Source organism: Loxodonta africana, chromosome 1 (assembly GCF_030014295.1).
Source record: "Loxodonta africana isolate mLoxAfr1 chromosome 1, mLoxAfr1.hap2, whole genome shotgun sequence".
NCBI classification, from domain to species: Eukaryota; Metazoa; Chordata; class Mammalia; order Proboscidea; family Elephantidae; genus Loxodonta; species Loxodonta africana.
In genome coordinates, this window is record NC_087342.1 from 77,663,064 (window position 1) to 77,795,517 (window position 132,454).

Below are 132,454 nucleotides of genomic sequence, written 5' to 3' on the forward strand. Positions count from 1 at the left end.
TTTAATTTAAATTCTTTATTAGTGAACTCAAGCACCTTTTCATATTTGTCACTGTCCTTTAACATTTGTATTCTATAAATGCCTGCTTAAGTCCTTTGCCAGTTTTTCTATTGACTTGTTCATGTTTTTATTTTTTGTAAGAGGTCTTAGTGTATTAGGAAAATCAGCCTTCTTTCTTTTACATGTGTGGCAAATTTTACTTTGAGCTTATATTTGACTTTATATTTGGTTTAATTTTTTTTTCCTTTCAATAGTTTACAATTTTTATGTGACCAGTTTCATTTATCTTTGATGACTTTTGGGTTTTATGTCTTTAGAGTTTTATGTCATGCTTAGAAAGGCCCTCCCCACTCCAAGGTTATTAAAAAACATTCTCTGATGTTTTCTTCTAATACTTTAATAATTTCATTTTTTTATATTTAAGCACTCTCATCCTCATTTGTTCACTGCTGTATCCTCAGCATTTAGTGAAGTACCTGGCATATAGTAGGCATGAAAGAAATTTGTTGATGAATGAATTTAAGTCTTTGATTTAGATGAGTATAAAAAGCGAAGAGATTTAGCTTCCCCTCTCTGCTCCTTCCAAATTGCCAGCCAACATATTCATTGTAGTCCCACTACTCATATCCTGACTGATTTGAAATTTCACCTTTAGCACATACTAAATACCCTGTGTGCTTGGGTATATTCCCGGACTCTATTCTATTCATATTGTCTGTCTAGTCTTGCACAACTGCTTTAATTGCTGATGTTTAAAATTATGTAACTGGTAGGTTTAAAAGTCCCTCACTCTACCCTTTTCCTGGTTATCCTCTAATGTTTATTCTGAATGGATACTTGAAAAGGCAGGAAGGAAAGAGGCATTATAGACTAGTAAAACACCTTCAACAGGGGCCTAAAAAAAGGAACTAGGAATTCTTAACTTGGCCTTGAAACAAATATGTCATAAACAATTCTTATAATTGTTAACTAATTAAATCTCTATAAATTTACCTTGGGACATAAATATACACCAATTCCCTTAATTGGCAATAAAACACATCAGTTATGGTTAAACATGATAGCACACATGATATATAAATCCTTGGATTTCTGCTTATTCCAGGAGCAGAAGACAGAGGCAAAAGGTCTCTTGAACTCTTCTTCTCTCTGAAGACTGAGAGCCTGCTAAGATACTGCTCGCCCACAAACGACCTCAGACCCTAGCTACGGGGGACCTCCTCTGCGTTCAGGGGGTTGTCAAGACTCCTCCCAGAGACTACTCATTAAAGGTAAATCCTGCAGTCTAAACATTTGGACTCTAACATTTTAGCTAACATTAAAATTGTCAATTCTGATTCTCCAGTGCTAAATCAATGTCTTGAGGTCTTACTGGTATGCCTTGCCTTGACTACCTTGCAGCAAGCTGAAGAGAGTTTATGCAACAAACCTGAGCATTTCTTTATTCTTAAAATACTCCAGGACATATTCCATTTCTAGGAATATGTACTATGGATATATCCAGGGGCCGATTATCCAATAGGCAAGGTAAGCACACTCCTTATCTTGCTTACCAGATCATCTGTAGTGAACAATTTCACATTTTTTTCACCACATCAAAGATTCTGCTTATCTCCCAAACTTACAGCACCTTCCTACAGAACCAAAGCTTCTTTTCAAATTTACAATCCCTGACAGGGATGGATTCCCAGTAAGCAAGGTAAACCCGGGTTTGCTTGTGGTTATTTACTAATCTGTAGTGAACAGTTTCACATGGGTTTCACCACATCTAGCAAGTAAGCACAAGTAAGCTCATGCTTACCTTACTTATTGGGCAATCCGCCCCTGGTATCCTTACCCATGAGGAATGATGTGTGTTCACAGTAATTTATTGCAGCATTTGAAAAAGCAAAAGACTGGAAACAGGCTGAATGACCATCGATGGTGCAGTAATTGATAAATTCGGGCACATCTTTACAGCGGAATACTATGCCACAGGTTTAAAAAAAAAAAAAAAAGAGCAAGATTTATGTACAATCTCCCAAGATCTATTAGCAAAAAAGCAGGAGGGGGTAAAAAAAAAAAAAGCAAGGCGTAGAACAAATTGCACAGTGTGCTACCCTTTGGGCAGGGGCGGGGGGATGTGAGGGGAATATGTGTCTGCGTAATGTACCAATGGAAGGATACACATCTCTCGAAAAGTACTGGTTGCCAAACCAGACGCTAGGGAACACTTATTGTTTTTAAATTTTGATCAATACGAATGCACTATTTATTCAAAAATTAAACTAAAACAAAAAATATTTTTTTCACGAGCTTGCAGCCTCCGCATCCCGATCGGTGGTTGTACAGTATAACCTGGTCCTTCACGGGCTAGGGCGAAGGGGGATAGCTCGGCGGTTGTCAGTGAGGCGCGACTTCCTAGAGCGGCCCGGAAGGCCGGGTGCGGATTGGCCGCTTGGAGTCCAGCCTTTGTTTGGGGCCGCCCAGGAACGCCAGCTTTCGCACTTGTTCCTTTAGGCCGGTGAGGTGAGTCTCTCCCGGTTCCGGGGTGGAGTAAAAGGCAGGGTAGAACTGTGGTCAGCAGCAACCCCCACCCCCACACCTGCCCAGTCGCGGGCACAGGACGACGCTCCTGTCCCTCCCCTCGACAGATCTACAGGAGAGGACTTGGGCCGACCTTTGGGGAGAGAACGGGCTGAAACGCAGACACTAGTTGCGAGTTCCCTTTTCTTTTTGTGGAGGCCCCCACCTGATTCCCTTCCCGAGTTATCGCCCATAGTCCTAAAGCCCAGAATCCGGAGGACACAAGCTGATCTCATGTGGAATGGAAGGGCCTTTTAATAAAGCTGTTGATTCTTGGCGTTCATTTAGGGTTTACTAGTGCCAGCCGCTATGCCAGCGGCTTTGCATACGTTCTCTTATTTAATCTATACCACAATCCTATGAGGAACATATGAGAATTTTCTAGATGAGGGTCTGTAGCTCTAGTCTAGATAACTCTAAATCACACTGTAGAGCCCAGATTCAAATCCATGTCCGGCCTTCACTTGTTCTTTTTTTATAGCCTCCTATATGAGACTGTTTTCTCTGATTGCACTCTGTTGGTTCAGCTTCGTGTGTTTTTGTTTATAGCAGCTTTTGTAGTTCCTCTGTAGTTTTTTTCTGTGGTAACATCTTATTTATGCCTTAGGAGTCTCTCTTAAGGCAAGATCCTAAGTGATTTTTCCTGAATCAATCCCAGATTGAGCATTCATCTCCTGAACAACAAAGCCCAGAATGGCCACAGCCCTGAAACATGAGGAACAGAGTGGACTTCTGATAGTGAAGGTAGAGGACCATTACTGGGGACAGGACTCCATCTCACAAAAGAACAGTCCTCACAGGAGGGAACTCTTCAGGCAGTGCTTCAGGAAACTCTGCTATCAGGATTCACCTGGACCCCGAGAAGCTCTTACCCAGCTCTGGGAATTTTGCCGCCAATGGCTGAGACCAGAGTGTCATACCAAGGAGCAGATTTTAGACCTGCTGGTGCTGGAACAGTTCCTGAGCATTCTCCCTAAGGACCTGCAAGCATGGGTGCAGGCGCACCATCCAGAGACTGGAGAAGAGGCCGTGATTGTGCTGGAGGATCTGGAAAGAGAGCTTGATGAACCCGAAAAGCAGGTGGGAAAGGGACAATCATTTGGCTATGAGAAATCAGGGTGCATGGACCCAACCAAAGCAAAAGGCATAAGAAAGAACACCTGGAGATATTTAATACGTGTGGCCTAGACAAGAACAACATTTAGGGAGGGATCTAACTGCCAATGTGAAATAACTAAAGTATGGGTGAGTACAGAGAGGAGACAGTTGACTGATTCTACGTGTTTAGAAGGCTAGGATCAGTGGGAAGGTACGGGAAGGCAGACAGGTATCAGAGGGTGGACAAAAAGAATTTTCTAACATTTATAGCTTACTATAAATAAAATGGGCTACCCTGTAATGTAATGAACTACTTGTCCATAGAAGTATTCAAGTAGGGGTTCAAGTAGATGTTAAGGGTATTACAGAACAGTACTGCCCAATAGAAATGTAATGTAAGCCATATACATAATTTAAATTTTCTAGTAGCCATATTAAAAAATAAACAAGTGAAATCAATTTTAATTTATTTAACCTAAAATGTTTAACAATGTATTCAATATTTAAAAAAAAAAAAAAGCTATTTTACATTTTGGGTTTTTTTTTTTTTTTAATTTGATGTATATTTTACACATACAGTATATCTTGATTTGAGCTAGCCACACTTCAAGTACTCAATAGCCACACAGTAGTGGACAGCACAGTTATAGAAGTAATGCCCTCATTTGGTAGAAGTTGGACTAGATGATTTTTAAGGTACCTTCCGAGTCCCAGGAACTCTGGTGGAGCTGTGGTTAAACACTTGGCTGCTAACCAAAAGGTAGGCTGATTCAAAGCTGCCAGCCACTCCGTGGAAGATGTGAAAATCTGCTTCCATAAAGATTTACAGCCTTGGAAACCCTATAGGGCAGTTCTAACCCCGTCCTACACGGTCACTATGAGTTGGAATCAACTCAGAGGCAGTGGGTTTGGTTTGGGTTTAGGTCCAAGTCCCAAGACTATGACCCTGGACCTCTACAGGCCAATAGGAGAGCCACTCTCCCTCCAGTGTCTTGAGCTGCAGAAATGTACATTTATTGCTATTTGCAATTGAATGAGAATTTGTCTTTTTTCCTATATCCCTAGCAGATGCTTCTTTTGATCTTTTCTCTGAAGTTTTCTGTTTCCACAAAATCTACCTTACAAGCCCAATCATATCCTCATTGTTCCCAGGCCCCAGCCAATTCAGAAAGACAGGACATACTCTTTGACAAGTTGGCCCCCTTGGGAAGGCCACATGAGTCACTGACTATCCACCTCCATCCCAAGAAGACCCAGCTGAAGGAGGAATCTGGAGAGCCCCAAAGAAATGGTAAGGAGCAACAGTTTTGTGTGAGGGAAGAGATGGCTACTTAAGTTAGAGAGCTTTCTCCCTTTCATCTTCTCCTTTTAAGGTTCTGCCTGCTTGTCCTCCACCTCACTATGGAAGATTTTATCCCCTTTCCTAGTTCTGCTCCATCACTGAAAGATTTATAGTTTTCCACTAGACTTAAAAGCTGAGATCTGGCCCAAGGCGTGGTAGAGGGGGTTGGCATTGGTTTTTAAATATCCTTTCAGATTATGTTGTGATTCTACTTGCAAATTCCCTTAAATTTCTATTCTGAAGTGGGAAAATTTATGAACCCCCTCATGTGAAAGAAGTAGGGGAGAGTGAGGATCCGTCAATGCAGTAGGCTATTTTGTGTTTGTGTTCATGTCATGTTGACCAGGTTTGGTCCCCAATTCCACTACTTAGCTCACTAATTGCAAACAAGGGCATATAGTATATCCCCAGGCTACACACACACAAAAAAAAAACTGGCAAAATTTAAATCCCTATTTGCCCAAGCCTTACCTTTTTCAACACTCCCCACCCTTTCTCTAGAGGCACTCATGTCCATAATTTGCCCCCCTGGGCAGTACATTACTCTCTGACCTATTTGGATTCCATTCTCACTACTTAAATTTTACCAGTATGGTTTTCTCATTCTAAGAGAGGTGATTTGTCTAATCTGAAAAACTATTTTGAGCTGAGATGTTCTAGCAGATTCTGCTATATATAATTAAAGGAGCCTTTCAGTGCTTTAACTCTAGGAGTGGAGGGTTGGTTATTGGCTGGCTTTAGAGGTGAGGTTGAGAACCACCTGTTCTGTTCACTCCTTCTACTTTCATTAAACATTTTTATTGAGCAGCATATATATGTCAGGCATCATGCTAGATGTAAAGAATACAAAGACAAGACACTTGAGTTCCTCTCTTCAAGAAGCAGAGGGAAGTAAGTAGTTGCAATAACATGTGATAATCACTATACTAAAGATATACTGTGAGCTATAGAGAAAAGGACCACTGTCCCTGTGGCAGGCCTGCAGAAGTAGGTTTGTTTGAACCGAGATGGTCAAAAGGGTAGGAACCGGGAAGGGGTAACATTCCAGAGAGAACAGTGAGTAAACGCATGACAACATAATGCATTCTAAGAACAGCAACTGTTCTGACTTTGATTTTGATACGGAGAATTTTGTGGGAAGGAAAAACAAAGGCCAGCAAAGAGTCCTGAATGCCACACTGAGGAAATGGAAACTCATCCAGTCAGGTGGAGATCTGTTATATTATTTTAAATAGACAAATCGGTCACACATACTTGTGTTTGAAAAGATCACTGTCCATACTTTTTTAAGTTTCTATAGGGTAGCATAGTGGTTAAGAGCTACGGCTGCTAACCAAAAGGTCAGCAGTTCAAATCCACCAGGTGCTCCATGGAAACTGTATGGGGCAGTACTACTCTGTCCTATAGGGTCGCTATGAGTCAGAATCAACTCGATGGCAGTGGGTTTGGCTTTTGGTTTGGTATATAATAGAAAAAAGATTGGAAGGATCTCTCCAAATGTAAATGGCAGTTGTCTCAGCATAACGAAATCGCAGATGATTTCTTTTCTTCTCTATTTTCTAAAGTCTGTAAGTATAGGGTCACTACAAGTTGGAATCAACTTGACATCATCAGTTTTTTGTTTGTTTATAAGTGAATGAGTACTGAACTGTAGGAGAGTGAACAGGTATAAACATGAGGCAGAGGGTGGGATGGGCACTCGCAAATATAACAGAGGGGACAGGGAAGAGATAGGGGAAAATTCAAGAGATAAGAGATATTTAGGAAGTAAAATCAGCAGATCTGATTGAATATGGTGGAGGGAGGGGGACATTTAATACAATCCCAAGTTTGTAGTTTGGGCAACTAGGTGGATAATGGTGCCAGTAATTGAGATAGGAGAACCAGAGGGGGGTCTGTCTATGTGTGAAGATTTGAGGGAATTAATTTTTATACATGTGAATTTGCAGTACATTGGAAACATCCAAGGAAATAAAATTCAACAGGCAGTGCAGTGTGAAATATGGTTCTAGATTTAGAAGAAAGGTGTGTGAGGAGATAGAGAATTTGGGAGTCATCCTGGGTAGATGATAGAATACATGGGTATAGATGAGGTTGACCAGGAAGAAATTATAAAGTAAAAAGAATAAGAACCACATGCAAAATTCTGAAGGCATGTTGCCCTTTAAGTTTTGGAGAAGGGAAGAGGATTCTGTGAAGTAGACATAGCAGGGCTGTCAGAAAGCTAGTAGAAACAGAAGAGAATGGTATCCCAGAGACCAAGGGAGGAGTTTCAGCCAGGAGGAGAGATCAGCAGTGGCCTATGCTACTGATAGGACACAAGATAAGGACTGAAAAGAGTCCACTGAATTTGGCATTTAGTAGTTAATGGTAGTCTTACAGGGAGCCCTGGTGGTTGAATGGTTAAAGCACTCGGCTGCTAACCAAAAGGTCAGCAGTTTGAACCCACCAGCCACTCTGTAGGAGAAAGATGTGGCAGTCTGCTTCCTTAAAGATTTACACCCTTGGAAACCCTATGGGGCAGTCTACTCCGTCCTGTAGGGTCACTATAAGTAGGAATGGACTCCAAGGAAGTGGGTTTGGTAGTCTTACCAAGACTGGTTTCAGAGGGTCAGAAGCTATAAGGTGCTTCTTATATTCTTCATTTTAATAAGCTTTGGTAAGCTTAACTCTGTGGAGGAATCTTCATCTCTTTCCTGTGAGGAGGTATGTAATCAATTTCTCTCCCAACCTTTGAGACAAGACAGGACATGCACTTATAAAATACATCTCAATAATATGTCAACATGCTACATTAATTCTACTATGCAGAATACAGATTTATAATCAGTAATGGCTTGTCTATGTAAAAGTATAAATTGTTGTCTTCCCTTCTGTTTCTCTACAAATACTTCCTGAACTGCTCATTCTACTTCCTGTTAGCTTAAGCCCAAAAAAAATGCACACTTCCTGCACCTAAAATTGTAGAGGCTTGCACATATGCTGCTGCCAGAATAACATCTCAAAGCAATATTATGTTAAATACGAATTGACTTTTCTTAAAATATGAATTGACTTTTCTTTATCTAAGCCACTGTAAAATGCTTCAGGAAATCTGGCTATTCTGAGATCTGAGACTTCTTAGGGAGATGCATTTTGTCTACATTGAACAGTATAAACATGACTTTTTCCTGAGGTACACCACCAGCAACCTTTACAGTTTTTATCTGTGTTTGCCACTATCACTACCACCACCATACTCCCCTCCAAACAAACCAACTAACCCTACAAAAATCACCACAACACATACATTTCAAGAAGTGGCCATCAACTTTATTAAAAGTACTTAATATTTGGTCTAACCCATCATTTTACAGTTAAAGAAACAGACCCACAGTAGTTATGCTTTGTCCAAATTTCCATAAGGCGTTTTAGACACCACTGAGATTAGGATTAGAATCTGGGGCTCCTGCCTGCTAATTCAGAACAATTTTTTAAAACCATCATGAGGAGGTACCAAAAAGCCTGTATCTTTTAAGAATATACTTACTGTTGAATAGAGGGACTGACAGTGTTTTTATGCAGGGTTTCTTGTTTAAAAAGATTCATTGTATCCACACCAGTAAGACCGTATTATTTGTGTTAGCTGTTGCCAAGGGTAATGGGAATCATCTCCGTATATATAACTGGGGATTCTAATAGTAATCACTTAATATAGAATTATCTTTATATAAAACAGAAGAACTTGGAGAGCTGAGTATCTTACAATTCTTTATAACATGTTTTAAAGTATTTCAAAAGGATATTGGGTCTTTTGGGATATGCTACTAACCCACAATGACAACTCTCTATTAGCAGTAAGTGACAGTCTCCCTAACTGTTACAGTTTCACTTCACTCAGCATTCAGTCTTGTCCTTTCTCCCCTAGACTTTTAAGCAACTGGTACATGTGGTAATCAAATGGTCTTTGTGGACTTATGCTCCTCTCAGTAACCAGCAGGGCCGGAACCTGTCTGGAATAGTACCTGATGAGGATTTTTGGTATTTCATATGCCAAGGTGATATTGGAAGAATGTCCCTGGCAGAAGAAGATACTAGAGCCCTAAGATTCCTGGTTTTTTCAATTCTAAAACAAGGTCTGAAATCCTTTGGGCCTGGGACTAGCTGGCACTTGGAAGAGATACAGAAACAAAACTCTGGAACTCCAGTTAGCCAAAGAGTAGACTCTGCAGGTCCCTGAGATGAGAAAGTTTACATTTGACACTTCTCGTACCATATTCTTTACGTTGTTCAACTGCAGATCTAAGGGAATGAGTTATTGAATTGCTGACCAAGGAAAACTGACCTCAGATTTAAAAAAGTCTTTTGACCTAAAGATGGTGACCTAACCATTGATGCCAACTCTTTGTATCTTTTTTAAAAAATATGATCCATCTTCATCGATAACTCCCGGGAAAGCAGACTAGCAGTGACTCCAGTGTGACAACAAAGCTGTTGGGCCAATATATTGATGTTTGAGAACATTTTTCCTAATGGTATGGGGGTGTCTTATGATTTCCATGATTTACTCTGTAATTATTGCCCTAATAAATTTAGCAATACTTCTGTCACACAGTATATTTTTCAAAATGCTTTATCATACATTCTCTCATCTGATCATCCAGACACTAGGTAAGAAGAACACAGAAGTGATAAGGAAACTGGAAGTGGTTATCTGTCAAATTTTAAACAATTATCAGCAGGACTGGAATCTGGACATTCTGGCTCTAATCTAGCTCTTATGATTTCCAGCCAGAGATAATGTGACATTCAGATTCCCAAATAGTGTTATCTTAGAGCAAATAATCAAACTGAGAAAGTCCATTACCTGGTAAAAATGACTGTAGGGAGGAAGGTAAGATTTCAGGAAGATTTGGCAGGAAAGGGACAAGGTGATGACAATGAGGAATGGCTGGGCCAGAGCCAGCACTTTCCATACCCAGGCCAGGTACTGAAATGTTCTGGTAGGACTTGCTGCTTCTTTGTCATAGCCAAGTTGTTGCATGAACCACTGAAAATCATCTTTAACCATTTTAAATAATTGTTGGAACTGGGATTCCTAGGTCTGCTGGTAGTCTGTAGGTCGTTTCAGCATGAGCAAATAGTTGGCAACTTCTACCCCCTCCGAACATCATCAAAACAGGTATTTTCTTATAAGTTTCAACTCAACAAATATTGAGAATTTGCTGGTTAAGCTTGGGGTTGAGAACATGGAGAATAGGAAAAGAGTCATCACATCCAAATTGGGAAATTAGGAAAGACTTGCTGGAAGAGACAGCATTTGAGAAAAGCCTTCAATGGCTAGGCCAGTGGCTCTCCAAATATGGTCCCTGGACCAGCAGTATCTGTCTCAGCAGGAAACTTCTTAGAAATGCACATTAAGGGGAGCCATCCCAGACCTACCAAATCAGAAACTCTGAGGGATGGGGCCCAGCTATCTGTGTTAATAAATCATCCAATGACTGTGATACATAGTAAAGGTTGAGAACCACTGATCTAGGATTCTAACAGGAGGATATCAATTTCAGAAAAAAAAAGATTGAGCCCAGCACACACCAGACCATCCACTGTCACTTCCTGTTCATCTTCTTCTATTCACCCTGACCTGCATGCTCTCATTCTGCTTCCAGCTACTATCCCTCATAAATGCTTCCCTCTTTTGTTGGCTCCTCTTCACTATATTCCTATCAGACCCCTAATCCCATTATCCTCTCCAGTCACTTTTATTTGCTTGTACTCCCACTTACACCTGTTTCAGGTCTCTGCCTGTTTCTCTCGAACTTTTACCTGCCCCGCCCTCCTTCCCCATCTCTGTTCCCCAGTCTCTGTCTATCCCTATTAATTATCCTTGGCATACTTATAATTCCCATTTACCATACCACCTTTCCACAGGGTTGCCAGGTAGCCCCTTAATCCACACTATTGATTTTTCCTCACTTCTTAATCTTCATAATCCACTCCCAGACAACATATTCTGCTGCTATCCCCCTTACTGGCCTCAATTCTTAACTTACTCCCTATATTGTGAATCTATGCTATGAAAGTACCAAAAATAAGATGGTACCAAATATCTGATGTGTGCTGTACGTGACTTCTCGTTATAGCCCATCTGTAACATTACATGTTTTCTTCCATAGGCCCTTTTTCTTTCAAACCTAAAACAGAACCTGTTTGTGCAATGTTTGTTTTTTATAGGTGATAAAACCAGGACTAAGAATGAAGAGTTGACCCGGGAAGAGGATATGCCCAAAGACACGGAGTCTGTTGGTGAGATAAACAACAGATTTAACAAAGACATCTCTCAGCATCCTGAATCCAAAGACGCTAATGAAAGTGAGATCAGATTAGAGTGGCAACACAGGGAAAGAAGACGATATAAATGTGATGAATGTGGAAAAAGTTTTAGTCATAGTTCAGACCTTAGTAAACACAGGAGAACTCACACCGGAGAGAAGCCCTATAAATGTGATGTGTGTGGAAAAGCCTTCATTCAACGCTCACATCTTATTGGACATCATAGAGTACACACTGGAGTAAAACCCTATAAATGTAAAGAATGTGGGAAAGATTTCAGTGGGCGCACGGGTCTTATTCAGCATCAGAGAATCCACACAGGTGAAAAACCCTATGAATGTGATCAGTGTGGGAGGCCTTTCCGTGTGAGTTCAGCCCTTATTCGACATCACAGAATTCATACAGCAAACAAGCTCTATTAATATGTTGAAAGTAAGAAAATTCCTTTAGATGCTCAGACCTAATTAGTTACCAGAGAATCTACCTTACAGATTTTATGAGTATCCTGAATGTGGGCAAAACTTCATTAAAAACCTCTCTGGTACCAGAATCTATTTGAGTAAAATTTCCCTCATTTCTAAATCAGTTCAGTTTGGGGAGGAATTAAGAGTTATCATTCCAGAAAGCCCTGTCAACTGACAATGCTTCTCACTTGTTTCCTGATTCAAAGACAGTGAGTTCCTTCTCTCTCTGCTCTAGCTCCTTTTTACCTAACTACCCAGTGTGTATGACTTTAGGAAAGACTTTCAAATTTTTCTCTGCCTTCAATTCCCCTTCTGTAAAGTGCAAATGATAACGGAGGCCCACCAGGTATGTTGTAAGGATAAATTAAAATAGATGTGAAAACTGCTTTTGAAATTAAGAACTATAGCAATGCTAATTATTTGATTTCCATCTTTACTGACTATCTTAGTTATCTAGTGCTGCTGTAACAGAGATACCAGAAGTGGCCTTAATGATTATTTTCTCATAGTTTAGGAGGCTAGAAGTCTGAAATCAGGACACCAGCTTCAGAAGGCTTTCTCTCTGTGTGGGCTCTGGGGGAAGGTCCTTGTCGCTTTTCAGCTTCTGTTCTTGGTTCCTCGTCAGTCTTCATGTGGTGAACATCTGTCTTCCTCCATCTGTGCTTGCTTGCCTCTGTGCCTGATCTGCTCCTTTTGTATCTCTGAAGTGATTAGCTTAAAACACACCCTATACTGATATGTTTACCCTGGTGGCGAAGTGGTTAAGAGCTCGGCTGCTAAGCATAAGGTTGGCAGTTCAAATCCACCAGCTGCTCCTTGGAAACTCTGTGGGGCAGTTCTAGTCTGTCTTACAGGGTTGCTATGAGTCAGAATGGACTTGATGGCAATGGATTTGGTTTAGTTTGGAGCCCTGGTGGCACAGTGGTTAAGAGCTACTAACCAAAAAGGCAGCAGTTCAAATCCAGCCACTCCTTGGAAACCCTATGAGGCAGTTCTACTGTGTTCTATATGGTCGCTATGAGTCAGAATCAACTCAACAGCAACAGGTTTAGTTTTTATAATGATACTGTCTCATTAATATAACAAAAGAAAACCTTATTCCCAAATGGGATTACATCCACAGGTATAAGGGTAAGGATTTACAACACATGTTTTTGGGAGACACATTTCAATCCATAACACTGATACAATGGTCTAAATTTTTTTTTTTTCATCTTAAAGGGGAGGGTTGTCATTTTGTGGGAAATTTTTGTTTTGCCAAGATAAAAAAGCAGCAGCCGTCAGAAAAAAAACACAGCAAACTGAGGAAAACATTAACATGGAAGGGGAAGCAGTAAGTGATCAGGAGCTGGTGGAAAGTGGGATAACAGAGTGTGTTAGGGACCTGTAACTTTGGATAAATCACTTCTCTGCTAGGTTTTAGGTTATTGTAAACTGAGAGAGATAGGAAGATGTTGATCCGGTAGCCATATGTGGCTATTTAAATCTAAACTTAAAATGAATTCAAATGAAATAAAATGAAAAATCCAGTTCCTCAGTCACATTAGTCATATTTCAAGCACTCAATTGCCACATGTGGCTAGTGGCTACTGTATCGGACAGCACAGATAGAGGCCATTTCTATCATCACAGAAAGTGCTAATGGACATTGGTCTAAACTGATTACTGGTAAGGCACATTCCAACCTTGATATTATCTTATTCTGAGTTCAGAAAAGCAGCTAAAGAGACACCTGAGAGGCTTACAATGACAACAGGAGATAAAACACAAACACCCTAAAAGAAAATAATTTAGTAATAATAACTTCATGGCATTTTTCATCCTTCAAAAGAGGAGTGTACTCTAATGGAAGGGAAGTGATTATTAAAGGAAATACAATGACCTAATATAAATTGAAAGTTTGAACTACTACCTTGCTTTTATGAAATGAGCGCCGTTACCTTTACAAGGTAGTATCTTCAGTCAGATACCCTACAGTAATGAGAAACTGGGACTTTTCGGGTACTAATACTTTAAAGAGGTGAATATGCCCACTCCTCACTGACATGGTTAGGCTCCAAAGACCAGGTCATTTATGTGAAAACTGGCATTATGTGAAAATGGAGGATGACTATATCATTACATCACTGCCAAATTACATCATTATATAAAAGCTATTATGGATTGAATTGTGTCCCCAAAAAATGTGTGTCAACTTGGCTAGGCCATGATTCCCAGTATTGTATGACTGTCCACCATTTTGTCATCTGAGGTGATTTTCCTATGTACTGTGAATCCTACCTCTATGATATTTATGAGGTGGGATTAGCGGCAGTTATGTTAATGAGGCAGGACTCAATCTACAAAATTAGTTATGTCTTAAGTCAATCTCTTTTGAGATATAAAAGAGAATCAAGCAGAGAGATGAGGGGACCTCATAGCACCAAGAAACAAGAGCCAGGAGAATATCGCATTCTTTGGTCCCAGGGTCCCTGCACTGAGAAGCTCACTGCCCAGAGGGGACTGATGACGAGGATCTTCCCCTAGAGCCAACAGAGAACGAGGGCCTTCCCCTGGAGCTGGCACCCTAAATTCTAACTTCTAGCTTCCTAGACTGTGAGAGAATAAATTTCTCTTTGTTAAAGCCATCCACTTGTGGTATTTCTGTTACAGCAGCATTAGATGATTAAAACAGCTGCCAAATTATATCATTACATAACTGCCAAACCACTGAGAATCATGGCCCAGCCAAGTTGACACACAACCTTAAGCATCACAGCCAGCGTCAGTCTCACCTCACACCTCAGCATTCTCATTACTGCCAGACGTATATCATTAATACACAAAATAGTTGGATAGTTGATTTTTTTACTATTGTCATAAATGTGAAATGTCAGATAATGATATAGTCAATAAGTGAGGAGTAGATGGTAGCATGGTGGTTATCAGCTCAGTTGCTAACCAAAAGGTTGGCAGTTTGAATCCACCAGCCACTCATTGGAAACCCTATGGAGCAGCTCTACTCTGTCCTATGGGGTCATTATGAGTCAGAATCGACTTGACGGCAATGGGTTTGGTTTTTTGGTTTTTGGTTTTTTTAAAGTGTAATCCAGTTGTTTTTCTTTGTGTCTTCTGAATGCATTAGGATTTCATGTACTTGCAACAGTTTTACATGCCTTATTTGAGAATTCTATAGCATGACAGGAATTGTGACCAACAGCCTACCACATTCAAATTCACACCACCATCAACCTGCCACAAACCTCTGGCTCCTTGACTGGTTTTAGGAATAGTCGTCATCAAAAGAATCTGGAAAGAAGTGATCAAATCACACTTCAAAATCTTGTTGAAGACAATAATTAAGCACACTTGCTTTTGCATTGTGTTTGAGATCACGAAAACTACAAGTCATTTTTGTATCTGCTGCTATGGCAAGATGAATCTTTTATATCTTTTGAAAATAATGCTCCTTTAAAAAAAAATGTAAGTTGACTTTGGATGTCATACATCAACTGGTAAAATGTTTAAATCACCTAGTTTCACACTAACACTTGTTTTATGACTTATGACTTACTATAACGGTCAGAGCAGTATCTCAAAGCATTTGAAACTACTGAAACAGAGGATCTTTTGATGTCTTAAAAAGAAAATATTAAGTCTTTAGCATTAGAAACATATTTTAAAAATAAAGTTAGGAGGTGGGGCCAAGATGGCAGAGTAGTCAGACACTTCCAGTGATCCCTTTTACAACAAGGACCTGAAAAAAACAAGTGAATCAATTATATATATGACAAGTTAGGAACCCTGAGCATCAAAGGCAAAGTTAAGAAATCAGACTGAGTGATGGGAGAAGAAGAGATGGTGCAGAAGCAGTGAGGAGTTGCCGAGCCTGCAGCAGTGCCTCGGCCCCGACTTCTTGATGGTAGTTTTCAGGAACACGGCCGCTTTAGCGAAAGAAGGCAAGCAAAGTGGTGCACCCCCAACCCTGTGGGGTGCCTGCAGCAGGGCAGACCATGATGTTTAGGACACGGCAGCTTCAACGAAAGAAGGCAAGCGTGGGATGCAGCCCTAACCCTCGGAGGCGATCTTGGTGGGGACCCAAGCCAGCACAGAGGCTACACACACCTCTGGAATCTAAGGTAAAACAGCATTCTCAGCACAAGATAAGTAATTTTGTCTAATTTACCACATGGATCTAACAGCTCCTCCTCTTGAAAGAAATCTATCTGATTCCTCCTCCCTTTACCCCAGGCGGCTTCATTAACAGTTGATTTCCCTGGGCCTGAGAGAGGTCCTGCTGCACTCCCTGAGCCTTTCTCCTGACCTTGGAGAAGGAACAAATTAACAAATAAGGGAAAAATACTCTGCCGACTCCCCTAATCTGGAAACTCAGAGCTGAAGTGGCTGCAGTCCAGGCACAATCGATCCACAGACTTTGTCGTTCACCCTTGTATGGATCCAGGTGGCTCCACTACACCAGATGGGATCTGGCTATTACATTGCAAGGGCAAATCTGTTTGAGGCCTGACTGTAATAATTTCAGCTGTGCGGTGGAGAGGCAGGTTTTGGAGTTTTGATACTGCTCTGCCTATTAAACAAGGCCTTCACCTACCCACAGCAGAGGCCTGAGGACTGGAGGCTCCAACCACACCACCTAGCCACACATGAAAGGGGTCCAAGGATAAGGGATGCCTACCAGTCCTTACAGGTAAAAGCATTGGGTGCCTATGGTACCACTGCAGAGCCCACCAACCAGAGTGATCTAGAGAAGAGGGATGTGCCTTCCTCACAGACACTGTGTGACCCTCTGCTGTTACCAGAAACCTGTTCATGCACCAATCACCACTGCACCTCTAAGACAGGAGGTGAGAGCCTACACCACACACTAGGTGACCGACTATCAGGACACCTGAGCTGAATCTGTACAAGAATAGTGAGTGATTCCTAGGCTCATATACCTGGTAACAGCTCTAGCCATCTGGTAACAGGACATTAGTGCTTCTAAGGCTCCAATAATCAAGTTAGCTCACTCTAGTAGCCTATTTGGGTATATTGAAACAAAACAAAGCAAGGAACTAGAATAAAGTGAGCAAACATAAAATAAATTAATAACTTATAGATGGCTCAGAGACAACAGTCGATATCAAATCACGTAAAGAAGCAGATAATGATCACTTCAACAAACTCCCAAAACAAAGAATCAAGGACTCTCCCGGATAAAGACGTATTCCTGGAATTACCAGATGTAGACTACAAAACATTAATATACAGTCCTCTTCAAAACATCAGGAATGAGATCAGGAAGGAGATTAGGCAAAATGCTGAACAAGCCAAAGAACATAAAGATAAAAGAGTTGAAGAAACTAAGAGGATTATTCAAGAACATAATGAAAAGTTTAATAAGCTGCAAGAATCGATAGCAATCAGAAATTCAGAAAATTAAAAATTATAGAATTACACAACAGAAAGAGAAGCAGAATTGAGGAAGTGGAAGGCAGAATTAGTGAGACTGAAGATAAAACACTTGGCAACAATATATTTGAAGAAAAATCAGATAAAAGTGTTTTAAAAAATGAAGAAACCCTAAGAATCATGTGGGACTCTATCAAAAAGAATAACTTGTGAGTGACTGGAATACCAGAACAGGGAGGGATAACAGAAAATACAGAAAGAACTGTTGAAGATTTGCTGGCAGAAAACTTCCCTGTCATTGTGAAAGATAAGAGTATATATATATCCAAGACGCTCATCGAACCCCATACAAGGTGGATCCCAAAACAAAGTCACCAAGACACAGTGTAATCAAACTCACCAAAACCAAAGATAAAAAGAAAATTTTAAGAGCAGGCAGGGATAAGCGAAAAGTCACCTACAAAGGAGAATCAATAAGTTTGGACTACTCAGCTAAAACCATGTAGGCAAGAAGGCAATGGGATGACATACGTAAAGCACTGAAGGAGAAAAATTCCCAGCCTAGAATCATATATGCACCAAAACTGTCTCTCAAATATAAAGGCAAAATTTAGACATTTCCAGATAAACAGAAGCTTAGGGAATTTGCAAAAAAAAAAAAAACTACAAGAAATACTAAAGGGAATTCTCTGGTAAGAAATCAATAATATCAGGTATCAACCCAACACTAGAACACAGGACAGTGCAAACAGGTATCAACCCAGATAGGGAAATCACAAAAATAAATCAGGATTTCAAAAAAATGCACAGAGAATCAGTGATGTCATTATGTAAAAGATGACAACATTAAATCAATAAAGAGGGACTAAATAAAGTAGACATAGAACTTCCATATGGAGAGGAAATCAAGGTGATATAGGGAGATACAAGTTAGGTTTAAACTTAGAAAAATAGGGGTAAATATTAAGGTAACCACAAAGAAGACTAACGATCCTGAACATCAAAATAAAACACAAGAAAAACATAAAGACTCATAAAAAACAAAATCAACTACAATGAAAAAGAGGAACACACGATTTACAAAGAAAAATTACTCAGCACAAAAAAAATAAGTGGAAAAATGAAACTGTCAACAGCACACAAAAAAAGACATCAAAATGACAACACTAAATTCATACCTATCTATCATCACGTGAATGTAAATGGATTGAATGCACCAATAAAGAGACACAGAGTTGCAGGATGGGTTAAAAAAACACTATCCATCTATACGCTGCCTACAGGAGACACACCGTAGTCTTAAAGACACAAACAAACTAAAACTCAAAGGATGGTAAAAAATATATCAAGCAAACAACAATAAAGAGCAGGATTGACTATACTAATTTCTGACAACAGACTTCAAACTTAAATCTACCACAAAGGATAAGGAAGAACACTATATAATGATTAAAGGCACAATATACCAGGAGGATACTATCATATTAAATATTTATGCACCCAACAACAGAGCTTCAAGATACATAAAAGAAACTCTAACAGCACTGAAAAGTGAGATAGGTAGCTCCACAATAATAGTAGGAGACTTCAACACACCACTTTTGGTGAAGGACAGAACACCCAGAAAGAAGCTCAATAAAGACACCGAAGGGCTAAATGCCACAATTAACCAACTTGAACTCACAGACATATACAGAACACTCCACCCAACAGCATCCAAGTATGCTTTCATTTCCAATGCTCATGGAACATTCTCTAGAATAGACCACGTTAGGCCATAAAGCAAGCCTTAACAGAATCCAAACACTGAAATATTACAAAGCATCTTCTCTGAAAATAAAGCCATAAAACTAGAAGTCAATAACAATCAGGGGGAAAAAATCAAACACATGGAAACTCAACAACACTTTGCTCAAGAACGATTGGATTATAGAACAAATTAAGGACAGAATAAAGAAATTCATAGAACCCAACGAGAATGAAAACACTTCCTATCAGAACCTTTGGGACACAGCTAAAGCAGTACTCAGAGGTCAATTTATATCAATAAATGCACACATACAAAAAGAAGAAAGGGCCAAAATCAAAGAATTATCCCTACAACTTGAACAAATACAAAGAGAGCAATAAAAGAAATCTTCAGGCACCAGAAGAAAACAAATAATAAAAATTACAGCAGAATTAAATGAAATAGAAAACAGAAAAACAATTGAAAGAGTTAACAAGAACAAAAGCTAGTTCTTTGAAAAGATTAACAAAATCGATAAACCACTGGCCTGACAGTCGTAAGAAAAACAGGAGACGAAGCAAAAAAACCCATATAAGAAATGAGATGGGCGATATTACAACAGGCCCAAACGAAATTAAGAGAATCGTAACAGAGTACTATGAAAAGTTGTACTCTAACAAATTTGAAAACCTAGAGGAAATGAACATTCCTAGAAAAACACTACCTACATAAACTATCACAGAGGCAGAACAACTAAATAAACCCATAACAAAATAAGAGATTGAAAAAGTAATTTAAAAACTCCTTTTAACAAAGAAAAGCCCTGGCCTTGACAGCTTCACTGCAGAATTCTACCAAACTTTCAGAGAAGAGTTAACACCACTGCTACTAATGGTATTTCAGTGCATAGAAAAGGACAGAATATTCCCAAACTCATTCTATGAAGCCAGCATAACCATGATACCAAAAGCAGGTAAAGATTCCACAAAAAAAGAAAACTACGGACCAATACCCCTCATGAACTTAAACGCAAATATCCTCAGCAAAATTCTAGCCAATAGAATTCAACAACATATCAAAAAAATAATTCACCACGACCAAGTGAGATTCATACCAGGTATGTAGGGATGGTTCGACATCAGAAAAACAATCAATATAATCCATCACATAAATAAAACAGAAGACAAGAACCACATGGTCTTATCAATTGATGCAGAAAAGGCATTTGACAAAGTTCAACACCCATTCATGATAAAAACTCTCAACAAAATAGGAATACAAGGAAAATTCCTAAACATTATAAAGGGCATTTATACAAAGCCAACAGCCAACATCATCCGAAACGGAGAGAGACTGAAACCGTTAACCGGAACCAGACAAAGATGCCATTTATAACCACTCTTATTCAACATTGTGTTGGAGGTCCTAGCCAGAGCTGTTAGACTAGATAAAGAAATAAAGGGCATCCAAATTGGCAAAGAAGAAGTAAAAGTATCTCTGTTTGCAGATGACATGATCTTATACACAGAAAAACCTCAAGAAGCCTCAAGAAAACTACTGAAACTAATACAAGAGTTTACCAGAGTATCAGGATACAACATGAACATAACTAAATCAGTTGGACTCCTTTCACTAACAAAGAGAGTGTCGAAGAGGAAATCACCAAATCAATTCCATTTACAATATTCCCTAAAAAGATAAAATATTTAGGAATAAATCTAACCAAAGATGTAAAAGACCTATACAAAAAAAAACTATAAGACACTACTGGGAGAAAATGAGAGGCCTACGTAAGTAGAAAGCATACCTTGCTTGTGGATAGGAAGACTCAACATTGTAAAAATGTTCTGCCCAAAGCGATCTACAGATACAATGCAATCCCGGTCGAAATACCAGTGACATTCTTTAATGAGATGGAGAAACAAATCACCAACTTCCTATGGAAGGTAAAGAGGCCCCTGATAAGTAAAACATTACTGAAAAAGAACAACGTGAGAGGCTTTACACTACCTGATTTTAGAACATATTATACCACCACAGTAGTCAAAACAGGCTGGTACTGGTAGAACAACAGATTCAGAGACCAATGGAATAGAATTGAGAATACAGACATAAATCCATCCAGATATGAGCAGCTGATATTTGACAAAGACCCAAGGTCTGTTAAATGGGGAAAATACAGTCTCTTTAACAAATGGTGCTGGTATAACTGGATATCCATCTGCAAAAAAATGCAACAAGACCCATACCTCACACCATGCATAAAAACCAATTCAAAATGGATCAAAGACCTAAATATAAAACCCAAAACAATAAAGATCATGGAAGAAAAAATAGGGACAACACTAGGGGCTCTAATACACAGCATAAATAGTATACAGAAAACATTACTAGAAATGTACAAACACCAGAAGAGAAATTAGATAACTGGGAGCTCCTAAAAATCAAACACCTATTCTCATCCAAAGACTTCACCAAAAGAGTAAAAAGGTTACCTACAGACTGGGAAAAAGTTTTTAGCTATGACATTTCCCATCAGCAGCTGATCTCTAAAATCTACATGTTACTGCAAAAACTCAACAACAAAACCACAAATAACCCAATTAAAAAATGGACAAAAGACCAAGAGACAGGAAGGGCCACATAAACCAGAGACTACATCAGCCTGAAACCAGGAGAACTAGATGGTGCCCGGCGACAACCAATGACTTCCCTGCCAGGGAACATAAGAGTGAACCCCTGAGTGAACAGGAGAGCAGTGGGATAAAGACCCCAATTCTCGTAAAAAGACCAGACTTAATGGTGTGGCTGAGACTAGAAGGACCCCGGTGGTCATGGGCCCCAGATCTTCTGTTGGGCCAGGACAGGAACCATTCCCAAAGCCAACTCTTCAGACATGGATTGGACTGGACAATGGGTTGGAGAGGGATGCTGGTGAGGAGTGAGCTTCTTCCATCAGGTGGACACTTGAGGCTATGTTGGCATCTCCTGCCTGAAGTGGAGATGAGAGGGTAGAGGGGGTTGGAAGCTGGTGAAATGGACACGAAAAAAGAGAGTGGAGGGAGGGAGCAGACTGTCCATTAGGGGGAGAGCAATTGGGAGTATGTAGCAACGTGTATATAAGTTTTTACGTGAGAGACTGACTTGATTTGTAAACTTTCACTTAAAGCACAATAAAAATTTATTTTAAAAAATGGGCAAAAGATATGAACAGGTACTTCACTAAAGACATTCAGGTAGCTAACAGATACGTGAGAAAATGCTCACAATCATTAGCCATTAAAACCCACTGCCGTCAAGTTGATTCTGACTCATAGCGACCCTATTGGACAGAGTAGAACTGCTCCACAGAGTTCCAAGGAGCACCTGGCAGATCTGAACTGCTGACCTCTTAGTTAGCAGCCATAGCACTTAACCACTACGCCATCAGGTTTTCCCATTAGCCATTAGAGAAATGCAAATCAAAACTACAGTAAGATTCCATCTCACTCCAACAAGGCTGGCATTAATCCAAAAAACACGAAATAATAAATGTTGCAGAGGTTGTGGAGAGACTAGAACACTTATACACTGCTGGTGGAAATGAAAAATGGTACAATCACTTTGGCACTTCCTTAAAAAAATAGAAATAGATCTACCATATGATCCAGCAATCTCTCTCTTTGGAATATATCCTAGAGAAATAAGAGCTTCTGCATGAACAGATATATGCACACCCATGTTCGCTGCAGCACTGTTTACAACAGGAAAAAGATGGAAACAACCAAGGTGCCCATCAACGGATGAATGGATAAATTATGGTATATTCACACAATGGAAAACTATGCATGGATAAGAAAACAACGATGAATCTGTGAAACATTTCATAACATGGAGGAATCTGGAAGGCATTATGCTGCGTGAAATTAGTCAGTTGCAAAAGTACAAATATTGTATGAGACCCCTTTTAAAGGACTCAAGAAATAGTTTAAACAAAGAAAATATTCTTTGATGGTTATGAGAGGGGTGAAGGAGGGAGGGAGAGGGGGATTCACTAATTAGATAGTAGGTGAAGGGGAAAACAACACACAATACAGGAGAGGTGAAGGGAAAGACAACACACAATACAGGAGAGGTCAGCACAACTGGACTAAACCAAAAGCAAAGAAGTTTTCTGAATAAACTGAATGCTTCGAAGGCAGCATAGCAGAGGCAGGGGTTTGGGGACCATGGTTTCAGGGGACATCTAGGTCAACTGGCATAATAAAATCTATTAAGAAAACATTCCACATCCCATTTTGGAGAGTGGCGTCTAGGGTCTTAACTGTTAGCAAGCCGCCATCTAAGATGCATCAACTGGTCTCAACACACATGGACCAAAGGAGAATGAAGAACACCAAAGACACAAGGTAATTATGAGCCCAAGAGACAGAAATGGCCCCATAAATCAGAGACTACATCAGCCTGAGACCAGAAGAACTAGATGGTGCCCGGCTACAACTGATGACTGCCATGACAGGGAACATAACAGAGAATCCCTGAAGGAGCAGGAGAACAGCGGGATGCAGATCTCAAATTCTCGTAAAAAGACCAGACTTAATGGTCTGCCGGAGACTAGAAGGACCCCAGAGGTCATGGTCCCCAGACGTTCCATTAACCCAAGACAGGAACCATTCCCAAAGCCAACTCTTCAGACAGGGGTTGGACTAGACTATAAGACAGAAAATGATAATGGTGAGGCATGAGCCTCTTGGCTCAAGTAGATACATGAGACTATGTGGGCAGCTCCTGTTTGGTGGGGAGAAGGGAAGACCGAGGGGGACAGCAGCTGGCTGAATGGACACAGAAACACAGGGTGAAGAGAAGGAGTGTGCTGTCTCATTAGGGGGAGAGCAACTACGAGTATATAGCAAGGTGTATATAAGTTTTTGTATGAGACACGGACTTGATTTGTAAACTTTCACTTAAAGCACAATAAAAATTAAAAAAATAAACACCAAAATAAAAAACCAAAGGAGTCTAGGGAAATTAAGACTACTGCTATTCCTTCACATACAGGGTGGGAGTATAAAGAGATCTCTTGTTTACAGCTCCAGTTATAAACTCTCTTCCCATCAGAGAAGAGAACTCCAAGCCCATCAAAAAGCTTAGAGGATGAAGGCAGGGTCATCTGTCACCTGAGCTGCAGGGAAAACCTCCACAGAAATGGAAATCTGTGGAACACTCCTTGGGTCCTTCTGCCCAGTAAGAGATGTCTTTTTTTTTTTTTTTTTTCCTCGCCAGTGCATCTCAACTACTCAATCTTTCTATTTCTGTCTTTCTGGGATGTATGCTTTTCAAAAACTGAGAACTTCCTGGTCTTTTCGCCTGAAGATACTACTAGAAATTCTCCTTCTCTTGTTCTCTCTATTCCTCTTCTTGCCCTGAAGCCACTATCTTCTTCCTAGCTATTAGGGTGCTGCTCACTTTCATTAGGAATCAAGATCAGGAGGCAGAGGAGTCAAAGAGTGGGGTTTATACTACACACAAAATGCCTGAAAGTTTACCTAAACTTGAAAGGGCTCAAGAATTTATTACAAATCAGAAACTGAGAAAGCAGTTTATTACACTGGTTCAATAATATGTCTCTGTACAAACTTACATTTCCATCTGGACAGCACATTTCCTAAACAAATAAAATCAGGTTATCGATGAAAGACAGTTAAGAGCACACAAGTTAAAAGGAGGCTGGCTCTACCAGTTATTAGTTATATGACCTTAGCTAATTCAATTATTCTCTCTGTGCCTCAGGTTCCCTATCTATAAAACGGTGGTATGATGGTAGCTACCTCATAATGATGTGAGAATTAAATGACTAAATGTAAAGGGTTTATGACAACGCCTGGCACAGAGTAAGGGATTTGTTAAGTGTTGGCCGCTACCATTAGCGCTGTTCAATCTGTTGTCATTGTGTGCATTTTCTTCCCCTCAAGGCTGCTTAAATCAGTTATCTGATATTTGATCTTCATTAAAATTCACTGTGTGGCTGGTGTGCGTGTGTATTTCAACAATACCCATAATAATATCGGTTACCCTATTTCTGAACTGCTCTCTACAGAAATGCCTAATTCCAATCCCAACCCGGGCGGTCCCACCTGTCCACCGGCAATGAGCACCACCCCCCTCGCCCTCACCCCGACACTCACTTGCTACTCTTTCTCTCCCAGCGGTTTCCAGTCCCAGCTATTACCGTTTAGGAGGCCACGAACCCCTTACCTGCCGGGGACCACTCTTCAGCCTTTAGCAACCGGAAGTGGGGAAGGTGGCAGTGCTAGAGAGGGCCTGGAAAAAGGGGGCCGGCCGTTCCTGGCTCCTCAGACACAGTGGTTCCGGCCTGGACAGAGGCACAGGGCTCCTCAGGTGGAGGAAAATGAGACCTGTTTGGGGGCATCCTGGGGACTCACTTTTTGGGCAGCGGTTCGGACCCGACTGACAGCGACTGGGCGCTTTTTGCAAAGCCGACCGACCACAGATAGAGGAAACCTGTGTGCGGGCAGCGACGTTGGGAATTTAGGTCAGACTAGGTAGATTTGGGGGTAGAGGAAATGTCCGCTTTTTTACTTTATACATTTCTAGATTTTAATTTTTTATCAGGTGTTTTACTATGTTAATTTTTTAAAATGTAACTAAAAATAAAGGGCAAGCAGAGAAGTGTAAATTTGTTTTAATAGGTGATAAGGAGCCACTCAGGGTCAGTAACTGAGGTAATTATAATAGTTATTTAAAGAACAGGGATCTAGTAACCACGTCCAGGTTGGACTAGAGAAATAGGAAGACTATAAAGGTTATTTCTGGCATTTAGGTGTGAGGTAATTAGAATCAGAGATGGTGGTTATATTGATGCAGAAGAGCAACATTTCAAAGAAATTTGCTCACCCTGATAATTTCTCCTTTATCTCCTTATTTCCTCAGGGTAGATCAAGGAGGCCTTTACAGCCTGCACAACTTGGCAATTGGTGATATTATTAATTAAACCTACGGATGTTTGCATGGAGAGCTGAATTTAAGGAGAAAGAAAACTCTAGGTCCAGTTGCCTTTACTGGAGAGTTCTACCAAACATTCAAGGAATAAATAATTCCTATAACTTCTCCAGGTAACAAAGATGAGGTCACACTCCACCTATTTTATGAGGCTAGCATAGCTTGGATTCCAAACCCAATATGGACAGTATGAGAAAGGAAAGTTACAGGTCATCTTATTCATGGACATGGTTTGAAAAAGTTCTAAACCAAATATTAAATCCAACAATGTATCATGACCAAGTTTGGCTTAATGTTAGGAAATCAATGTATTTCACCACATTAACAGGTTAAAGGAGGAGAATATCATTCAATAGATTCAGAAACAGTGTTTGATAAACTTTAACTTTCATTCATGATCAAAATAAATAGATAAATAGAAGGAGAGTTCCTTAATTTGACAAGAGGTATTTATCTACAAAACCTACAGCTGAAACAGTAATGTTATTTAAATTGTTACTTTTGTATGTTTTCCTTTTTTGCTTGTCACAACATTCATTTATTTGATTATCATACACCTCTTCACTTCAGAGTAATTCTCAGAGCCATCTTATCCAAAAAGACTACTTTAATGAGGTTAAAAGAGAAACCTGTTCATTTTTCCAACAAATATAGGCCCTCTTCTCTTTGTCCTTGGTTTGGGGTATATTTTCAATGCTGAAATTATAAGCAGAATATCCTTATTTTTTTCTTATCCACTTAGACCAAACAGCCTGGGATTATACAGCTGTCATGAGAATTCCAGTCCCCTGAGTAAGCCAAGATACCATCACCATTTGTGTGGGAAAGGTCTTCCTCAGAGTATTGCTTTCTTGTTGAACAGTCCAGCCAGGTTTATAAAATCGTCTAATTTCCACCCACCCATTCCAACCTCTTAACCACTCTCTACTTGAAGCAGGCAGTCATGAAAGGGTTATTAAGGGTTATTAACCATCCCATAACAGTTGTTTTTCAGAAAAGATACTCTTGGTACATTTTTGTTACAATTCTTACAGCACTTCACCATGATTGGTCTAATCTCCAGGTTTCTTGTCTTCTCCTGTCAGGCTTTGGAGGGGCACTGACTCTGAATCTACCAGCTATAGGACCTTCCTGGGGTGGCAGTAGTGAGCTGTCACCATTTCTTTTTTCAGGGCTGTGCACAGTGTTTTTAGAGCCATGTGCAAAAACCCATTCACTAAAATTATGCAGACTGCACACACATCAAAAGACTGAAGATCCTCCCTTCACTGTTCATGCATATGTATGTCACTCCCTTTAAAAAGAGCAAATCTGCCCTGGTTCAGTGAGCTGGCAGCCTTAGGTCATTAGACCTTGCCTGTCTCCCAGTTTGCAAGTGGTGAATAAACCTTTCTGTTCTTCCAACCCTGTGTCTGGCTGACTTCAATTGACTAGTCTGCTTGAGAAAAACCTGTTAGTTGACGGCTTCATACTCACTCCACAGTTAATCCCAGTAGGTGCCCTCCATCCATCTGCTATCACCCCTCCTCTATCCCACTCTTTTCTTCTTTGTTTTATCTTCCCGATGCTTTTTCCTGTGCTTTCAGTCACCTGTGTTTGATTAATTTTCTGGCTCATCAAACCTGTGTTAACACTGCCGAAACAACTTCCGTGGCATCCAGTCTTCCCTGTAGTTGTCATTTGAAGCTATTATCAATGGAATAGGCTCTTCTGTTTTTCCAGCTTCTCTTTTTACCAATCCCTAGTTTAGGTTTTTATTAGACTTTATATCAAGGTATGCACCTGTGCACCCTTCCTTCTCTCTCTACTCACTACCACCTCCCACCCTGGATTTGAATTAAAGCTGTTTTCACTTGGGTCCCAGATCAAAGATAGGTCTCATAGTGACTTTGGAATCACCACTGTTTGATAACACTCGGGACATAGCAAAGCCAGTCACAAATCAAGTGGATGGCTTGACTCAGCTTCTAACTGTGAAGCTGTGCCTTTGGTCTCCCTAGGCTGACTGGCCATCGAGGCTGCAGCTTCAGCACTGCTCATTGCTTTGAATTTTTATTGTTTCTAATCAATAGAGATTCATAGACTATTTGAGCCTGCGTGTGTATTTTTCTCTCTTTTACATTTAAAATTCATCATTTTTATACCTTTGGATCATCGGGAATTAAATACTCATGTATTTGTTTTTGACCTAGCAACAGCCCTCCCAGCTGGTCTTCAAACCTGTCCTATTCCTTCCCCAACTCAATTGTTTAAAGTTTTCTTCTCTTCCTTGAATTGTCTGTTTCTTCTGGTGGTCAGGTGACTTTGTTAATCATGTCCCTTTTCTTTCATGTTCTACTCTTTGTTTTCATTAAGTGTATTCTGATGCTTGGCTGTTTATTCATATTTAGAAATGCAGTCCTGTGCTGGTTAATTTAGGTAGTGTGGGTTTCCACTGCAGTTGAAGGGGCTGCTTCCTCCTATAATGTAAAGTCTCAATGCAGGTTATATGTACGAGGACTGTATTTGTTAACAGGCAGGCTTTCCTTTACAGTGGGTGAGCGGGGATCAAGCAAACAGTCTTAGAACATCCACAAAGCTGGGGACAGCTTTCTCTGGGGTGGAGGTGTTACTACAAATCGTGGATTCAAGCTGCCTGCCTGCCTGCCGCAAAGCCAATACTGAGACAGGAGGAGGTAAGCAGCAAGAGGGCTTTATTGAATACCAGTATTAAAGAGACAGAGGGGGTTAAATTTCTCCCAAATTCTGTCTAATTCTAAAGAGCTAACCCTCTTTCTTTCTTCTCTAAAGAGCTAGTGGGAGGGTTTTATAGGGGGAAGGTCAGGGTTACTCAATGTTTTTAAACACATAGCCCACAGATGGTCTTATACATCACAAACTGCAAGAAACTCTTTATTAAACTAAAGATATGCATGTCAGACATCTGGACTCTAATCTGTATGTTTGTAACAGGCTGGAAAAAAACTTACATGAGAATCTCTTGGCTAGTGGAACTGTTGTGCCAAGTCCACTCTGACTGAGATAAGGAGCAAGAAAGAAAGTTGCAGGTCAAAAGTGTCAGGCAGCCTTTCTTAGCTGCTGTCTTGTGGGCTGAAGGCCGTTTGTAAAACAAAGCTCAGTCACGTTTGTTATGTTAAGAGTGGAACAGGCTGCTCAGGCATATCTGGGCCATTTTTCAAAGACTAGAGATTAATTACAGTTTGTACAGTTATTGGGTCGCTATGAGTTTTTTTTTTTTTTTTTTTTTTTATGAGTAGGAATTGACTCAACGACAGTGGGTTTGGTTTTGGTTTTTATACAGTTGTATTAAAACAAACTAGAAAATATATTCTCTCTACTTGAATACTAAAACACTAGAGAAAATGTATTTTCTCTGCTTCAGAGGGCTTCAATGTACTTCACTCCTAAGCAGGGCTGTCTTTATTTTTCTTCTTCGTCGTTTGTTGTAAACTTTCAGGAAAAAAAAAAAAAAAAACCCAGTGCCGTCGCGTCGATTCCGACTCATAGCGACCCTATAGGACAGAGTAGAACTGCCCCATAGAGTTTCTGAGGAGCGCCTGGCGGATTCAAACTGCTGACCTTTGGTTAGCAGCCATAGCACTTAACTGTCATCTTAAATTCTCCTATGCTTCTTTCTTTCTTGGTAAGAGCCCTCTCATTTGTTTTTGAAAGTGGGTGTCGGTTAGAAAAGGAAAAGATCCATCTGATCCAAATGTACTTTTTAAATAAATGGCCCATTCCTCCCCCTTGCAGCTGTTGGTCCTGAACTCAGAGCTCCTCTGAGGCTGCTCAGGAGATGCACACACACCTGACCCTAGTGTCTTGCATAGCAGGTTCCTCTTCTACTCCTTAAACAATCTGATCCAAATTACTTTTGTCCAGAAGTTCCTCAAAATTTCTGGTTCAGTAGTATGTCTTTTTTTTTTTTTTTTTTTTTGGTTTTTTGTTCATATGAGTAAGTTCATGGCAAGGGGAGGAAGCAGATATATTTGTCACTCTTCCAACTTGAACTTGAAACAAGACATGTTCTTTCCTCTGTATCATCCTGTCTCCCATTTTCTAATTTTTATGCCCCTGCTTTTGGATTCTTAAGAGAAAATTTTCTAGTTAAAGTGAAGCTTGAAATTAACCTTGAAGAACAGACAGGGTTTAGGTAAATGTAGAATAGTAGGGAGTACACTGCTAGAGGAGAGGACAATGTGAGCAAAAGTATGAGACTGAATGAAGAAGCGTACATGAGAAACCAGCTGTCATGTATTCATCCAGACATTAAGGAGATTTGCACAAATGTAAAATAATTCCACTCCTCTCGCTAAATTTTTTTGTTTTGGAATATACAGTTAATTTTCATAAAGTGCTATTTAACATGTAATAGGGTTGTTGTTATCTTAAAGTATATTTTTTGTTGTTTTTTTATATATATTTTCTTAAATTTTCAAGTTTTAATTGCTAATACAGCAAATATCAATAGATATGACCCATATAAACAAAAGCTCTTTGAGGTTCTCGGTAATTTTTAAGAGTATAAAGGAGGTCATGAGACCATAATATTGAGAACCACTATGCTACTACATATACTATACATGAAGAGGCCAAAATGCAGAGCAACTGAGAATTAGAACATGTTTGAGGCCCTAGGTGTAGAAAATGTGAGGAGTCTTATTAGAAATATGTCCCCTGATGATACAAACAGGGAAAGTAAGAGCAACCAGAATCTAGCTTTTTTGTGCTTTGGTGGGGCTGTTATTGTTGTTGTACCTAACAACAACTCTAGTAAGTTCAAAATGTGTTGTCTAATCCCTAGTGTGACTAATTCTAGAAGTGGATTAAGAAGGTTAAAACCCATAACCTGTTGCCATCAAGTTGATTCTGACCCCATAGGACAGGGCAGACCTACCCCATAGGGTTTCCAAGGAGCAGCTAGTAGATTCAAACTGCCAACCTTTTGGTTAACAGCTGTAGCTCTTAACCACTTTGCCATCAAAAGGGCTCCTTAAAAAGGTTAAGTGCCCATTTTCCATTGTAGGAAGTCAGTCAATGTAAAATATCTATATGTGAAAACCAAGAAATTGTTGTATTGGCATGTAATTTAGAAATCTGAAGATAAACAGCAAAGTAAAGGGAAAGAATTAAAGTGTTTTTTTTTTATCTGGGGAGCAGGTATTGATGGGGAAAGGAGTGAAGCCTGGTATTTTTCACTATGAACCTGAGAGTACTATTTTACTTTTTAAAAATTTATTAGTAAAATACACAAATCTCAGGCGTACAGCTCAATGAATTTTTACATACATATACAACCAGGTAACCACACACCAGTCAAGAGTAAACACTATAGATTAGTTTTACTTGCTCTTAATATATGTTTATATAAGGCTTTCTACTCAACATAATATTTTTGTGATTCGGCCATGTTGTTTGTATATCAGTGGCTCCTTTTTATTTCTGACTAGAATGGAATATATGATGAACATTTGGATTTTTCCAGTTTTGGACCATTATGAATAAAGCTGCTATAAATATTCTCTCTGTGGACTTATGTTTTCATATGTTAGGTAAATACCTAGGAATGAGATTCCTGGTTTTACCATTTTGGTACCCACTAGCAGCACTATAGGCCACCTCGGTGGTGAAATGGTTAAGCACTTCGCTATTAACCGAAAGGAGGGCAATTCAAGTCCACCAGAGGTGCCTCAGAAGGAAGGCCTGTCAATCTACTTCCAAAAGGTCACAGCCACTGAAAATCCTATGGAGCACAGTTTTACCCTGAAACACATGCGGTTGCTATGAGTCAGAATCCACTTGATGGCAACTGGTTTAGCAGCGTTATGAGAGTTCTGATTGCATCACATCCTCAACAGCACTAGGTATTGTCAATCTTCTAAATTTTAAATTTTATTCCAATGGATGTGTAGAGGTAACACATTGTGGTTCTAACTTGCATTTTCTTCTTGAATTATCATGTTGAGTACCTTTTCGTGTGTTTATTGGCTGTTCATACATCTTTTCTAAAATGTGTGTTCAAATATTTTGCTTATTTATATTGGATTATTTGTCCTTTAATGACTGAGTTCTGAGAGTTCTTTATATGTTCCAGATACCTGTCCTTTGTCAGATATACACCCAAAAAAAACCAAAAATCCACTACTGTTGAGTGGATTCTGACTCATAGTGACCCTATAGGATAGAATAGAACTGCCCCATAGGGTTTCCAAGGCTGTAAATCTTTATAGAAGCAGACTGCCACATCTTCTCCCAGAGTGACTGGCGGGTTCAAACTGCTGACCTTTTGGTTAGCAGCTGAGTGCTTTTAGCCACTGCACCACAAGGGTTCTTTTTGTCAGATACATGTATTGTTAATAGTTTCTTGTCTCTGGCTTCTCTGTTCACTTTAATGTTGTTTTTTGTTGAGCAGAAGATTTAAATGTCAATGAAGTCAAATTTATCAATTTTATCTATTATCATTAGTGCCCCCTGAGTCCAGTTTGAGGAATCTTTGCTTAGGTCATGACACCATTTTACTTGTAAACTGCCTATGTGTGCAACTTGGGTTAAAAAAATGCTTCTTGAAATGTAAAAAAGAAAAAAAGAAACAGCAGAGTTGTAGTCTGTCTCCAGTTACCACCCAGTCAGGAGTCAAGAGCTCTTCAATAAAGAGCAAATGTAAGTGTTTTGAAAGAGTCCAGAAGCACTATAACTTCTCAGTGTTTGTTGATATCTACTAGTTGATTAGATGACAAAACACTTAAAAACAAGTCAAAACTACTAAGATTTAGTCCTGCTGGATGCACAAACTATTTTGGGGTTAGGGATGGAGAAAAGGGATAGAAACATCAGTTGTGGCTACCAGCAGGAGCAGATAAATATGGAGAGTTTACCCTAGACACTCTTTTAACTCAGTATTGAAGTCACTCCTGAGGTTCACTCTTCGTCCAAAGATTAGACAGGCCCATAAAACAAACAATAATACACGTAGCTCAACCATGTATATGAGACTAAATGGGCACACTAGCCCAGGGGCAAGGATGAGAAGGCAGGGACAGGAAAACTGGATGAATGGAAATGTGGAACCCAAGGTCAGAAAGGGGAGAGTGTGGACACATCATGAAGTTAGTCACCAATGTCACAAAACAGTATGTGTATTCATTGTTTAACAAGAAACTAATTTGCTCTGTAAACCTTCATCTAAAGAAAAATTAAAAAAAAGAAAAACCAGCATGGTATTAAAAGAAAAAAAGATGAGTTTAAGGTGAAGATTAGAGGGGCATCGGAGAACTCAATAAATGGGTAGTTAGGAAAAATCCTGAAGGAATAAAAATGTAGGACCAAAACAACCACAGAAATAAAAAATATTTCTCACAACCCCCCACACCTGAAATCCTATATAATCTAAAAAGTCAAAAGCTTTCATATAAAGGGTATATAAAAAATGAACATTGTTTTATAAACTTTGTAGTATTAAAATTAGGGTCACCTTATGTCATACGTTAAGCATTTAAAGAGCTAAGCTGCAATACAGGTTTTGCAAGAGATTGTAATTCATTAAAATGGGAAGGAGTGGAAAATAGTTGTTCTAAAAGAATGTATATTCAGTTAAAATTGTTTTTTGAATACTTAACAGCACAAGGTATACTATTTATAGGTGCCATATTATTGTTAGGTGCCATCTGTACCACAGAAATTATCAAACAATATCATTAATATCGCATGCAAGTAAAATTTGGCTGTACCTAGGTACATATGTACAACAGAACGGAACAGTGCCTTGTCCTACAACATCCTCACAATCTTTGCTATGCTTGAGCCCATCATGGCAGCCACTGTGTCAATCCATCTCATTGAAGGTCTTCCTCTTTTTCACTGACCCTCTACTTTACCAAGCATAATGTCCTTCCCCAGGGACCAGTCCCTCCTGATGACATGTCCAAAGTACATGAGATGAAGTCTCACCATTCTCATTTCTAAGGAGCATTCTGGCTGTGCTTCTTCCAAGACAGATTTGTTCTTTCTTTTGGCAGTCCATGGTATATTTAATATTCTTCACTGTTACCCAATTAGGGTCTGTGCCCTGGAGCAGTTGAGCCAATGGAACATACTCCAAGTCAGAAAGAGTGAGAAAGTTTGTTAAGGAGATGCATACATCACCAGGGACCCAGCAGCAATACAGGCTGTCTATATAGAGTCCCAAAGAGCAGTTTTACATTAGAGCTTATATAGAATCTTACAAGGGGTACAAGTGTCTTTGTAGTCCCCCGCCAGACATTTCTTTATTAGGCTAAAGAATACATATCTGATACCTGGGCTCCCGACTTTCCTGTGGGGGTTGTATGCCACAGGTAGTCCCGCCAGAACAAACGATTATTTGCATCAGTTTAAAACAAAGAACAAAGTCATTAACATTTGGTCAAAACAAAGTCATTAACAGAGGTATGTGAGGAGGCAGGCAGAGGAAGAACAACTTATAGGTTTATCATGGCCTTAGTTATGTTAAGCTCTCAGCTGCCCATTTTGAAAAAGGAGAAAACATTCTGGACGGTATTGGGGTCACATTCACCTTCATCGTAATTCAAAGGTGTCATTTCTTCTGTCTTCCTTATTCACTGTCCGCGTTTCCCATGCACATGAGGTCATTGAAAACACCATGACTTGGGTCAGGCACACTTTAGTCCTCAAAGTGACATCTTTGCTTTTCAACACTTCATGGCATTTGATTTCTTGATTGTGGATCGAAGTAAAACGAAATCCTTGACAATTTCAATCTTTTCTCAGTTTATCATGATGTTGCTTATTGGTCCAGTTGTGAGGATTTTTGTTTTATGTTGAGGTGCAATCCATACTAAAGGCTGTAATCTTTGATCTTCATCAGTAAGTGCTTCAAGTCCTCTTCACTTTCAGCAAGCAAGGTTGTGTCATCTGCATCATGCAGGTTCTTAATGAGTCTTCTGCCAATCCTGACGCACTGTTTTTCTTCATACGGTCCAGTTTCTCAGACTATTTGTTCAACATACAGATTGAATAAGTATGTGAAAGGATACAACCCTGACATACACCTTGCCTGATTTTAAACCATGCAGTATCCCCTTGTTCTGGTCAAATGACTGCTTCGTGGTCTATATACAGTTTCCACATGAGCACAATTAAGTGCTCTGGAATACTTATTCTTCACGTCCTTGTTATCCATAATTTATTAGGATTCATACAGTCAAATTCCTTTAGATAGTCAATAAAACACAGGTAAACATCCTTCTGATATTCTCTGCTTTCAGCCATGATCCATCTGACATCAGCAATAATACCCTTTGTTCCACATCCTCTTCTGAAACCAGCTTGAATTTCTGGCAATCCCCTGTTGATGTACTGCTGCAACCTTTTTTGAATGATATTCAGCAAAATTTTACTACGGTGTGATATGAGCGCTGTTCTTTGATAATTACCGCATTCTGTTGGATTACCTTTCTTTGGATTAAAAAAAAAAAAAAAACTATGAACTATGATTAGCAGGAATTCCTCCAGAAATTTGCAGTCCGTGTGGGAGGGCTAGATACATTTCTGCAGAGAGAATAGTGAAGAGCAAGAGTATCTAACAGGGCCAAACGCAAATCTAATCAATCAGTACCATACAAAACCCGTTGCCATCGAGTTGGACTCATAGCGACTCCATATGACAGAGTAGAACTACCCCATAAAGTTTCCAAGGAGTGGCTGGTGGATTTGAACTGCCGATCTTTTGGTGATCAGCCCTAGATCCATAAAGCGCACTCTGTCCCACCGCTACACAACTTGCTCTCGTACTCAGCCCCAGCCTCCCAAGGCCAGCGGCTCTGCCCCCCTGGGACAGTTAAACTCGTCCGCGGACTTGCGTAGTGGGCCAGGGGCGTGGGACAGAGGAGATATCAAGGTCCGTTATCCCTCCGGAGGTTGACAGGCACCAAGGGCCACGCAACTACGCGACACACAGGCAAGGGAGGAACCTGAAGCTAAGCATACTGCCGGTGAGTTGCGAGGTGCCCAGGTCCCCTCAGGGGGCCGACCATAGAGCTTTCAGACCTCCAAGATTCCTAGAGAGCTTCCGGAAGTGCCTTTGGGGCAAGATGCATGTCGGACGGTGTTGTACCTCTGCAGGTTTGGAAGTTAGGGCTTGGAGGGGTCTGATTTGAGTACGGTTATCTCCCTCCCTTTCTCCACGCGCTCTGTCTAGGTCTGTCCACCCTTCGCAGCTTTCCTATCTCTGGCCACCTCTGGAGCTCACGGTGAGTAGTGTTCGGGCTCCAGGCCGGAAGAAGGGGCGCTTTGTGGCTTGACCAGGCCGCAGTTGAGGACAGGCCTGAGGGGTCCGGGAAGGGAGGTCTGTGACTAGGTCGGCGCCCCGGAATGATTCATATACTCTGGGGTTGCCTTGTGCGCTGGCGCAGGCCGGATTCTCGTCCCCAAACTTTCTGCGAGGGAACCTGTTCTGGGGGTTCGCTTTCTTCATCGCTAATTATTTTGTAGTATTTTGAAATCAATTTATTTGTCTTAAAATGCGAAAGGGCCCCCACGTTAGCTTTTATCCAGATATTTCCACGTTCTGAATTGTTTTCACTTAGCAATTTTGCGTTTGAATCAAAGTAAGATTGTCTATATATATGTATTTGTGTATACATATATATGTGTTTAAGTATATGTATATGTTTTTGGAAGCCCAGTTAACCCATGGAAATCTTCCATATTTGCTTTTAAGTTATTCTGCTTTTCGGCATTTTCAGAAAACGGAGGCGTGTTGACTAGATAATTATACAAAATAAACATTTTTGACAGTTTCAGGGTAACGTAGACTTCAGCCTTATTCGGAATACCTATTTTATTTATTAAAGCTATTAAAGCAGATACTTGGGAAATCTTTGGGAGGGATCCCATTTCCAAATCTCGGGCCAGTCATGAGTGATTTAAAACAACCCATATTTCAGTTGTTTCATTAAGCCAGTTAAGTCTATTTATGCAGCAAGTATTGTTTTAGCAAATGCACACCTATTTTGAATTTCTGTTGTGGTTAAATGTAAAATGTGGTAGATGTTAAAACATTTCAGCAAAGAGAATTTGAGATACCTACAAAGCATAATAATTGCTTCACCTACATTTTCTTGGTCTTTAAAGCCTGGAAAATATCTTTTTTGTTTTGTTTTATTTTCAGTTTTCAAACATTTCTCAGATTAGACTTAAACTGAAGGAAGAAAACATTCCTTGTATACCTATTGAAAAAATAATGCTGTTGAGAGTTCAGTTGTGCCTTCAGTAGCTCATAGAATTATAGCATTTGAGATCAGAAAACACCTTACAGATTGTCTATTTTAAACTCATCAATAAATTCAACTAGGTGCTCTTTGAAAATATCTAAGTGGCAGTCTTTATCCAAAAGGTGTTTGCCACCTTAATGTAGACATGAACGTACACAAAACTATTTGAGAGGAGAGTACATTGTGGAATAATTTTGTAGCACATGTCTTTGTACTCAGTTATAGGGTAATCCTCAAAAACTGGCTGCTTGGAGAACGAAAAGACTGAAAATTGGAACTTGATCACTAAAGGAGTAATTAAGATGGGGAATGGGCTGATGGCTGATTTGGTATGATAAAATATAAACAAACCTAATTAGGTGACCTCCATCAGTTGCACTATTAAGTCTTTTTTTTTTTTTTTTTTGTGATCCATAGGTTTTTTTCTTTTAATTTTGTGCTTTAAGTGAAAGTTTACAAATTAAGTCAGTCTGTCATGCAAAAATTTATATACACCTTGCTATATATTCCTAATTGCTCTCCCCCTAATGAGACAGCCTGCTCCTTCTCTCCACTCTTTTTCTGTCCATTCAGCTTCTAACCCCCTCTTCCCTCTCATTGCCCCTCCAGATAGGAGATCCCAGCATAGTCTCAAGTGTCTACTTGATCCAAGAAGCTCATTCTTCACCAGCGTCTTTTTCTATCCCTTTGTCCAGTCCAATCCCTGTGTGAAGAGTTGGTTTTGGGAATGGTTCCCGTCCTGGGCGTAACAGAAGGTCTGAGGGCCATGACCACCGGGGTCTTTCTAGTCTCAGTCAGACCGTTAAGTCTGGTCTTTTTACGAGAATTTGGTGTCTGCATCCCACATCCCACTTCTCGCCTGCTCCCTCAGGGGTTCTGTTGTGTTCCCTGTCAGGGCTGTCATTGGTTGTAGCCAGGCACCATCTAGTTCTTCTGGTCTCAGGCTGATGTCCTCCCTGGTTTATGTGACCCTTTCTGTCTCTTTGGCTTTCACTATTAGTCTTTATTTAATATTTCATCAACAATATCAAGTTCTTGAATAGTACACACTTAACATTTAAATATTTTATAGCTACTACTGAGGAGGATTGATTATAAGATATCCAGTTGTTCAGAAGTTACAGATGAGCTTGGCTTTAAGGGAACTCATAAGAAAACACGGTAAGACTATGAGGTTGTGGCATCACATTCTAAACAATTAAAACTTATAATTCATATCGCATGGTAATGGACCTTTAAGTTTTTAACATTAAAAAGAATAAGTAGTTATTTTAAGAAAATTTAAGAATTTGATTGTTAACTTTTAATTAACTTAGAAAATAAATTATTTTAAAATTACAGATGTTAACCCTGTCTCTTCAAAACAGAATTGATTACACCTTACCTCAGACGCTCCACAATTTCTCATCTTCTTACCCAAATTCACTGTTTCCCCAAATCTCACTATTCCAGCTAAACGAATAATTTCTTGTATAAGGATCAGCACAAAGCTGGTTCCTTTGAGGTGGAGGTTAAAGATATCCCGAACGTCTGACTTTTCCAAGCTGCTGTACCACTCCATCACCTCTAACATCAGCTAATCCCTGTCCCATCTTTGGGGTCCCTAATTTTGCAACATCTCACAGAACTCATGAACCATATAAAGGAAATGGCTCACGCAGTTGTGGAGGCTGACAAGTTCCAAATTCGTGGGTCAGGCGTAGGCTTTTCCCTGACCCTCAGTCTCTGCCCAAACACACTTAGCTTTCTCTCTTCTTGGGCCGGGAAGCCCACAGCAGCATCACCTGCTGCTGGTCTCTCCTTCCTTGGTGGTGGTTGGCTCCTCCACTCTGCTCTGAAATTGTCTCTTTTAAGGCAAAACTGACCAGTCCCCTTGGTAGGCCACAATTAATCACCTTGATGAGAGTTATGAGACTATGGCTAGAAAGGCCACACAAAAGTAATTAATCCATAATCGGTTTCACTGCAGCCGCCAGCCTTTCAGTTAGTAGCCTAGCACTTAACCATCTGTACCACCCAGTTCCTGCCTGAAGTGAAGTAGAGAAAAAGAAAGTGTTCAGACAGCTCTTAACAGCGTGTACCTTGAGCTAGATGGAAGGTGGTTTTATGGAAGTTGGTCTCCTGCATTGAGAGTGAGGGAAAACTTAAGAGCTAAACCATCTGGAAGCAGTATACCCCATTATCGTTGAGTCGACTCGGACTCATAGCAACCCTATAGGATAGAGTAGAGCTGACCCCATAGGGTTTCAAGGAGCGGCTAGTGGATTCGAACTGCTGACTTTTTGGATAGCAGCCGAGCTCTTAACCACTACACCACCAGGGCTCTGGAAACAGTATAGGAAATTCTAAAAAGGAGCCAATGAGCAACACGGAGGATCAATTGAAGTTAAACACAAAATTTGAATTAGACCCAGTGTACATGGTTTGTTGACCTCTGACTTTGTTCAGCCCTGTTCCACATCCCCAAGGAGAGAAAGCAGAAGGAAAGATTTATTCCTTGGGTAGGTTTGGCATGGCAGAAAGGTTAGAAAGGTAAGGAGTTATTTCTAGGGTGCATTGGAGAGGATCACTTAAATGGCTGAACCATGAAGTTTATGCCATGGTAGGGAGCTTGTTAAGGTATCTTGGTAAATTACTATAACCTTGGACTTACCTTAATACTTTATGTCATTTTCTCGTTTCTCAGAAGTACCATTGGAAAGCTATTCTTTAAGAAGATAAAGAAGGTGGTAGAAAGAAGCCTCCTGAGTTTTTCTGGCCTTAAATGGCTGCAGAATCAAGAAAGCCTTCAGCCCAATCCCTACCTGACCAAGCACCTGAAGAGGACCTTGTAATTGTCAAGGTAGAGGAAGATCATGGTTGGGATCAGGAATCTAATCTTCATGATAATAACCCTCCTGGCCAAGAGCTGTTCCGTGTGCGCTTCAGGCAGTTATGCTACCAGGAGACACTAGGACCCCGAGAAGCTCTGATCCAACTCCGGGCCCTTTGCCATCAGTGGCTGAGGCCAGATCTGAACACCAAGGAGCAGATCCTGGAGCTGCTGGTGCTGGAACAGTTCTTGACCATCCTGCCTAAGGAGCTTCAGACTCTGGTTAAGGAACATCAGCTAGAGAGCGGAGAGGAGGTGGTGACCCTTTTGGAAGATTTGGAAAGGCAAATTGATATACTAGGACGACCAGTAAGTAGAAGGAGGTGTGCATGCTGCGACTGAGAGTCGTGGCAGCTGGGTGGAGGGACGTTGGCATCACAGTGGGAGAATAAATGCTGAGCATTGGTTTCCGTTGGGTGAGAATAAAAATAGTCACAGTTATAGTGTGGTATGACTTGTATTTCTAGAGTGTTGTGTTGTTTTTGTTTGTTTTTCGATAAAGAATATAAATGCATTTTCTATCCTTACAACTTCCCTACATTTGCCAGGTGGGAAACTGATGCATAGGGAGCTTAAATTACTTTCTCAGGGGCATTTAAATAGTTAAAGATAGATCTGAAACCAGAACATGGGTTTCTTGTTTCCTTATTAAAAGTTTTTTTCCACTGAACAGCACTAATTTAAGTTTTTGTTTGTCATTCTCTGTGCTTTGGGAGCACAAAATACAGGTGTTCCATGCAGCAGGGAGGACATCAAAAGAAATCTTTCCTGTCATCACTGAGCAGAAATAATGCCTTTCTGTTCTACTGTTTATGTTTGTGTTTCTTATTACGCCTAGGAAATAAATGAGATTCTGCTTCTTCCTTTCCTCCAACACGTATGCCTATAGATGTACTCTCCATCCTCTTACATCATTTACTACATCTCAAAGGAGTACTGTTATAATCCAGCTGTCCCATTCTTTCCAGGTCCCAGCTTGTGCACGTGGACATAGGGTGCTCTGGGAGGAGTCTGCACCAGAGCCTCCAAGTACTCAGCTCCAACCTGCGGCAACCCAGCACAAATCTCCAATCCGCCAAGGGCTACAAGAGAGAGGTGAGGAGCCAGATTTCATTGGTGACAAGAGGGCGAAGTGCAAAGGAAAGACAGTACATTTGGGATGCCTGTCTAGGTTCTGGAGGACAAGAATCTAGAATGAGTATTCACGCATCAGTCTCAAGATCTGGTTTTAAATGCTTATGTAAGCACCAGTTACAGACTGTCAGTCCCAGTGGTAAACAAATTTAAAAATTTGGAGATTTTTACACATTTACACATTTCTATTACTCTAATGTGTTTACAACATCGGCTGTTTTGAGGTTTTGCTGGCATCATCACGCCACTTTGTATGTTTTCTCAAATGGGCATTCTTAATAAATTCATAACATTTAGGAAATGTAACATTGATCCAATCCTGTTACCTAGTCCACAGTTCATACTTATATTTTACCATAGTAAAATGTTTTTTCGGGTCCAGATTCCAATCCAGGATCACACATTGCAATTAGTTGTACTGTCTCTTTGTTGTTGGTACGAACCATTGAGTCTGTTCTGACTCATAGTGACCCCGTGTACAACGGAATGAAACACTGCCCGGTACTGTGCCATCCTCACAGTTATTGCTATGCTTGTGCCCATTGTTGCAGCCACTATGTCAGTCCATCTCGTTGAGGATCTTTTCGCTCTTTTTTGCTGACCCTCTATTTTACCAAACATGATGTCCTTCTCCAATGACTGATAACATGTCTAAAGTATGTGAGACATAGTCTCACCATCCTTGCTTCTAAGGAGCATTCTGGTCGTATTCTTCCAAGACAGATTTTTTCTTTCTTTTGGCAGTCCATGGTATATTCAGTATTCTTAGCCATCACAATTCAGAGGTGTCAGTTCTTCTTGGGACTTCCTTATTCATTGTCCAGGTTTCGCATGCATATGAGGCGATTGAAAAACACATGGCTTGGGTCAGGCGCACCTTAGTCCTCAAGGTGTCATTTTTGCTTTTCAACACTTTAAAGAGGTCTTTTGCAGCCAATTCACCCAATGCAAAGTGTCTTTTGATTTCTTAACTGCTGCTTCCATGGATGCTGATTGTGGATCCAAGAAAAATGAAATCCTTGACAACCTCAGTCTTTACTTTGTTCATCATGATGTTGTTTATTGGTCCAGTTGTGAGGATTTTTGTTTTCTTTTTGTTGAGGTGTAGTCCACACTGAAGACTGTAATCTTTGATCTTCATCAATAAGTGCTTCTGGTCCTCTTCAGTTTCAGCAAGCAAGGTTGTGTCATCTGCATAACTCAGGTTGTTAATGAGTTTTCCTCCAATCCTGATGCCCTGTTCTTCTTCATACAGTCCAGATCCTCAGATTACTTGCTCAGCATACAGATTGAATAGGTATGGTGAAAGAGTACAACCCTGACATACACCTTTCCTGACTTTAAACTACGCAGTATCCCCTTGTTGTATTCGATGGGCTGCCTCTTGATCCATGTACAGATTCCTCATGAGCACAATTAAGTTTTCCAGAATTCCCGTTCTCCGCAGTGTAATCCATAATTTCTTACGGTCCACACAGTGGAATGCCTTAGCGTAGTCAATAAAACACAGGTAAACATCCTCCTGGTATTCTCTGCTTTCAGCCAGGATCCGTCTGACATCAGCAATGATATCCCTGATTCCACATCCCCTTCTAAATCGGCTTCAGTTTCTGGCAGTTCCCTGGCCAGCAGTCTATATACTGCTGCAGCCACTTTTGAATGATCTTCAGCAAAATTTTGCTTGCATGCGATATTAATGATATTGTTAGATAATTTCCACATTCAGTGGGATCACCTTTCTTGGGAATAGTCATAAATACGGATCTCTTTTTTTTTTCCAGTTGGTTGGTCAGGTAGCTGTCTTCCAATTTTTTTGACATGGACGAGTGAGCACTTCCAACACCGCATCCAATCGTTGAAATGTCTCAATTGGTATCCAGGCAGTTCCTGGAGCCTTCTTTTTCGCCAATGCCTTCAGTGCAGCTTGGACTTCTTCATTCAGTACCAGTGGTTCCTGGTCACATGTTACTTCCTGAAATGGTTGAACGTCAACCAATTCTTTTTGGTATAGTGACTCTATGTATTCCTCCCATCTTCTTTTGATGCTTCCTGTGTCTTTTAATATTTTCCTGTAGAATCCTTCAGTATTGCAACTCAAGGCTTGAATTTTTTCTTCCATTCTTTCAGCTTGAGAAATGCTGAGTGTGTTCTCCTCTTTTGGTTTTCTATCTCCAGGTTTTTTGCACATGTCATCATAATAGTTTACTTTGTCTTATCGAGCTGCCCTTTGAAATCTTCTGTTCAGCCCTTTTACTTCATCATTTTTTCCTTTTGCACTTGCTACTTGACATTCAAGAGCAAGTTTCAGAGTCCTCTGACATCCATTTTGGTCTTTTTTTCCTGTCTTTTTAATGACCTCTTGCTTTCTTCATGTATGATGTCCTTGATGTCATTCCACAACTCGTCTGGTCTTCAGTCACTAGTGTTCAACATGTCAAGTCTATTCTTGAGATGGTGTCTAAATTCAAGTGGGATATACTCAAGGTCATACACTTTGGCTCTGTGGACTTGTTCTAATTTTCTTCGGTTTCACCTTGAACTTGCATATGAGTAATTGATGGTCTGATCGACAGTCGGCCCTGGCCTTGTTCTGACTGATGATATTGAGCTTTTCCATTGTCTTTTTCCATAGATGTAGTTGATTTGATCCTTATGTATTCCATCTGGTGAGGTCCATGTGTACAGTCACCGTTTATGTTGGTGAAAAAGGGTATTTGGAACAAAGAAGTCGTTGGTCTTGCAAAATTCAATCATGCAGACTCCTGCATCATATATTTTACCAAGGCCATATTTTCCAACTACTGATCCTTATTCTTTGTTTCTAACTTTTGCATTCTAATCACCAGTAATTATCAGTGCATCTTGATTACATGTTTGATAATTTTTAGACTGTAGAAGTTGGTAAAAATCTTCAGTTTTTTCATCCTTGGCCTTAGTGGTTAGTGTGTAAATTTGGATAATAGTCATATTAAATGGTCCTCCTTGTAGGCGTATGGATATTATCGTATCACTGACAGTGTTGTACTTCAGCATAGATCTTGAAATGTTCTTTTTGATTATGAGTGCAACACCATTCCTCTTCAAGTTGTCGTTCCTAGCATAGTAGACTATTAGATTGTCCAACTCGGAGTGACCAGGAGTGACCAATACCAGTCCATTTCAGCTCACTGATGCCTAGGATATTGATGTTTATGCATTCTGTTTTGTTTTTGATGATTTCTAATTTTCCTGGATTCATACTTCATACATTTCAGGTTCTGATTATTAATGAATGTTTGTAGCTGTTTCTTCTCATTTTGAGTCCTGCCGCATCAGCAAATGAAGATCCCAAAAGCATGACTCCATCCACGTCATTATTAAGATCAGTTCTGTGTTGACGAGGCAGCTCTTCCCCAGTCGTATCTGAGTGCCTTCTAACCTGAGGGGCTCATCTTCTGGCACTCTATCAGACAGTGTTCCACTGCTATTCATAAGGTTTTCACTGGCTAATTCTTTTCAGAAGTAGACCACCAGATCCTTCTTCCTAGTCTGTCTTTGTCTGGAAGGTCAGCTGTAACCTGTGCACCATGGGTTACACTGCTGGTATTTAAATACTGGTGGCATAGCTTCCAGCATTACAGCAACACGCAAGCCCCCACAGTATAACAAACTGACAGATGCATGGGTGTTTTTTATTTTTTATTTTAAAGGAGAGATTCCCTCCTCTCTCATTTTATTTTATTATTCCGTTTTATTAGTATGAACTCACAATTTTAAATGTTATTTTATAAATATTTTGTTATTAGATTTGGCCAGAGGAAGCCTCTCAGTCTGTCTCTGGTATCTTTTTGACATGTCCCCGTCATTTTTTCAGAATTCCCTTACTTTCTTGGTAGAACAAGATGTTCTTGTCTCAACTTGTACTGCATTTTGTATTTTTTATTTATTCAGTTTATACTTAAATGGATCTTTATTAATATTTCTAAAAAGAAACATAGAAACATTTTCAGTTGATAATATGATTCTTGTCTGAAGACCTAAAGCTTCTTGCCTGAAATGCAGTAGCCTATATTGATTTTGGTAATAAGCTGCCTGGCATATATAGGAAGTAGACATTGGAAGCTAAGGTAGACATTTCAGAAAGGTAGTAGAGTTACTAGAGATAGATTCGTTCTGTTCAGTTTGCCAAGAGATCAGAACCTAAAGAAATAGAGTTCATACGCCTAAGTATAGAAATAGCCTTGGTGTTAGTGAAGAAATTGAAAGGGGATTTCTGTTAGGAGACCAGTACACTTTTTATTTTTGATGCTTAACTTCAGACTGGGTAGGACATAAGTGCAGATGTTTCGTGGACGACCATAGGCACAGAGCCCAGCATGTCAGCACTTCATACACAAAATCTCTGGCATGTATATCTGCTAAAATATTAATAATTTTGGAATTGGTAAGTGCTGGTTCCCGTAGCCACAGGGTCTCATTCATAGCTTCTTTCTCCTCTCAGCCATGTCTGCTTCTCAGAGTCCTACCCCTTCCCAGAAAGGAAACTCTGGAGACCAGGAGATGGCAGCTGCACTTCTCACAGCAGGGTTCCAGGTGAGCTGTGTTCCTTCTCACTGAAACCTTATAACTCTCTGGCAGTGTTTGTCTACCCCACGTCCAGACTATCTATAGCAGAATTTACCCAAGAACTCACCCCAAATTCTTTTGTGTAGAGACGGATTGATCCTTGATTTTCCATTAAATCTGGTAGAGTTTTCTCTTCTTTCCAGCCACTCAGATCCCTTTACGCTGTATGTTTCCTCCTCTTGTATCCTCTCCTAACAATGGTAGATCTCTCTGATGCTCTGAGTCTGTGGATGTCCCAGTCCCCAAATGGGAATCTTGTTCTGTTTCAGACTTTGGAGAAGATCGAAGACATGGCTGTGTCCCTTATCCGAGAGGAGTGGCTTCTTGATCCATCACAGAGGAATCTGTGTAGAGATAACAAGACAGAGAACTACAGAAACATGTTCTCCCTGGGTAAGGAGCTCTGGTGATAATTATCCAGGTTGTTTGTATGTTTAATTTTTTTATGTGTATAGTAACTGTGGGCTTTCTGAAAGACTTGGTTGAGTTTAAACTCAAGATTCAATGAAAGGATACAAAGTTGAGTGTTCTTTAGGTCTAAAATAAAAGTTTTTATTCTCCAGTCTGGGGCTTGCCTTACTGTAACTGGGTAATAGTCTGTTTGCTAGTTGGAGATTGACATCTCTGTAGTGCTCTGAGCTCACCTTTCTTCTACTCTCAGTTTCCACATGGTCCTTACGTAGATTTTTCTCACTTAGGCCTATTGTACCTCCTTCTTTTAATGACTCTTTGGGGCGTTTGCCCATTTTTATTCCACTCATTAGATCCTTAGCATTTCCATATTCTTCCCACTCTGCAACTTCTACCTCTTCTCAGACGATCCCTTTTCTAGTTTAGTCTCCTTCCAATAACCTGTTTTTTCATGGCACCTCTTCCCCAGTTTTCTTGTAGTGCTTCTGCTTGACCAGCTCATACCTCCCTATATTATGAAGCAATTTGGGAAACATATAAGCTTTATGTCTACTTTATCTGTTTTCTTTTTCCCTTGTCTTCCATTTCTTTCTCTTAGCATAGAGAATAGGAAGTAACAATGACTTGTTATTTATTTTATTACATTTTTATTTCAGGTGGTGAGACCAGGAATGAGAACAGGGAATTAGCTTCGAAACAGGTAATATCTGCTGGAACCCAGCCACATGGAGAGACAGCTGCCAAATGCAACGGGGATGTTATCGGGGGTCTTGAGCATGGAGAAGCCCGAGACCTACCGGGCAGATTAGAAAGGCAGCGGGGAAATCCCACACAAGAGAGACGACACAAATGTGATGAATGTGGGAAGAGCTTTGCTCAGAGCTCAGGCCTTGTTCGACACTGGAGAATCCACACTGGGGAGAAACCCTATCAGTGTAATGTGTGTGGTAAAGCCTTCAGTTACAGGTCAGCCCTTCTTTCCCATCAGGATATCCACAACAAAGTAAAACGCTATCACTGTAAAGAGTGTGGCAAAGCCTTCAGTCAGAACACAGGCTTGATCCTGCACCAGAGAATCCATACTGGGGAGAAGCCATATCAGTGCAATCAGTGTGGGAAGGCATTCAGCCAGAGTGCAGGCCTTATTCTGCACCAGAGAATTCACAGTGGGGAGAGACCCTATGAATGTAATGAGTGTGGGAAAGCTTTCAGTCATAGCTCACACCTCATTGGACATCAGAGAATCCACACTGGGGAGAAGCCCTATGAGTGTGATGAGTGTGGGAAAACCTTCAGGCGGAGCTCACATCTTATTGGCCATCAGAGAAGCCACACTGGGGAGAAACCCTACAAGTGCAATGAGTGTGGGAGGGCCTTCAGTCAGAAGTCAGGCCTTATTGAACATCAGAGAATCCACACTGGAGAAAGACCCTATAAATGTAAAGAATGTGGGAAAGCTTTCAATGGGAACACTGGCCTTATTCAACATCTGAGAATCCACACAGGGGAGAAGCCCTATCAATGTAATGAGTGTGGGAAAGCCTTTATTCAGAGGTCGAGTCTCATTCGACATCAGAGAATCCACAGTGGAGAAAAATCTGAATCCATAGGAGTTTAGCAGAAGCTTCAGTCAGAGTTTGAATACTATTTAGCACTAGTGATACCACACTGGTGAGAGATCTTTCTGTGTAGTAAAAAAGGCAGAAAGTTTGTCACCATTGCAACCAAAATCAATACTGGTAGCAAAGTTAGAATAGCTCTTCAGTAGTTTGGGCCCAGTGCCTTGATGCAGGTTGATTGGATTAAGTGTATTGAGAGGTGTCCAATGGAGTGAAGCTCCCAATGGCCTAATACATCCTTTAGAAACTTAAAAATCATATTGGCTGCTTGCCGTGGCTCAAGGCACTTAACTTTGTCTTTTGGGTGAGTAGCTATAGTTTTGGGAGAGGTTGTTCCCTCCTAGTTCCTCTGCTTCTTCCCACCCTTTGTGACCCCTTTCTCCCATTTATTCCCCTGAAGGTGCCCTTGTGCCCCTAATCTGATCTAAGAGGTTGCTGTAGAGTTCTGAAAAGCAGCCTTTATGTGAGACTTAGGTTTGTATTTAGCTTTCTAAGATCCTAGTTGTAGGGAAATTTTTATAGAGTTTTTATGCTTAAGTGTGCATTTTATTTTGTTCTAATGTTCCTTATAGTCAGTGGCAATCCATATTCCCATGCGAACTCAGAATGCTATATTTTTAACAGCACTTCAGCATTTTTCTTCATATATCACCTTTACTGACTCCACTGAGTCATTGAACATCCGTATCCTTCACCATTCCCTGTCCCAGTACCTGTGTCAGCAAAGGAAGTGGACGCATTAGTGATGGTTGTGGGAGTGATGCCGAGAAAGGTGAGTGGAGACTCAGCCCGGCTGCTCTTAAGCTTGGATAAGTTGTACCTTTTGGTGACTTCTGACTCTCCTTTTCACCTCCCCACTATGACCCATGGTACAAATAGATAATTGCACCATCCTATATATGGCATCACATGGGAGAAAGAGGAGACAGATGCTTAAAGAAGATGTTAAAATCCATGCAAAAAATGTCCCATTCAGTACTTCTCTCTCAGGTTTCTATCAGCCTGCACAAACCACCTGAGTGGATTTTCTATCACTCTTGTCATTACCCTGGATCCACTTCCATAGATGGCCTTGGCACCTCATTCATCGTTCTCTGTTCTATTTCTTGCTACTACCTTTGTAACATTATTATCCACAGAGATGATCTGTCAAACACCTTACCTCACAACTCCTAATTCTCCTGAATTCTGGTGAACTCCATCTATACTCTGCCTGTAATTTACCAGCAAATATACAGTATGAATCTCATCATCACCAGGCACTGTATTTCATCTTTGAGGCTTTCAGTATACCAAAGGATACTGTATAAAGTGATGAGGCTGGTTTACAGTAACACACCAGAACTATGCATCCAAACATGGGTTGTCTTTTAAAACTGGGAAGTTCTAGCAGTGTTTATTTGGAATAATGCCAGAATTCCTTATTTCATAAACCATACAAGGAAAGCAGTTGTATAACTCTTGAGTCATGTCTCATTTTTGACCACTTGATTACCCACTTATTCACGAGACTTTGAATCAAGTAACTTTTGGCTATTTTCAAAATCAAATCAACTCTCAAAATTGGAATTGATTCCATTAAGCATATTCAGAAGAATATGAAACAGGTTCTGAAGAAAATTCCAAGAGAAGTAACCCCACTTCACACTGTGACTATAAGGGACAACATTTATTAATTGTGCTATTTTATGATTGGTGTTTTTAAAAATCAGTCATAAAATTTGTTATCATAGAGGTCCACAATTTGGATCATAAGTTCCTTCCCAATAACGTCCCTCTCATCCTCATCTTGACCATTAAGAGGAATTTCAAGGTTACTTGTACCTGTTTAATTAAGCCATTGGTACCTAGATGTGACTTATATTCCTTGGTTAACTTTTCCAAAATATTTCTATTATCCTTTATTTTCTTACCCCTTGTTCATTTTTTTTGACGTATGGATTACCATTCCTAATTCCCTTATACTTGAAATTTCAAGAAACTAGAAACAAGTAAATCTAGTTGTCTCTAGTTCTTTGCTATCCTGCTTCGGTTGTGCCTTACCCTCTGTAAGATAACTTGTGCCTGGGGCTAGTGCTACCTTGTGTGCAGATATTACATAGGATGGGTACGTTGTCAAGGGCGAATACACAATGTGCATGTGCGCTTACCTATGTATGGGTGCGTGCATACCTTAGAGGAATATTTGTCTTCAATTCCAATAAAAGTTCTTTTAGCAGAGCAACATTGAAATGACTGTAGATGTACCAGCTAATGTCTCTTTAGAGATCAGTACACAGAGTAACATGTAGCCAGATTACTTACTTAAATCTCAAAATTATCAAGATTCTGATATAAATTCAGAGAAAGGAAATCCAAGAATATGACCAGAAAGATTAGTGTTATCCTGAGGGGAATGTGAGAAAAGACTATAACTTGCAAGAACTATCAAGGCTGATTCAGCACATCTGTAGAAATAGACAAGTGGGATAAAACAATAGAACAAACCTGTGGTTTCTTTCAGGGCATAAGTAGAAGTTTATTCATGGTTCCTAGTTCTCACTCTTGGCATTAGGATAGCATTGATGAGACCTTATTTTGAGCTCCTAACTATATAAATGGTTCATACTTTATTTTACCTGCATTAAGCTTCTTTATCCTGCAGGATCTTTTTGCTTCTAATCTGAAATGAACTATTCACCAGTACTTGGCTCTCTCATCCTCAGCTTCTTGTTTTAGGATCTGGTATAATAAGGTGGTTCTTCCATAACTGTGTTGCCATCTAGCACAGTTCCAGGACAGGTATCTTAGGTTTCAAAAATTTTATCCATGGAGCAAGGTGGCAGTGCTGGAATGTGGTGGCTAATTCCCATATGGAGCAGATAGCTTTGCTCTTGGTTCTGAAGCTCCAGATAATAATAGTAATAATAATAAACCAAACCTATTTCCATGGAGTACCTTCTGACTCATAGCAACCCTGTCGGACAGAGTAGACCTGCCGCATAGGGTTTCCAAGAAGCAGCTGGTGGATTCGATCTGCTGACCTTTTGGTTTAGCAGCCAAGCTCTTACCCAACATTTATTGAGCACTTACTGTGTGCATCAGCCAAGCCCTATGTTGAACATTTCTCATGCTTATGATAAGTATTATTATTCTCATTTTATAGATGAGGAAACTAAGGCTTAGAGAGTTGAGTTAATCACACAGTGGTAAGTGATAGAGCAGGGATTCTAACCTACACAGTCTGATTCTAGAGCCTGTGCTCTTGACCACTGTGCTGTACTATGGCTAATGAACACTCTAACCCTGACCAGCTGTTTTAAAAGTATGTATCCCTGGTCATAAGAGGTACTGAGGAAGAGAATGTATAATACAGTGCAAACCCATTTGAATTACTGGAAAATTGGTTGAAAGTGGCATTTGGGACTGTAATTACATCATCTTCAAATGTTGATACTTTTTATGTTTTGGTGATACTAGAAAGCTAAATTGTGCAATTAAAACATGTTTAAAAGAGTAACTGGAAGGATAAAGCAGTAACTTACAGATTCAAATATATTTTTCTCTAAACCGCCCAAGGGAAGGTAGAATTGTGGATAGAAATGAAATATTAATGTACCACGGCAGGCAGATGAACAGTTAGGATGGTAATACTGAGTTCATCTACAGTATAAAATGTGAAAGATGTTCAACTTCATTGCCAACTTCTAACTACCACCCTGTTTCTTCCCTATCATTCCTGTTTTTCAACCCCATTTCCTCATTAATCTATTCTTAAAACTTTTCTTTACTGGAATTCATAACCAGCACTCTGCTAAAATGTCCTTAGAATCGTCAGTGGAAAAATATTAAGGCCTTTTCCTCATTGTTATCCTTCTTGATCTCCACATGTTTCATACTGTTCAATTCCCTTTACATCTCAGGAATTCTCATTTGGATTGTGGGATCCTTTTAGGTCCTTTTTCTCCAATTTCTGGCATTCCTTTATTGATCTTTTTTCTCCTCTTCCCCACGGAGAATAATCCTCATGTCTTAATTTTATTCACTGTTTTTTAATATTTACTTTTATTTATCCATTTTTATTGGTTACACTTACCTTCTGTATTTGAGTACCTTATTATTTCCTGCCTTATGGATCATCTTGAGATGTGTAGAATTTTCCAGTTACCTAGGCAAATTGATATTTGAAAAGTGAACTCCTCACTCTTCTTCCCCAAGTCTCATATTCCTTTTAAATAGGTATCATAGCTTCACTTCTTTGCCCGGAACAGGATTTATTATTACAATCTTGGAGTTGTCTTTTAATCTTTTTGTGCCTTCCACTCTCCATGTCTAAAATCTTGCTAAAGTTGATCCAATTTGTAGTCATTCTCCTTGAGGCTGGATCTTTTTACATTTGCCCCATCCCTTTGTTGCCCTCCATGGAGAGCCATATCAGCTGAGATCCAGGTTACTGTAATTCTTTCTTTCCAGTTTCCTCATTCTCAGGACCCATATCTTGCGTACAGTTTCCAACATGATCATTATCTTTCAAAAACACCTACGTGATTAATTCCTATCAGAGCAGTGGTATTCTGGTTCTCCATTGCCTTGCTCTCCATGCTTAATCTTCCTCAACGCTCAACACTCTAGTGTAGCCACTTTGATTCATCAGGTTCAAACTTCCACTGTTGTCTTACAAATCTTTGCCTCTGTGCCTTTCTCATGCTGTCCCTTTTGCTTAAGGATTGCTCTTTGGCCCCAGCTCACGTTCATCACTCCCTTCAAAGCTTAGCTTCCTTTGTATCTTTCTGAGTGAGCTCTCCCTGACTGATTTTACCTCCCTTTTTCTGTGCTTCCTTAGCACTTACCTTTTTACTTTTTATTTTGTACTATGGTCCACACACTTACTACTATGTTGCTTTGTAATTATTTTCTAGTATTCTGTATTGTAGTTTTATATTTGTATTTATTTTTAAAGTTAAATTGTAAGCTCCTTGAGGGCAGGAATAGTAACTTTTACATTTGTATCTCTGTGCCCCATAGTGCCTAGTATAATGCTGAGCACACAGTAGGCATTTAATAAATGTTTGTTGAATTATTGTGTGGATTATTTATAGTGTTATCTATGAAATTTTTAAGCTGTTTTCAAAGATGTTTGTTTTTTCCTTCCACTTTGTGTGTTCAAAAAGTACAGACCTATTTCTACGGAGTATAACCCACTGCCGTTGAGTAGATTCCGACTCATAGCGACCCTATAGGACAGACTAGAACTGTCCCATAGAGTTCCCAAGGAGCGTCTGGCAGGTTTGAACTGCCGACCTCTTGGTCTAAAGAGTATAGTATGTACAATTAAGAATAAGGCCAAAAAGTCCAACATTACAAGAATATTGGTTAGAAGCTGAAATATGAAGCTCTTAATTTGTTCGACCAGACTTATTTATTGGTAAAGAAAGAAAATAGAAAACTCTTAAGACTTTTGTGTTAAAATTATGATTGCAAAAGTGCTTGAGATAGGCTTTTGTGTATGGGGTTAGATCACTGGTTCTCAGCTGGAGAAATGTGGCAATATCTGGAGACATTGTTGGTTGTCCCATCATTGGGGACAGTGCTACTGGCCTCTGGAGTGCGTAGAGGCCAGGGATGCTGCTAAACATACTGCAGTGCAAAGGGCAGACCCCCAGCAAAAACTTATCCTGTCCAAAATGTCAGTAGTGCTGAGGTTGAGAAACCCTGGTTTAGATACCGAAAACTAGCATTACAATTAAAAAAATTAGCTATGCCAAGCTTTAAGAGAATCCTAAATGTGTGTGTATTTTGTGGTTTGTATGATTATAAAAGAAAGCCTTAATGTTTAGAGTTCACACCAGCATGTCAGAGTGATGATGGAACTAGGCACAGTAAAATTGTTAATGTTCTAAGATTGCTTTGAACATCAATTCTACCACCATTTCTATGCCAGTGGGAAGTGTTGGAGGAGTACATGTCTAGTTTCAGCCTAATGTTTTGGTGTATTGCCTTAGTATACAGAGTAAAACACTGGAGGCTGTCTTTAGCGGGGGGGCCTTAACTTTGTGATCTAAGATTTAGCTTTGGGGACAACACATGACCCTACACAGTCTCCTGAGCAGCCAGCTTGCCAAGGATATACCACAAGTCACAATGTTGTCAGATTGCTAAGTAAAACCCATTTCTACTTCCAACGTTTTTAACATGTTAATCCTAGTTAGAAAGGCAGCTATGTAGGGGAAAATGTGATTTCCTAAATAGTTTTAAAATGGACCTTTAAAAACACTAATCTCCCGGCCAATACATCTTATGTACAGCCATCACCTTTCTGTCACTGGAGACTCTGTGTTGCTGTGAAGCTGGATGGGCATCAGCAAAGCTTGATGCTAAGACTAGTAAGAAGGGCCTGGTGATCTGCTCCCTAAAATCAACCAGTGAAAACAACCATCTGATCTACAGCCGGTCATGGAAATGGCACAGAATCAGGCGGTGTTTTGTTTCATTGTGTATGGATTTGCTATGAGTTGGGAGCAACTGCAGCTAACAATCTCTTTTTTTAGCTCAAAAGAACTTCAACAGCAGCTTTTGAAAGGATTAACTCATTAGAAAATCAGTTTGTGTAACACACTACAGAAAAACTGCATTGTTGTGTTGTATTTAATTATTAATAGTCTATAGAATGCTAGATTTGGAAGTGACCTTTGAGATTGCTTAAATCCATTACTCTGTAAACGGAGGCCCCGAGGCCGCAGGGCTTTCACTAACCATTAAGTTAATGGTAGAGTTGGAAATAGAATCCAGGGTTCCTGAGGCTTTGCCCACTTCTGTTTTGGCTGGTTATTCCCTCAGGTCTGATTCTTGTTATTGTATGTTCTTAATTCGTGCCCTGCCATGGGGTGGGCTCATTTTTTGTTCCTCCAACTGTAATGTCTCATTTTAGAAATTATTCCTTTTATGGGCTATGTGTCCAGACCAGTATACTGAATGTTCTGTCTTGAGTTAAATTTTTTCCATAAATGACAAGTTAGATTTTGCAGGATGGTAGTCATGTTTTGAAACCCCTGCCCTTTTGTCTGTGGCCTAATCTTTAAGAGAGCACATAGCGTTGGCTTTTAAATCCCTAATGATAAAGACCAGAGCTCCTGCGGGCCCGTGGGTCGGTTTTAGGGATCCTTTCTGAGCTTATACTAGAGATGTTGCCTTTACCCAGCTGCTGTCTAAATTCCAAGAGTCAAGGATAGCTCTACCCTAGGTGAAAATCAGGAAGCAAAAAACCCCTGCATGAGGTAGGAGACTGGAGCCTTGCGGAAGACCCCTAGGCCGAGGGAGTTTTCGGCAGAGCTCAGTGGTTGCAGGCTACCAGGCAGAGACCTCCACGCCAAGCCGAGGCGAAGCCACGCCCCGCCAGAAGACTTCCAAGCTCTTGGCCCGCCCCGGAAGTGCTGAGGACTTCCGCCCCACGGGGCGGCCTTTAAGCTGGCCGCTGATCTCTAGCGGTGGTGGGTTGGCCTTGCGTAGTTCAGCCCCTCTACCGTCTCTACCTTGGTGGGCCGCGGCGGAAGTGGATAAGGCTCACGAGAGGGGCAGCTTCACTGAATTGGTGGGCCTTGCGCCCGAATGCAACTTCCGGGGAAGGGCTTTTCCTCGGCATTTTGTGCTGCTGAAGTCCAGGTTTGGGATTGTTTCCTACAGGATTATAACCCAGATCTTTGCTGCTGATTTCAGTTTCATTGAGTCACATCTACAACGTGAAGCCCTGACATGTCTGGTGTCAGCTCGCCTTTTCAAACAAAAGGAGGAACTGCATACAATTGGAAATATGTATTAGGAGCTCAAATTTAGGAGAGGCTTCCCCTTCCAGGTTCACTGGAGCTCGTGACCTTTAGAACGTAGACTCTGAGTTTCATCTTGGCAATAAATGATCTTTTTGTGGGGGGGGGGAACCCTGGTGGCACAGTGGTTAAGAGCTACCGCTGGTAACCCAAATTAGGGAGTTCGAATCCACCAGGCGCTGTTTGGAAACTCTATGAGGCAGTTCTGCTCTGTCCTATAGGGTCACTGTGAGTCGGAATCGACTGGATGGCAACCGATATCTTGGGGCTTTTTTCCTGGGAGTCACTTTTTCACCGAGGCCAGGGTTAGAGCCACCTTTCAGCAACGGTGATGCCGTTCTCTCATGGCATTATCATCCCCCTTCCCGCACTCCTCCTTCCCTCGGTAGTGCTCAGAGGCTATAACAGGGAGATTCCTGTTACACAGGGTATGTGATCAGTCAGGCCTTCTGTGCAAATTAGCCCCTTATTTGACATTACCCTTTTTCACTCCTGTAACCCTCAGTAGGATTCCTGGTGGTGTAGTGGTTAATTGCTACCCCTGCTAACCAAAAGGTCAACAGTTCAAATCCACCAGCAGCTCCCTGGAAACTCTATGGGGCAGTTCTGCACCCTGTGGGGACAGTTCTGCTCTGTCCTATAGGGTTGCTATAAGTCAGAATTGACTTGGCGGCACCAGGTTGGTTGGTTTCTAACCCTCACTAGTTAATGTATTTTTTTAGTTAATGTAACAGCCATGGCAGTCTTTGCTTTTTGTTTGAGTGAAATGTTTCTTTTACAAAAGTGTTCCTGAAAGAGAGGCCCTCAAAAGAAATTTTCTCGAGTCACAGACTCTCCAAATACAGGAAATCTGCATGGCTACATCTTTAGAGGAACTGGTTTTGCTGGCCCCAAGGATTCTGTTACTAGAAGACCCTCTGGTCAGAAGCACTCCAAGCTGGCTCCAGCAGCTGAGTTGACAATGACTGAGGCCAAACACGTCCACTAAGGAGCAGTTGCAAGTCCTGCCTGAGGAGCACCAGGCCTGGGGGTGGGAGCAGCATTCAGAGGGGAGGAAAGGGGGTTGGTGGCTTAGGTAGAGGATCTGGAGAGGGTGCTGGATGAACCCAGACAGCATGTGGGAAGAAAGAGGTATTTAACATCTTAAAACTTTTAATCTCTCAGGGATTCTTCTGTCTCTCTCTCCTTTTTCCTACTTTTTAGGCATGTAAGCCTGAAGCAAGGAGCTCTGGTGGCACAAACAGTTTCAGGTGCTTGGCTTCTAAATGAAAGGTTTGAACTCACCTAGCAGCTCTGAGAGAAAGACCTGGCAATCTACTTCTGTAAAAATTACAGCCAAGAAAACCCTATGGGGCAGTTTTACTCTGTCATGTGGGGCCACTGTGAGTTGAAATTGATTCACTAGCAACTAACACCAATGACAGGTCTGAAGCCAGACAACCTGTGATTTTGGCCAAATCGCTTAACCTCTCATTACCTCTGTTTCTTCACCTGTAAAACGATGATGATAAAAGCACCTACCTAGAGTTGTTATGAGGATTGCGTAAATAGTACCTGGCACATAGGAAGTGCTGTCTAGGTGTTTGTTGTAATTACTTCTTCTTCTTACCTCCCTGGGGCTGTCCGGTTCTGTTTTTATGTTGATTCCTTCATAAATCCATGTGTTTAATTCTTTCCAGGTTCCAGCTCTTGCACACAGCAACTAATTTGGTAAGAAATGCCAGCTCTGGGAGCAGAAGGAGAATCACTGTCTTCAGCTCCCACCCAGGGACACGTTGCTGAAATGCCCTTCCCACTACAGGAAAGTTGTGTTAGACTGACATTATATTATGTGGTCTTTTGGAGGTTCTGGAAGGACGGAAGGAACCTAAGGAAAATAAATAAATAAATATATATTTTTTTCCTTTATGGGATCAGAGCGCATCTTTGTAAATGCTTATCAGAGTCTGGTTGTGTCCAGAGTGAGAACGGCAGGAGGGCATCCAGCTCGGCCCTACTGTTTCCAGTTTTTCATTTAGGAGCTCCATCTTTGCTATGTGTTGTGTGAGGTATAAGTTATAGTATTTTTCTCATTTTCATTTATCTTTACTTAAGGTGTTTGTGTTTTATCTTACCAAAGTTTTGATTCTTTTTGTGTGTGTCAAATTTGTCAGTCTTTTCATTATGGCCTTTGGATTTTGGGTCATAATTAGAAAAGTTTTCCTTACTTTCAGGTTATAAAAGGCTTCTCCCACAATTTCCTCTAATACTTTATGGTTTCATTTGTAGTATTTACAACTTTGATTTACTTGTAATTTATCCCAATGTACAGTGTGAGGTGGGAATGAAATTTAATGTTTTTCCAGGCAATTACCCAGGTCTCTCCAAAACATTTATTGAAGCATCTATTTATCCTTTCCCACTGATTTCCTATCTTTATTATTCTAAATTTCTGCATGCGATTATGTCTATTTCTAGATTTTCTATTCTGTCCGACTTATCTGCCTACCTCACTCACCAGTACCAGACTATTTAATTATTGAGGTTTTATAATGTGTTTAACATCCTTTAGGATAAGTGTCCCTTCATTTACCCTTCTTTTTCAGAGTTTTTCCAGGTAGTCTTGCTTGTTTATTTTTTCATGTGAACTTTAAAATCTAGTTATAAAAAAATGGTAATTTTATTGGAATGGTATTAAACTTACAAATTAATTCAGAGATTACTCCCTGAGTGTTAAGCCACAAGGTGGCTCACTTGGAAGGCCGGTGGAAGGAGTTGGGACTGAGTCTGACAGACCTAGGTTCAGATTTCATCTCTGCTGTTTTATCACTTGTCTGACTTCGAAATTTTCTCAGTTTTCTTATATGTGAGAGGAAGACTGTCGTCTGTCCTACAGGATTAAAGGAGATAAAAAGTGTAAAATGCCTTTTTCGGAGGAAATGGAATCCCTTACTTCACAAACCCTGCTCACGGCGTCAGCTCGTGAACCACTGAGAAGGGGAACCTCCAGAATCCTAGAGCGGACGACCAAGCGCCCAGGGACGAGACTTCGCCGAGGTCGGCCTCTCTAGGCCGAGCGCGGGCCTTACTTAGATCGTCTCACGGTAGTTTCCCACGTGAGTACCATCCTTTCTACTCGGGTTTTGAGTGCGCTCTAGGGCGAACAAAAGCAGAGGAGGGGGGCTGTACGTGCTGCGCCAAGTCACCTGCTATCTGCCATCGACCTCGCTATTTTACCGATTTCCACCCTTTTCCGTCCCTCCCCTCTTCCATCCCCTTTGTCACACTCCTTCCCTCTTCTCATCTCCTCTTCCCCCATTTTTCCTTTCCCTTCTCTCTCCTTCCTTTTTCCCCCACCTGCTCTTTGCTCCTCTGGCAGTGCAGACGCCCCAGAGACAAGGAGAGGGGATTGGCAGAGCCCGGAGCTCGTGGGCAGGGTCCCTGGCGGCGCCTTTGAGATTCCGAGGACTCCTCATCACAGAGGTGACCCTGACTCGCTCTTCTGACAGGGCTGACTTTCAGGAGTGGGGAGATGGAAGAGACCTTATTTTCTCTTGACTCTAGGTCCTCAGCTCTTATTGCGTTGTGACCTTGAGAGCTGACAGAAATTTAAGAATTTCGTGTTCTTGAAATAGTCTTATTTTTCCCTAAAGAAAAAGTTAGCTTAGCTGAATGCTTTGCTTGTGAAAGCTCATTTCTTTTAGTATCTATATTGCATTTCACCACTATATCCAGCGTTTTTTTTTTCCTCCCGACTGAAAGATGAGAGCTTGTTAACTCAGACGTATCTGATGACTTCTCAGAAAAGTACTTCATACGTCTGAATAGCCTTGTTAAGATTAGATAATTTATCCCTGAAAAAAATTTTATTTTATCCTTTGTACTTGTCTGAAGTCAATATTAGCACTTTGGAGCTGTGAGGGGAATGTATTAAGGGAAAAGAAGGCATGTGGGGCAGGGACTGGAAAGGATAATTCCAGTGTGAGCAAGCTGCAGATCAAGTGGGATTTGGGGAGGTTGGTGTTGGTGGTGGTGTCTTAGTCATCTAGTGCTGCTGTAACAGAAATGCCACAAGTGGATGGCTTTAACAAACAGAAGTTCATTGTCTCACAGTCTAGTAGGCTATACATCCAAATTCAGGGTGTCAGCTCCAGGGGAGGGCTTTCCCTGTTGGCACTGGAGGAAGTCATCAGTATTCCTCTGGACTAGGAGCTCCACAAAGGAACCATGGGTCCAAAGGATGCGCTCTGTTCTGGCGCTGCTTTCCTGGTGGTATGAGGTTCCCATGTCTCTCTGCTCACTTCTCTCTTTTATATCTCAAAAGAGATTGGCTTAAGACACTGCCTGATCTTGCAGATCTCATCAGTGTAACTACTGCTAATCCATCTCATTAACATCATAGGGATAGAATTTACAATGCATGGGGAAATCACATCAGATGAAAAAATGGTAGACTATCATACAATACTGGGAATCATGACTTAGCCAAGCTGACAGATATTTTGGGGAGACACAATTCAATCCATGACAGTTGGTAATAAGGGCAGAGCAGCTTACACCACATGCTTCCATGGTAACCATGTTTCTGGACTCTGTGGCACGAGAAGTTCTTGTGCATCTGACCGTTACACTCAGTGTGCCTTTTTTGGTGTTGCCAAGGAGCTAGAGTTCAGGGAAACCTTGATAGAATGTTATTACTCAGAAATGATACAGCTCCCAAGCCATGAAGGGCACAATGTCTGTGTGACTACTGTCCTCATACTTATTTGTGAGGGACCCTCTTCTCTAACTGGAGCAAGGAAATGAGAGACTTTAAAAAAAAGACATAAGAAAAAGGAAGCAGAATACAATGGAATGCCAGGCAGCTGTAAAAAAGAATGAGGATGATTTCTATGGATAGCTAGCCTATTGTGAAATGAAAAGAGCAAGATAAGAACAACATATAGTGTACGAAAGTTGGAAAAAAAAACAAAAAAACCAAACCTGTTGCCATCGAGTTAATTCTGACTCATAGCGACCCTATTGGACAGTGTAGAACTGCCCCACAGAGTTTCCAAGGAGTACCTGGTGGATTTGAATTTCTGACCTTTTGCTTAGTAGCTGTAGCACTTAACCACTATGCCATCAGCGTTTCCAAGAAAGTTGGAAGAGAGACTAAAGTACATGGTTGTGTAAGAAACTAAAGTGGTTACATATAGGCTGCAGAAAACAGAACTGAGAAGATCAGGGTGAAAATAAGACTTCTTAATGTATATCTTATTAGATTGTTTTGACTCTCGAGTTGTGTATTACCCGAAAATGTAAAACAATCTTTAAACTTTTAAGATAGTTTAAATTTATAGAAGATAGTGCAAAGAGTACCCATATATCCCACACTCAGATTCCCTTATTATCGTTTTACATTGTTGTTAGCTGCTGTCGAGTCGGTTCCGACTCATAGCGACCCTATGCACAACAAAATGAAACACTGCCCGGTCTTGTGCCATCCTTAAAATCATTATGCTTGAGCTAGTTGGCAGCCACTGTGTCAATCCACCTCCTTGAGGGTCTTCCTCTTTTCTGCAGACCCTCTACTTTGCCAAGCGTGATATCCTTCTCCGGGGACTGATCCCTCCTGACAACATGTCCAAAGTATTTAAGACGGAGTCTCGCCATCCTTGTTTCTGAGGGGCATCCTGGTTGTACTTCTTCTAAGACAGATTTGTTTGTTCTTTTGGCAGTCCAGGGTATATTCAATATTCTTCACCAACACCAGAATTCAAAGGTGTCAATTTTTCTTCGGTCTTCCTTATTCATTGTCCAGCTTTCACATGCACATGATGAGATTGAAAATATCATGGCTTGGGTCAGGCATACCTTAGTCTTCAGGGTGACATCTTTGCTTTTCAACAGTTTAAAGAGGTCCTTTGCAGCAGATTTACCCAATGCAGTGCGTCCTTTGATTTCTTGACTGCTGCTTCTATGGCTGTTGATTGTGGATCCAAGAAAAAGAAATCCTTGACAACGTCAACCTTTTCTCCATTTATCATGATATGGCTTATTGGCCCAGTTGTGATATTTTTGTTTTCTTTATGTTGAGGTGCAATCCATACTGAAGTCTGTGGTCTCTGATCTTCATTAATAAGTGCTTCAAGTCCTGTTCACTTTCAGCAAGCAAGGTTGTGTAATCTGCATAACGCAGGTTGTTAATGAGTCTTCCTCCAGTCATGATGCCCCGTTCTTCATATAGTCCAGCTTCTGGGATCATTTGCTCAGCACAGAGATCGAATAGGTATGGTGAAAGAATACAACCCTGACGCATACCTTTCCTGACTTTAAACCAATCAGTATGCCCTTGTTCTGTCCAAACAACTGCCTCTTGATCTATGTAAAGGTTCCTCCTGAGCACAATTAAGTGTTCTGGAATTCCCATTCTTCACAATATTATCCATAATTTGTTATGATCCACACAGTCAAATGCCTTTGCATAGTCAATAAAACACAGGTAAAAATCCTTCTGGTATATTCTCTGCTTTCAGCCAGGACCCATCTGACATCAGCAATGATATCCCTGGTTCCATGTCCTCTATTGAAACTGACCTGAATTTCTGGCAGTCCCCTGTCGATTTACTGCTGCAGCCATTTTGAATGATCTTCAGCAATATTTTGCTTGCGTGTGATATTAATGATATTGTTCTATAATTTCCACATTCACTTGGATCAGCTTTCTTGGGAATTGGCATAAATATGGATCTCTTCCAGTCAGTTCACCAGGAAGCTGACTTCCATATTTCTTGGCATAGAAGAGTGAGCACCTCTAGTGCTGCATCCGTTTGTTGAAACATCTCAGTTGATATTCTTTGAATTCCTGGAGCCTTGTTTTTAGCCAGTGCCTTCAGAGCAGCTTGGACTTCTTCCTTCAGTACCATCGGTTCCTGATCATATGCTACCTCTTGAAATGGTTGAACATCGACTAATTCTTTTTGGTATAATGACTCTGTGTATTCCTTCCATCTTCTTTTGATGCTTCCTGCACCGTTTAGTATTTTTCCCATAGACTCCTTCACTATTGCAACTCGAGGCTTGAATTTTTTCATCAATTCTTTCAACTTGAGAAACCCCAAGCATGTTCTTTCCTTTTGGTTTTCTATCTGCATTCATTATAATACTTTATTTTCTCTTCTCGAGTCACCTTTTGAAATCTTCTGTTCAGTTCTTTTACTTCATCATTTCTTCCTTTTGCATTAGCTGCTCAATGTTAGTAAGCAAGTTTCAGAGTCTCCTCTGACATCCATCTTGGTCTTTTCTTTCTTTCCTGTCTTTTCAATGACCTCTTGCTTTCTTCTTGTACGATGCTATTCCACAACTCGTCTGGTCTTTGGTCGCTAGGGTTCAATGCATCAAATCTGTCCTGAGATGGTCTCTAAATTCAAGTGGGATATACTCAAGGTCATATTTTGGCTCTCGTGGACTTGCTTTGATTTTCTTCGGTTTTAGCTTGAACTTGCGTATGAGCAATTGATGGTCTGTTCCACAGCCTGTTCCTGGCCTTATTCTGACTGATGATACTGAGCTTTTCCATTGTCTTTTTCCACAGATGTAGTTGATTTGATTCTTGTGTGTTCCATCTGGTGAGGTCCATGTGTATAGTCACTGTGTTGGTAAAAGAAGGTATTTGCAATGAAGAAGTCATTTGTCTTGCAAAATTCTATCATTCGATCTCCGGTATCGTTTCTGTCACCAACGCCATATTTTCCAACTACCAATCCTTCTTCTTCATTTCCAACTTTTGCATTCCAATGGCCAGTAATTATCAATGCATCCTAATTGCATGTTCGATCAATTTCAGACTGCAGCAGCTGATAAAAATCTTCTATTTCTTCATCTTTGGCCTTAGTGGTTGGTAGGTAAATTTGAATAACAGTCATATGAACTGGTCTTCCTTGTAGGCGTATGGATATTATCCTATCTCTGACAGTGTTGTACTTTAGGATAGACCTTGAAATGTTCTTTTTGGTGATGAATTCAACACGATTCTTCTTCAAGTTGTCATCCCAGCGTAGTAGACTGTATGATCATCTGATTCAAAATGGCCAATACCAGTCCATTTCAGCTCACTAATGCCTAGGATATCCAATCTTTATGCGTTCCATTTCATTTTTGATGATTTCCAATTTTCCTAGATTCATACTTCGTACATTCCCCGTTCTGGTTATTAATGGATGTTTGCAGCTATTTCTTCTCATTTTGAGTCACGCCACATCAGCAACTGAAGGTCCCAAAAGCTTGACTCCATCCACATCATTAAGGTCGACTCTACTTTGAGGAGGCAGCTCTTCCCCAGTTGTCTTTTGATTGCCTTCCAACCTGGTGGGCTCATCTTCCAGCACTATATCAGACAGTGGTCCACTGCTATTCATAAGGTTTTCACTGGCTATTGCTTTCCAGAAGTAGACTGCCGGGTCCTTCTTCCTAGTCTGCCTTAGTCTGGAAGCTCAGCTGAAACATGTTCTCTGTGGGTGACCCTGCTGGTATCTGAATACTGGTGGCATAGCTTCCAGCATCACAGCAACACGCAAGCCCCCACAGTATGACAAACTGACAGACACGTGGGGGTGTTTTATATTAGTGTGGTATATTTAATCACAACTAATGAGCGAAGGCACTGTGCTGGGTTAATGAGCCAATATTGATACATTATTATTAACTAAAGCTCGTACTTACTCAGATTCTCTTTTTACCTAATGGCTTTTCTGTTCCAGGGTACTATCCAGGATACCACATTACATTATTGGGCGTCATATCTCCTTAGGCTCCTCTTGGATATGATAATATCTCAGACATTCCTTGTTTTTTGTTTTGTTTTGTTTTTAATTGTGCTTTAAGTGAAAGTTTACAAATCAAGTCCTAGTTGCTCTCCCCCTAATGAGAGAGCACGTTCCTTCTTTGCACCCTGTATTTCCGTGTCTATTCAGCCAGCTTTTGTCCCCCTCAGCCTTCACATCTCCCTTCCAGACAGGAGCGGCACACTAGTCTCATGTGTCTACTTGATCCAAGAAGCTTACTCCTCACCAGTATCATTTTCTGTCTTATAGTCCAGTCCAATCTCTGTCTGAAGAGTTGGCTTTGGCAATGGTTCCTGTCTTGGGCTAAGAGAAGGTCTGGGGACCCTGACCTCTGGGGTCCTTCTAGTCTCAGTTAGACCATTAAGTCTGGTCAGATTTTCCTTGTTTTTGATGACCTTGACAGTTTTGAGGAATACTGGTCAGTATTTTGTAGACTGTTCCTCATTTGGGGTTTGTCTGTTGTTTTTTTTTCAGATTAGATTGAAGTTTTGGGGAGGAAGATCACAGAGGTTGAGTGCCATTGCATAACATCATATCAGGGGTCAACTTGACTTACCACTGTTGAAACAGTTTGTAAAAAGAAAAAAAAAGAGAGGGATAATTAGTATAATTTGGATTTGGAGAAAAATTACATCAGGTTTGGAGATGGAATTAGGTTTGTTATAGCTGGGGTTTCCAGGGGATAACAGTGGCAGCAATCCAAGTTCTCCACATGTTGGTCTAAACTATAAAAATGGAATGGACTGATGGGTTCCTTTCTTTGGGGAGATGAACGGTCTACTATGTCACAGTTCCAGAGGATACAAAGCATCCTTGTTGCTAAGATACTGTTTATCATAGCAACAGAAGTTGCAGCAATAGTAGTGGCGACTTAGAAATGGGCAGAGCTTCTTCTATCCCCATGTCTCTATTTCACCCCAAAGAGTGTGGACTGCTGTGGGTAGTAAAACATAGCTGTAAATAATGTTGCTTGTCCAAACTTATTCGTCAGTTGATTATCTGTTTCTTCTGCCTCTTCCATTCCCATGTTCCCTTCTTCTACTCTACTATCTATAAATCTCTTTAATTCCTGTTTTGTTTCTCAAATAAACAGGGTAAGAGTCTTCTAAGAAGGAGCTATATGTTAACTTTATATTCGCTTATATCCAGTTTCTGTTTTTTAGAGAACTTTATAGAGTGTAGATTTAAATAACTGTTTCGGTCAGGCATTCGTTCCAATAGTTATTGTGTCATGGTACAAACTAGATGAAAACATTTAATCTGGGTGTCACGTAGTTGGGCTTACTGGCCATGTTTGAGATTCCTAGTAAGTCTGTCTGTATCACATCATATTGTTTTGGTATCAGGGAGAAATCACATTTGAAAAGTCTGTTTATTGTTTCAGGAATCAAGGCCAGAGGCGTGAACAGGATTTCAGCTCCAAAGGAGGATTTTTATAAGGATGGACCCACACCAGAAAGTCCCCAGCACATATAATGGGGATACTTTGCAGTTTCCTGGGTGCGAAAAAGGCTTTCAGTATGAGGACCAGTTAGACAGTCATGAGGGCAGGCCCACGGAAGAAAGAAGGTATACATGTATTGAGTGCGGGAAGAAGTTTGCCCAGAGCTCAGGCCTCATTCGACATCGGAGAATCCATACTGGAGAGAAACCTTATGAGTGTGATCACTGTGGAAAAGCCTTCAGCGTGCGCTCAACCCTCACTGTGCATGAAAGAATCCACACTGGTGAGAAGCCCTATACTTGTAATGAGTGTAGGAAGGCCTTCAGTGTGAGGGCACACCTGATTATACATCAGAGGATCCACAATGGAGAGAAACCCTATGAATGTAATGAGTGTGGCAAAGCTTTTAGTGTAAGCTCAGACCTTATCAAACATCAGAGAATCCACACTGGTGAGAAACCTTATGATTGTGAGGAGTGTGGGAAAGCCTTCAGCGTGAGCTCAGCCCTCATCAAACATCAGAGAATCCACACGGGAGAGAAGCCATATGAATGTAAGGAGTGTGGAAAGGCCTTCTATGTGAACTCAGCCCTTATTAATCACCAGAGAATTCACTCAGGAGAAAAGCCCTATGAGTGTGGACAGTGTGGGAAAGCATTCAGCCAGATCTCAACCCTTATTCACCACCAGAGAATCCATACTGGAGAGAAACCATATGAGTGTGATGAGTGTGGGAAAGCTTTCCGTGGCAGCTCTAATCTTACTAAACATCAGAGGATACATGCCAAAGGAAAATGTCATCAGTGATTAATGTAGTGAAGATAATGCCAAAGACCTTTTTTCTGTATGAGAAGTTACCACAAAAAGAAGGGCATGATAAAAGTTAATGCCTTAATTGACACTTGGTCTCTTGGAATAATGAAGAAGTGAGAGGTCACTAAAAAGGGATTCCATTAGCGTAATGACTGGATGAAGCTCTAAAATCACATCTGCTTCTGAGAATGGTAGTTTTACAACCGTGAGGTAAAGCCGTTTTAAAATTATATACCATAGTATAGTTTGTGTTGGTTTAATACGAGTAAACTTGACTAATTCATACATTTCTCTTATATATCATTCTTTCAATGTACAAGATTTTGTTTTTGTTTGGTGGTTGTTGCTACCAGTATTATAGGTGAAAGATGATAAATTTTGAGATGGAAAATAATGTTGGTTGGTCAGACAGGGACCACATATCCTTACTGAATCTGGCAATACTAAAGTATTGTTTTTCCTTTCTTTGTCCTGTGCACTCAGGGATGATTAGATGGATTAGTGACCTCTTGGCAGGAGATGTTGTTTTTGTTGTTGTTAGGTGCTGTCAAGTTGGCTCTGACTCATAGCAAGCCCATGTACAACTGAACAAAACACTGCCGGGTCCTGCAACATCCTCACAATTGCTGTTATGCTTGAGCCTATAATTGCAGCCACTGTGTCAGTCCATCTCCTTGAGGGTCTTCCTTTCTTTTACTGACCCTCTGCTTTACAAAGCATGATGTCCTTCTCCAGGGACTGATCACCTCTGATACCATGTCCAAAGTAAGTGAGATGAAGTCTCTCCATCCTCACTGCTAAGGAGCATTCTGGCTGTACTTCTTCCAAGAGAGGTTTGTTCATTCTTCTGTAGTCCATGGTATATTTAATATATATTCTTCGCCAACACAATAATTCAGAGGTGTCATTTTTTCAGTCTTCCTTATTCATTGTCCAGCCTTAGGTCTTTTTAGGTAGGAATCCCAATAGATAATTATTCAGAGTTGTTCTTGGTTACTCAACAGAGCTCCAGACCTTTTGGTTACTGACCTCATAAGCCTCTGAACTTGACTGAGCTTCCTGAAGTAAAACTAACAAACCTCCCAAGGAGTTTCAGATGTGGTGTGCTATATGCAAAGGTATAAGAACAGGAAAAGTTGGGGAACTGTTGTGGAGTTGGTGTTGGCAGTGGTTTAGGATGACTTTCATGGATCTGTTTGAATGACTCAGGTTTGGGAAGTGGTAGAAAGTTAACAAGCTACATTTGGAAAATGTCTTTGCTAGGTCTGTGGGAATCTCAGTAGAGCTATCCAAAAGACAGTTCCCTAACTTCCAAATCCTAACCCCCAACCCTGAAACTCAAAAGCTATATGTTTACATGTGAAACTCAGGAAAAAAGTTCTAGGCTTAAAATTTACTTCGTTATTATTTTTCTATTTTAATTGATTTCTTACCTCTGGATAACAGGTGTATAATTCTTTTGATCCCTGAAACTTACTCAGGTGAGGTTCAAGATGACCACCAAATTGACAGTAATTGCAGATTCTTTGGTCCACACTGTAGACAGGCAGGAAGGGACACTTTTTGTGAAGGTGAAATGGGTGTTCATTCCTCAGAGTGGGACCCCTTGTTGCAAAGGGATCCACAGTTTCCCTGAGTCCTCCTGCCAGCGCTTCAGGCAGGCCAGCTCTAAGAGACACTGGACCCTCTGAATCTCTGAGCCAACTTGTGCTGTCAGGCACTCAGGTCATAGAAGCATGTGAAGAAGCACATCACGAAGCCTCTGGTATTGGGGTAGTGCCTACCACACGGTATAGTTTTAGACCTGGCCTGGATGTGGGGCTGAAGAAGAAAGTCATGGTCCTAGAGCCTAGGCAAGAAAAGACATCCAAAAAACAAAGAAAAGACATCCATCACTCAGGGCATGGAGCTTGTTAGAGAAATTAAGGCACAGACTTACAGGCTGAAGTGAAGGGCCTTGGGAAGTCACCAGAAGTTCTCCCTTTACTGTACTAGGCTAAACGTGTGAGTTCCTTTTGCCCTGCTTCTTCCTCCTTTGGCAATTGAAGGAAATTGTGTTTTCTCCTTGTTCTGCTCTTGGGGGAGGTCTTTGTCACCCCTTTTGTGTGCTCTTATCTTCAGTGTTTGTAATGTTTACTTCTCTAACCCTAGCCAGCTACCTTGGTTTGTTCCTAGGATGGAGATTTAAAGACAGAATCTTCTGGATGACGATAACCCACTGAAGTGATGCTATATCCCGTTCTAAACCAGCATGGCTGTGAATCCCAAGCAGTGAATGGTGGGTGAGTATTCCCAAAGACTTTAGAAGGAACAATATTTTGGAAAGAGAAGTTCTTTTGCTGGGCAGAATTCAGTTTTACAAGATCAGATATGTCCACTATGGCTGTTCCTTGCTGAGCTCAAATTAAGGTATTAATGATTATCTGCTTTAGGCTGGGCCTTGTTCCAGGTACTAGAAATACAAAGATAAATGAGAAAAGCACAGTATTCTCAAAGGGCGCACAGCCTAGCTGGGGAAAGGGTGTAAATAGAAAACAACTATAGCCACTGGGTTTATACAGAGTGCTTTGCACTGAAAAAGGTGTGACAGCTTCTCATGAAAGGACTGGAAAGGAAAGGCTTCAGAGGAGGGTGAAATCTTAGAGAAAGAATGAGTTCGTCAACCACATAAAAAAGAATGTAAGAAGGTACAGTGGGAATAGCATGTGAAAAAGCATTGTGCATATGGGGGTGGGGTGGGGGGAGGAAAAAGGAAGTTTTCAGTGAGTGATCATAGAATGCATATACAGAAGTAATAAGAAACTGGAGAAAGTTTGCTATACAAAGAAGTGTGAAACATTTTCTAGACTAATGTTTTTCAAACGCTTTCTACAGTAAGAATACATTTTAATTGTAACTCCATGTACCACAGTTGAAAGAGAGTCCTTCTTGGGCCTCTTGCACTCCTGTGTGTCTTGCTGAGTTTGCCAACACTTCATGGCCCTGACTATTCTTTTACCCAGATCTCTTCTCTGGGCCGTTCATGCAGCTGGTAACTTGAGAGTTGAAGTAACATCTCCTCTTGCCCCATAGGGTTTTCTTGCAGATCACCAGGTCTTTCTTTTACTGCTTACTTACTGGCAATTTGGTGTTCTTTTGGAACGTTCTATTCAAGTCTTGTATGTGTTTTAGGAATTATTTACATACTGTAGGTATGAGCCCTTTTCACTGTGATACAATATCAAGACTTCAGACCTGTTCATTCCACCTCCAAGAATTTTTTTTCCCTCCCCCAGGCATATTGAATCAATTTATACTTTAACAAGACCCCCAGGTGATTCTTATAGGTCCCCAGATGGTTCATACATATACATAAGAATCACTTGGGGATCTTTTTAAACTGTATATTCTGATTCAGTATATCTAGGGTGGAAATGCAGATTCTCACCAATTCAAAGCCCTGGCAGATATTGTCTTCAGTTCTCTGGCTTGCCTTTTTACTCTCTTAATGGTGTCTTTGGATGAACATTAGTTTTTAATTTTAACATAGTCCAGTTTATTAATCTTTTCCTTTTATGGTTAGTTTTTTTGTGGCTTTTTAAGAACTCTTCTCTGCTTGAGATCATGAAGACAATCTCTATTTAGTCTTATAAGGCTTATAATTTCATTTTTCTATTTATATCTATAATCCATCTGAAATTGATTTTTGTACGTGATTTAAGGTAGGGTCAAATTTCACTTTTTTTTCCCCCATATGGCTATCCAGTTGATCCCATATCACTTGTATAGGAAAGACCATCCTTTCCCACCTTGTCCCTATGAGTCTATTTCTGATTTCTCTATTTTGTTTCATTGGTTTATTTGGCTATACCTGTACCCATTGGGATATTTTCCTAACTACTGTAGCTTTTATGTTTTGGTATCTAGTAAATTGAATTATCCCACTTTGTTCTTCCACTTCAAGGGTATCTTGATTATTTTTGGCCTTTTGCATTTACATATACATTTTAGAATTGACTGTCAAGTTCCACCCCCTCCCTCGGTGTTAATTTCCTAGAGCTTTTATAACAAAATACCATAAATTGGGTGGCTTTAAACAATAGAAATTAATTGTCTCAAAGTTCTGGAGGCCAATAGTCTGAACTCAAGTTGTTGTCAGGGCCATGTTCTCTCCAAAGGCTCTAGAGGAAGATCCTTTCTTGTCATCCCAGCTTCTGGTAGCACCAGGTGCTTGTCCCATGTTGTGTATTTTGTAGATGCATCTTCACATGGCACTCTTCCCCCTGTTTGTCTCTGTATGTCTGTTTTCCTCTTTTATAAGGACAGTACTCAGATCGGATTGGGAGCCACCCTGCCTGCAAGTATGAATGACCTCATGTTGACTTAACTGATAATATATTCAAAGACCCAATTTCCAAACAAGGTCACATTCACAGATGCTAAGGGTTAGGACAATAACATATTATTATGGGGGACACCATTCAATCCATGGGGCCCTGGTGGCGCAGTGGTTAAGCATTTGGCTACTAACCAAAAGGTCAGCCATTTGAATCCATCAGCCATTCCTTAGAAACTCTCCTAAAAGTATTTGGGTTTTGATGGGGATTGCGTTGACTCTATACATTAATCTGGGGGAAATCAGCATCTTTATAGGAGTCTTCTAATCCTTGAACATGGTATAGCCCTCCATTTCTTTAGAGTCTTATTTAATTTTTTCTCAATAATATTTCGTGGTTTTATATGCAGAGGTCTTATACATTTGTGTTAAATTTACTCCTAAGCATTTGATTTTTCTTTTCCGTGCAGTAGTTAGTGGCATCATTTATTCTATTTTACTTTCTGCTGATAGACTTACATTTTATATATTGATTTTGTATCCAGTATTCTAATGATTTATATGAAAATTCTTTGGTTTCTCCACATACATAATGATAACCATTTTCAAATACGGAGATTTGTTTCTTCCTTTCTAATCCTTATGCCTTTTTTTTTTTTTTCCTTTTATTACACTAGTCTGGCCTCCAGTACCATGATAAAAAGAAGTAGTGATACCTGGATCCTTGTCTGGAAGACATGCTGTTAACCTCGGCTGTAGGTTGCCCTGTCCAGGCACCCATCTTCAGATCAACCTCTTCCTCTACTCCCAACGTTTTCAAAACTTGGAGATCCCAGTGTATGCTGATCATTCACTCCTTGGGCTACACATTCAGTAGAGGAGATGTATTTCCTGGGGGGCTGCCAGTTCCTTTGGCTCAAAAACAAATCATTTTTCCATTTTTTACTCTCAGACTCTGCCCTTCTAATGGATCTGGTATTGATGATATAGTTTTAACCACCTAGTTTTGCGATGTGCATTAATGGAGTGTTTCAGGCCCTCTCTCAGTTTAGCTGCTTTGCCTCTATTTCCAGTGCAAAATAGTTCTGCCCATTTTGTCTTTGTGTTGTATCCTCAGCCTATACTACTATATTCTTTATAGCAATCCCAGGATACTTTTCCATATAGCTTTAATTCAGTGTAAGCTCTTTCAGAATTCAGAGGCTCAGCTGGCACTCTGTTTAATGTGTGCTTATTGTTATGTGATTCTTGAAACAGATTATTCAGTTTAAGGTATATCTTAAACATAAAATTTATTCTTTATTAAGATTTATTATAAAACCAGTTGCTGTTGAGTTGGCTCTGAATTGTGGCAGCCCCTGTGTATCAGAGTAGAACTATGCTCCACAGGGATTTCAATTGCTGATTTTTGGAAGTAGATCACCAGGCCTTTCTTCTGAGGCACCGATGAGTGGACCCAAACTTCCAACACTTCAATTAGCAGCTGAGTTTGTTAACCATTTCCACCATCCATACCCACTTCCAAAAAGGATTTAGGGATCACTCACCTTTTAGAAAATGAAAGTGGGACAATTTGAAATAAAAATGGACTCTGGTTACATCTGCTTTTTTTCAGATTGTATGTAAGTTTCCTAGGGCTGCCGTAACAAATTACCACAAACTCAAAGATTTAAAACAAACTTATTTTCTAACAGTTTTGGAGGCCAGAAGTCCCAAGTCAAGGACTTGGCAAGGCCACGCTCCTTGTAAAGGCTTTGGGGGAAAATCCTTCTTTGCCTCTTCCAGCTTCTAGTGGCTCCAATAGTTCCTTAGGTTGTGTCTGTATAACTCTAAGGGCTGCCTCCATCTACACAAGAAGTCTTCTTTTCTGCCTGTATTCTCCCCTCCAGGCTCTTATAACGACACTTGTCATTGGATTTAGGGCCTACCCAGATAATTGAGGATTATTTCATTTTGAGATCCTTAATTACATCTGCAAAGACCTGTTCTCCAAATAAGATCACATTCGTAGGTTCCAGGGGTTAAGACATGGATGTATCATTTTGGGGGCCATCATTCAACCCACTACAGGTGGTAGTTTCTCTCCTCTCAGAGATAAATCAATTAATGCAGTTGAGCACTAAAGTTTATTCGAAGTTTTCTGGCAGTCAAGACAAAATGGCAAGTATGTTGGCTTATATTGTTTTTCATATGTCTAACAAAAGAAAGCAATTATATTTGACCACAGAAATAAACATAAATCATGAGCATGCAGTTTTTTGAGTTTAAGTGAACACACCTAGGTAACCCACACTTAGATTAAGACACAGAATATTCCCAGCATTGCAGAGCTCCCCCCTTCTGCTTTTACTGCATTTCATTTCTTCCCCGAGAATAACCCTTATCCTGACCTCTAACACTGTGGATGAGTTCTGCCTGTTTTTGAACTATGTATAAAACCAAAATGAAACCCCTTGTCATCAAGCCAACTCTGACTCATAGCGGCCCTATAGGACAGAGTAGAACTGCCCCATAGGGTTTCTAAGGAGTGCCTGGTGGATTTGAACTGCCGACCTTTTAGTTAGCAGCTACAGCTTTTAACCATTATGCTACCAGGGTTTCCTTGAACTGTATATACCACGTACTTTTCTTGTGTCTGGCTTATTTCTTGCAACGTTATGTTTGTGAGATTGATTCATGCTGTTTTGTATAGCTTTAGTTTGGAATCCCTGATAGCATAGTGGTTAAGAGCTATGGCTGCTAACCAAAAGGTCGGCAGTTCGAATCCTCTAGGTGCTCTTCGGAAACCCTATGGGGCAGTTCTGCTCTGTCCTATAGGGTTACTATGAGTCAGAATTGACTCAACGGCAGTGGGTTTGGTTTTTTTTAGTTGATTCATCCTCACATGAAATTTTTAGCTCAGTGAAGCATGTCTTCATGTGGCCAAGACAGTATGTTCAAGGTTTTGTTTTATATAATAATCTTGGTTAATTTAAAGAGTTGGAACATCTAAATGGATGAAAAGTTTTGTGAATAGAGAGAAAATGAAGTTGCTTCCCTCAAACGTTAGATGCCTTAAGTAAGCATTAGGCAGGTGTTGCCTTGAGATTTATAACTGACTTCCCTGACAAGGACCTGTGATCAGATATTCTGTGTAGCCATATTGGATCCTTTTTGTGAGGAGTTAGGGGATGGATAGATGAATGAACAGATAGCTGTATTCTTGTTCATACATAAGGCTTCCAGCATGGGCATGAACAGTAAGGGAATTTATAAGTAAAGCTAATCTATTCCTCAGGAAAAAAAAACTTTGGATCTTCTCAATCACAATTTGAGCATTTAGTTGGGATTCCAAAGTCTTTTAATCAAAAAGCAGGAAAGAGACCACTTTAGCCTGAAAGATGTTTAGAACAAGTCTTACTTGGTGACAACCCAGTTCCCTTAAAAGTAAAAAGTCTTAGGTTGAGCCCTGTTGATGTCTGAACCTAAACAAGCAGACATCCATTTTTGTAACTACTTGAAATTTTTCCCTTCTCTGACCTATCATAGTATATTATTTCCATCTTTCTTGGGATACTTACCTTATGTTTTGCTTTGTGTTTGTCTCATGTCCTGCTCAGTTGATTATGAATTCTTCGATTCCAGGGATTATGTCTATTTCCTTTGTGCATTCATTTTCTGCAGTCTGTAGTGCAGAGAGATGGCTAAAGATTGTAAAAATTAGCTTGGGCTAGTTATGACTAACTAGTATTTCCTTCTCTTGTACACGGGATTGCTATGAGTCAGAACTGACTCAATGGCACCTAACAACAGCTTTTTGTCACAGAACCCCCAAATCTCAGTGCCTATAGTAACAAATATTCTAGTTTATGTTGTATGTCAGCTGTGATTCAGTTGCAGCTCTCCAACACTTTTTCTTCACTCTAAGTTCCATGCTAGAGGAGTAGCCCTACCTTGAATATACAGCTCTTTTGGTAAAGGAAAAAGAGCAATGGTAGACCCACATGATGGCATTTAAGGTATTTGGGTTTATCTACTTGGGAGAAGCATATGTCATTTGCACTTAATTTCATTTGCGAAAGCAAGTCAAGTAACCAAGACTGTCGGTGGCTTGAGAAAAATAACCCTTACGAAAAGGGCAGTGACTTAGAAGAGAATGGGAAAAAAAGCCCAAAGAACACAGAAGACAATACTAAAGAGCAAAAATTAATTGAAAAACAAATATTTATACTTACTTAAAGGAGCACTGGTGGCACAGTGATTAAGCATTCAACTGCTAACCAAAAGGTCAGTAGTTCAAACCTGCCAGTGACTCCACAGGAGAAAAGACCTGGCAGTCTGCTCCCATAAAGATTACAGCCTAGGAAACCATATGGGGTAGTTCTACTCTGTCATGTAGGGTTGCGATGAATTGAAATCAACTTGTTGGCACACAACAACAGCATGCATACTTAGAAGTTATATATATAAAGAGCTGTATTTTAGATAGGTTTTCTCTGTAGGCTACTCTCATATGTTACATTTGAATCACCCTTTCTGCTTCTGGTGAAAAGGTGGTAATCAGCCTGTTTCAGATGGTGACTCCTGGTATCAAACAAGGAGTCTATTTCAAAGCAGAGTTTTTCAGAAGTCAAGCACAGAAGGCGGTGCCCAGTAGACTAAATGGTACATTCTTCAGGGGTTCCATACTGAGGCCAATGGATTTCTTAGCAAATTGCTAAGTGAGGGGTGGTGGGGGAGGCCCTTTGAAGAAGCTCAGTCTACACTGCATGAAGGCAGGAGAATATCACTGATAAAGTGACCTGAGGCACCTAGGAGAATTCATCTGGAAGATCAGTCCTGTCAGTACTCTGGGAGTAGAAAAATCTCCTTTAAGCTTGCACATGATTTTAGCTTCAGCAACTCAAATAAAGAAGCAGCCTCTCAATGTAAAGAAAGTGGAAAAGTCATTGGTCAGAAGGTACCTTTCACTAATAAAATAAACCCTGGCAGATCAGCAGCCCTGACTATATACCACCATGTTCATATTGGAGGAAAGCCCTATGAGTATCCTCAGCTTGGATAAGCCTTCAGTGTAAACCCAAGTCCCATTAAAAAAAAAGAAGACATGGAGAGGACCTCCATGAGAGTAAAGAAAGTAGTAAAACCTTTGTATACTGGAATGATTTGTCAAACAGAGAATCCATACTGGGGAGAAACCGTATAAATATAATAAGTGTAAGAAGGCCTTTAGTGTCAGTTCAGATCTGATCAAGCGTGAATTCTCCCTTGATAAAAGGTGTATATGGTGAGTATATGACTTCAGTCAGCTGTGAACCCTTATTAAACATCATAAAATCCACACTGGAGAGAACCCTTGTGGATATCTTCAGTGTGGGAGGCCTTCTGCATTAGGTCAAGTCTCATTAAATACAAGCAAAATCATTTTGGACAGGAGTCATGAGTGTGTCAAAGCCTTGAAATGCTGTGACAGCCTTGTCAAACATGAGAGAAAAACCTTATGAGTATGAAGAATGTGGTGAGAAGTTCATTGTGGTTCAGCTTTCATCGTCCACCAGAGACTCCACACTGGAGAGCACCATTATCAATGTAAGTGTGGAAAGGCCTTCATTTGGAAACCAGGAGTTATTAATCACCAGAAAACCCATACTTGAGAGAAAACTCATAATGCTAAAAAAAAAAAGGAAATGTGATGGGCTGTGTGACCTTGTGATAATGCTGAGCAACAGACCATATTTGCCTTGTTGACCTTTGTGTGTCTATCACAGAGAAGGTCCTCAAAATGTTGAATGACTGCTGTGAGGGCTCTATTTATGGATTGTCAGCAATTGACTCAGAAAAGAAGCCTCTAATGGTTTGTTGTAGGATTTTGCCCTCATCCCAGACCTGGTCATCTAATGACCTCTGGTACTCATTGTTTGATTATGAACTCAGTTCATGGTGCTTCATAATCATTGGTCAATGTGGCCTTACTTCCATTTTTATGTGTTTTTTCTTTCTCTTCCTTGCCTATATCCCAATCCCATTCCTACCATATCCTCTCCCACCACCTTCTAAATACTTACAAAACTGGTGGCGTGTTATGTCTCATTCTATGCAATTCTGCTTTTTAAGATTATCTGTTAATATATGCAGATCTGATGGTGCAGTGGTTAACAGCTTGGCTGCTAACCAGAAGGTTGGCAGTTCGAATCCACCAGCCGTTCCTTGGAAACCCTGTGGGGTAGTTCTACTCTGTCCTACAGGGTCACCATGAGTTGGAATCGACTCCATGGCAATGGTTTTTTTTCTTGTTGTTTGTTTTTATATGCAGATCTGGTTCACTCCTTTAACTTTTGTAGAGTGCTTAATCATTTATTCTTCTAATGAAGGCCATTTAGACTTTTAACCAATTTTTATTATAAACAATGTTGCTCTAAACTGAGAAAACATCATTGAAAGAAACTAAAGACATCTAATGTTTATGGATTTGGAAGATTTAATATTGATAAGATGGCAGCGCTCCCAAATTTATGTACAGGTTCAAAGCAATTCCTACCAAAACCCCAGCTGCCTTTTTTTTAACATATGAAAATTCAAAGGACCTAGAATAGTCAAAACAATCTTGGAAAAAAAGAGATTTGGAGGACTTACACTTCCTGATTTAAAAATTTACGACAAAGCTACAGTAATCACTGTGTAGTAGTGGCATAAGGATGGATATATCGATCAATGCAATAGAATTAAGAGTCCAGAAATAAACTTATGCATTTATGGTCAGTTGTTTGATGACAATTCCATGGGAAAAGAATGTTGTTTTCAAACAATAATGCCGGCTCACAGCTAACATCATGTTCAATGGAGAAAGACTGAGAGCTTTCCCATGAAGATCAGGAACAAGACAGGGAAGCCCATTCTCACCACTGCTATTCAACATCATTCCGGAAGTCCTAGCCAGAGCAATTAGGTTAGAAAAATAAATAAAAGGCATACAGATGGGAAAAGAAGTAGAACTATCCCTTTTTGCATTAACATTGTATACATAGAAAACCCCAAAGAATCCACAACAAAGCTATTACAACTAATAATGAATTCAGTAAATTGGCAGAATACAACATACAAAAATCAGTCAGGTTTCTATATATCAATAAGCAAGTGGAAAACAAAATTAAGGAAATTTTACCGTTTACAATAGCATCTAAAAAAATAATAAAATACTTAGGAAGAAATTTAACTGGGAAGGTGAAAGATTTGTACATACACACAGAAAACCAAACCTGTTGCCACTGAGTCGATTCTGACTCATAGCAACCCTATAGGACAGAGTAGAACTGCCCCATAGGGTTTCCAAGGAGTGCCTGGTGAATTTGAACTGCCAACCTTTTGTAGCAGCTGAACTCTTAATGACTACACCACCAGGGCTCCAAAAGAAATTAAAGAAGACCTAAATAAATGGAAGGACACTCCGTGTTTGTGCATTGGAAGGCTTAATATAGTTAAGATGTCAGTACTACCCAAAGCAATCCTTATCAAACTTCCAACAGCCTTCTTTGCAGAAATGGAAAAGACAATCTTCAAATTTATATGGACGGACAGGGTACCCAAAATAGCTTAAAGCAGCTTTGAAGAAGACTAAAGTAGGAGGACTCACTCTTCCTGATTTCAAAACATACTGTAAGGCCACAGTAATTAAAATTGCCTGGTACTGGGATAATAATAGACATATAGACCAGTGGAATAGAATTGAAAGTCCAGAAATAAATCCATACATCTGTGGTCAACTGACTTTTGACAAGGGTGCCAAGTTCATTCAATGGGGGAAGGAAGAGTCTCTTCAATAAATGGTGCTGGGAAAAATGGATTTCCACATGCAGAAGAATGAATCAGGATCCATGCTTCACACCACACACAAAAACGAATTCAAAATAGATCAAGGATCTAAATGTGAAAATGAAAACTATAAAATTCTTAGAAGAACATACAGGGGCATAGTTATGGGGCCTAGTTTTTAATGATGGACCATCATATGACAAAAAACATGAGCAGCAAGAGGCAAAATAGATAAATGGGACCTCATAAAAATTAAATAACATTTGTTCATCAAAAAGATTTATCGAGAAATTGACGGTTCCACAATAATAGTAGGAGACTTCAACACAACACTCTTGGTAGAGGACGGAACATCTAGAAAGAAACTCAGCAATGATACAGAAGATCTAAAGGCCACAATCAGCCAACTTGAACTCATAGACATGTCTGGAGCACTCCACCCAACAGCTGCAAAGTACACATTCTTTTCCAACACACATGGAATGTTCTCCAGAATAGACCACATCTTAGGCCACAGAGCAACTCTCAACAAAATTCAAAACACTGAGATAGTACAACAAAATCAACAAACCACTGGCCAAGTTGACCAAAAAAAAAAAGATGCAAATAACCCAGATAAATGGGGGACATTACAACAGACTCAACTGAAATAAAAAGGATCATAACAGAGTATTATGAAAAACTATACTCCAATAAATTTAAAAACCTTGAGGAAATGGACAAATTTCTAGAAACACACTACCTACCCAAACTAACAATGATGTTGAAAATCTGAACAGACCCATAACCAGAAGAGACTGAAAAGGTAATTAAAAAAAAAAACTCCCCACACACACAAAAAAAAAACCACTGGCCCAGATGCCTTCGCTGGAGAATTCTACCACACATTCAGAGAAGAGCTTACATCAGTACTACTAAAACTATTTCAGAACACAGAAAAGGAAAGGATACTTCTGAATTCATTCTATAAAGCCAGCATAACCCTGATATCAAAACCAGGCAAAGACACCAAAAAAAAACAAAATTACAGACCAGTATCTCTCATGAATATACATGCAAACATTCTGAATAAAGTTTTAGCCAATAGAATTTAGCATTATATCAAAAAATAGTAATACAGCACAACCAAGTAGGGTTCATACCAGGTATGCAAGGATGGTTCAACATTAGAAAATCAACATAATCCACCACATAAGTAAAATAATCACATGATCATCTCAATCGATGCAGAAAAGGCATTTAACAAAGCCCAACACCCACACCTAATAAAAACTCTCAATAAAATAGGTATGGAAGGGAAATTCCCCAACATAATAAAGAGCATCTGTTATGGATTGAATTGTGTCTCCCAAAAATCTCTCTCAACTTGGCTAGGTCATGATTCTCTTGTATGATTGTCTACCATTTTATCTTCTTATGTGACTTCCCTTTGTGTTGTAAATTCTATCACTATGATATAATAAGATGGGTTAGTGGCAGTTATATTGATGAGGTCTACAAGATGAGGTGGTATCTTAAGCCAATCTCTTTTGAGATATTAAAGACAGAAGTAAGCAGAGAGACTTGGGAACCTCATACCACCAAGAAAGCAGCGCCGGGATTGGACCTAAGATTCCTGCACTGAGATGCTCCCAGACCAAGGGAAGACTGATGACAAGGACCCTCCTCCAGAGCAAACAGAGAGAAAGCCTTGCCCAGGAGGTGGTACCATGAATTCAAACATCTAGCCTACTGGACTATGAAAGAATAAACTTCTCTTTGTTAAAGCCGTCTACTTGTGGTATTTCTGTTATAGCAGCACTAGATGACTAAGACAGAATTTATACAAAAAAAAAAGGCTATATCAGTCCCAAGTCTATGATCCCCAGGTGCCTTGCTAACTCAGAACTGAAGCCACTCCCTAAGTCCACCTTTCAGCCGAAGATTAGAGGGCGTATAGAACAATAGCACACTTGAGGACTGTGCTAAGTTCAGTCAAGTATATGAGACCAAATGGGCAACACCTTCCCAAAAGCAAAGAGGAGAAAGCAGGAAGGGACAGGAAACCTGGAAAAATGGACACAGGGAACCCGGGGTGTAAAGGGAAAGGGGTAGAGTGCTGACATTGTGGAGATTGCAACCAATGTCACAAAATAATTTGTGTATGAATTTTTGAATGAGAAACTAATTTGTGCTGTAAACTTTGATCTAAAACACAATAAAATTTAAAGCCTTTTTTTAAAGGCTTTATCAAAAAAGTAAAAAGACAACCTACAGATTAGAAGAAAATTTGGGGGAATCATATATCCAATAAGGGTCTAATATAAAAAAACTTCTACAACTTAACAACAAAACAAACAACCCAATCAAAAAATGGGCAGAGAACTTAAAGAGACGTTTTACCAAAGAGGATATTCGGATGGTCAACAAGCACATGAAAAGATGCTTAGCAATATTAGCCATTAGGGAGATGCAAATCAGAATCACGGTGAGATACCAAACATATCCATTAGAATGGCAATGGTAAAAAAACTGAAAATAATAGATGTCGGCACTGTTGTGGAGAAACCATACGTTCATCAATTGCTGGTGGCAATGTAAAATGGTGCAGCCACTATGGAAATCAGTTTGGCAGTTCCAGAAGTTGAACAGAACTACCATATGACCTAGCAGCCTCAATTCTAGGTATAGACCCAGAAGTGAAAGCAAGAACATAAACAGAAACGTATACTCCAATGTTCATTGCAGCACTCTTCACAATAGCCAAAATGTGGGAAACAACCAAAATGTCCACCAACAGATGAATGGATAAACAAAATGTGGCGTATACATACAGTGGAGTATTACTCAGCCATAAAGAGAAATGAAGCCCCAATGCATGCCACAATATGGATGAACCTTGCCAACATTATGCTTAGCAAAATGAATCAGTCACAAAAGGGCAAATACTATATGATCTCACTTATAAGAAATAAGCAAATATGTAGAAACCACCAAGCATCAGTCAATTTGTCATACTGTGGTGGCTTGCATGTTGCTGTGATATGGAAGATATGCCACCAGTATTTCAAATACCAGCAGGGTCACTGTCTTGGTCATCTAGTGCTGCTATAACAGAAATAGCACAAGTGGATGGCTTTAACAAAGAGAAATTTATTTCTTTACGGTAAAGTAGGCTAAAAGTCCAAATTCAGGGCATCAGCTGCAGAGGAAGGCTTTCTCTCTCTGTTGGCCTTCTCATCAATCTTACCCCAGACTAGGAGCTTCTCCATGCAGGGACTCCGGGTCCAAAGTATGCACTTGCTCCCAAAGGATGCGCTCTGCTCCCAAAGGATGCACTCTGTTCCTGGCACTGCTTTCTTGGTGGTATGAGGTCCCCACTCTCTGCTAGTTTCCCTTTCCTTTAATCTCTTGAGAGATAAAAGGTAGTACAGGCCACACCCCAGGGAAGCTCCCTTTACATTGCATCAGGGATGTGACCTGGTAAGGGTGTTACAGTCCCACCCTAATGTTCTTTAACATAAAATTACAATCACGCAATGGAGGACAACCACAGAATACTGGGAATCACGGCCTAACCAAGTTAATATGCACATTTTTGGGAGGACATGAGTCAATCCATGACAGTCACCCGTGGTAGACAGATTTCAGCAGAGCTTCCACCGTAAGACAGAGTAAGAAGAAGGACCTTGCAGCCTGCTTCTGAAAAACTTGGCCAGTGAAAAGCTTATGAATAGCAACGGAACATTGTCTAATATAGTGCTGGAAGATGAGCCCTTAAGTTGGAAGGCACTTGAAATAAGACTGGGGAAGACCTGCCCCCTCAAAGTAGAGTCAACCTTAATGACATGGATGGAATAATTAGCTTTTGGGACCTTCATTTGCTGATATGGATGACCCAAAAAGAGAAGAAACAGCTGCAAACATCCATTAGAAATTGGACCGTGGAATGTACAAAGTATGAATCTAGGAAAATCGAAAGTTGTCAAAAATGAAATGGAACACAAAGGTCAATATTCTAGGCATTAGTGAACTGAAATGGACTGGTATTGGCCATTTTGACTCAGACAGTCATATGGTGTACTATGCCAGGATTAACAAATTGAAGAGAAATGGTTTCGGCTTTGTTGTCAAAAAGGATATTTCAAGATCTGAAGTACAATGCTGTCAGTGATAGGATACTATCCATACTGCTACAAAGAAAACTGTTTGATATGACTATTAATTGCTTGTAATAAATTTTTTACAATATAAAAAATTCTACAACTTTAACAAATTTAAAAGGATAGAAATACAAAGTATGCTCTCAGATCACAATTGAATTAAACCAAAAATCATCAACAGAAAGATACTTGGAAAATCTCAATAATATTTGGAGATTAAACAACATACTTTTAAATCAAACAATATCATGAATATTACACGCAAGCAAAATTTTGCTGAAGATCATTCAAAAACGGCTACAGCAGCATGTCGACAGGGAACTGCCAGAAATTCAGGCAGGTTTCAGAAGAGGACATGGAACCAGGGATATCATTGCTGATGTCAGATGGATCCTGGCTGAAAGCAGAGAATACCAGAAGGATGTTTACCTGTGTTTTACTAACTATGCAAAGGCATTCGACTGTGTGGATCATGACAAACTATGGATAATACTTCAAAGAATGGGAATTCCAGAACATTTAATTGTGCTCATGAGGAACCTTTACATGGATCAGGAGGCAGTTGCTCGGACAGAACAAGGGGATACTGATCAGTTTAAAGTCAGGAAAGGTGCGCGTCAGGGTTGTATTCTTTCACCATACCTATTTAATCTGTATGCTGAACAAATAATATGAGAAGCTGGACTATATGAAGAAGAATGGGGCATCAGGATTGGAGGAAGACTCATTAACAACCTGCGTTATGCAGATGACACAACCTTGCTTGCTGAAAGTGAAGAGGATTTGAAGCACTTACTAATGAAGATCAGAGACCACAGCCTTCAGTATGGATTTCACCTCAACATAAAGGAAACAAAATCCTCACAACTGGACCAATGAGCAACATCATGATAAACAGAGAAAAGATTGAAGTTGTCAAGGATTTCATTTTACTTGGCTTCACAATCAACAGCCATGGAAGCAGCAGTCAAGAAATCAAAAGACGCATTGCATTGGGCAAATCTGCTGCAAAGGACCTCTTCAAAGTGTTGAAGAGCAAAGATGTCACCTTGAAGACTAAGGTGCGTCTGACCCAAGCCATGGTATTTTCAATTGCATCATATGCATGTGAAAGCTGCACAATGAATAAGGAAGACCGAAGAAGAGTTGACGCCTTTGAACTGTGGTGTTGGCCTGCCAAAAGAACGAACAGATCTGTCTTGGAAGAAGTGCGGCCAGAATGCTCCTTAGAGGCAAGGATGGCGAAACTGCGTCTTACATACTTTGGACGTGTTGTCAGGAGAGATGAGTCCCTGGAGAAGGACATCATGCTTGGCAGAGTACAGGGTCAGTGGAAAAGAGGAAGACCCTCAACGAGGTGGATTGACACGGTGGCTGCAACAATGAGCTCAAGCATAACAACGATAGTGAGGATGGCGCAGGACCGGGCAGTGTTTCGTTGTGTTGTGCATAGGGTCACTATGGGTCAGAACCGACTTGACAACACCTAACAACAACAACAACACTTTTAAATAAGGAATCAATGAAGCAGTCTCAAGAGAAAAAAAGTATTTTTAGCTAAATAGAAATGAAAACAACTTACAAAAATTTGCGGGATGCAGCTAGAAATTTATAGCATTAAATGCATATAGTAGAAAAGAAGAAAGATCTAAACAATTATTTAAGCTCCTACTTTAGGAAACTAGAGAAAGATGTGCAGTTTAAGCCTAAAGAAAGTAGAAGAAAAGAAATAGCAAAGCAGAAATCAGTGAAACGAAAAACAAGAAAGAAATAGAGAAAATTAAACAAAAAGATGGTTCTTTGAAAAGATATTAAGAAAAAAAGAAGACAAAATTTACCAATATTGGAAATGAAAGAGGTTTCATCACTACTGATTTCATGGACATTAAAAGGATAATTAAGGAATACTGTGAAAACTATGCCTGCAAATTGATAACTTAGATGAAATGGACTAATTTCTTGAAAGACACAAACTATCAAAACTCACATAAAGGGAATCTGAATAGGACCATACCTATTAAAGAAACTGAATTAATATCCTTCCAAAAAAGAAAACATTAGGTTCAGATGGTTTCACTTGTGAATTCCACCAAGCATTTAAGGATGAAATACCAGTTCTGCACAATCTCTTCCAGAAAATAGAACCAGAAAGAATATTTCCTAACTCATTCTATGAGGTGGTATTAATACAAAAATCAGATAACATTTCAAGAAATGAAAACTCTAGACCAATATCTCTCATGAATATATATGCAAAATCCTGAACAGAATATTACCAAATCATATCCAATAAGATTTAAAAATAATTATACCCCACAATCTAAGTTATGCTAAGATTACTAGGGGTGTTAAAGTTGATTCTTCAATGGAAAATGAACAGGCTGAAAAACATCCAGACCCCAGTTTTGATTGTGTAAGGGCAAATGGTGCTGTGGGCGATGCTTCCCCCTTTCTTCCTTCGTCCTATAAAGATTGTTATGTAGTTACAGTTCTTTCATATGGAGAAAATACATTTATGATAAAAATAAAGAACAAATAATTCCCCATAGAGAGCCCTTACATAGGTGCCCATTGCACATAAACACTGATACCCATACCCGTTGCCCTCAAGTGGATTCCAACTCAATGACGCTATAGGACAGAGTAGAACTGCCCCTTATGGTTTCCAAGGAGTGCCTGGTGGATTCAAACTGCCAGCCTTTTGGTTAGTAGCTGTAGCTCTTAACCACTATGCCACCAGGGTTATGTGATTTTTAAAAATGTCAGAAGAGGAAGGGAGACCCTTAACAGATGGTAGTGGGATGATGTATTATTAATCTCATGAATCCCCTGACTTATACTTAAAAATATTTGACTAAATAGTTAAATTTTACAAATCATAGCAAGACCAGACTCAATGGTCTCACAGAGACTGGAAGAACCCCCAAAACTATGACCCCCTGGGCAGACTGTTAACACAGAACTGAAACCATTCCCAAAGCACGCTCTTCAAAGATCAAACAGGACTATACATGAGGAATGTGCTTCTTAGTTCAATCATATATGAGACCAAATGGGCAGCTCCTGTCCAAAAGCAGGATGAGAAGGCAGGAAGGGATGGGAACTGGTCTAATGGACACACAGAACCCAGGGTGCAAATGGGGAGTGTGCTGTCACATTGTGGGGATTGCAACTAATGTCACAGAACAATGTGTATAAATTTTTGTACAAAAAATTAACGAGTTGTAAACTTTCACCTAAAGCACAATTAAAAAAAAAAAAAATCTACTCATCAATAAATACATTAACAAGGGCTCAAAGCTAACTCCTGTCCTGTGGTTAGCCTGGGCAGCCTGGTTGGTGATTCCAGCTTTGAGGAGTGACTCAGACTTCCATAGTGAAGACAAGAGAGAAAGCGGGGACTGAGACACAAACACAGCTGAGTGACATGCTCTGACAGCTGCGGCGGGACACTGGGGATGAGGGAGCAAAGGGTGATCATACACAGGACTGAGCCTCTGCCTTCCTAGGCAGACACCGGAAGTAGCAGCTGTTTCCAGGGTACCTTTTGCTCTCCTTGTTCTGGGCTCCTGGGATAGTTGCCTCAGGTGGCCCCTTTACCGCTGCGGGGGCTAGTCTCCAGGGAGCACCAGCCATCCCTAACGGTCCAGGTGAGCGGTTCTGGCTTCTCAGCCAGGCTGCTGGCGCCCGATATCCTTGGTTCAGTCTGGAAGGTATAGGATGGAGAGGGAGTGTTCCCTGCAGCTGGAATGCCCTGTCCTCCCCTAATGTGTGCACACAGTGCTTGATAACAAGCTTCGGGGACTGTGTATTGTGAGGTTTGGTTTTGGTGCTGTTATTTTGTCTTTGTAATATTAAACTAGATTCGGAATTTGCTTGGTAGTTCTTATTCCTCCACATCACTACAGCGCTATAGGCCCATAAACCAAACCCAAGTTCCTTGCCTTGAGTGGATTCCAACTTACAGCGACCCCATAGGACAGAATAGAACTGCCCCAGAGGGTTTCCAAGGCTGTAATCTTTATGGAAGCTGATTGTCCCATCTTTCTCCCTCAGAGAGGCTGGTGGATTCGAACTTCCAACCTTTCGGGTTAGCAGCCCAGTGCTTAACCACTGTGCCACCAGGGCTTCTTTGCAGGTCAGTTTTTGTTGTTGTTAGGTGCTGTGGAGTTGGGTCCAACTCATAGCAACCCTATCCACAATAGAATGAAACACTTAAGGAAAAATAGCAAAAGTCACCTGACTAAGAAGTGCTTAATGCCTTACTCCCTGAACAGAATATGGCCTCTTGAAGGGTCCTTAGTGTTTTATTTTCCTGGATAATAGCATGGTTCCTTCAGAGGTCACAAAGATTTTACTAGGAAAATGCCATGACTCTGCTCATCTGTATGTTATCAGCACCCCTAGCAAATAATTTTATTGGTATTTGCTAAGGTGTGACAAGATCCATTTTCCCTTGCCAGAATCATGCAGCCTCCTCTTCTTCACCTGAGAGTCCCAAGGCCTGTCCTGCTCTGTTAAAGCAGTTCTTTGGAGGAGCGTTAGGTTATATATAGGCAGTTCTCAGGTTACTAACGTCTGATTTACGTACAGCCTGTAGTTGTGAACCAACCCTGGTATAGCCTGTCATATTAAAAATTCAGGATATATACAATGGTTTGTAATAACAAGCCGGCCGTACTTAGTCATGTGCATCAAAACATTATTATTTTTACTGTATTATTATGTTAAAGATGTTTTGGTGTATTTGGAAGTGTTTCTTTAATTTTTTTATGCATAGAAAGGTACACCATATACTATATACTAAGACAAACATTTGACATTAGATACCAACTGTACCTAACTGTTCCAACTTAGGTATAAATTCGACTTAAAGACAGACTAAGGAGTGGAAGCCGTTTGTAAACTGCCTTATAAAAGAAAGCCTCAGGAAGTGGGGTATGGTAGCCCCCAGTTTCTGGTTTATGGACTTTTCTTCCTTTCCATAACGCAGTTCTTATAAATGACAATTAAGAAAAAAAAAAAAAACATTCTGAGGCTGTGGCTTTATTTCCCACAACAACAGAAATTCTAATACTGCTATTTACGTAGTGCTTTTCTATATTTGGGCACCCAAGTCCACTTTCTTAATGGTCTCAATCTATTTGCTGTCAATGTTACCAGATTGCAACTACACTCATCAGAAATATTATCATGTTGGTTGTGGATTTTCATTAGCAGTGATATGGGTTCTTGACCGCTCAAATCATTTTGCTGTTTTAACAATGGATTCTTCTCCCACAGGAGTGCTTTGAGTCTGAAGTTCTTCCTGACTTCTAGACTGTAAGTCTAGTGAATCCTGCCCTCAGCCACTGCAGTCCAAGATGTGTACCAAGATGTGCTGATCAGCGGTGCAGCCTTAACTCCTATGGGCCACACTCCAGAGGAGCAGGAGAGTCTAAGTATAGTGAAGGTGGAGGAAGAGGAGGATCATGCTTGGGAGCAGAAGCCTGCACAGCCAGAAGATATACACCCTTATCAGAAACTTTCCTGCCAGCACTTTAGGCAGTTCGATTACCAGGAGGCCCCTGGACCTCACGAGGCTCTGAAGCAGCTCTGGGAGCTCTGTCGACAATGGCTGCAGCCTGAGATGCACACCAAGGAGCACATCCTGGAACTGCTGGTGCTGGAGCAGTTCTTGACCATTCTGCCAGCGGAGTTCCAGGCCTGGAGGTGGGACTATCATTCAGAGAGTGGAGAGGAAGTAGTGACTGTGCTGGAGGATCTGGAGACAGAACTTGGAGACAAACGACAACAGGTAGGAAAAGGGTAATCCACTGCTCATTTATGAGAGCATCAAGGGTCTACAAGCATGGAAAGTGGCATCTGTAAGCAAGAACGTTTTATGACTGTTATCTGCTGGGCTGAAGCACCATCTTTCTGGTTATTTCCTTTGAAGCTTTGCTGTTTATTCCTTTATGGATTGATTAAGATACAGGCTTCGTTCTGTTTCCTGCATCTATAGGAAATTTTCTTTTTAATCAGATTTTGAAGTTTTAGCTGTTGCCTTATTTCTGGTCCTCTCATAAACCCAGCTTTATTTGTATGCCCTTAGTTCTGAGCCCATGCACATCACAAACAGGAAGTGCTATGGAAAGAAGGAGAACCTGTAAGCTTCCCAGATCAGCCCCTGAATGTCCAGCTAAAATATGGTGCCTGGGAGCACAGTCCTCTGCAAGAGAATAGTAAGTATTAAAATGTGAGCCCTTGTGCTCTTTCAGAAGCACTGAGTATGCACTGTCTTTTAGAAAGCAGTATTTCTGGTGAACCAAGTGCTATAGGGGGATAGTAGAATAAATTTATCACGAACAGGTTATTCACAAACCGAGCATATTCAGAACTGAATTAATTTTGAGTCTGGACATATGATATTCTTCTATTGGTGTATGACAGTGGTTTTCAATTCTAGCTGTGAATCCATATCACCAGGTGGCTGTTTTTAAAATATAAATGTCCAGATATACTGATTGAGTAGGTCTGCTACTATAGTAAGCCCTATTTTTTTATTAGTTGATTTTTTAATTAATTAATAATTAGAAATGCTAGTATAGAATAATAGTGGTAGTTTGTATTTTTAAAAGTTCAAGTAGCATGTTGTTGTTGTTGTTAGGTGCTGTCGAGTTGGTTCTGACTCATAGCGACCCTATGCACAACAGAATGAAACACTGCCCGGTCCTGAGCCATCCCTACAATCATTGTTATGCTTGAACTCATTGGTGCAGCCACTGTGTCAATCCACCTCGTTGAAGGTCTTTCTCTTTTCTGCTGACCCTGTACTCGGCCAAGCATGATGTCCTTCTCCAGGGACTGATCCCTCCTGACAACATGTCCAAAGTATGTAAGACACAGTCTCGCCATCCTTGCTTCTAAGGAGCATGCTGGTTGTACTTCTTCTAAGACAGATTTGTTTGTTCCCTTGGCAGTCCATGATATATTCAATATTCTTCACCAACATCACAATTCAAAGGCATCAATTCTTCTTTGGTCTTCCTTATTCATTGTCCAGCTTTCACATGCATACGATGAGATTGAAAATACCATGGCTTAGGTCAGGTGCACCTTAGTCTTCAAGGTGACATCTTTGCTCTTCAACACTTTGAAGAGGTCCTTTGCAGCAGATTTACCCAATGCAATGTGTCTTTTGATTTCTTGACTGCTGCTTCCATGGCTGTTGATTGTGGAGCCAAGAAAAAGAAATCCCTGACAACTTCAATCTTTTCTCCGTTTATCATGATATTGCTCATTGGTCCAGCTGTGAGGATTTTTGTTTTCTTTATGTTGAGGTGCAATCCATACTGAAGGCTGTGGTCTCTGATCTTCATTAATAAGTGCTTCAAGTCCTCTTCACTTTCAGCAAGCAAGGTTGTGTCATCTGCATAACGCAGGTTGTTAATGAGTCTTCCTCCAATCCTGATGCCCTGTTCTTCTTCATATAGTCCAGCTTCTGGGATCATTTGCTCAGCATAGAGATTGAATAGGTATGGTGAACGAGTACAACCCTGACGCACACGTTTCCTGACTTTAAACCAATCAGTATCCCCTCGTTCTGTCCGAACAACTGCCTCTTGATCTATGTAAAGGTTCCTCATGAACACAATTAAGTGTTCTGGAATTCCTATTCTTCACAATGTTATCCATAATTTGTTATGATCCACACAGTCAAATGCCTTTGCATAGTCAATAAAACACAGGTAACCATCCTTCTGGTATTCTCTGCTTTCAGCCAGGATCCATCTGACATCAGCAATGATATCCCTGGTTCCATGTCCTCTTCTGAAACCAGCCTGAATTTCAGGCAGTTCCCTGTCAATATACTGCTGCAGCCATTTTTGAATGATCTTCAGCAAAATTTTCTTGCATGTGATAATTAATGATATTCTATAATTTCCACATTTGGTTGGATCACCTTTCTTGGGAATAGGCATAAATATGGATCTCTTCCAGTCAGTTGGCCAGGAAGCCGTCTTCTGTATTTCTTAGCGTAGATGAGTGAGCACCTCCAGTGCTGCATCTGTTTGTTGAAACATCTCAACTGATATTTTGTCAATTCCTGGAAACTAGTTTTTCGCCAGTGCCTTCAGAGCAGCTTGGACTTCTTCCTTCAGTACCATCGGTTCCTGATCATATGCTACCTCTTGAAATGTTTGAACATCAACTTATTCTTTTTGGTATAATGACTCTGTGTATTCCTTCCATCTTCTTTTGATGCTTCCTGCATTGTTTAATATTTTCCCCTTAGACTCCTTCACTATTGCAACTCGAGGCTTGAATTTTTTCTTCAGTTCTTTCAGCTTGAGAAACGCTGGGTGTGTTCTTCCCTTTTGGTTTTCCATCTCCAGCTCTTTACACATATCATTATAATACTTTACTTTGTCTTCTCGAGACGCCCTTTGAAATCTTCTGTTCAGTTCTTTTACTTCATCAGTTCTTCCTTTTGCTTTAGCTCCTCGACATTCGAAAGCAAGTTTCAGAGTCTCCTCTGACATCCACCTTGGTCTTTTCTTTCTTTCCTGTCTTTCCAATGACCTCTTGCTTTCTTCGTGGATGATGTCCTTGATGTCATTCCACAACTCGTCTGGTCTTTGGTCACTGGTGTCCAGTGCATCAAATCTATTCTTCAGATGGTCTCTAAATTCAAGTGGGATGTACTCAAGGTCATATTTTGGCTCTCGTGGACTTGCTCTGATTTTCTTCAGTTTCAGCTTGAACTTGCATATGAGCAATTGATGGTCTTTTCCACAGTCAGCCCCTGGCCTTGTTCTGACTGATGATATTGAGCTTTTCCATCGTCTCTTTCCACAGATGTAGTCAATTTGATTTCTGTGTATGTAGCATAGAAGGATATAAAATGAAAATGAACATTCTGTTCCCTAGAGGCAATTACTGTTAGTGTTTTCTAATATATACTTCTAAAATTTGTCTATGTATGTTCAAGTCCCTCCCCCCTTTTAGGGCGAGTAGTAGTATCCTAGCTGGGCAATGAATAAGGAAGACCGAAGAATTGATGCCTTTGAATTGTGGTGTTGGTGAAGAATATTGAATATACCATGGACTACCAAAAGAACAAACAAATGTGTCTTGGAAGTACAACCAGAATGCTCCTTAGAAGCAAGGATGGCGAGACTATGTCTCACATACTTTGGACATGTTATCAGGAGGAATCAGTCCCTGGAAAAGGACATTATGCTTGGTAGAGTAGAGGGCCAACGAAAAAGAAGTAGACCCTCAGTGAGATGGATTGACACAGTGGCTGCAACAATGCTGAAGCATAGCAACAATTGTGAGGATGGAGTGGGACGGGACATTTTTTTTTTTCTGTTGTGTGTAGGGTCACTATGAGTCAGAACCAACTTGATGGCACCTAGCAAAAACAACAATGTTACCCTATACACGCCCTCCTGCATTTGCATTTTTTACCTAATGAAAATATTCAGGACAGTATTCGTTCATTCAGCAAATATTTACGGAGTGTCAACTATGTATTCTAAGCACTGGGGATATAGTGATGAACAAGGTAGTCAAAGTCTCTGCCCTCATGCAACTTACATTCTAGTTAAAACCGTGAAAACTACTATCTTAATTCCTCCATTTAGTTGCAGTGAATGTTTGTGAGCTAGACACAAAATCAATCACTTCGTACTTTTCAGTTGGTATTTAGTTTTTGTCACATGCATATGCCATAATTAATTTACCAGTCTTCTACTGACATACATTTAGGCTGTTTCCAGTAGTCTTGTTACTGTAAACAATGCATCAATGAGTGTCATTATGTAAAAATCCTTTGGCAGTTGTGTGAGTATATCAGGAAAAAAAATTTTCTATAAGTGCAGTCACAGGTTGACAACTACTGGATTAAGGTAGGGGATTCATTACATAGGTGACAAAGCTACAATGCTTACCTCTGGGGAGAAAGAGGACACAAGATGATAAAGAAAGATAAATGAGGATTTGGACTTTTCACTTTTAACCTTTTTAATGTTTGAATTTTTACTGTATCTATTCCTTTTATAATAAAAAAAGAGAGCGCAAGCTTTGGATTCAGGTAGACCTAAGTTCCAGCCTAGGCTTTACCCCTTACTAGCTATGTAATCGTAGCCCTGGTGGCACAGAAGTTAAGAGCTCCACTGCTACCCAAAAGGTTGGCAGTTCCAGTCCACTGGCTGCTCCTTGGAAACCCCATGGGCGGTTCTACTCTGTCCTATAAGGTCACTGTGAGTCGGAACTGACTTGACGGCACCTGATAACAAAAGCAGCTATGTAAACACAAGGAATTGTTTAATTTCTAAGTTTCCATTTCTACATCTATTACCTGGCTCATAGTATTGCTGTGACCATCACCCAAACCCGGCTGATCACTTGGTGTTTTAGTTATCTATTTCTATGTAACAAACCACCCCAAAACTTAGTGGCTTAAGCCAACAACTGTTTTATTATCTTCCACGGTTCTGCGGGTTGACTGGCATAAGTAGGGTGGTTCTTCTGGTGCACGTGACGTTGGTTGGAGCTGTAGTTATCTGAGGGCTTGCCTGGACTGTAATGCTTAAAATACTTCATTCACACGTGTGGCACCATGGCAAGGGAAAACTGGGCTTAGCAGGATGCTGAGAGGGCTGGGCTTCAGGTTCTCTTACTCTCTCACTCTCCACATAATCTCTCTAGCAGGGTAACCAGACTTCTTACGTGGCAGGTCAGGTCTCCCAAAAGTGCAAAAGTACTTTTCTTAAGTCTTAGTCCTTGAGCTGGTACAGTGTCACTTCCACTATATTCTGTGGGACAGAGCAAGTCACAGGCTAGCCAAGATCTTGTGTGGGAAGAGACTACACAGGGAGGTGAATACTGGGTAATGTATGTAGTTCACTGGAGGATCCTTTGAAATAATCTTGGGAAACTTTCATTTTCCTTCCTGCCAATCTGAGGTTTTTAGATCTGGGCTGGTCCGGGAGCTTGCTTGCTTGCTTTATTAAACTCTCTATGACTCATAGGCACATTGAGTATCATAGACCTTTGGGATTTTTTTTTTAAATATTTAACACCATCCCTGACACATAGTAAGCATCTAGTAATATTACCAATTATTATTGCTAATCTTTTATGAAAACACTTATATGGGACATGTAGGATTTAAATAATCTACTTGCTCTTTCAGGAGGTGAAACCAGGAATGTAACTGATGAGTTGACTCCAAAGCAGATTTCTGCAAAAAGAAATTCATTGGCTGTTTTCCAGGATCTGATGTGTGGCAAAACTTCAATATGAGGTTAAATTAGAACAGCAAAATGTCAACTTCACAGGAGAAAAACAACATGAATGCAAGGAGTGTGGGAAGACCTTTGCTCAGAGCTCAGGGCTTGTTTGACATTGGAGAATTCACACTGGGGAGAATTCTTGTAAGTGTAATCAGTATGGAAAAGCCTTCATTTATAGATCAGCCCTTTTTTCACCCTAGGAAATTCATAATAAGATAAAATGCTATCAGTGTAATGAATGTGGGAAAGCCTTTGGTCAAACCACACGCCTAGTTCTTCATCAAAGGATCCACAATGGGAAGAAACCCTGTGGATGCACAGAGTGTGGTAAATCCTTCAGTCAAAGTTCACACCTTACTGGACACCTGAGGATCGACACTGGAGAGAAACACTTCAAATGTAATGAGTGTGAGAGGGCTTTCAGTCAGAGGTCAGGGCTCATGGACCATCAGAGAAGTCACACTGGAGAGAAACCCTATACATGTAAGGAATGTGGGAAAGCCTTTCAAAGGAGTGTCAGCCTTACTCAGTACCTGAGGATCCACACTGGGCAGAAGTCTGTGTATGCATCCTGATTCCAAGAAGCCCCTTAATCAGAATTACTGAAGTAACCCATTACTGGACACTTTAAAAAGCTGTGCTGAATACGGACCCTATCACTATAAAATATATGCAAGAACATCGGAGATGTAGTATTTCCATTTCCGTGTTTTCCCAACATCAAACAATACACCAGGTAGTCACATTGGAATAGCTTCTTAGCCAACTGAGTAAAACATTCTTAATGCCTTGCCATTAGTTACACAGAACCAAAAGCTTGTGTTTAGAGCAAACTTCTCAGCTACCATTTTGAGAGAGGCTTATGCTCAGAAAGCTCCTGCTCTTTACACGGTTTATTTTATCCCTTTATTATTTTTCTTCTAAGTGTCCTTTATACCACCGTTGTAGTTTTTGATCAGAGGAGCACAGATGCATGGCTCATGCTTACCATTTAACCTGCCATTTTCTATTAAATATTTCAAAATAACTTGTCAGGATTAATGAGAAAAGGGATCCTGCTTTTAGAAAAGCACAAATCAAAGAAACAACATCTGAAAGATGGTGTGTCTGTGCAAGCACATATGCACACATGTATGCGTATCATTAAATAACCACATGAAAGGCACACATTTCCCTCAGATTAGCATATGCATGATATATCACCTGAAAGGTACCCACATCCCTTAGAATAAGATATACACTCTCTGTGGAAGTCTTAGTTTGCCATTTACACTTTCTTGCTTGGGATTTAATGATTATGAACTTTCCCCTAAGGAGTTAAGTGTATTTTAAGTACACTAAAAAAAATACACTGGCAGCTTTCCCTGTGACAAGTGGAAACCAGATATCTACCTGAATATATATATTCCCACTGAAGCATTGTTTTAAGTCAAAATGGTATAAAACACAAGCAACTAGAATTTTCTACTTAGTATATTTAAATCCTTATCAAAATATGAATATGGTCATATCCCTAATTTTAATCTCACCTGTATGAAATTTCATCCATATGAAACTATTTTTTCTAATCCTTATTCCGGTATTTTATTTAAGGTACAAAAACTATATACAGAGTCAGAGTACAAGATAAATCCAATTCTCTTCAGGCTGACCTTTCCAGAAGGAAGGGTGGAAAACTGCATGATGGAATATAAAAGTTTAACATTACTTACAGGAGCCCTGGTGGTGCAGTAGTTAAAGCACTCAGCTGCTAACCAAAAGGTCAGTGGTTGGAAAGCACCAGCCTCTCCGTGGGAGAAAGATGTGGCAGCCTACTTCCGTAAAGATTTACAGTCTTGGAAACACTATGGGGCAGTCCTACTCTGTCCTTGGAAACCCTGTGAGGCAGTTCTACTCTGACCATTAGAGTTGCTGTGAGTCGAAATCGATGGCAGTGGGCTTGTTTTTTTTTTTTAAGAAAAACTACTTGTTGGTGAGTAGGGGTGCAGCTGAGTCTGAGGGAGCACTCAGCTTTTAGTGTAAGGAAGTGGAAAGGGGGATCTTTGTTTCTGAGCCAGGTGTGTTTTCAGCCGTGAACAAGGCCTGTAGGAGCTCAACTGAAGGAATGGTGGCCAAGAATGTAACACATATTTTTCTCCAGGTCACATTGGGAAATGTGTGTGAGTCATTTGATGTTTTACAAGAAAGGAAATACAGTCAGGTACATGAGAGCCAGAAATGGGAAAACTGATATACATCTTCTACAAACTGGGCCTCTTCTCCCAAACTGATTGACCTATAGAATAGTTGTACCTGTCAGCCAGCTAATCCTCCTGATGTCTAGAGTTCCTTGACTGTGAAAACAAAGATTAAATTTAGGAGAAAATTTAGTCTGAAAGGAAGAAAATGAGGAAAATATAATGAAGTGCCTGCTTTGTATTTTCAGGTGGTATAGCTGTAGCAAATGGTGGGAAGATATAAATTGAGGAAATTAATAAATTATGATTTTTAATCTAATATTAAAGAAAAGCAGTAAAGGATACTATAAATGTCAACCTGATCTTTACAGACTTTCCTCATCCCACAGAACCAACAGTCTCCATAAATTTGATTGTAGCAATACTACAGTGTTCACCTAACTAGCATGTGCTTCTAAAGGTATGAAGCAGAAAACTCGTTGCCATAAAGGCAACTCTGACTCACAGCGACCCTTTGTGTGTCAGAGTAGGACTGTGCTCCATAGGATTTTCAGTGGCTGATTTTTCTGAGGTAGATCGCTGGGCCTTCCGTGGCACCCCAGGTGACTCAAACCTCTGACCTTTTGGTTAGTAGCCAAGCATGTTAACCATTTGCACCACCCAGGGACTCCGGTGTTAAGCAGATAGAGTATTTAGTAAGCACCTCCTGTATGTGATTACTTATATGAAGGATATATGCAGAGATGAGTAGAATTTGCACTTGAAGAATTTATAATCTAATGAAAGATAATAGGATGTGTAAAAAAGTAATTACATTATAAGGGCCAGCCAAATACACAATGTTAAAAGCACATTAATTCTGACAGGAAATTAGTGGAGGCTTTGCAAAAGAGAAACATTGGCTCTGGGCCCATTTGAAAAGGGAGGGAAGAATCTGTTGACATCTTATAGTGTGATTGTAATATTTACCAAGATGATGAGCAAAAAGAGGGAACATGGGATTTCTTTCCATAAGAATATATATATATTCTACTTGCTCCTCAAGCCTGGTTATGAATTAGTATTATAATGTCTTTTGAAAACAAATCCCTGACAACCAACCTGACTGAGTTGCTTCCCCTGCATTATTTGATTTGCTGTTAGGGACCATAAATCTGTTTGAAAAACAGTACCCCAAATCAAATGTGGAAAACAGATTATGCCAATAAAAAATTTGACCCCAGAGTCATTTTTATTGCAATTTCTTCCATTTTTGTGGATTGTCTAAAATGATATTATAAGATAAATACAACCTAACATTTGAGAGTTGAAGTAACTACAAAAATGGGCACCTGGACACCTCCATTTTCAACTTGATTCCCTTTCATTGTGTCATTTGGGCAGTCAGGTATGGTAGTTGTACTATGTCTTCTGTGAAGTGAGGGGTTAGACTGTTCTCCCCAAATCCATCCATTCATTTATTCAACAACCATTTATTAAGGGCTTTCTGTCATCTCACACAGGTATGATTCCAATTCTACAAATGGGGAAGCTAAGGCTCAGGAAAGATAAATGACTTGTAAAAAGTTACTCCAAGTCCAGTGCCTTTTCCAACAGACCACAGCTGTTTAGTCTACCTTCGGAATAAACCTTGAGGCTCCAGCTGTAAGTATCATTTAGGAAATCACTTAATTCCCTCTTTTGTAAAATGTGGAGTTGGCCATTTAAGCCTTTTTTCCATTTCATCTCTAATATTAATAAAATAATATAAAATGATATAATTTCCTGAATTATGGAGACCTACACAATGTATACTTAATAAATGTTTGTTGAATGAATACAGCCGAATTGTGGAAATACCTCATTGTAGAGGAAGATGGTTTAGCTGGGAGGCACTCTGTATGACTTCTCTGGTGAGGTGTTTATTCAGATGGCTCTTAAGGTTCAGAGTATGGTCAAGTGAATGCTGAAAAGGCTTATCTGAGATGCCTTTTGTGGAATAGAGATCCTAAAGTTAATAGTGCAATTTCAAGAGATCAGAATAGTTACTATCTCTTCAAATTCTACTTAGCCTACTTTTACTATGTACCTATTGGTAGCGCAGTGGTTAAGGGCTACAGCTACTAACCAAAAGGTTGGCATTTCGAGTCTACCAGCCACTCCTTGGAAATCCCATGGGGCAGTTCTACCGTGTCCTGTATGGTTGCTGTGAGTCAGAATCAACTCAATGGCAACAGATTTGATTTTGATTATTATGTATGGGTAGTACTAGATGCTCTGGAGGATATAGAATGTAGATATAATTAAGCCCAGGAGCTTAATTAGATATAGTGGGGCCATTAGGCTGACTAAGCACAAGGAATATATCCTCATTAAGATACCATTATGCAGAGGTCTCTGGTGAAGTGGGTAAAAGGAGGGAAGATCAAGTCTTTGATTTCTCAACTAGAGGCAAGGCATAATATATAAACAACCTAGGGAAGTAATACTGACTACTGTATATAATAAAATCTAGATACCATAATCCTTCCCCAAACAGTGAAGACCACCAGCACAGGCCAAGGGAAGCTGTGGACAAAATGAGGAAGCCCAGAGAGGGCAGAAAGAGATAGAAGAGGCTAGTAGTGGTGATTACAAACTGCTTACCTCCCGGGAGCATCCTGTATGGAGGATGGAAGATGTTTTGGCTGTTGAACTTAAGTCCCTTGTTGTGGTCTAAAATTTACTGAAAAAACAAAAAAACTTGACTACAGACAGTGCATTCATATATGTATATATATAACATACACACACAGATTCCCTAGTGAGTAACACATGCTTCAGGGTTGGTCAAATAGCACTTAATCACAAATGCCACACTCCAGAGGAGGTTAACATTAAGCACTGCAGTTATCTCCATCTTTGATTAACAGCAGAAGTTTTGCTAATTTACATAATGAACATTAGAAGTAGAATTTAATTGGTGGAATTTGTGATATTCAAGATGTATATTGACTAAAATAGAGATATTCTTCCCTTTACCTTTGCATGAGCATCTGGAGAATCCTTCATGACTTGCCTTTGGAACGGCACCCTAGGCTTGATTCTGAACCATTTCTGATGTCAGAAGATTCTATTTGCCTGACACTGACTCTAAGGTTAGCTGCATCCTTAGCAGGAGTTTTCCTCAGTGAACCTGTCATGGATTGAATTATGTCCCCCCAAAAATGTGTGTATCAGTTTGGCTGGGCCATGATTCCTGGTATTGTGTGATTTTCCTATATGTTGTAAATCCTGCCTCTATGATATTAATGAGGGAGGAAGAGCGGCAGTTGTGATAGTGAGGCAGGATTCAACCAACAAGTTTGGATTGTGTGCTGGGGCAATCTCTTGAGATAAAAGAGAGAAGCGAGCAGAGAGATGGGGGACCTTATACCACCAAGAAAGCAGTGCTGGGAGCAGAGCATGTCCTTTAGACCCGAGGTCCCTGTGCTGAGAAGCTCCTAGTCCAGGAGATGATGAGAAGGCCAACAGAGAGAGAAAGCCTTCCCCTGGAGTTTACACCCTGAATTTGGACTTTTTTAGCCTACTTTACTGTGAGAAAATAAACTTTTCTTTGTTAAAGCCATCCACTTGTGGTATTCCTGTTATAGCAGTCCTGGATGACTAAGACAGAACCTTTTATCCAACCTTAAAGGAGCAGCCACGTGGACGAGGAAACTGGGACTTTACCAAGCTCCTGGAACTCGTTATATGACTTTTGAACAGGCTTGCTGCCAAATGTTCATTCTTGAATTATTAAAGAAAATGTTTCTCATATAAGTCTTACGTTGACTTACAATAAATAGCAATATCATGTGGTTCAATCTAATAGATAAGAGCAAGTGTTCGGGTTTTATTTAACTCAATAATGAAGAATCCAACAGAATGGCAGACCTGATTCCACAAGAATAGAAGAAATTGAAATTTATATAATTAGTGGGGGAAATGTAATGAAATTGCTAAATTTGATACAAAACTGGATAATGTCCTATAAGATCATAAAGCCATAACTTTTGGAGTTATCTTCTTGTTTTAGTTTTCTAGTGCTGCTATAACAGAAATACCACAAGTGGATGGCTTTAACAAAGAGATATTTATTCTCTCACAGTCTAGAAGGCCGGAAGTCCAAATTCAGGGTGCCAGCTCCCAAGGAAGCTTTCTCTTTCTGTTGGTTCTGCGGGAAGGTCCTTGTCATCAATCTTCTCCTGGTCTAGGAGCTTCTCAGTGCAGGGACCCCAGGTCCAAAGGATGCACTCTTGGTGCTTTCTTGGTGGTATGAGGTCCCCCTGTCTCCCTGCTAGCTTCTTTTGTATCTCAAAAGAGATCGACTCAAGATACAACCTAATCTTGTAGACTGAGCCCTGCTTCATTATCATAACTGTCTCTAATCCTGCCTCATTAACATCATAGAGGTAGGATTTACAACACATAGGAAAACCACATCAGATCACAAAATGGTGGACAATCACACAGTACTGGGAATAATGAACTAGCCAAGTTGACAGATATTCTAGGGGGACACAATTCAATCTGTGATACTTCTCTATTGGTTAGGGGAAAACATTACTATATTGTTTCAGTTTTCCACAAGTTAACCTATAACTTTATAGGATTATAAACATTTGAGACCTAATCAATTATGAATCAAAGTTAAATTCCTCAAGAGAGTCAGAATTGTTCTAGCATATTTTTTGCCTATTTCCAAGCTTTGATAATTTTCTTAAACATTGCTAATAAATACTTACGTGCACAGCTGATTTTGGTGCGAAACTTAACCTGCTAGCTGGGAAGAGGACACCCAAAACTGTCACCTATGTCTATTACTGTCTACTAATATTTCTCAAAATGAGCCTAATAATTGTGAATGAGAAAATTAGCTATGTTCAGTTTACAGTACAGTCATTTTCAGGTCTGAGCCTTCTCCATGCTTTCAGAAGCATGTATTTCTAAAAACTTTCAAGGACCTAGCACAAGGTTAGTATAAAATATTAAAAAGGTTTACCTGTGCTTGGTTTGGAAAAACTCTTATGTAACCATAGTGATTGAAGCAGCAACTGCAACGTAAATTTCCATGTTGTTGTTGTTGTTAGGTGCCGTGGAGTTAATTCCAACTCATATTGACCCTGTTTACAACAGAACAAAACGCTGCCTGGTCCTGTGTCATCCTCACAATTGTTGCTGTGTTTGAGCCCATTGTTGCAGCCACTGTGTCAGTCTATCTCACTGAGGGTCTTCCTCTTTTTCACTGACCCTCTACCAAGCATGATGTCCTTCTCCAGGGATTGGTCCCTCGTAATAACATGTCCAAAGTAAATAAGATGAAGTCTTGTCATCCTCATTTCTAGGGAGCATTCTGGCTGTACTTCTTCGGAGACAGATTTGATTGTTCTTCTAGCAGCCCATGATATATACTCAATATTCTTCTCCAAAACCATAATTCAAAAGCATCAATTCTTCTTCAGTCTTCCTTATTCATTGTCCAGCTTTTCAGGGTAGGAGTGGGCAAAGGGAAATCGAGTCTTCCAGCCAGGATGAGGGACCTCCCTGAAGAGAATGAAGGTCTTGGTAAATCTTTAATGACTTTTCTACAGGCCATGATCTTCTAGTTATCTTTCCTGGCCTGGTAACTCTGGAAAACTCCTGTTTGCAAGCCTCCTAGTTAACTGAACTCCTGTCCCCCAGCTTCCTTTCCATTTCCTGACCCAGGATGCGTCCCTTGACCCACCCCCACTGAACCCTCCCCAGCCTGAGAAGGAGTAATTGTTAAATAGCTCCCTTTCTCCTGGTCCCACCCAAGTTCCACATCTCCCATGAAGACTAACCACTTGTGCTCAGTGATCTCCATACTTGAACTCTTTCTGCATTTAAATCCATGACCACAATAATTTATTTACATATTAACATTCTGTTGTTCTTTGGTGGAGTCAGGTATGCTAATTTTATGCCCTAATTACACAACAGCCCTCTGAATGACAAAGATGATGTAATTTTTAGTGTATGGTTCAGTTCCAAGGGAAATATTAATTTACTCACTTCGTACCATCTGCAGAACAATCGACTCCTTTCAGGCAGGCTCAGTAAAGTATGTATTTTACTGTTAGACATAGTGAATGGAATGGATAGATTAGTCATTGTTTCCTTAGACTTTTAAGACTCAAGAGTTTCACACAGATGATGATGTTAACATTAAAGAATTTGTACTCTGCCAAAAACTCTACTAAAATTATGTGATCTCATTTAATCCTTTTACTTATTGTCACCAGGTAGGAAACTGAGGTTTTAAAAACTGACTTGCTCAAGGGCATACAGCAGTACAGGAACCCAAATTCAATGATACCATATTCTGAGCTCTTAACCATATCCTGTATTATCTGTTCATACTTCTTGGTTGTTTGGTATAATTCCTAGTAAGTGTAATTTGGTAAATGTTTAATTAACCTCTTTGGATGGGGAGATGAAGACATATGAAGGATGTTTAGAAGTCAGGGATGGTTTTGCTCTGAATTCCTCTCTATCATTCAACTCTTCAGGTTCCCCAGGTACCAGCCCTTCTCCAAAATGAAGGTCCTGGCTGTAGGGCTCATCAGGTATAGCTCCTATGCAGGTCAGCAGTGGTCATTGTTCTAGTCTCCCCAGGAAGCCCTTGATGCTGTCGTTGTCCCTGGCTCTTCCTCTCAAACCAGGCGTCATCAGTGTGGTTTTCTAAGTTCTGACCTCACACTTATTCCAGGTGCTTCCAATATATTAGCATGTCTGCTCTCTTCTTTCCAACCAGCAATAAGCCCTTCAATATCATGACACTGAGGTCTTTGCTTCTCTTCTAGGTAGGGGCTTTGATCTCTGAGGCATTAAGAAGACTAAACTGGGGATTGTTTCAGATATTTATGTCCTGTTCCATGGAGTACAGGGAGTACTATGGTCTCTGCACAGTAAAACAAGAACAACTTTCATAAGTTCTGGCTAAGTTTTCAAAATTAAAGGAGCTTACTTTACATGTTGATCCACGTGACTGCCTGCTTGCTTCTCTTTGTGTCTGCCACTCCCTTTATTATTTCCACGCCTGTACTGCTGACTGACTAAAGCAGAAACTGAGTCAGGTACTTCCATCAGTAGCTCACTTACTTTCATAGTCCCCTTCTCCAACTGTATCTCAGTAGAGTCTTTTCCATCACTTGATCCTCCTCTGTGCAGTCTCTCAAATGTCCACTGCATTCTGGCCCTAAATCTTTGCCTTAACATCTCCCTGTATCTGCTCCCTCAGTATCTCCTTCTTGCACCAATATGTTCCTTTATAATGTCAATTTTCTCTTCATAAAATTCCTTTCTGATAGTGTGATATTTCCCCCGACAGCCTTCTCTGGTTCTCCATTTGCCCTTCTTTTTTTAATTAATAGATTTTATTTTTCAGAGAACTTCTAGGTTTACAGAAAAACTGAGCAGAAAGTACAGAGTTCCTAAGTACTTCTCCCCCGTGCATCCCATTAGACCAAACCCATTGCCATCAGTTGATTCCGACTTATAGCAACCCTATAGGACAGAGTAGAACTGCCCCATAGAATTTCCAAGGAGCACCTGGCGGATTCAAGTAGCCGACCTTTTGGTTAGCAGCCATAGCATTTAACCACTACGCCATCAGGGTTTCCCCTGCCCATAGTTTCCCCTAAAATTAGCATTTTTTTAATTGGAATGGTACATTTGTTACAACTGATGAACCAATATTGATATACCTTCTCCTCTCTTATCAACTATCTCATAATCCAACATTTTGCATTTACAACAAGAGTAAACCTCTTGTACAACTATTGTGCATATTAACAACATACATCTGGCAGTAACGAACGCCAAGGTGCTGGCTTTGATGGTTAAGATTATGTGTCAACTTGGCTGGGCCATGATTCTCAGTGGTTTGGCAATTATGCAGTGATGTCATTTGGCAGTTATGTAATGATATAGTCATCCTCCATTTTGTGATCTGATGTGCTCATACTCCATTTCTGTATTTCACATGATGTCTTGGTCTTTGGAACCTAACCATGTCCATAAGTGAGGATGGAGCGTACATTATTAACTAATAATAGGGCTTATCTTTGTTTTGCAGTTCTAAGAGTTTTGACAAATACATGTTATGTATCCACCATTATAATATTATGTAATATAGATTCACTCCCCTCAAAATCCCCTCTGCTCCACCAGTTCTAAGAGTTTTGACAAATACATGTTATGTATCCACCATTACAATATCATATAAAATAGGTTCACTGCCCTCAAAATCCCCTCTGCTCCACCTATTAACCCCTCTTCCAGTCCTCCCCCCCCCACTGAACCCCTGTGAAATATTGATCTTTTTATTTGTCTCTATAGTTTTGCCTTTCCCAGAATGTCATATAGTTGATATCACATAGTATGTAGCCTTTCAGACTGGCTTCGTCACTTAACAGTATACATTTAAGGTTCTTCCATGTCTTTTCCTGGCTTGATAGCTCTTTTTTTTTTTTTAATTGTAGTAGCTCATTTCTTTTTTTTGCTGAATAAAAAAAAAAAAATTTTTTTTTTGTTTTATTCCATTTTATGGTTGTACCAAGGCATGTTTTATTCATTCATCTATTTAAGAGCATCTTCATTGCTTCCAATTTTTAGAAATTATGAATAAAGCTGCTATAAACATTCATATGCAGGTTTTTGTGTGGACATAAGTTTTTCACTCATTTGGGTAAATGTGTAGGAATATGACTGCTGGATTGTATAGTAAGACTGTGTTTAGCTTTGTGAGAAAGTGTCAAACTATCTTCTAAAGTGGCTGTACATTTTGTGTTTCCACCAGCAGTGAATGAGAGCCCCTGTTGCTCCGCATTCTCACCAGCATTTGATCTTGTCAGTGTTTTGGATTTTAGCCATTCTGATAGGTGTGTAGTAGTATCTCATTGTTTTTCACTTTGCGGTCCCCAAATGACAGATGATGTTGAGGATCTTTTCATATGCTTATTTACTATCTGTATGTCTTCTCTGGTGAGATCTCTGTTCAGATCTTTTGCCTACTTTTTAATTAAGTTGTTTGTTTTCTTATTGTTGAGTTTTAAGAGTTTTCTGTATATTTTGGATACAAGTCTTTTATCAGATATGTGTTTTACAGATATTTTCTCCAAGTGTATGACTTGTCTTTTCATTCTTTTAAGAGTGTCTTTCACAGAAGTTTTTCATTTTAATGAAATCCAACTTATCAATTGTTTCTTTCAGGGACTATGCTTTAGGCATTGAATCTAAAAACTCATTGCAAACCAACGGTCACCAAGATTTCCGTCTGTTATTTTCTAGAAACTTTATAGTTTTGAATTTGACATTTAGGACTATGATACATTTTGAGTTGAGTTTTGTCAAAGGCATAAAGCCAATGTCTAGCTTTGTCCTTTTTTTTTTTTTTTGCATGCGGATATCTGTTGTTACAGCACCATTTGTTTAAAAGACTATCCTTTCTCCAATGGATTTCCTTTGTTCCTTTGTCAAAAATCAGTTGACTATATTTATGTGGGTCCATCTCTGTGCTCTCTCTTCTGTTCCATTGGTTTATTTGTCTACTCTTTCCCAATATTACACTGTCTTGATTATTGTAGCTTTATAGAAAGTCTCGAGGTCGGAAAGTGTCAGTCCTCTGACTTGGTTCTTCTTCAGTGTTGTGTTGACTAGTCTTGGTCTTTTGCCTTTCCATGTAAACTTTAGAATCAATTTGTTGATATTTACAAAGTAATTCGCTGGAATTTTGACTGGGATTTCATTGACTCTACAGACCAAGTTGAGAAGAATTGACATTTTAACAATTCTCTATGAAGAGAAGAGCTTGCCCCAGTTTGCTGTGGTGCTTTATCATCTGGCTTAGAGCCAACACAGATGGGGTAGACCTGAACCCACCCTGTAACCCAGAGTCAGCTAGGTCAGCAGGAGCAGATCCATGAACATGAGAATAAGAGGTTGTTGTTGTAAGCCAATGAATTTTAGGGTGGTTTGTTATATAGCATTATTGTGGTAATAGCTAATACAGGAAATCCTTTTCCCTCTGCCATTTGTTCTTTGCCCATTTTTTTAACCGAGTTGTCTTTTTGTTGTTAGCTGTTGAAGTTTTCTATATATTTTAAAGATTAGACCCTTATCATATATATCATTCCCAAATGTTTTTTCCTAATCTGTAGATTCTCTTTTTACTTTTGATAAAGTTTTTTTGATGAGCATAAGTATTTAATTTTTAAGATGTTCCAGGTGTCTAACTTGTTTTCTGTTGCTCGTGCATTTGTAGTTGTGTTTGATGATCTATTACTGAAAAAAATTAGGTCCCATAGTTTTGTCCTTATATTATCTTCCAGGAACTTTACAGTTTTGGCTTTAACATTTAGGTCTTTGATCCATTTTGGGTTAGTTTTTGTGTATGGTGTTAGGTATGGACCCTGTTTCATTTTTCTGCAAATGGATATCCTGTTTTGCCAGCACCATTTGTTGAAGAGACTACTTCCGCATTGAATGGACTTTGACCCCTTGTCGAAAATCAGCTGCCCGTAGATGGATGGATTTACTTCTGAGTTCTCAGTTCTGTTCCATTGGTCTATATGTCTGTTATTGAACCAGTACCAGGCTGTTTTGATTACAGTGGCTGTATTGTATGTTTTGAGATCAGGGAGCATGCGGCTTCCTACTTTGTTATTTTTCTTCAATATAGTTTTGGCTATTCAGGGTCTCTTTCCTTTCCATATAGTGTTGGTGATATGGATTTCCATTTCAGTAAAGGACCTCACTGGAATTTGGATTGGGATCACATTATACCTCTCTACCAGTTGTTAATTAGCAGATCAGCATTCTCCAGGCTAAGCAATGGAATTTCATTAGATGGGACATAGAGAAAAGACAGGCCCAGGAAGTTGAAAAACAGGGAAGAGAACTTTAATAATATTTACAGGATAAAACCAAAAAAAACCAAACCCAGTGCCATGGAGTCCATTACAACTCATGATAGTATACAAGAAAAACCCATTGCCATCAAGTCAAATCCAGCTCATAGAAACCATATAGGACAGAGTAGAACTGCCCCATAGGGTTTCCAAGGCTGTAATCTTTATAGAAGCAGACTGCCACATCTTTCTCCTGTGAAGTGTTGATGTGTTCAAAACCACCTACCAATCAATGTCCTTGGAAACAGCAGGCACGAAATCAAATGATGTACTGCATTGGGCAAATCTACTGCAAAAGACCTCTTTAAAGTGTTTTTTTTTTTTTTTTTGAAGAGAAAGATGTCACTTTGAGAACTAAGGTGCCCCTGACCCAAGCCATGGTATTTTCAATTACCTCATGCATGTGAAAACTGGACAATGAATAAGGACGACTGAAGAATTGATACCTTTGAATTATGGTGTTAGAGAAGAATATTGAATATACACCATGGACTGACTGCCAGAAGAGTGAACAAATCTGTCTTGGAAGTACAGCCAGAATGCTCCTTAGAAGCAAGGATGATGAGACTTCATCTCACGTACTTTGGACATGTTATCAGGAGGGACTAGTCCCTGGAAAAAAGACATCATGTTTGGTAAAGTAGAGGGTCAATGAAAAAGAAGATGACCTTCAATGAGATGAATTGACTCAGTGCCTGCAACAGTGGGCTCAAACATAGCCAACAATTATGAGGATGGTATAGGAGCAGGCAGCATTTTGTTCCGTTGTACATAGGGTTGATATGAGTCAGAACCAATTCGATGGCACCTAACAACAACAACAAAGTATATAAGATCCCTGCTTCTAACACTTAAGCTCAGAATACAGTGGGAGGAAAAAAAAAAATTGGGAGCATGGGGCTAAATAAGCACAGGAAATATAAACCTTATGAAGACCCAAATTTTTTCCTTCAAGCCCTCAAAACTTTTGATGGGAAGGGATAAAGTGGGGAGGGGTGAAAAATATATTTCTTCTACCATTTGAAACATAAGAAGACAACCTGAGAGAAGTCACACTGATGAGATCCTAAAGTCTAGCTACCACATTTGTTTCTGAGAGGAAATGCACTCAAGGCTCAGGGCAGGGAGGAGATGAGGGCGCCCAGGGAAAGGGCAGAGAAGAGAAAAAGGTCAGTGATGCTGACCCAAACGGCCTAGCTCCTGGGAATGTTCCGTAGAGAACATTTTTTATCTGTTGTCATTAAGTAGCACGTCTCCAGAAAGTTTCATTTAAGAGAGCCTGCCGGATTTACCAGAGACCAGAGTCCGAGACCTTTTTTTTTTAATGGCAGAAATCTAGGAGCTGGTTTTAGTGTTATCTGTCACCACAGAACTGTTGCTGTTGCCACGGCTTTTCCTTCCGAACAGCTCAGATTTAAAATGTAATCGAACCACAACCTCAGGTTTCGCGTGCTCAGGGGCGCCATCTGTGCGGTCTGCGCATGCCCGAGCAGCAGTTCCAGGATACGCGGACCGCGAGTTCCCCCACTGCGTCTCAGGTTCGGCTCTCCTGGCCCCTGAGAGAGAACTTGGTAGGCCGAGACGTGCTGGGATAGTTGGGGAGCCAGTTCCAGCCGTGTTTCGGGCTATGGGGCGTTCGGTGCTCAGCCCCCGAGAGGCTAAGAGCTGCATGGCCAGGGCAGGAGTTTGTCCCTTGGGACCTCGCCAAGGCCCAGCAGCGAGGCTCCAAGACAGGACTCTGCGTGCGGATTGAGAACGCCTTTCTTGGGAACTGTGTTTCCAGCGCTCGGAAGCAACCGGGATCGCAGGCGCTGTAAGAATCCCAGAGAAATTTCGCTCCTCTGTTTTGCCAAGTTAACATTGAATAACGTCTGTGTTTTTCAAACTATGATTCTTGACAGGTCTTTTTTCCTTCCTGCAAATCGGGTCTCATGTATTCTAGTATGGAGAACCTGTGTCAACTGCTGTGTCTTGAAATTTTTTTTTAGGTTAGGAACCACATAAAAGTCTCTCAGCGGCGCAAACGATTAGCGCTGGACCTACTAACATAAAGGTTGGCGGTTGGAACCCACCCAGCGGCACCACGGAAGAAGGGCCTGGGGATCAGCTTCTGTAAGGATTATAGGCAACAAAACTATATGGAGCAATTCTACTCTGTAATACATGGGGTCTCCATGAGTAAGAATCAACTCCATGGCAACAGCTTTGGGTTTGTTGTTGTTAGGAACCGCATGCAGTACTCTATGCCGAACTGGAGGATTCTACTGCCATTAGCCCAGACCCTCCTTATCCTGCCCCTCCATCATGTATGTTTATCTATCACCGTCTAACATACTAAATAATTCTCTTATGTGTTGTATTTGCTGATGATCTGACCCAAATTTTTTTAAAAAGACAGATTCCAAAGGCTAAGGATCTTTACTTTGTCACCAATGTAGTTCAAACACCTATAACAGTTTCTGCACATTGTAGGCCTCTAATAAATATTTGTGGATTTAGTGAATGAATGAATGAGTTACTGTGGTTACAGCTCTTCTTACTTATGTGGGTTCTTCCTAGCATTTGCCAAGTTCTCCTTATCACTCTATTCTTATTCACAGGATACCCTCAGAAGCCTCCGGCTGAGACTCCAACAGAAGCCAGACAGGATGGCTGTAGGCATAAGAAAGGCTGCTTGCCAGCTGCTCCAAGCCCCACGGGGTCAGGAGGGGTCCCTGATGGTGAAGGTGAAGTTGGAGGAGGACCACCCTAGGAATCAGGGTCACAGCCTCACAGAGGACCACCCCCCTGACTAGGAGATCTTCAGGCAGCAGTTCAGACAGTTCTGCTACCAGGATACTCTGGGTCCTCGTCTAGCCCTAAGATGGCTCCAGGAGCTCTGCCATCAGTGGCTGAGGCCAGAGACACACACCAAGGAGCAGATCCTGGAGCTGCTGGTGCTTTAGCAGTTCCTGACCATCCTGTCGGAGGAGCTGCAGACTTGGGTGCAGGAACAGCATCCAGAGAGTGGGGAGGAGGCAGTGACCTTCAGATAGAAGGTCCTGTTTGTATTCTGGTTTTCTTAAATTCATTTTAGATTTATTTCATGTGATCAAAGAATCTCTTTGTTATTTATACTTTTTGGAATTTATTCTGATTTTCCTTAGCTCAATAAGTGCAATAAGTAGTCAGTTTTCATTAAGGTTCACTGCACACCAGAAAAGATGTTTATTTTCAGAGCTCAGAGCTTGAGATATATCTGTGTCTACATATATAGAGAGAGAGAGAGAGATAACCCAAAACCAAACCCAGTGCCGTCGAGTCGATTCCGACTCATAGTGACCCTATAGGACAGAGTAGAACTGCCCCATAGAGTTTTCAAGGAGCGCCTGGCACATTCAAACTGCCAACCCTTTGGTTAGCAGCTGTAGCACTTAACCACTATGCCACCAGGGTTTCCCATAGGTATATAGATATATATAGATATATATATATCAATAAAAAATGTTATATATATGTCAATGAATAAAAACTGGAATGTAATCTCTGTGGTGTTTCTTTGGCACTGAATGGCTACACACATCTATATGTATATATATATGTTTCATTTATTGATTTTATTAAATCTTCTATATCCTTATTGTCCATTTTTGTCTGTTTTTAGACAGAGAAAGGGCAATTGAATTCTTCTATTACTTGTTTTTGTCTGTTCCTTTTTATTTCTCCTATAATTTCTATTTTAGGAAAGTTACTTCTCTGTTATTTGTTGCATAATTCATATCGGTTATGTGTTCATTGTAAATTGCATTCTTTAGCATTATACAGTACTCTTTTATGTCTTATTTCATGCTTTTGGCCTGAATCCCACCTTTTTCTGAAATTAAGATCTTAATGCCTTCTTTCTTTTTATTTGCATTTGTTTAATTTACCCTTGTTCATTTTTTTATTCATGAGTTTCTGAATCGTTTTAGATGTGTCTCTTTTATACATAATAGAGTTAGCTTTTGCTTGTGATCAAATCTTTTAATACATAACAAGTCTGTTTGCCTTTATTGATTGATATGACAGTTATATTTGGTCTTAATATAATTTTGTCATGTTTTCTTTGAGTCAGAACTGACTCGACGGCAACAGGGTTTTTTTTTTATAGACGTATGTATAAATATGTATATACATATATACATACATAAAAAATATGATTGTATATACACACACATATATATGCTTTTGAATGTATGGTTTGTATTCCCTCTTTTTCTCTTTTTAATTGTAGTAGTTCTTCTAATTAAGAAGCTTTGTATTTTGGTACTAGTGGTGTATTAGTTATCAATTGCTGCTTAACAAATTAACCACAAATTTAGTGGTTTAAAATAACACACATTTGTTATCTCACAGTTTCTGTTGGTCGAGAGTCTGGACACAGCTCAGTCCTCTGCTTCAGGGTTTCTCACAAGCCAGCAATTAAGGTGTTATACAGGGCTGGGGTCTCATCTGAGGCCTGACTGGGAAGGATCTGCTTCCAACCTCATGTGTTGTTGGCAGGATTCAGTTCCTTGCAGACTATTGGACAGAGGGCCTCAATTTCTTGCTGTTGACTGGAGGCCACCCTTAGTTCTTTGCTATGTAGGCCTCTCCATATGGTATATTACTTCATCAAAGCCAGCAAGGGAGAGAGTCATTACAGAGAGTCTGCTAACAAGATGGCATTTATAATTTTATGTAATCACAGAAATAGCATCCTATCACCTTTGTCATATTCTGTTGATAACGCAGCCATGCTTTATTCTTTTATCACTCCCACACCTATATTACTACCATTCCTTCCACCTTAGTTGACATGTTTCTCTGAACCTTTAGCACTAAGTAAACAGAAGGCATAATAGCCTCTGTTACAATTAACCTAAAATAAGCATATTCACCTTTCCAGCAGTCTCTCATAAACTGCTATTTTGGGATTGTCTTTGCTCCTCAAGTTTTTATGGTCTGTTGTTTCAGATGGTGATGTGAGAACTGAGATCACGATGTCAGATACAAAACAGGAACTTTGTGAAGAAAGAGAACTGCCTAGGAAGGGACCTGCTAGACATCATGAGACTATGTCTAAGTGTGCCAAGTAAGGAGGAAACAGTGAGCCTAGTGGCAGTTTGGAAATGCAACATGGGGATACCACAGGTGAAAAATATATAAATGTGGGAAAACTTTCACCAGGATAAGGGGACTTCAGACGCACAGGAGGATCCACACAGGGGGAGAAGCCATACCCATATACAGAATGTGGGAGGGCCTTCATCAGATGTGCAGAACTTACCCAGCACGAGGGGCTTCACAGCAAGGAAAAGCCCTATCAATGTAAAGAGTGTGGCAAAGGCTTTAGTCAGAAGGTAGGTCTCTGCCAACATCTCAAAATCCACCCTGGAGAAAAACTCTATCAATGTAGTGTATGTGGCAGATGTTTTAGCCAGAAATCAGTCCTAAAGACTCCACACTGGGGAAAAACCTTTTGAATGTAGGGACTGTGGAAAAGCCTTTTGCCATAGTTTAGACCTCACTGAGCATCAGTGATTCCATAACAAAGAGAAATGAATGTACTAAATGTGGGAAAGCCTTTACGCAACTTTTCACATGTTGTTGAGCATCAGTGAATTCGTAGTGAAGAAAAATCCTATGAATGTAAACTTTGGAAAAGCCTTCACTCAATATGCAGGACTTAACCAACACCAGAGAGTCCACACTGGAGAGAAATCTTTTGAGTGTCCTGTATGTCGACAAGCCTTTAGCAGGAGCTCAGAACTCATATCACAGAATCCACTTGGGTGAAAAACCCTATGAATGTGTCAAATGTGGGAAAACCTTTAGTGTGAGCTCAGCTCTGATCATACATCAGAGGAGTCATACTGGCAAGAAGCTCTATAAATGTAATGAGTGTGGTGAGGCCTTCGGTCAACAGTCAGGCCTTAATAAACACAAACTAGGAGGGAAGCCTGGAAACCCTCCTGAACCAAAAAAATATAAGTGTGATGAATATGGGAAGCCTTTCACTAGGTCAACTGGCCTGAGGAACCACAAAGGAATCCACACTGGGGATAAGACCTACCAGTTCCTGAGTGTGGGAAGGCCTTCATAAGAGGAGAGCATCTTATGGAACATCAGGGGATTCACAACAAGGTGAAACCCTATCAATGTAAAGAGTGTGGCAAAGTCTTCAATCAGAAGACAGGTCTTAGTCACCATCTCAGAATCCACACAGCAGAGAAACATTTTGAGTGTTCTGAATGTGGGAGGGCCTTTAGCTGGACGTCAGACACCAATAAACATAAGGGAGTCCACACCAAGGAAAAGCCCTATAAACGTGAAGAGTGTGGGAGGGGCTGCAGGCAGAGAGCAATGCTAATCAGACATCAGAGAAGCCACGTTGTGTTAAGCACTGGGAGTGCGATGAGTGGGTGAAACCTGTGGTGAAATCAGCTTAATCATCCCTAATTAGGCCCCAGAGAATTCACTGCAACTGGACACCTTGCTCAGATGTTTGGTGACTACTTAAAGTAGAATCAAGCTTTTTTTTTTTCCCCTGAGAGATAAAACATTTCTTAATCTTCATTATTTAAATACCATGAGAGATGCCACACTGAAGAGTTTTTAGAAAGGTCATAATTGCTGGGAACTGGAAACCCTGGTGGTGTAGTGGTTAAGTGCTATGGCTGCTAACCAAAAGGTCGGCAGTTTGAATCCACCAGGCGCTCCTTGGAAACTCTACGGGGGCAGTTCTACTCCATCCTATAGGGTCGCTGTGAGTCAGAATCGACTCGACGGCAGTGGGTTTGGTTTGGTTTTAATTGCTGGGAGAGTTGAGAATGTAGAAAAATAAACATCAACGAGGAATCTATCTGTGATTAGCTATTACATGCAATGAAATTAAAAACCAACCAAACCCATGGCTGCCGAGTCAATTCCGACTCATAGCAACCCTATAGGACAGAGTAGAACTGCCCTATAGGGTTTCCAAGAAGCGGCTGGTGGATTCAAACTGCCGACCTCTTGGTTGGCAGCTGAGCTTTTAACCACTGCCCCACCAGGGCTCTGAAGTGTCGGTTAAGACAGTAAGAAAAAAAAAAAAAAAAGTGTTGACAGCTGGACTATAATGCTAAAAATTGCCCACACTTAAGGAGCATTGTTTTCATTACATTCTTTCCTTCCAGCTTTAATCCTGAAGTATTTCACTGCGACATGTGTAGTTTCTACTGGATAATTATCAGTCTCCTTTCCCAACACAGGACTCCTCTAAGATCAGCTCATACACTGCTTACCTAAGTCTTAGACATTAAAATTTTTCTAGCTACAGTTTGAAAAATTTAGGCACAGCATTAAGTAATGGAATTTTAGAACTGGAAGGGATCCTAAACAAAAGGCACTTATCCCTTCCTCAAACCTTTGTTAGGTGCTGACCCTATGCCAAGTATAAAAAAGAATATGATCCAAAAAAAAAAAGTTTAGTAAATACAAATGCAAAATGCATATACCCCTTGGAGATTAAAAAAAAAAAAAAACTGCTCTCCTGAAAACAATCTTCCCTTTTGTTATTGTCCTTGGTCACTCATTGTTAATACAGTAGTGATTTTCGGAGCACAGAAGCCTGATTTTTAGCAGGCCTCAGGCCACACTGTTCTGACTTCTACTTGGATTTGCAGTATTTACAGAACAACATAATTGGTTGTCAATAGCAAGAAAAACAGGCCTTTGGTAAGAACAGTGTTGAATTTCAGCCTCCCTTAGGCTAATGTGGTTTGATGATTTGTCACTTTGCTCTACTCTCTTTGATCCATATGAATAAGAATCTCTTCACACTTTCCTGAGAATTTTTCCCCTTGTCTCTTTGTATAGTTTTTACCTATCACTTCCATGATGTTTCTCTTACATGCCAATAATATTTAATTATTTCTAGCTTCCAGGTATCCATGTAAATGGAATATTTTCTTAAATTAAATGGCAATTATGGGAGTAAAGCTTTTGGGACCTTCATTTGCTGATGTGGCACAACTCAAAATGAGAAGAAACAGCTTCAAACATCCATTAATAATCAGAACCTGGAATGTACGAAGTATGAATCTAGGAAAATTGGAAATCATCAAAAATGAAATGGAAAGCATAAACATCGATATCCTAGGCATTAGTGAGCTGAAATGGACTGGTATTGGCCATTTTGAATCAGACAATCATACAGTCTACTATGCTGGGAATGACAACTCAAAGAGGAATGGTGTTGCGTTCATCATCAAAAAGAACATTTCAAGATCTATCCTGAAGTACAATGCTGTCAGTGATAGGATAATATCCATACGCCTACAAGGAAGACCAGTTAAGACGACTATTATTCAAATTTACACACCAACCACTAGGGCCAAAGATGAAGAAATAGAAGATTTTTATCAGCTGCTGCAGTCTGAAATTCATCGAACATGCAATCAAGATGCATTGGTAATCACTGGCGTTTGGAAAGTGAAAGTTCGAAACAGAAGAAGGATCAGTAGTTGGAAAATGTGGCCTTGGTGATACAAACAATGCCGGAGATCGAATGATAGAATTTTGCAAGACCAACAACTTCTTCATTGCAAATACCTTCTTTCAGCAACATAAACGGCAACTATACACGTGGACCTTGCCAAATGGAACACACAGAAATCAAATTGGCTACATCTGTGGAAAGAGACAATGGAAAAGCTCAGTATCATCAGTCAGAACAAGGCCAGTGGCCGACTGTGAAACATCATCAATTGCTCATACGCAACTTCATGCTGAAACTGAAGAAAATCAGAGCAAGTCCACAAGAGCCAAAATATGACCTTGAGTATATCCCACCTGAATTTAGAGACCATCTCAAAATAGATTTGACACATTGAACACTAGTGAGCGAAGACCAGACGAGTTGTGGAATGACATCATCCATGAAGAAAGCAAGAGGGCACTGAAAAAACAGGAAAGAAAGAAAAGACCAAGATGGATGTCAGAGGAGACTCTGAAACTTGCTTTCGAATGTCGAGCAGCTAAAGCAAAAGGAAGAATTGATGAAGTAAAAGAACTGAACAGAAGATTTCAAAGGGCGTCTCGAGAAGACAAAGTAAAGTATTATAATGACACGTACAAAGAGCTGGAGATGGAAAACCAAAGGAGAAGAACGTGCTTGGCGTTTTTCAAGCTGAAAGAACTGAAGAAAAAATTCAAGCCTCGAGTTGCAATAGTGAAGGATTCCATGGAAAAAATATTAAATGACGTAGGAAGCATCAAAAGAAGATGGAAGGAATACACAGAGTCATTATACCAAAAAGAATTAGTCGATAATCAACCATTTCAAGAGGTGGCATATGATCAGGAACTGATGGTACTGAAGGAAGAAGTCCAAGCTGCTCTGAAGGCACTGGCGAAAAACAAGGCTCCATGAATTCACAGAATATCAATTGAGATGTTTCGACAAACAGATGCAGCACTCATCTATGCCAAGAAATATGGAAGACAGCGTCCTGGCCAACTGACTGGAAGAGATCCATATTTATGCCTATTCCCAAGAAAGCTGATCCAAACAAATGTAGAAATTATAGAACTATGCAAAGGCATTCGACTCTGTGGATCATAACAAATTATGGATAACAATGCAAAGAATGGGAATTCCAGAACACTTAATTGTGCTCATGACGAACCTTTACATAGATCAAAAGGCAGTTGTTCGGACAGAACAAGGGGATACTGATCAGTTTAAAGTCAGGAAAGGTGTGTGTCAGGGTTTTATTCTTTTACCATACCTATTTAATCTGTATGCTGAACAAATAATATGAGAAGCTGGACTATATGAAGAAGAACAGGGCATCAGGATTGGAGGAAGACTCATCAACAACCTGCATTATGCAGATGACACAATCTTGCTTGCTGAAAGTGAACAGGATTCGAAGCACTTACTAATGAAGACCAAAGACCACAGCCTTCAGTATGGATTACACCTCAACATAAAGAAAACAAAAATCCTCACAATTGGACCAATGAGCAACATCATGATAAACGGATAAAAGATTGAAGTTGTCAAGGATTTCATTTTTCTTGGCTCCACGATCGACAGCCATGGAAGCAGCAGTCAAGAAATCAAAAGACGCATTGCATTGGGTAAATCTGCTGCAAAGGACCTCTTCAAAGTGTTGAAGAGCAAAGATGTCACCCTGAAGACTAACGTGCGCCTGACCCAAGCCATGGTATTTTCAATCAGTTCATATGCATTCAAAAGCTGAGCAATGAATAAGGAAGACCGAAGAAGAGTTGACGCCTTTGAATTGTGGTGTTGGTGAAGAACATTGAATATACCATGGACTGCCAAAAGAATGAACAAATCTGTCTTGGAAGAAGTGAGGTCAGAATACTCCTTAGAGGCAAGGGTGGCGAGACTGCATCTTATATACTTTGGACATGTTATCAGGAGGGATCCATCCCTGAAAAAGGACATCATGCTTGGCAGAGTGCAGGGTCAGCAGAAAAGAGGAAGACCCTCAACAAGGTGGAATGACACAGTGGCTGCAACAATGAGTTCAAGCTTAACAACGATTGTAAGGATGGCGCAGGACCGGGCAGTGTTTCGTTCTGTTGTGCATAGGGTCGCTATGAGTCGGAATCGACTCAACGGCACCTAACAACAACATGGGAGTATTAAAAGTAATTGAGATATGCTGGGCCTTAAAGACCTAACTCAAGTGTGAATTGCCACAATTCCAACTCTTAAATTGTGAGAAAAGAATTTCATTTGGGCAAGAAGGTACATACAAGAAAGTGTACCAGAGTTTTAGAGTCTTTATGTTCTAGATACTTTGGGGTAAAAAAAAATCTGTAAAAAGTCTTATTTTATAGACTACGTACCCCCGTGTGTCTGTCAGCTTGTCATACCGTGGGGGCTTGTGTGTTGCTGTGATGCTAGAAGCTATGCCACTGGTATTCAAATACCAGCAGGGTCATCCATGGTCGACAGGTTTCAGCTGAGCTCCCAGGTGAAGACAAACTAGGAATAAGGACCTAGCAGTCTACTTCTGAAAAGAAATAAACGTTATGAATAGCAGTGGAACATTGTCTGATATAGTGCCAGAAGATGAGCCCCTTGGCTTGGAAGTCACTCAAAAGATGACTGGGGAAGAGTTGCCTCCTCAAAGTAGAGTTGACGAAATGACATGGATGGAGTCAAGCTTTTGGGACCTTCATTTGCTGATGTGGCACAACTCAAAATGAGAACAGCTGCAAACATCCATTAATAATCGAAAAGTGAAATGTGCGAAGCATAAATCTAGGAAAATTGGAAGTTGTCAAAAATGAAATAGAGTGCATAAACATTGATATCCTAGTCATTAGTGAGACGAAAGGGACTGTTATTGGCCTTTCTGAATCAGACAATCATATGGTCTACTATGGGGTGAATGACAAATTGAAGAAGAATGGTGTTGCATTCATCGTCAAAAAGAACATTTCAAGATCTATCCTGAAGTACAATGCTGTCAGTGATAGGATAATATCCATATGCCTACAAGGAAGACCACAATCAACACCCATGGACGCAGCAGTCAAGAAATCAAAAGATGCATTGCGTTGGGCAAACCTGCTGCCAAAGATGTCTTTGAAGTGTTAAAAAGCAAAGATGTCACCTTGAGGACTAAGATGTGTCTGACTCAGGACATGGTGTTTTCAGTCACCTCATATGTGTAGAAAAGCTGGACAATGAATAAGGAAGACTGAAGAAGAATTGATGCCTTTGAATTACGGTGCTGGCGAAGAATACTGAATATACCACGGACTGCCAAAAGCATGAACAAATCTGCCTTGGAGGAAGTACAACCAGAATGCTCCTTAGAAGCAAAGATGGCGAGACTATGTCTCACATACTTTGGACATGTTATCAGAGGGATGAGTCCCTGGAGAAAAATATCATGCTTGGTAAAGTAGAGGGTCAGTGAAAAAGAGAAAGACCCTCAATAAGATGGATTGACACAGTGGCTGCAACAATGGGCTCAAGCATAACAACAATTATGAGGATGGCACAGGACCAGGCAGTGTTTCATTTTGTTGTACATGGGGTCGCTATAAGTCGAAACTAACTGGACAGCACCTAACAACAAAAACATGTAGTTCTGGAAGCGTTTGTGGCAGTCCTATCTCTTCATTGTTATTTTTCCCTTAATCAAAGTTGTTCCTGTTGGTAGTTGCCGTGGAGTCGATTCCAACTCATAACAACTCAGCGTGATAGAGTAGAATTGCCCTATAGGGTTTTCTTGGCTGTAATCTTTATGGAAGCAGATCACCAGGTCTTTTCCCGCGGAGCAGCTGGATGGGTTCAAACCACCAGCTTTTCTATTGGCAGCCAAGCACTTAACCATTCGCACCACCAGGACTCCCATAGTCAAAGCACGTAGTTAAAAAAGAAAAGAAAGTCAGTACAGAAGGGTTCCAATTCAAAGTCTTTCTGCCCTGTGCTTCTCAATGCTGAATTCTAAAAAATTTTTTTTTTCTTCTCACCCCGGGTTAGGACCCTATCATAAACCAACATTTTCCTAGCTTGCATTGCTAAGGTCTATCTGGCTTGCATCTGTACATTTACAACTCAAAATAGATCAAAACTTCAGCCAACATAATTTTGTGTCATTATAGATCCCACATGTAGTAGAAAACATTGCTTTCCAGAGTAATAGCCAACATTTCTCAACTAGTTATATCACCACCTATGAGATTTTTCTCTTGTCTTCATCCTTTATTACTATCAAGTATACAAATCTAAACTCTACTTGCCAATCCCTCTACCTGGTAAAGGAGAAACTTCACAGTTAACTGACCATAGTTCAAATACTGAACATGCCTGGAATGAATTGAACCAACATACCTTTGACTAAGCCTGGTCTTAAATTTCTGTAGTAGTCTTTTCCCTAGAAATGAATAGGGTAACTTTTGCACCAGATATGCTATCACTTTGAAATTTTCAGCTATAGAAATTGCCCCTTTACCAACTGCTTGATCTTCCTAAGTACCCCAGCTAATATCTAACATTTTTCTCCAGCTCTGTCTGGGACCCTCTATTGTGACCCCTGTCAGAACTGTCAAAGGTGGTAATGAGGCACCATCTAATTATGCTGGACTCAGTCTGGTGGAGGCGTGGTAGTTGTGGTTCTTTAGTCCTTTGGACTAATCTTTCACTTGTGTCTTTGGTTTTCTTCATTCTCCCTTGCTCCAGGCAGGGTGGGGTCAGTGGAGTATCTTAGATGGCTGCTCAGAAGCTTTTAAGACACCAGACACTACTCCCCAAAGTAGGATGTAGAACGTTTTCTTTACAAACTATGTTATACCAATTGAGCTAGATGTCCCCCAAGACCATGGTTCCCAGCCCTCAGCCCAGTAATTCAGTCCCTCAGGGAGTTTGGATGTGTCTATTGAGCTTCCATGACCTTGCCTTGGTCAAGCTGTGCTGACTTCCCCAGTATTGTGTACTGTCTTACCTTTCAACAAAGTTATCACTTATCTATTGTCTAGTTAGGGTATGCTTCTTTCTTGGCAGAAACTCAGGGAAGAACGTTGACTTATATTCTTGCCAATTTATCTGGGTTTTAAAAAATTTATTGCAATCCATGAAAAAAACCTGTATTAAAATCAAAACTGTAGAGCCTAAACAAGGTATAATAGAAGGCTCCTCAGAAGCCTGCATCCTTTGTCCTGGGCTTACCAAATTATTGCCTGGGTGAAAAGATGGTTATTTCAAAGGCTGATTTTCATTCTAATAGCATTTCTGTTCCTGGAATGCTTATGCTATGGTGGTAGCCATCCAATCAATCCCAAGTAACCATTCAACTCCTATGATGACATAATATCAAACTAAAGATAACAAAACAGAAAGTAACATAACAAACATACACATAAAAAAAAGTTGCCTTTGAGTTGACTCCGACTCACGGTGACCCCATGAATCTAATATTTAGTCTAATTTACACACTATGGATATGAAATTACCAAAAAGAGAAACAGGTATGTTAATTTTAAAATTATCAACAGTCTGACATTTAAAATTATCTTGTTAGTTTCATCCATCACTAAATAGATGAAGCCTTAGGCCAATTTCCTATTCAATTTTGCCCAAATAGGAAATGATGCTTAATTTACCCCTGCAGTGCTGATCCCTGCAAAGTTAGAAACACAATAAGGAACCACTGTTTTCTCACCAATAATGAAAAACAACTACAACTTACCTACATACCTTAAGTTTTGGGAATTTTTTTTCTCTAAAGACACTTTGTTCTGAGATCCAGTTCCTTAAAAACAGCTCCCACCTATCAGGGCTTTGAACTGGTTTGTTTCTGTTGGAACCCCTGCTGAAATTTTGCTTTCCTAACAAGTTCCCAGGTGATGCTAATGCTGGGACCAATTCTGAGAACCACTAATAGAGCGGTGGTTCTCAAAATTTACCACACATAAGAATCACCTGGGGATCTTGTTAAAATGAAGATTCTAATTCGGTATATCTGGGGGTGGAAACAAAAACCTTATGAATCAGAACAGAACACTGTGCAGTATAGTGCTAGGAGATGAGGCTCCAAAGTTGGCAGGCACTCAAAACATACAGTGGCCACAACAATGGACTCAAGCATACAAACAATCCTGAAGGTGGCTCAGGACCAGGCAATGTTTCATTCTGTTGTACATGGGGTCACCATGAGTCAGAGCCAACTCGATGGCAACTAACAATAACAACAACACTGAAAAAGACATAACTGTAGGAACAGGAAACAGATCAGTAGTAGCTATGGCTTAAAGGTATGGGGAGGGGCTAACTACAAAATGGACGCACAGGGGAAGTCTTAGTGTGATGGAACTAATTTCAGTGGTTGGGGTGATGGATATATGACTCTGCATTTGTCAAAATCCACAGGGCTGTATATCACCAAGACTGAACTTTACTGTATGCCAATTATGCAGATTTAAAAAAATTAACTAGAATGTCAGGAGGTCTTAGATTAGAATGTAGACTGTGACAAAAGTTTAAGTGTTTGATTACCAACCAAAAGGCTGGTAGTTCAAATCTACTCAGGCACCTTGGAAGAAAGATTTGGTAACCTACTTCCTAAAGATCATAGCCTTTGTCAACCCTATGAAATGCAGTTCTACTCTGACACACATGGGGTCACCATGAGTCAGCCTCAGTTAAACTGGAACTGGATAAAAGTATGACATAATCTCACTGAAAAGAGTTGGAGAGAAAAAAAAGATGGCTTAAGGAAAGTATGCTTTGACTGATCCACCAGCCCCACCATTTGCCTCAGAGTTGTTTCCAACTCATGATATGCTGCTAGCCTAAAGACAAAACGTAGTGTACATAAGTATTGTACTCTAGTTGGTAAACTTGTTTCTCACAGGAGTACCACTTAGCATGTACAGCAGGGTTAAACAAATAAGGAAATAAATTGTAAACCAATGGGAGTCAAATTTCTCACTGTCAGAGAAAGAAGCTACAAATAAGCAAGGTTTGCTGAAAGCTAGAATGAGCACTGTGCTGGTACTGGATTAGAACCAGAGACAGAATGAATTCATGTTTATTTTAATATATATAGATACATACGTGTGTGCCTGGATTAGCGGCTGGTGGATTCAAACTGCCGACCTTGTCGAGTCAATTCCGACTCATGGCAACCCTATAGGACAGAGTAGAACTGCCCCATAGAGTTTCCAAGGAGCACCTGGCGGATTTCAACTGCCCACCTCTTGGTTAGCACCTGTGGAACTTAACCACTACGCCACCAGGGTTCCCACTATGGCACCAGGGTTCCCATGGATTAGTGTATGCACATATATTTCCTACCTCTGAGAAGGCCTAGAAGCAGTGACACTTCAGTAGCATTAAACATAGTCAGTAGCCAGATATAGGGTAATGCTATTCAGCTATCTGCATCCCCTTCTTAATGGAATCAGCTTTGCTCTTCCCCAAAGCATGCTGTGGATGAATTCGGAATGGACTCAGGCTAAGGTACGAGGCCAGGAGTGGCATGACTGGGCCAGCGGCCAAGGCTGAGGAATGCCTTAGCAACAAGAAGGAAAACATCTGGGCCCAGACATGAAGTCCCTGGGAACACTGACTACCCAAGGATCTGGGAGAAAAACAACGACCCTTTGTCCCGACTGGAATGGTATATAAGCTTGGGTCCCTTGCTAGGTGGTTGCGGAAAATACTCCAGCCGGCCGCCACTGGAGAGCAGCTGCTTGCTGGTGTCAGTAAGTTTCCCTGAATAAACTCATGAATCTGGAAAGGGCAGTTCTTTGGATTATCTGCCAGGACACACAGTGAGGTTCTCTCCTTGCTGGGGCTGTCCTCCGACACCAGATCTGATTTCTAAATGCCATTTTTCTCCAATAAAAGGAACCAGAGCTCCTTAGAGAAATGGCTGATTCTAGGACTGGGACAAGTAAATTTTCAGGATACGCCTGGAGTATCTTATAGAGTCAGAAAGTAAGGAAGTACTTTAAATTAAAAAAAAAGGATGGGAGGAAGTCACAAATTCATGGGACCCACTCTAAAAGAGTTCACGATGGCCAAATCTTCAACTATTTGAGCAAAAAACAAATTGACAATAGTATTGAATTATAACCCAAGGAATAAAGTAAACATGGATATGAGCACATACGCTTATAAATAAGTGGTTGAATGAATAAATTAGATGAGGAAGAAGGGACAAATATTTCTTACAGAAGAATATCAAAATGTATGTAGATGCTTCTCCCTCCAAGAGAAGGAGCTTAGTTCCCTTTCCCTTTAGCATGAACTAGACTTAGTGACTCCCTCCCAAAGACTAGAATATTGAAAGAGAAAACTAGTAACTTTACAGTGGAGAAACCCAGTAGACACCAGCTTAATCAAATGAGCAAGATTAACAACACCAGTGTTAAGTCATGTTGATATTATGTGCCCACTGATATGATGAGATGAGAACGGTGCTTCACCTCTCTGGGTATTCTCCCCCAAAACCCATATCTTAGTCTAATCATAACACTAGAAAAGCAAAATTGAGGGATATTCTATAAAACATCTGGCCATTGTTCTTTAAAATTTTTAAGGTTATGGAAACCAAGGAAAGACTGAGAAACTGTCACAGATTAGAGAAGATTAAGGAGGAGACATGGCGACATGGTGACTATCCTGAATTGTACCCTGGAACAACAACAAAAAAGAACATGCGTGGGAAAAAGTGCGAAATCCAAAAACGTCTGTAGCTTAATTAATAGAATCAATGTTTATTTTTTAGTTTTGACAAATGTGCCATCATTATATAACACATTGGCATTAGGGAAAGCTGGGTGAAAGGTATACCATGACTGTCTTTACAACATTTGTGACTTTTCTGAAAATCCAAATTATTCAAAAATAAAAAGTTCTTTAGAAAGAGAGGAGAGAAAAAGCCAAAACAACAACAAAAAAGTGACTAACACTATATAATAGGATTTAAGTGAGAGAATTAAGTCCAAGGTCATCTATGTGGGAAGCCTGCTACACGCTTTTTCTTTCAATGCACACAGGCAAACACACACACCCCTCAAGGCCTTCCAGATAATCCTGAACTGAAAAAAGAAATCCTAGAAAATTGGCTGGCATTATACTATACTGTCATCTTAACTTGAAAGGAGAGGATAGTAAAAAGAGGTGAGAAAGGATTGGAAACCCAGTTGTTTAAAGGTCAATTACGTGAGCCTCTCCAATATGACAGCTAAAGGCATGTGTAAAATTGAACAGGAATTATTTTCAGAGAAAGAAAAGAGGTGAAGGCCACTCTTCATCATATTAGAGACTCCCAATAGATAGAGGCTATTCTTTCCCTTTTTCAGATCTCTCCAAGAGCACCTGCTACCAAATTCTTCATTAGGCAACCAGTAAGAGTACATCGTTACAACGGTGCATCGACAGGGAACTGTCAGAAATTCTAGCCCAATTCAGAAGATGTGGAACAAGGGATATCATTGCTGATGTCAGATGAATCATGGCTGAAAGGAGAATACCAAAAAAGATGTTTACCTGTGTTTTATTGACTATGCAAAGACATTGAACTGTGAGAATCATAACAAATTATGGATGACATTGAAAAAAAGGAAATTTCAGAACATTTAGTTGTGCTTATGTGGAACCTATATATAGACCAAGAGGCAGTCATTCAAACAAAACAAGGGGATACTGCATGGTTTAAAATCAGCAAAGATGTGTGTCAGGGTTGTATCCTTTCACCACACTTATTCAATTTGTATGCTGAGCAAATAATCCGAGAAGCAGAACTATATATATGAAGAAGAATGTGGCATCAGGGTTGGAGGAATACTCATTAACAACCTGTGATATGCAAATGGCACAATCTTGCTTTGCTGAAAGCGAAGAGGGCTTGAAGCGCTTACTGATGAAGATCAAAGATTACGGCCATCAAAGACTATACCTCAACATAAAACAAAAATCCTCACAACTGGACCAATAAGCAATATTATGATAAACAGAGAAAAGATTGACATTGTCAATGATTTCGTTTTACTTGGATCCACAAACAATGCCCATGGAAGCAGCAGTCAAGAATTCAAATGACGTATTGCACTGGGCAAATCTGCTGCAAAAGACCTCTTTAAAATGTTAAAAAGGAAAGATGTCATTTTGAGGACTAAGGTGCGCCCAACCCAAGCCATGGTATTTTCAATCAGTTCATATGCATTCAAAAGCTGAGCAATGAATAAGGAAGACTGAAGAAGAATTGATGCCTTTGAATTTTGGTTTTGGTGAACAATATTGAATATACCACGAAATGCCAGAAGAACAAACAAATCTGTCTTGGAGGAAGTATAGCCAGGTTGCTTCTTAGAATCGAGGATGACAGGACTTCTCATGTACTTTGGAGATGTTATCAGGAGGGACCAGTCCCTGGAGAAGGACATCATGCTTGGTAAAGTAGAGGGCCAGCGAAAATGAGGAAGACCCTCAACAAGATGGATGCAACAATGGGCTGAAACATAGCAATGATTGTGAGGATGGCACAGGGATCAGGTAGTGTTGTGTTTTGTTGTACACAGGGTTGCTATGAGACAGAACTGACCCTATGGCACCTAACAAAAACAACAAGAGGACCACAAGACAAAAATTTTGGAAAGTGACCAAGATCTACCAAAGTCAGCCATTTGTTAGATAAACTATGTTATCGCCATTAAAAAAAAAAAAAAATTCAATTTCTGTTTTGAAAAGTGGGTAATTTTAATTGACTAAATTCTGAGACACTAGCCAATGCAATTTAGGTGCCAGATCACTTTTCTTTGATGGACCAGCTTGCATTCGTGTTTAATCACCTGCTCATTTCAAGCCAATTAGAAGAAGTTAATACTTAAGAACTTTTACAACCAAGTGAAAGCCTTGCCAGAATCCTGGAGACAGGAAAAGGTGCATTAGTGTCTGCCTTTAAAGAGTGGTTGCTATCCATAACCTGAAAGACTTGAATGCAAGCCCCAAACAAAGAACATTTTGAATGAAATTGAAAGAAACAAAAATAGTGGGTTCTCTAGAGAAACAGATGTGTGTGTGTGTACCTGCACAATTTACACAGACATATAGATAGATAGATTAAATAAGATAGATGATAGACAGGCAGACAGACAGACAGATAGATGGAGAGAAAGAGATTTACTTCAAGAAATTGACTCACAGGATTGTGGGGTGCTTGCAAGTCTAAAATCTGTAGGTGGGGTGACAGGCTGGACACTCCTGCAGGCTTGTGCCCCAAGATCCAGTAGATCAGGTGACAGGAAGAGTACAGCATAAAGTCCTGCCAAGATATCTATTTATACTCTTGAGGCAGAACATACCCTAAGAAAACTCTTTTCAACGGATTGATCGATTAGATTATGTTATGAAAAGTAATTACATTTTACATTAGATTACATTATGGAACAACAACTAAACTCGTGTTTGAACAAACTACTGGGAACCAGAGCCTAGCCGAGTTGACACATATAATTAACCACCACAATGGGACAAGATCAATCAGTGATAGATCAGCTGGGAAGGGGGAAGAAAAGAGTTTCCCTACATTTCATCCACAATTCATTGAAAAGCAAATATTTTCTCTGAAAATTGTCTTCAAACACTAAATAAAGCAAATGGAACAGAATCTAAGTTTAATGTAATAATTTAGAAGGGATTCTTACCTCGGTGGAAATACTGGTTCCCAGCCTTCAGCACTGAGTTATTCCAGAATAGTCAAAATCTTGAATGAGGAAGGAAAGTTTTCCATTATGTAAATCCAGGGAATATAAATGTATGTAAATCTGATACTCTCTATGGTCCATTAAAAAGCCAAATTCCTTCCCTGACGCTAAGATGAAGGGGAAAAAAAGCATTCTACTTCAGACATTTGGTTTGCATATGTTTATGATCAATCTTAAGGTGCAAAAGCTAAATTGTCTTTCCTACAGTACTGGTTACTCTCCTACTCTTCCCAATTTCAATTAACACCACCTTCATTTGCCCCACTACTCATGCCAGAAGCATAATAATCATTCTTGGTCCTTCCCTGTCTAAATTTGCCCTAGACTAAGAGGGTTCCCAGAGATGCAGAACTTTCAGTGTTAAAACTAGAAAAGTCCAGGCAAACTAGGATGAGTTGGTCACCCTACTTGTCCCTCAGAGTGTGTATCCAAATCATCACCAGGTCTTGCCAATATAATCTCAGAAATATATCTTGGACCCATCTACCTCTCTCATTCCTATTGCCACTCTTCTAGTCCAAGCCACACCCATCTATTATGCTGATTGTTGCCATGGCTTCCGTCTTAGTTACCTAGTGCTACTCTAACAGAAATACCACAAGTGGATGGCTTTAACAAACAAATTTATTCTCTCATGGTCTAGGAGGCTAGAAGTCCAAATCCAGGGCGCCAGCTCCCAGGGAAGGATTTCTCTCTCTGTTGGTTTCTGGGGGAAGGTCCTTGTCATCAATCTTCCTCTAATCTAGGAGCTTCTCAGCGCAGGGACCCTGGGTCCAAAGGACACTCTCCACTCCCGGTGCTTCTTTCTTGGTGGTATGAGGTCCCTCCCTTCTCTGCTGGATTCTCTCTTTGTATCTCAAAAGAGATTGACTCCAGATACAATCTAATACTGTAGATCGAATTCTGCCTCATTAACATAACTGCCTCTAATCCTGCCTCATTAACATCATAGAGGTTAGGATTTACAACACATAGGATAATAACATTAGATCACAAAATGGAGGACAACCACACAATACTGGGAATCACAGCCTAGCCAAGCTGACAGATATTTGGGGGGGGGGGGGGACTCAATTCAATCCATGACAGCTTCCCAACTGATATGCTCCCATGAATTCTTGCCACCTATTCTCTCCAGAGCAGTTATGATCTTACAAAAACACAAAGTAGATCATACCCTTCCCATCCTTGAAAAGTTTCAATAACTTCCCATTACAATTTGGGTAAAGTCTCAAATCCTAAACATGGTATTGAATGTCCATATGATTTGGTCAGCCTCTCCAGTGTCATGTTCCTACTCTCTCTCTTGCTCGCATCTGTTCAGGTCACACTAGCCCTTTCTCAATTTAACTTTCCCACATCTTCCTGCTTTGAGGGCTTCACACATGCTGTACCCTCTGCCTTAAATGCCCTTTGCTTCACTTTCCCTCTGGCTATCTCCTACTCTTCTCTCAGGTTTTATCCTAAATATCACCTATTAGCCTGAATGATATCTATTCAGAGACATCTTTCTTAATCTCCCAATTAAAATTCATTCTCCTCTGTGGTTTTTCTCATGGTACCAGGTATTTTTTCATAGCTCTAACACAACCCTGGTGGCGTAGTGATTAAATGCTATGGCTGCTAACCAAGAGGTCAGCAGTTCAAATCTGCCAGGCGCTCCTTGGAAACTCTATGGGGCAGTTCTACTCTGTCCTATAGGGTTGCTATGAGTCGGAATCAACTCAAAGGCAGTGGGTTTTTGGTAACACAATTTGTCATGATGAACTTACATGCTTTCTTTTGTTTAAATGTCTGTCTTCCCCCTCTAGACAGTGTACACTGTGCCTAGCATAGTACCTGGAATAGAAAAGACATTTCTTAATAACTGTTGAAAGAATGGTTGCATGGATGGTGTGATTTCATCAGGCCCAAAGTTCCAATTTTTTTCCTGGTAGATTTTCTAAAGTCTCCTCTTACTTCATCTAAAAAAAGAGATGTCCCAAGCCTCTGAACAGTAAATTCCCCAGACCACTCAGTGATTTAGTTGCATCCATACATGCAGGGAAGGAGAGAAAAAAATGTGAGTAATAGGCACAGAGGACAATGAGATTCTTCTAACTTTTGCCCCACTGGGCTTTCTTTCTGCCAAAGCTTCCTAACCTCCCTTCTTACTTCTCACCAAACTACAGGGGGTCAGGGACTGGCTGTGTGCCAGGCATTGGCTCAACCTGTGCTGAAGGGTGGAAAGTTAGAGCTGAAAGTTCAGAAGAACAAATAGGTCATGAGAGGAAGGGGCTGAAATACAAAGGACTAATGCAGAGCACCTAGTGGGAATTCTGCATAGACTCTGCTTCGGAGAGGCTTGTGATTAGGTATCTTTTCCTGGAAATCATATGCTCCTTCTGTAGAAATGAAAAATGTAACCCAGATCCCCACTGAGAAGAGGTAGGGAAGTGTAGTCCCTGATGCCATGTAGTTTAGTGAGAAGGAAAAAGTGAGATTAGGAAGCTTTAGCAGGAAGAAAGCCCAGGCAGGAACTTGAGGCACAAAGTAGCAACTCTAAACACTATGCTATGGAACACATTTAAAAGATGGTTTTCCACCATCCTAAAGTAGTTTGTAGAATCAGACTTCTCACAGGTAGTGTCTGCCAGCTGGACCTGTAAGATGATTGAAGGGAAAAGCCGTCCTGTTTCACCTAAAAATGATTGTTGTTAAATATAATGGTCATTTCTTAATTAATATATTATAAAATTTCCAAGCAGCATTTGGCTCGGTTCACCACTCTGGCCTTAAATAATCTAATTTTTTTTTTAATTATATTACTAAGTAACACATACTCATGGTAAAGAAAAAAAGGAAAATCTTGCAAAAATGTTTAATATAGCCAACAAAACCCACTGCCAATCAAGTTGATTCTGACTCATAGTGACTCTATAGGACAGAGTAGAGCTGCCCCATAGAGTTCCCAAGGCACACCTGACAGATTTGAATTGCTGACCTCTTGGTCAACAGTTGTAGCACTTAACCACTATGCCACCAGGGTTTGCAATGTTTCATACAGAAAGTTTAAAACCTTCATAACCTCACCCTTAGAGATACCAGCAGTTAACGATTTGTGTACATCCTTCCAGAAATTTTTATGTCTATCAGGGCTTTTCATAAGTTGCAACAGGTTCATGCCACTTCCATTCCTAGCATATATTAAAAAAAAAAAAAAACCACTAAGTAAGATTTGGCAATATGAGACATATTAAAAACCGTTAAGTTAGCTCTTACAAAATAAATACACAATGATTGTATGTATAAAATCCTTTGAAGATAACATAAAAATCTAAATTTAGAACCTTCATAAAATTAAGGCTGAAGCTAAATGGCCCTTGCTTATATTAACTAAACTATGTCATACTTTTTTTTAAATACTTGGTTTTCTTTCTTGTTGAGTATAATTACAGTAATAAAAACAACTACAATAATGTCAAATGACATAGTACTATTGGCAAGACAATTTTCTAAGCATTTTGATGTTGACTCATTTAATACCACAGCCTTACGATTAAAAACAAAAACTAAGATTATTGACCAAGAGGTTTAATTAAATGAAAACACCCTTTCTGAGTACCTTTATTCTGCTGCTTAGTGCTTCTTTCATATCACATCTAGAATTATTTCATCCATTCATTTAACAGTACTTACTGTTTGCCAGGAAGCCCTGGTGGTCTAGTAGTTAAGTCCTACGGCTGCTAACCAGAAGGTTGGCAGTTCAAATCCACCAGGCGCTCCTTGGAAAGGCTATGGGGCAGTTATACTCTGTCCTATAGGGTTGCTATGAGTCGGAATCGACTTGAAGGCAGTGGGTTTTTTTGTTTGCCTACTCTGGTATTGGTGTAACATGATGACCAAAACAAACACATTCCCTGTCTTATAGTTGGAGGGAGAGTGGTCCCAGTCAAACCTCAGTGAAACTCTTGTTTACTGAATACTAGAAATCCTTACCCCCAAGCTTTTCCTAAAAATAGTTCTGAAATTACATGCATTCAAGGAGGTTGCACTTAAGTCTCTAAAGAGCGAACGTGAGGATTAATGGACCACACGAAGCGTAAGAAAAACTGCAACCTTCTCACCCCACACAAAGGAACAAATAAGACTGTTCCATTTAGTATTGTGGGTGAAGTTTCCCTGCCGGGTTCTTTTCTGCTGATGGCAGGTATTTGAAAAGTCAGTGAAAGAACTTAGGTGAGAGAGAAGAGAGTTGATCCCAAAGAACCTGTGAAAATGGTAAGGGATTTCATTGGGAGGAAAAAGCACCAACATTTTGGTGGTGCTTAAAAAAAAAAAAAAAAAATTTTTTTTTTTTTTTTTTGTTAGGTGCCCTCAAGTCTGTTCCGATCAGAGACCCTATGTACAACAGAAGGAAACACCGTGAGGGCCTTAGCCATTCTCACAATCGTTGTTGTGCTTGAGCCCATCGTTGCGGCCGCTGTGTCAATCCATCTCATTGAGGGTCTTCCTCTTTTTCGCTGACCCTCTACTTTAAAAAACATGATCTCTCCTTCTCCAAGGACTGGTCCCTCCTGCTAACATGTCCAGAGTATATTAGACTAAGTCTTGCCATCCTTGCTTCTAAGGGGCATTCTGGTAGGAAACTTTGTCAGGAGAGAAAGTTTTCCCTTCCGCAGTTCTCCACTGATTATCAAAAAGCACACAATCACTAGTGGAAGAGGCTTCTGAGGTTGTCAGAGCTAGAAGGAACGTTAGGGGTGACTCAGTTTGCCTTCCGAAGTGGAGGTTGGAGTTAGTAAAGTGGCTTAGGAAAGAGCCACAACCAGGACCCAGGCATCCTGACTCCTGCACCCCACCGGCCCTTCCCAGCGTTGGGGGGAGCCACTCTATGATCTTGCGCTATGATTCAAACT

At 40.2% G+C, this 132,454-nt stretch overlaps 3 protein-coding genes and 1 pseudogene across 7 annotated transcripts; all 4 read left to right on the forward strand.

Annotated features, from left to right (window-relative positions):
• Positions 1-2,118: 2,118 nt before the first annotated feature.
• LOC135227180 (zinc finger and SCAN domain-containing protein 16) lies at positions 2,119-24,160 on the forward strand. 3 transcript variants are annotated; one of them, XM_023540249.2, is made up of 4 exons: positions 2,119-2,508; positions 3,173-3,645; positions 4,816-4,954; positions 11,219-14,897. In XM_023540249.2, the coding sequence occupies exons 2-4, from the start codon at positions 3,259-3,261 to the stop codon at positions 11,737-11,739; spliced, it is 1,047 nt and encodes a 348-aa protein (XP_023396017.2). In that variant the 5' UTR covers positions 2,119-2,508; positions 3,173-3,258; the 3' UTR covers positions 11,740-14,897. The 3 variants fall into 3 exon arrangements, with proteins under 3 accessions (XP_023396017.2, XP_010598976.2, XP_064138310.1); XM_010600674.3 differs by having other exon boundaries at positions 3,224-3,645; XM_064282240.1 differs by lacking the exon at positions 2,119-2,508 and adding an exon at positions 14,906-24,160 and having other exon boundaries at positions 2,515-3,645; positions 11,219-11,290.
• Positions 24,161-35,639: 11,479 nt separating this feature from the next.
• Positions 35,640-83,218, forward strand: ZKSCAN8 (zinc finger with KRAB and SCAN domains 8). Of its 3 annotated transcripts, XM_064282230.1 has the most exons (9): positions 35,640-36,147; positions 39,857-40,351; positions 41,011-41,137; positions 45,657-45,748; positions 46,051-46,174; positions 46,849-47,791; positions 65,984-66,881; positions 68,847-68,953; positions 71,664-83,218. In XM_064282230.1, exons 2-7 carry the CDS (start codon positions 39,935-39,937, stop codon positions 66,663-66,665), a joined length of 2,385 nt encoding a protein of 794 aa, XP_064138300.1. In that variant the 5' UTR covers positions 35,640-36,147; positions 39,857-39,934; the 3' UTR covers positions 66,666-66,881; positions 68,847-68,953; positions 71,664-83,218. The 3 variants fall into 3 exon arrangements, with proteins under 3 accessions (XP_064138300.1, XP_010598972.1, XP_064138295.1); XM_010600670.3 differs by lacking the exons at positions 65,984-66,881; positions 68,847-68,953; positions 71,664-83,218 and adding an exon at positions 38,243-38,331 and having other exon boundaries at positions 35,643-36,147; positions 46,849-55,097; XM_064282225.1 differs by lacking the exons at positions 35,640-36,147; positions 65,984-66,881; positions 68,847-68,953; positions 71,664-83,218 and adding an exon at positions 36,157-38,331 and having other exon boundaries at positions 46,849-55,097.
• Positions 83,219-88,202: 4,984 nt separating this feature from the next.
• LOC100667731 (zinc finger and SCAN domain-containing protein 16-like) lies at positions 88,203-95,147 on the forward strand. The gene is made up of 3 exons (XM_023540251.2): positions 88,203-88,713; positions 89,011-89,140; positions 94,102-95,147. The coding sequence occupies exons 1-2, from the start codon at positions 88,324-88,326 to the stop codon at positions 89,014-89,016; spliced, it is 396 nt and encodes a 131-aa protein (XP_023396019.1). The 5' UTR covers positions 88,203-88,323; the 3' UTR covers positions 89,017-89,140; positions 94,102-95,147.
• LOC135232764 (zinc finger protein with KRAB and SCAN domains 8-like) lies at positions 94,189-112,792 on the forward strand (annotated as a pseudogene).
• Positions 112,793-132,454: the final 19,662 nt, after the last annotated feature.

Excerpts from the sequence above, each read along its gene's own strand:
- ZKSCAN8 (XM_064282230.1), top strand. The coding sequence starts at position 39,935 with ATGGCTGCAGAATCAAGAAAGCCTTCAGCCCAATCCCTACCTGACCAA. Across the intron at positions 40,352-41,010 it reads TTGATATACTAGGACGACCA|GTCCCAGCTTGTGCACGTGG; the intron begins GTAAGTAGAAGG and ends CATTCTTTCCAG. Across the intron at positions 47,792-65,983 it reads ATCCACAGTGGAGAAAAATC|GTATACATGTATTGAGTGCG; the intron begins TGAATCCATAGG and ends GGAAGAAAGAAG.
- LOC135227180 (XM_023540249.2), top strand. The coding sequence starts at position 3,259 with ATGGCCACAGCCCTGAAACATGAGGAACAGAGTGGACTTCTGATAGTG. Across the intron at positions 3,646-4,815 it reads TTGATGAACCCGAAAAGCAG|GCCCCAGCCAATTCAGAAAG; the intron begins GTGGGAAAGGGA and ends CATTGTTCCCAG. Across the intron at positions 4,955-11,218 it reads TGGAGAGCCCCAAAGAAATG|GTGATAAAACCAGGACTAAG; the intron begins GTAAGGAGCAAC and ends TGTTTTTTATAG.
- LOC100667731 (XM_023540251.2), top strand. The coding sequence starts at position 88,324 with ATGGGCCACACTCCAGAGGAGCAGGAGAGTCTAAGTATAGTGAAGGTG.